This window comes from Pseudophryne corroboree, unplaced genomic scaffold (genome assembly GCF_028390025.1).
Source record: "Pseudophryne corroboree isolate aPseCor3 unplaced genomic scaffold, aPseCor3.hap2 scaffold_475, whole genome shotgun sequence".
Classification (NCBI taxonomy): Eukaryota; Metazoa; Chordata; class Amphibia; order Anura; family Myobatrachidae; genus Pseudophryne; species Pseudophryne corroboree.
Genome location: NW_026970087.1, coordinates 376,437 through 503,201, shown reverse-complemented (window position 1 = coordinate 503,201; position 126,765 = coordinate 376,437). Strand labels below are relative to the sequence as shown.

The 126,765-nt window shown below is 42.2% G+C and overlaps 49 non-coding genes and 7 pseudogenes across 49 annotated transcripts; 17 read left to right on the top strand and 39 right to left on the bottom strand.

Moving 5' to 3' along the window:
* The first annotated feature begins 7,566 nt into the window (after nt 1-7,566).
* On the top strand, nt 7,567-7,729 carry LOC135028286 (U1 spliceosomal RNA). Its single transcript, XR_010224635.1, has one exon. It is a non-coding gene; the product is annotated as a U1 spliceosomal RNA (small nuclear RNA).
* A 2,080-nt stretch (nt 7,730-9,809) lies between these two features.
* On the bottom strand, nt 9,810-9,988 carry LOC135028388 (U1 spliceosomal RNA; annotated as a pseudogene).
* Nucleotides 9,989-23,640: 13,652 nt separating this feature from the next.
* Nucleotides 23,641-23,756, bottom strand: LOC135028420 (U5 spliceosomal RNA). The gene has a single exon (XR_010224730.1). It is a non-coding gene; the product is annotated as a U5 spliceosomal RNA (small nuclear RNA).
* Nucleotides 23,757-24,031: 275 nt separating this feature from the next.
* On the bottom strand, nt 24,032-24,147 carry LOC135028410 (U5 spliceosomal RNA). The gene has a single exon (XR_010224721.1). It is a non-coding gene; the product is annotated as a U5 spliceosomal RNA (small nuclear RNA).
* A 274-nt stretch (nt 24,148-24,421) lies between these two features.
* On the bottom strand, nt 24,422-24,538 carry LOC135028422 (U5 spliceosomal RNA). The gene has a single exon (XR_010224732.1). It is a non-coding gene; the product is annotated as a U5 spliceosomal RNA (small nuclear RNA).
* Nucleotides 24,539-24,597: 59 nt separating this feature from the next.
* On the bottom strand, nt 24,598-24,761 carry LOC135028192 (U1 spliceosomal RNA). Its single transcript, XR_010224542.1, has one exon. It is a non-coding gene; the product is annotated as a U1 spliceosomal RNA (small nuclear RNA).
* Nucleotides 24,762-79,734: 54,973 nt separating this feature from the next.
* LOC135028443 (U1 spliceosomal RNA) lies at nt 79,735-79,898 on the top strand. The gene has a single exon (XR_010224753.1). It is a non-coding gene; the product is annotated as a U1 spliceosomal RNA (small nuclear RNA).
* Nucleotides 79,899-80,050: 152 nt separating this feature from the next.
* LOC135028266 (U1 spliceosomal RNA) lies at nt 80,051-80,213 on the top strand. The gene has a single exon (XR_010224615.1). It is a non-coding gene; the product is annotated as a U1 spliceosomal RNA (small nuclear RNA).
* A 674-nt stretch (nt 80,214-80,887) lies between these two features.
* On the top strand, nt 80,888-81,051 carry LOC135028157 (U1 spliceosomal RNA). Its single transcript, XR_010224509.1, has one exon. It is a non-coding gene; the product is annotated as a U1 spliceosomal RNA (small nuclear RNA).
* A 152-nt stretch (nt 81,052-81,203) lies between these two features.
* On the top strand, nt 81,204-81,366 carry LOC135028304 (U1 spliceosomal RNA). Its single transcript, XR_010224652.1, has one exon. It is a non-coding gene; the product is annotated as a U1 spliceosomal RNA (small nuclear RNA).
* Nucleotides 81,367-82,040: 674 nt separating this feature from the next.
* LOC135028424 (U1 spliceosomal RNA) lies at nt 82,041-82,204 on the top strand. The gene has a single exon (XR_010224734.1). It is a non-coding gene; the product is annotated as a U1 spliceosomal RNA (small nuclear RNA).
* Nucleotides 82,205-82,356: 152 nt separating this feature from the next.
* LOC135028346 (U1 spliceosomal RNA) lies at nt 82,357-82,492 on the top strand (annotated as a pseudogene).
* Nucleotides 82,493-83,193: 701 nt separating this feature from the next.
* Nucleotides 83,194-83,357, top strand: LOC135028220 (U1 spliceosomal RNA). Its single transcript, XR_010224570.1, has one exon. It is a non-coding gene; the product is annotated as a U1 spliceosomal RNA (small nuclear RNA).
* Nucleotides 83,358-83,509: 152 nt separating this feature from the next.
* On the top strand, nt 83,510-83,672 carry LOC135028330 (U1 spliceosomal RNA). The gene has a single exon (XR_010224673.1). It is a non-coding gene; the product is annotated as a U1 spliceosomal RNA (small nuclear RNA).
* A 674-nt stretch (nt 83,673-84,346) lies between these two features.
* Nucleotides 84,347-84,510, top strand: LOC135028204 (U1 spliceosomal RNA). Its single transcript, XR_010224553.1, has one exon. It is a non-coding gene; the product is annotated as a U1 spliceosomal RNA (small nuclear RNA).
* Nucleotides 84,511-84,661: 151 nt separating this feature from the next.
* On the top strand, nt 84,662-84,824 carry LOC135028234 (U1 spliceosomal RNA). The gene has a single exon (XR_010224583.1). It is a non-coding gene; the product is annotated as a U1 spliceosomal RNA (small nuclear RNA).
* Nucleotides 84,825-85,498: 674 nt separating this feature from the next.
* LOC135028156 (U1 spliceosomal RNA) lies at nt 85,499-85,662 on the top strand. The gene has a single exon (XR_010224508.1). It is a non-coding gene; the product is annotated as a U1 spliceosomal RNA (small nuclear RNA).
* Nucleotides 85,663-85,814: 152 nt separating this feature from the next.
* LOC135028285 (U1 spliceosomal RNA) lies at nt 85,815-85,977 on the top strand. Its single transcript, XR_010224634.1, has one exon. It is a non-coding gene; the product is annotated as a U1 spliceosomal RNA (small nuclear RNA).
* Nucleotides 85,978-86,651: 674 nt separating this feature from the next.
* LOC135028432 (U1 spliceosomal RNA) lies at nt 86,652-86,815 on the top strand. Its single transcript, XR_010224742.1, has one exon. It is a non-coding gene; the product is annotated as a U1 spliceosomal RNA (small nuclear RNA).
* A 152-nt stretch (nt 86,816-86,967) lies between these two features.
* Nucleotides 86,968-87,103, top strand: LOC135028353 (U1 spliceosomal RNA; annotated as a pseudogene).
* Nucleotides 87,104-87,958: 855 nt separating this feature from the next.
* LOC135028236 (U1 spliceosomal RNA) lies at nt 87,959-88,121 on the bottom strand. The gene has a single exon (XR_010224585.1). It is a non-coding gene; the product is annotated as a U1 spliceosomal RNA (small nuclear RNA).
* Nucleotides 88,122-88,589: 468 nt separating this feature from the next.
* On the top strand, nt 88,590-88,752 carry LOC135028355 (U1 spliceosomal RNA). Its single transcript, XR_010224683.1, has one exon. It is a non-coding gene; the product is annotated as a U1 spliceosomal RNA (small nuclear RNA).
* Nucleotides 88,753-89,580: 828 nt separating this feature from the next.
* On the bottom strand, nt 89,581-89,743 carry LOC135028284 (U1 spliceosomal RNA). Its single transcript, XR_010224633.1, has one exon. It is a non-coding gene; the product is annotated as a U1 spliceosomal RNA (small nuclear RNA).
* A 152-nt stretch (nt 89,744-89,895) lies between these two features.
* On the bottom strand, nt 89,896-90,059 carry LOC135028161 (U1 spliceosomal RNA). The gene has a single exon (XR_010224513.1). It is a non-coding gene; the product is annotated as a U1 spliceosomal RNA (small nuclear RNA).
* Nucleotides 90,060-90,733: 674 nt separating this feature from the next.
* Nucleotides 90,734-90,896, bottom strand: LOC135028265 (U1 spliceosomal RNA). The gene has a single exon (XR_010224614.1). It is a non-coding gene; the product is annotated as a U1 spliceosomal RNA (small nuclear RNA).
* A 142-nt stretch (nt 90,897-91,038) lies between these two features.
* LOC135028203 (U1 spliceosomal RNA) lies at nt 91,039-91,202 on the bottom strand. Its single transcript, XR_010224552.1, has one exon. It is a non-coding gene; the product is annotated as a U1 spliceosomal RNA (small nuclear RNA).
* Nucleotides 91,203-91,876: 674 nt separating this feature from the next.
* Nucleotides 91,877-92,039, bottom strand: LOC135028303 (U1 spliceosomal RNA). The gene has a single exon (XR_010224651.1). It is a non-coding gene; the product is annotated as a U1 spliceosomal RNA (small nuclear RNA).
* A 152-nt stretch (nt 92,040-92,191) lies between these two features.
* On the bottom strand, nt 92,192-92,355 carry LOC135028218 (U1 spliceosomal RNA). Its single transcript, XR_010224568.1, has one exon. It is a non-coding gene; the product is annotated as a U1 spliceosomal RNA (small nuclear RNA).
* A 674-nt stretch (nt 92,356-93,029) lies between these two features.
* On the bottom strand, nt 93,030-93,192 carry LOC135028264 (U1 spliceosomal RNA). The gene has a single exon (XR_010224613.1). It is a non-coding gene; the product is annotated as a U1 spliceosomal RNA (small nuclear RNA).
* Nucleotides 93,193-93,344: 152 nt separating this feature from the next.
* LOC135028201 (U1 spliceosomal RNA) lies at nt 93,345-93,508 on the bottom strand. Its single transcript, XR_010224550.1, has one exon. It is a non-coding gene; the product is annotated as a U1 spliceosomal RNA (small nuclear RNA).
* Nucleotides 93,509-94,206: 698 nt separating this feature from the next.
* Nucleotides 94,207-94,342, bottom strand: LOC135028372 (U1 spliceosomal RNA; annotated as a pseudogene).
* Nucleotides 94,343-94,494: 152 nt separating this feature from the next.
* Nucleotides 94,495-94,658, bottom strand: LOC135028217 (U1 spliceosomal RNA). Its single transcript, XR_010224567.1, has one exon. It is a non-coding gene; the product is annotated as a U1 spliceosomal RNA (small nuclear RNA).
* Nucleotides 94,659-95,332: 674 nt separating this feature from the next.
* Nucleotides 95,333-95,495, bottom strand: LOC135028328 (U1 spliceosomal RNA). The gene has a single exon (XR_010224671.1). It is a non-coding gene; the product is annotated as a U1 spliceosomal RNA (small nuclear RNA).
* A 152-nt stretch (nt 95,496-95,647) lies between these two features.
* Nucleotides 95,648-95,811, bottom strand: LOC135028431 (U1 spliceosomal RNA). Its single transcript, XR_010224741.1, has one exon. It is a non-coding gene; the product is annotated as a U1 spliceosomal RNA (small nuclear RNA).
* A 674-nt stretch (nt 95,812-96,485) lies between these two features.
* On the bottom strand, nt 96,486-96,648 carry LOC135028291 (U1 spliceosomal RNA). The gene has a single exon (XR_010224640.1). It is a non-coding gene; the product is annotated as a U1 spliceosomal RNA (small nuclear RNA).
* A 152-nt stretch (nt 96,649-96,800) lies between these two features.
* On the bottom strand, nt 96,801-96,964 carry LOC135028174 (U1 spliceosomal RNA). Its single transcript, XR_010224525.1, has one exon. It is a non-coding gene; the product is annotated as a U1 spliceosomal RNA (small nuclear RNA).
* A 698-nt stretch (nt 96,965-97,662) lies between these two features.
* LOC135028345 (U1 spliceosomal RNA) lies at nt 97,663-97,798 on the bottom strand (annotated as a pseudogene).
* A 152-nt stretch (nt 97,799-97,950) lies between these two features.
* Nucleotides 97,951-98,114, bottom strand: LOC135028164 (U1 spliceosomal RNA). Its single transcript, XR_010224515.1, has one exon. It is a non-coding gene; the product is annotated as a U1 spliceosomal RNA (small nuclear RNA).
* A 3,240-nt stretch (nt 98,115-101,354) lies between these two features.
* Nucleotides 101,355-101,518, bottom strand: LOC135028200 (U1 spliceosomal RNA). Its single transcript, XR_010224549.1, has one exon. It is a non-coding gene; the product is annotated as a U1 spliceosomal RNA (small nuclear RNA).
* A 670-nt stretch (nt 101,519-102,188) lies between these two features.
* Nucleotides 102,189-102,351, bottom strand: LOC135028263 (U1 spliceosomal RNA). Its single transcript, XR_010224612.1, has one exon. It is a non-coding gene; the product is annotated as a U1 spliceosomal RNA (small nuclear RNA).
* Nucleotides 102,352-102,493: 142 nt separating this feature from the next.
* LOC135028191 (U1 spliceosomal RNA) lies at nt 102,494-102,657 on the bottom strand. The gene has a single exon (XR_010224541.1). It is a non-coding gene; the product is annotated as a U1 spliceosomal RNA (small nuclear RNA).
* A 674-nt stretch (nt 102,658-103,331) lies between these two features.
* LOC135028311 (U1 spliceosomal RNA) lies at nt 103,332-103,494 on the bottom strand. The gene has a single exon (XR_010224658.1). It is a non-coding gene; the product is annotated as a U1 spliceosomal RNA (small nuclear RNA).
* A 152-nt stretch (nt 103,495-103,646) lies between these two features.
* On the bottom strand, nt 103,647-103,810 carry LOC135028216 (U1 spliceosomal RNA). The gene has a single exon (XR_010224566.1). It is a non-coding gene; the product is annotated as a U1 spliceosomal RNA (small nuclear RNA).
* Nucleotides 103,811-104,484: 674 nt separating this feature from the next.
* LOC135028310 (U1 spliceosomal RNA) lies at nt 104,485-104,647 on the bottom strand. The gene has a single exon (XR_010224657.1). It is a non-coding gene; the product is annotated as a U1 spliceosomal RNA (small nuclear RNA).
* A 152-nt stretch (nt 104,648-104,799) lies between these two features.
* LOC135028225 (U1 spliceosomal RNA) lies at nt 104,800-104,963 on the bottom strand. The gene has a single exon (XR_010224575.1). It is a non-coding gene; the product is annotated as a U1 spliceosomal RNA (small nuclear RNA).
* Nucleotides 104,964-105,637: 674 nt separating this feature from the next.
* Nucleotides 105,638-105,800, bottom strand: LOC135028327 (U1 spliceosomal RNA). The gene has a single exon (XR_010224670.1). It is a non-coding gene; the product is annotated as a U1 spliceosomal RNA (small nuclear RNA).
* Nucleotides 105,801-105,952: 152 nt separating this feature from the next.
* Nucleotides 105,953-106,116, bottom strand: LOC135028441 (U1 spliceosomal RNA). The gene has a single exon (XR_010224751.1). It is a non-coding gene; the product is annotated as a U1 spliceosomal RNA (small nuclear RNA).
* Nucleotides 106,117-106,790: 674 nt separating this feature from the next.
* Nucleotides 106,791-106,953, bottom strand: LOC135028289 (U1 spliceosomal RNA). The gene has a single exon (XR_010224638.1). It is a non-coding gene; the product is annotated as a U1 spliceosomal RNA (small nuclear RNA).
* A 152-nt stretch (nt 106,954-107,105) lies between these two features.
* LOC135028181 (U1 spliceosomal RNA) lies at nt 107,106-107,269 on the bottom strand. The gene has a single exon (XR_010224531.1). It is a non-coding gene; the product is annotated as a U1 spliceosomal RNA (small nuclear RNA).
* A 698-nt stretch (nt 107,270-107,967) lies between these two features.
* LOC135028363 (U1 spliceosomal RNA) lies at nt 107,968-108,103 on the bottom strand (annotated as a pseudogene).
* A 152-nt stretch (nt 108,104-108,255) lies between these two features.
* LOC135028423 (U1 spliceosomal RNA) lies at nt 108,256-108,419 on the bottom strand. Its single transcript, XR_010224733.1, has one exon. It is a non-coding gene; the product is annotated as a U1 spliceosomal RNA (small nuclear RNA).
* A 3,240-nt stretch (nt 108,420-111,659) lies between these two features.
* LOC135028377 (U1 spliceosomal RNA) lies at nt 111,660-111,823 on the bottom strand. Its single transcript, XR_010224698.1, has one exon. It is a non-coding gene; the product is annotated as a U1 spliceosomal RNA (small nuclear RNA).
* A 671-nt stretch (nt 111,824-112,494) lies between these two features.
* On the bottom strand, nt 112,495-112,657 carry LOC135028367 (U1 spliceosomal RNA). Its single transcript, XR_010224691.1, has one exon. It is a non-coding gene; the product is annotated as a U1 spliceosomal RNA (small nuclear RNA).
* Nucleotides 112,658-112,809: 152 nt separating this feature from the next.
* LOC135028438 (U1 spliceosomal RNA) lies at nt 112,810-112,973 on the bottom strand. The gene has a single exon (XR_010224748.1). It is a non-coding gene; the product is annotated as a U1 spliceosomal RNA (small nuclear RNA).
* An 891-nt stretch (nt 112,974-113,864) lies between these two features.
* On the top strand, nt 113,865-114,027 carry LOC135028283 (U1 spliceosomal RNA). The gene has a single exon (XR_010224632.1). It is a non-coding gene; the product is annotated as a U1 spliceosomal RNA (small nuclear RNA).
* A 2,083-nt stretch (nt 114,028-116,110) lies between these two features.
* LOC135028387 (U1 spliceosomal RNA) lies at nt 116,111-116,289 on the bottom strand (annotated as a pseudogene).
* Between the last annotated feature and the right edge of the window lie 10,476 nt (nt 116,290-126,765).

Genomic DNA, 126,765 nt, shown 5'->3' with positions numbered 1-126,765 from the left:
TGAGTGAGTGCTTCAGGATCTTTTGCACTTACATGTGCAGCAGAGTACTGTAATGGAAGCATGCTGGGTCCATAACCCAGAGGTAGGCAGATTGAAACTATCCTCTGCTATATGCATTTTTTTTTGTTAATTAAAGTAATCCAAAACTGGGATTGATATTTTTGCTCTTTTATTTTTACTTAAAGTACAATAACTTTTACCATTTTAATTTGTTTTAATAGTATATTGACAGTATTGTTTTCTTTCAAAAATCCAATTAATTTTCTTTACCCGATTATTAAAATGGTAATTGACAAAAACAAACTACATTGTCACCAGAAGAGCAATACAAAATGTACAAGTGATATATTAAAATCATCTTTCCAGCTTGAATTTCAATGATGCATTGGGGCAACGATTTTGTGAGAAACATCTTCACCCTTAAATAAAGATTTTCTTAATTCCTTACCTGTGTGCTAATTAGATATCACCTTGTTTTCACATTAAACAGACTTCCACATGAGAAAACAGCAAAGATGCAGTGGCGTTAATGTTTCCTGGTGTCAACCTGTATTATTTCCGTAGATATTGAAATGAGGATGCATCTTGCTGCCTTTCCAATGAAGCAAGTTTAATTTAGTAATAGGTGAAAAACCATCCCTACAAAGATGTTAATCAGATACTTGGCTTTGTGGACACTTTTCAGAGAACAAATTTGTAATCATAAAAATAAAGCCAGAAAATGAAGAGCTGTTTAATCACTCAATTGGATTTTTCTGCCAGCATTTTTCTTTTTCTCTGCAACCCACTGCTAAATTGTGCTTCCTAGCTGTTTTTTTATAAAATCACTTAATCAAATCTAACTCTGATTACATCAGAGAAGGCCAGGTACCCTATACCATAAGAGGGGGTTTGCAATTTTGACTTGTCTACTTAAATATCACCAAAATCTGATAACAAGGTCAATTAAGTCCCTGGGTGGGATTGAACCACCAACCTTTTGGTTAACAGCCTTACACACTAACTGATTGCGCCACAGCGACACTTTGCAAAAAGCACATACTGACAAAGACTAATAAGCATTCATCTAGAACGTTTCCTAGAAAAACTTTAAAAAGTCAATAATCTGGAGAGTTTTTGTAAGATGTTTCTTCCAGCAACCAATGAAGAAACACATTGGTACTTTCGCATGATGAGTGAGTGCTTCAGGATCTCTTGCACTTACATGTGCAGCAGAGTACTGCAATGGAAGCATGCTGGGCCCATAACCCAGAGGTAGGCAGATTGAAACTATCCTTTGCTATATGAATTTTTTTTTTGTTCATTAAAGTAATCCAAAACTGGGATTAATATTTTAGCTTTTATTTTTACTTAAAGTACAATAACTTTTACCATTTTAATTTGTTTTAATAGTATATTGACAGTATTGTTTTCTTTCAAAAATCCACTTAATTTTCTTTACCCTATTATTAAAATGGTAATTGACAAAAACAAACTACATTGTCACCATAAGAGCAATACAAAATGTACAAGTGATATATTAAAATCATCTTTCCAGCTTGAATTTCAATGATGCATTGGGGCAACGATTTTGTGAGAAACATCTTCACCCTTAAATAAAGATTTTCTTAATTCCTTACCTGTGTGCTAATTAGATATCACCTTGTTTTCACATTAAACAGACTTCCACATGAGAAAGCAGCAAGGATGCAGTGGCGTTAATGTTTCCTGGTATCAACCTGTATTATTTCAGTAGATATTGAAATGAGGATGCATCTTGCTGCCTTTCCAATGAAGCAAGTTTAATTTAGTAATAGGTGAAAAACCATCCCTACAAATATGTTAATCAGATACTTGGCTTTGTGGACACTTTTCAGAGAACAAATTAGTTAGTATAAAAATAAAGCCAGAAAATGAAGAGCTGTTTAATCACTCAATTGGATTTTTCTGCCAGCATATTTCTTTTTCTCTGCAACCCACTGCCAAATTGTGCTTCCTAGCTGTTTTTATAAAATCACTGAATCAAATCTAACTCTGATTACATCAGAGAAGGCCAGGTACCCTACACCATAACAGGGGGTTTGAAATTTTGACTTGTCTACTTAAAGATCACCAAAATCTGATAACAAGGTCAATTAAGTCCCTGGGTGGGATTGAACAACCAACCTTTTGGTTAATAGCCTTACACACTAACTGATTGCGCCACAGCTACACTTTGCAAAAGTACATCCTGACAAAGGCTAATAAGCATTCATCTAGAACGATTCCTAGAAACATTTTAAAAAGTCAATAATGTGGAGAGTTTTTGTAAGATGTTTCTTCCATCAACCAATGAAGAAACACATTGGTACTTTCCCATGATAAGTGAGTGCTTCAGGACCTCTTGCACTTACATGTGCAGCAGAGTACTGTAATGGAAGCATGCTGGGTCCATAACCCAGAGGTAGGCAGATTGAAACTATCCTCTGCTATATGCATTTTTTTTTTGTTAATTAAAGTAATCCAAAACTGGGATTGATATTTTTGCTCTTTTATTTTTACTTAAAGTACAATAACTTTTACCATTTTAATTTGTTTTAAGAGTATATTGACAGTATTGTTTTCTTTCAAAAATCCACTTAATTTTCTTTACCCGATTATTAAAATGGTAATTGACAAAAACAAACTACATTGTCACCAGAAGAGCAATACAAAATGTACAAGTGATATATTAAAATCATCTTTCCAGCTTGAATTTCAATGATGCATTGGGGCAACGATTTTGTGAGAAACATCTTCACCCTTAAATAAAGATTTTCTTAATTCCTTACCTGTGTGCTAATTAGATATCACCTTGTTTTCACATTAAACAGACTTCCACATGAGAAAACAGCAAAGATGCAGTGGCGTTAATGTTTCCTGGTGTCAACCTGTATTATTTCCGTAGATATTGAAATGAGGATGCATCTTGCTGCCTTTCCAATGAAGCAAGTTTAATTTAGTAATAGGTGAAAAACCATCCCTACAAAGATGTTAATCAGATACTTGGCTTTGTGGACACTTTTCAGAGAACAAATTTGTAATCATAAAAATAAAGCCAGAAAATGAAGAGCTGTTTAATCACTTAATTGGATTTTTCTGCCAGCATTTTTCTTTTTCTCTGCAACCCACTGCTAAATTGTGCTTCCTAGCTGTTTTTTTATAAAATCACTTAATCAAATCTAACTCTGATTACATCAGAGAAGGCCAGGTACCCTACACCATAAGAGGGGGTTTGCAATTTTGACTTGTCTACTTAAATATTACCAAAATCTGATCACAAGGTCAATTACGTCCCTGGATGGGATTGAACCACCAACCTTTTGATTAATAGCTGAACACACTAACCGATTGCGCCACAGAGACACTTTGCGAAAAGTACATACTGACAAAGACTAATAAGCATTCATCTAGAACGTTTCCTAGAAAAACTTTAAAAAGTCAATAATCTGGAGAGTTTTTGTAAGATGTTTCTTCCAGCAACCAATGAAGAAACACATTGGTACTTTCGCATGATGAGTGAGTGCTTCAGGATCTCTTGCACTTACATGTGCAGCAGAGTACTGCAATGGAAGCATGCTGGGCCCATAACCCAGAGGTAGGCAGATTGAAACTATCCTTTGCTATATGCATTTTTTTTTTGTTCATTAAAGTAATCCAAAACTGGGATTGATATTTTAGCTTTTATTTTTACTTAAAGTACAATAACTTTTACCATTTTAATTTGTTTTAATAGTATATTGACAGTATTGTTTTCTTTCAAAAATCCTATTAATTTTCTTTACCCGATTATTAAAATGGTAATTGACAAAAACAAACTACATTGTCACCAGAAGAGCAATACAAAATGTACAAGTGATATATTAAAATCATCTTTCCAGCTTGAATTTCAATGATGCATTGGGGCAACGATTTTGTGAGAAACATCTTCACCCTTAAATAAAGATTTTCTTAATTCCTTACCTGTGTGCTAATTAGATATCACCTTGTTTTCACATTAAACAGACTTCCACATGAGAAAGCAGCAAGGATGCAGTGGCGTTAATGTTTCCTGGTGTCAACCTGTATTATTTCAGTAGATATTGAAATGAGGATGCATCTTGCTGCCTTTCCAATGAAGCAAGTTTAATTTAGTAATAGGTGAAAAACCATCCCTACAAATATGTTAATCAGATACTTGGCTTTGTGGACACTTTTCAGAGAACAAATTCGTTAGCATAAAAATAAAGCCAGAAAATGAAGAGCTGTTTAATCACTCAATTGGATTTTTCTGCCAGCATATTTCTTTTTCTCTGCAACCCACTGCTAAATTGTGCTTCCTAGCTGTTTTTTTTATAAAATCACTGATTCAAATCTAACTCTGATTACATCAGAGTAGGCCAGGTACCCTACACCATAAGAAGGGGGTTTGAAATTTTGACTTGTCTACTTAAAGATCACCAAAATCTGATAACAAGGTCAATTTCATCCCTGCGTGGGATTGAACCACCAACCCTGTGATTAATAACCAAACACACCAACAGATTGCGCCACAGAGACACTTTACAAACGTACATACTGACAAAGGCTAATAAGCATTCATCTAGAACGTTTCCTAGAAAAACTTTAAAAAGTCAATAATCTGGAGAGTTTTTGTAAGATGTTTCTTCCATCAACCAACGAAGAAACACATTGGTACTTTCCCATGATGAGTGAGTGCTTCAGGATCTCTTGCACTTACATGTGCAGCAGAGTACTGCAATGGAAAAATGCTGGGCCCATAACCCAGAGGTAGGCAGATTGAAACTATCCTCTGCTATATGCATTTTTTTTTGTTAATTAAAGTAATCCAAAACTGGGATTGATATTTTTGCTCTTTTATTTTTACTTAAAGTGCAATAACTTTTACCTTTTTAATTTGTTTTAATAGTATATTGACAGTATTGTTTTCTTTCAAAAATCCACTTAATTTTCTTTACCCTATTATTAAAATGGTAATTGACAAAAACAAACTACATTGTCACCAGAAGAGCAATACAAAATGTACAAGTGATATATTAAAATCATCTTTCCAGCTTGAATTTCAATGATGCATTGGGGTAACGATTTTGTGAGAAACACCTTCACCCTTGAATAAAGATTTTCTTAATTCCTTACCTGTGTGCTAATTAGATATCACCTTGTTTTCACATTAAACAGACTTCAACATGCGAAAGCAGCAAGGATGCAGTGGCGTTAATGTTTCCTGGTGTCAACCTGTATTATTTCAGTAGACATTGAAATGAGGATGCATCTTGCTGCCTTTCCAATGACGCAAGTTTAATTTAGTAATAGGTGAAAAACCATCCCTACAAAGGTGTTAATCAGAGACTTGGCTTTGTGGACACTTTTCAGAGAACAAATTTGTTAGCATAAAAATAAAGCCAGAAAATGAAGAGCTGTTTAATCACTCAATTGGATTTTTTTGCCAGCATATTTCTTTTTCTCTGCAACCCACTGCTAAATTGTGCTTCCTAGCTGTTTTTATAAAATCACTGAATCAAATCTAACTCTGATTACATCAGAGAAGGCCAGGTACCCTACACCATAACAGGGGGTTTGAAATTTTGACTTGTCTACTTAAAGATCACCAAAATCTGATAACAAGGTCAATTACGTCCCTGGGTGGGATTGAACCACCAACCTTTTGGTTAATAACCATACACACTAACTGATTGCGCCACAGCGACACTTTGCAAAAGTACATACTGACAAAGGCTAATAAGCATTCATCTAGAACGCTTCCTAGAAACATTTTAAAAAGTCAATAATGTGGAGAGTTTTTGTAAGATGTTTCTTCCATCAACCAATGAAGAAACACATTGGTACTTTCCCATGATAAGTGAGTGCTTCAGGACCTCTTGCACTTACATGTGCAGCAGAGTACTGTAATGGAAGCATGCTGGGTCCATAACCCAGAGGTAGGCAGATTGAAACTATCCTCTGCTATATGCATTTTTTTTTGTTAAAGTAATCCAAAACTGGGATTGATATTTTTGCTCTTTTATTTTTACTTAAAGTACAATAACTTTTACCATTTTAATTTGTTTTAATAGTATATTGACAGTATTGTTTTCTTTCAAAAATCCAATTAATTTTCTTTACCCGATTATTAAAATGGTAATTGACAAAAACAAACTACATTGTCACCAGAAGAGCAATACAAAATGTACAAGTGATATATTAAAATCATCTTTCCAGCTTGAATTTCAATGATGCATTGGGGCAACGATTTTGTGAGAAACATCTTCACCCTTAAATAAAGATTTTCTTAATTCCTTACCTGTGTGCTAATTAGATATCACCTTGTTTTCACATTAAACAGACTTCCACATGAGAAAGCAGCAAGTTTGCAGTGGCGTTAATGTTTCCTGGTGTCAACCTGTATTATTTCTGTAGATATTGAAATGAGGATGCATCTTGCTGCCTTTCCAATGAAGCAAGTTTAATTTAGTAATAGGTGAAAAACCATCCCTACAAAGGTGTTAATCAGAGACTTGGCTTTGTGGACACTTTTCACAGAACAAATTTGTTAGCATAAAAATAAAGCCAGAAAATGAAGAGCTGTTTAATCACTCAATTGGATTTTTTTGCCAGCATATTTCTTTTTCTCTGCAACCCACTGCTAAATTGTGCTTCCTAGCTGTTTTTTATAAAATCACTGAATCAAATCTAACTCTGATTACATCAGAGAAGGCCAGGTACCCTACACCATAAGAGGGGGTTTGAAATTTTTACTTGTCTACATAAAGATCACCAAAATCTGATAACAAGGTCAATTACGTCCCTGGGTGGGATTGAACCACCAACTTTTTGGTTAATAGCCTTACACACTAACTGATTGCGCCACAGCGACACTTTGCAAAAGTATATACTGAAAAAGGCTAATAAGCATTCATCTAGAACGTTTCCTAGAAACATTTTAAAAAGTCAATAATGTGGAGAGTTTTTGTAAGATGTTTCTTCCATCAACCAATGAAGAAACACATTGGTACTTTCCCATGATGAGTGAGTGCTTCAGGATCTCTTGCACTTACATGTGCAGCAGAGTACTGTAATGGAAGCATGCTGGGTCCATAACCCAGAGGTAGGCAGATTGAAACTATCCTCTGCTATATGCATTTTTTTTGTTAATTAAAGTAATCCAAAACTGGGATTGACATTTTTGCTCTTTTATTTTTACTTAAAGTACAATAACTTTTACCATTTTAATTTGTTTTAATAGTATATTGACAGTATTGTTTTCTTTCAAAAATTCACTTAATTTTCTTTTCTGTGTGCTAATTAGATAGCACCTTGTTTTCACATTAAATAGACTTCCACATGAGAAAGCAGCAAGGATGCAGTGGCGTTAATGTTTCCTGGTGGTAGTGGGGGACTGTGTTTGTGCTTTCCTCTGGTCAGCTCTGGTAAAAGTCAGATTTCTTTGTCTCAGATCTTCCTCTAGCCTTGTTCTTCTTTCGAGAGTTCCCTTGTGCTGCCTCAGTTGGATCTCCTTCACTTGACAGGGGCGTACCCGAGCAGCGACCCTCCCCAGCACTAGCCCAACTCCTACTTACCTGCCAGGTGAGATACTATGATCATGAAGGTGCTTCTCCCAGGGCAAGGCTCACCCATTGCACTCTGGGTGTGCTGCTCCTGCGATTTCCCCAAATGTGGGAAACTTGACTGCATAATTTGTGTTTCCCCTGGTCGGCTCTCGTATAATTCAGATCTCTTTGTCTCAGGTCTCTCTCCAGCCTAGTTTGCTGTCTGTTTCCACTTCTCTTTTCTTAAACCGCTCCCTTCTATGTCCTTGCGCACCTTAATTAAATCTAACTCTGATTACGTCAGAGAAGGCCAGGTACCCTACACCATAAGAGGGGGTTTGAAATTTTGACTTGTCTACTTAAAGATCACCAAAATCTGATCACAAGGTCAATTACATCACTGGGTGGGAACCTTTTGGTTAATAGCCCATGTAAGTGCAAGAGATCCTGAAGCACTCACTCATCATGGGAAAGTACCAATGTGTTTCTTACAAAAATTCTCCAGATTATTGACTTTTTAAAGTTTTTCTAGGAAACGTTCTAGATGAATGCTTATTAGCCTTTGTCAGTATGTACTTTTGCAAAGTGTCGCTGTGGCGCAATCAGTCAGTGTGTATGGCTATTAACCTAAAGGTTGGTGATTCAATCCCACCCAGGGACGTAATTGACCTTGTTATCAGATTTTGGTGATCTTTAAGTAGACAAGTCAAAATTTCAAACCCCCTCTTATGGTGTAGGATACCCGGCCTTCTCTGATGTAATCAGAGTTAGATTTGATTAAGTGATTTTATAAAAAACAGCTAGGAAGCACAATTTAGCAGTGGGTTGCAGAGAAAAAAAATTATGCTGGCAGAAAAGTCCAATTGAGTGATTAAACAGCTCTTCATTTTCTGATTTTATGTTTATGCTAACAAATTTGCTCTCTGAAAAGTGTCCACAAAGCCAAGTCTCTGATTAACACCTTTGTAGGAATGATTATCCACCTATTACTGAATTAAACTTGCTTCATTGGAAAGGAAGCAAGATGCATCCTCATTTCAATGTCTACTGAAATAATACAGGTTGACACCAGGAAACATAAACGTCACTGCATCCTTGCTGCTTCCTCATGGGGAAGTCTGTTTAATGTGAAAACAAGGTGATATCTAATCAGCACACAGGTAAGGAATTAAGAAAATCTTTCTTTATGGGTGAAGATGTTTCTCACAAAATTGTTGCACCAAGGCATCATTGAAATTAAAGCTGGAAAGATGATTTTAATATATCACTTGTATATTTTGTACTGCTCTTCTGGTGACAATGTAGTTTGTTTTTGTCAATTACCATTTTAATAATAGGGTAAAGAAAATTAAGTGGATTTTTGAAAGAAAACAATACTGTCAATATACTATTAAAACAAATTAAAATGGTAAAAGTTATTGTACTTTAAGTAAAAATAAAAGAGCAAAAATATCAATCCCAGTTTTGGATTACTTTAATTAACAAAAAACAATGCATATAGCAGAGGATAGTTTCAATCTGCCTACCTCTGGGTTATGGACCCAGCATGCTTCCATTACAGTACTCTGCTGCACATGTAAGTGCAAGAGATCCTGAAGCACTCACTCATCATGGGAAAGTACCAATGTGTTTCTTCATTGGTTGATGGAAGAAACATCTTACAAAAACTCTCCAGATTATTGACTTTTTAAAGTTTTTCTAGGAAACGTTCTAGATGAATGCTTATTAGCCTTTGTCAGTATGTACTTTCGCAAAGTGTCTCTGAGGCACAAACAGTTAGCGTGTTCAGTTGTTAACCAAAAGGTTGGTGGTTCAATCCCACCTAGGGACGTAATTGACCTTGTTATCAGATTTTGGTGATCTTTAAGTAGACAAGTCAAAATTTCGAAAACCCCTGTTATGGTGTAGGGTACCTGGCCTTCTCTGATGTAATCAGAGTTAGATTTGATTAAGTGATTTTATAAAAAAAACAGCCACGAAGCACAATTTAGCAGTGGGTTGCAGAGAAAAAGAAATATGCTGGCAGAAAAATCCAATTGAGTGATTAAACAGCTCTTCATTTTCTGGCTTTATTTTTATGCTAACAAATTTGTGCTCTGAAAAGTGTCCACAAAGCCAAGTATCTTAACACCTTTGTAGGGATGGTTTTTCACCTATTATTAAATTAAACTTGCTTCATTGGAAAGGCAGCAAGTGATGTCATCCAAGCAGTGGGTCAAGGTTGGCTTCAAACCTCGTCTGCTTATGAAAAGAGAAAAGGGGTATGCAGGGCATGGCGGCCTTTTGCGGTGCTTGGATGACCCCTAGTTCGCATTAAATAATGCAGTCGAGTTTCCCACATTTGGGGAAATCACAGGGGTCAGCATACCCAGAATGCAATGAATGAACCGCACCCTGGGAGAACAGTCTTCATGACCATGGTATCTCCTATGCAAAATAAGTATGATTTGGGATAGGGCTGGGGAGGGCCGCTGCTCAGGCACATCTCTGTCAAGTAAAGGAGATTCAACTGAGGCAGCACAAGGGAACTCTCATCTGGGGACAACAACTGCAGGGAGAACACATATTTTCAGATGAACATGGGAGGGCAGAAGGCTGCCTAATACTGAAGCACCCCCAAACAACAAACCAAATGCAACAACTAGTGCAAGCATTCCTGGGGGAAGGCCTGCAGCAGATGGATTTGCATATGGCGATGTCATCCAAGCAGTGGGTCAAAGCTGGCTTCAACCCTCGTCTGCATATGAAAAGAGAAAAGGGGCGTGCAGGGCATGGCGGCCTTTTGCCGCACTTGGATGACCCCTAGTTCGCATTAAACACCTCCACCCTCTGTCGGTGTGGGGCTCATGTTGGCTATGCCCCAGCCCCTGAAGGATTCAAGCTGATTTCTTGCAGCAGCTGGGCACTGTAACAGCTCCAGAGCTGCTCTGTAAGGCAAGTAAAAGGGTGTGGGCCCTGCAGCACTACCTGTAGTTCGCATTGTGCAAGACCCCTAGTTCGCATTAAACACCCCCACCCTCCTTCGGTGTGGGGCTCATGTTGGCCATGCCCCAGCCCCTGAAGCATTCACGCTGATTTCTTGCAGCAGCTGGGCACTGTAACAGCTCAAGAGCTGCTCTGTAAGGCAAGTAAAAGGGTGTGGGCCCTGCAGCACTACCTGTAGTTTGCATTGTGCATTGGAAGGCACAAAGTAAGCAGACGGGAGGAGAAGTCAGGATAGTGCACAAGGGTATAGACGGGAGGGGATCAAGAAAAAAGAAGTGGAAACAGACAGCAAACTAGGCTTCCAATGCACAATGCAAACTACAGGTAGTGCTGCAGGGCCCACACCCTTTTACTTGCCTTACAGAGCAGCTCTGGAGCTGTTTAATCACTCAATTGGATTTTTCTGCCAGCATAATTTTTCTCTTACGTCCTAGAGGATGCTGGGGACTCCGTAAGGACCATGGGGGATAGACGGGCTCCGCAGGAGACATGGGCACTTTAAGAAAGACTTTAGATCTGGGTGTGCACTGGCTCCTCCCTCTATGCCCCTCCTCCAGACCTCAGTTTACTACTGTGCCCAGAGGAGACTGGGTGCTTTTCAGGGAGCTCTCCTGAGTTTCCTGACAGAAAGTATATTTGTTAGATTTTTTTATTTTCAGGGAGCCTGCTGGCAACAGACTCCCTGCATCGAGGGGCGGAGGGGAGAGATGCACACCTACTTCTGTGAGTTGATAGGCTCTGCTTCTTAGGCTACTGTACAGCATTAGCTCCAGAGGGATCGGTACGCAGGTCTCACCCTCGCCGTCCGTCCCAGAGCCGCGCCGCCGTCCCCCTCGCAGAGCCGGAAGATAGAAGCCGGGTGAGTATGAGAAGAAAAGAAGACTTCAGAGGCGGCGGAAGACTTCATGATCTTCACTGAGGTAACGCACAGCAGTAAAGCTGTGCTCCATTGCTCCCATACACCTCACACACGGCAGTCAGTGTAAGGGTGAAGGGCGCAGGGGGGACGCCCTGGGCAGCAATATAGACCTCTCTTTGGCAAAATAAATATATATGCAGCTAGGCACTGTATATATATATAAGAGCCCCCGCCATTTTTTTATGGGGGGGGGCTATTTGAGCGGGACAGAAGCCCGTCGCTGAGGGGGTGGCGCTTCTCCCTCAGCACTCCCCAGCGCCATTTTCTCCACAGCACCGCTGAGGGGAAGCTCCATGGACTCTCCCCTGCTTATACCACGGTAGAAAGAGGGTCTTAAAGAAGAGGGGGCACATAATTAGGCGCATATATATATGGAAATACAGCGCTACTGGGTAAACATAAAGTGATTGTGTTTTTTTCCTGGGTCATATAGCGCTGGGGTGTGTGCTGGCATACTTTCTCTCTCTGTCTCTCCAAAGGGCCTTGTTGGGGAACTGTCCTCAGACAAGAGGATTCCCTGAGTGTATGGTGTGTCGGTACACGTGTGTCGACATGTCTGAGGTAGAAGGCTCTCCTAGAGAGGAGCAGGAGCAAATTAATGTGGTGTCTCCATCGACAACGCCGACACCTGACTGGATGGATATGTGGAATGTTTTAAGTGCTAATGTAAACTTATTACACAAGAGATTAGACAAAGCTGAAGCTAGGGAACAGTCAGGGAGTCAACCCATGCCTGTCCCTATGTCGCAGGGACCTTCGGGGTCTCAAAAGCGCCCACTATCCCAAATAGTTGACACAGATACCGACACAGATTCTGACTCCAGTGTCGACTACGATGATGCAAAGTTACAACCAAAATTGGCTAAATGTATTCGATATATGATTATTGCAATAAAAGATGTTTTGCACATCACAGAGTCCCCTGTCCCTGACACGAGGGTACACATGTATAAGGGAAAGAAACCTGAGATAACCTTTCCCCCCTCACATGAGTTGAACGAATTATGTGAAAAAGCTTGGGAATCTCCAGACAAAAAGCTGCAGATTCCCAAAAGGATTCTTATGGCGTATCCTTTCCCGCCAATGGACAGGATACGGTGGGAATCCTCCCCTAGGGTGGATAAAGCATTGACACGCTTATCCAAAAAGGTAGCGCTGCCATCCCAGGATACGGCTACCATCAGGGACCCTGCTGACCGCAAGCAGGAGGTTACCCTAAAGTCCATTTACACACATTCTGGTACCTTACTCAGACCGGCAATTGCGTCGGCCGAGGTTGTAGCGCGGTGGCAGCATGGACAGATACCTTATCAGCAGAGATTGAGACCCTAGATAAGGATGCTATGTTATTGACCATAGGGCATATAAAAGATGCTGTCCTATATATGAGAGATGCTCAAAGTGACATTAGTCTACTGGGTTCTAGAATAAACGCTATGTCGATTTCTGCTAGACGAGTCCTATGGACCCGGCAATGGACAGGTGATGCCGACTCAAAAAGGCATATGGAGGTTTTACCTTACAGGTGTGAGGAATTGTTTGGGGAAGGTCTCTCGGACCTTGTCTCCACAGCTACAGCTGGTAAATCAAATTTTTTGCCTTATATTCCCTCACAGCCTAAGAAAGCACCACATTATCAAATGCAGTCCTTTCGATCACAGAGAAACAAGAAAGTACGAGGTGCGTCCTTTCTTGCCAGAGGTAAGGGCAGAGGGAAGAAGCTGCACAACACAGCTAGTTCCCAGGAACAGAAGTCCTCCCCGGCCTCTACAAAATCCACCGCATGACGCTGGGGCTCCGCTAAAGGAGTCCGCCCAGTTGGGGGCACGTCTTCGTGTTTTCAGCCACATCTGGGTTCATTCGCAGGTGGATCCCTAGGCAATAGAAATTGTTTCTCAGGGTTACAAGCTGAAATTCGAAGAGGTGCCTCCTCGCCGGTTTTTCAAATCGGCCCTACCATCTTCTCCCCAGGAAAGGGAGATAGTGTTAAATGCAATTCACAAATTGTATCTTCAACAGGTGGTGGTCAAGGTTCCCCTGCTTCAACAAGGAAAGGGAAATTATTCGACCCTGTTTGTAGTCCCAAAACCGGACGGTTTGGTCAGACCCATATTAAATTTAAAATCCCTGAACCTATACTTGAAAAGGTTCAAGTTCAAGATGGAATCGCTAAGAGCGGTCATCGCCAGCCTAGAAGGGGGGGATTTTATGATATCTCTGGACATAAAGGATGCATACCTTCATGTACTCATTTATCCACCTCATCAGGCGTACCTAAGATTTGCGGTACAGTATTGTCATTACCAATTTCAGACGTTGCCGTTTGGTCTCTCCAGAATTTTCTCCGAGAATTTTCACCAAGGTAATGACGGAAATTATGGTGCTCCTGCGAAAGCAAGGTGTCACAATTATCCCGTACTTGAACGATCTCCTCATAAAAGCGAGATCAAGAGAGCAGTTGCTGAACAGCGTATAACTTTCATTGAAGGTGTTACAGCAAAACGGCTGGATTCTCAATATCCCGAAGTCGCAGTTGGTTCCTACGACTCGTCTGACTTTGCTTGGGCATTATTCTGGATACGGACCAGAAAAGGGTTTATCTTCCGATAGAAAAGGCCCAGGAACTCATGACTCTGGTCAGGAACCTATTGAAACCAAAACAGGTGTCAGTGCATCACTGCACTCGAGTCCTGGGAATGATGGTGGCATCATACGAGGCCATTCCCTTCGGCAGGTTCCATGCGAGGATCTTGCAATGGGACCTACTGGACAAGTGGTCCGGGTCACATCTACAGATTCATCAGTTGATCACCCTGTCCCCCAGGGCCAGGGTATCTCTCCTGTGGTGGCTGCAGAGTGCTCACCTTCTAGAGGGCCGCAGGTTCGGCATTCAGGACTGGATCCTGGTGACCACGAACGCGAGCCTCCGAGGTTGGGGAGCAGCCACACAGGGAAGAAATTTCCAAGGTCTTTGGTCAAGTCAGGAGACTTGTCTTCACATCAACATCCTGGAGCTAAGGGCCATATACAACGCCCTATGTCAAGCGGAGACCTTACTTCGCGACCAACCAGTTCTGATCCAGTCAGACAACGTCACCGCAGTAGTTCATGTAAACCGCCAAGGCGGCACAAGGAGCAGAGTGGCGATGGCGGAAGCCACCAGAATTCTTCGCTGGGCGGAGAATCATGTAAGCGCACTGTCAGCAGTGTTCATTCCGGGAGTGGACAACTGGGAAGCAGACTTCCTCAGCAGACACGACCTACATCCAGGAGAGTGGGGACTCCATCAGGAAGTCTTCGCACAGATTGCAAGTCGGTGGGGACTGTTCCAGATAGACATGATGGCGTCCCGCCTCAACAAAAAGCTACAGAGGTATTGCACCAGGTCAAGAGACCCTCAGGCAGTAGCTGTTTAAACAGCTCTTCATTTTCTGATTTTATGTTTATGCTAACAAATTTGCTCTCTGAAAAGTGTCCACAAAGCCAAGTCTCTGATTAACACCTTTGTAGGAATGGTTTTTCACCTATTACTGAATTAAACTTGCTTCATTGGAAAGGCAGCAAGATGCATCCTCATTTCAATGTCTACTGAAATAATACAGGTTGACACCAGGAAACATAAACGCCACTGCATCCTTGCTGCTTTCGCATGTGGAAGTCTGTTTAATGTGAAAACAAGGTGATATCTAATTAGCACACAGGTAAGGAATTAAGAAAATCTTTATTTAAGGGTGAAGGTGTTTCTCACAAAATCGTTGCCCCAATGCATCATTGAAATTCAAGCTGGAAAGATGATTTTAATATATCACTTGTACATTTTGTATTGCTCTTCTGGTGACAATGTAGTTTGTTTTTGTCAATTACCATTTTAATAATAGGGTAAAGAAAATTAAGTGGATTTTTGAAAGAAAACAATACTGTCAATATACTATTAAAACAAATTAAAATGGTAAAAGTTATTGTACTTTAAGTAAAAATAAAAGAGCAAAAATATCAATCCCAGTTTTGGATTACTTTAATTAACAAAAAAAAATGCATATAGCAGAGGATAGTTTCAATCTGCCTACCTCTGGGTTATGGGCCCAGCATGTTTCCATTGCAGTACTCTGCTGCACATGTAAGTGCAAGAGATCCTGAAGCACTCACTCATCATGGGAAAGTACCAATGTGTTTCTTCGTTGGTTGATGGAAGAAACATCTTACAAAAACTCTCCAGATTATTGACTTTTTAAAGTTTTTCTAGGAAACGTTCTAGATGAATGCTTATTAGCCTTTGTCAGTATGTATGTTTGTAAAGTGTCTCTGTGGCGCAATCGGTTAGTGTGTTTGGTTATTAATCAAAGGGTTGGTGGTTCAATCCCACCCAACGATGTAATTGACCTTGTTATCAGATTTTGGTGATCTTTAAGTAGACAAGTCAAAATTTCAAACCCCCTTCTTATGGTGTAGGGTACCTGGCCTACTCTGATGTAATCAGAGTTAGATTTGAATCAGTGATTTTATAAAAAAACAGCTAGGAAGCACAATTTAGCAGTGGGTTGCAGAGAAAAAGAAATATGCTGGCAGAAAAATCCAATTGAGTGATTAAACAGCTCTTCATTTTCTGGCTTTATTTTTATGCTAACTAATTTGTTCTCTGAAAAGTGTCCACAAAGCCAAGTATCTGATTAACATATTTGTAGGGATGGTTTTTCACCTATTACTAAATTAAACTTGCTTCATTGGAAAGGCAGCAAGATGCATCCTCATTTCAATATCTACTGAAATAATACAGGTTGACACCAGGAAACATTAACGCCACTGCATCCTTGCTGCTTTCTCATGTGGAAGTCTGTTTAATGTGAAAACAAGGTGATATCTAATTAGCACACAGGTAAGGAATAAAGAAAATCTTTATTTAAGGGTGAAGATGTTTCTCACAAAATCGTTGCCCCAATGCATCATTGAAATTCAAGCTGGAAAGATGATTTTAATATATCACTTGTACATTTTGTATTGCTCTTCTGGTGACAATGTAGTTTGTTTTTGTCAATTACCATTTTAATAATCGGGTAAAGAAAATTAATTGGATTTTTGAAAGAAAACAACACTGTCAATATACTATTAAAACAAATTAAAATGGTAAAAGTTATTGTACTTTAAGTAAAAATAAAAGCTAAAATATCAATCCCAGTTTTGGATTACTTTAATGAACAAAAAAAAAATGCATATAGCAAAGGATAGTTTCAATCTGCCTACCTCTGGGTTATGGGCCCAGCATGCTTCCATTGCAGTACTCTGCTGCACATGTAAGTGCAAGAGATCCTGAAGCACTCACTCATCATGGGAAAGTACCAATGTGTTTCTTCATTGGTTGCTGGAAGAAACATTTTACAAAAACTCTCCAGATTATTGACTTTTTAAAGTTTTTCTAGGAAACGTTCTAGATGAATGCTTATTAGTCTTTGTCAGTATGTACTTTTTGCAAAGTGTCTCTGTGGCGCAATCGGTTAGTGTGTTCAGCTATTAATCAAAAAGTTGGTGGTTCAATCCCATCCAGGGACGTAATTGACCTTGTCATCAAATTTTGGTAATATTTAAGTAGACAAGTCATATAGCAGAGGATAGTTTCAATCTGCCTACCTCTGGGTTATGGACCCAGCATGCTTCCATTACAGTACTCTGCTGCACATGTAAGTGCAAGAGATCCTGAAGCACTCACTCATCATGCGAAAGTACCAATGTGTTTCTTCATTGGTTGCTGGAAGAAACATCTTACAAAAACTCTCCAGATTATTGACTTTTTAAAGTTTTTCTAGGAATCGTTCTAGATGAATGCTTATTAGCCTTTGTCAGTATGTACTTTTGCAAAGTTTCGCTGTGGCGCAATCAGTTAGTGTGTACGGCTATTAACCAAAAGGTTGGTGGTTCAATCCCACCCAGGGACGTAATTGAACTTGTAATCAGATTTTGTTGATCTTTAAGTAGACAAGTCAAAATTTCGAAAACCCCTGTTATGGTGTAGGGTACCTGGCCTTCTCTGATGTAATCAGAGTTAGATTTGATTCATACTGTTAACTGGGTAGTATATCACAAGTTATACGGTGTGATTGGTGTGGCTGGTATGAATCTTGACCTTGGATTAACAAAAATCCTTTCCTCGAACTGTCTGTCTCCTCTGGGCACAGTTTCTCTAACTGAGGTATGGAGGAGGGGCATAGAGGGAGGAGCCAGTGCACACCCAGATCTAAAGTCTTTCTTAAAGTGCCCATGTCTGCTGCGGAGCCCGTCTATCCCCCATGGTCCTTACGGAGTCCCCATCATCCTCTACGGACTACGAGAAAAAAAAATTACCGGTAGGTTTAAAATGTTATTTTTTTCTCTGCAACCCACTGCTAAATTGTGCTTCCTAGCTGTTTTTTATAAAATCACTTAATTAAATCTAACTCTGATTACGTCAGAGAAGGCCAGGTACCCTACACCATAAGAGGGGGTTTGAAATTTTGACTTGTCTACTTAAAGATCACCAAAATCTGATGACAAGGTCAATTACATCCCTGGGTGGGATTGAACCACCAACCTTTTGGTTAATAGCCCATGTAAGTGCAAGAAATCCTGAAGCACTCACTCATCATGGGAAAGTACCAATGTGTTTCTTACAAAAATTCTCCAGATTATTGACTTTTTAAAGTTTTTCTAGGAAACGTTCTAGATGAATGATTATTAGCCTTTGTCAGTATTGACTTTTGCAAGGTGTCTCTGTGGCGCAATCGGTTAGCATGTTTGGCTATTAACCAAAAGGTTGGTGGTTCAATCCCACCCAGGCATGTAATTGACCTTGTAATCAGATTTTGGTGATCTTTAAGTAGACAAGTCAAAATTTCAAAAACCCCCCTTATGGTGTAGGGTACCTGGCCTTCTCTGATGTAATCAGAGTTAGATTTGATTAAGTGATTTTATAAAAAAACAGCTAGGAAGCACAATTTAGCAGTGGGTTGCAGAGAAAAAAAATATGCTGGCAGAAAAGTCCAATTGAGTGATTAAACAGCTCTTCATTTTCTGATTTTATGTTTATGCTAACAAATTTGCTCTCTGAAAAGTGTCCACAAAGCCAAGTCTCTGATTAACACCTTTGTAGGAATGGTTTTTCACCTATTACTGAAATAAACTTGCTTCATTGGAAAGGCATCAAAGATGCATCCTCATTTCAATGTCTACTGAAATAATACAGGTTGACACCAGGAAACGTCACTGCATCCTTGCTGCTTCCTCACGGGGAAGTCTGTTTAATGTGAAAACAAGGTGATATCTAATCAGCACACAGGTAAGGAATTAAGAAAATCTTTCTTTGTGGGTGAAGATGTTTCTCACAAATTGTTGTCCCAATGCATCATTGAAATTCAAGATGGAAGATGATTTTCATATATCACTTGTACATTTTGCATTGCTCTTCTGGTGACAATGTAGTTTGTTTTTGTCAATTACCATTTCAGTAATAGGGTAAAGAAAATTAAGTGGATTTTTTAAAGAAAACAATGCTGTCAATATACTATTAAAACAAATTAAAATGATAAAAGTTATTGTACTTTAAGTAAAAATAAAAGAGCCAAAATATCAATCCCAGTTTTTGATTACTTTAATTATAAAAAAAAAAATGCACATAGCAGAGGATAGTTTCGATCAATCGACCTCTGGGTTATGGGCCCAGCATGCTTCCATTGCACTACTCTGCTGCTCATGGAAGTGTAAGAGATCCTGAAGACTAAATTGATTAAAGGCCTAAAAGTACTGGACTATAAGGAAAGACTTACTAGGCTGAATATTTATACACTAGAAAAGAGGTGCCTAAGAGGAGATATTATTAATATCTTCAAATATGTAAAGATACATAACAAAGAGTTATCAGAGGAATTATTTATTAAAAGAACACGTGGTCACTCGCTGCGACTGGAGGAAAGTTCAGAACGCAATGGAGGAAAGGTTTCTTCACTGTTAGGGCAATCAGGATGTGGAATTCCCTGCCAGGGAAGGTGGTAATGGCGGACTCTGTAATTGGATTTAAAAAAGGAATGGATACATTTCTGAATGAAAAAGCTATCCAAGGTTATAATACTTAAAATATCAACATGGTTAATCCGGGGGTAACATGAGTTATAGTAGCTAACTAGTCATAAAACATTATTCAGCAAGTATGTAGAATCATCACAACTTAAAACAGGTTGAACACGATGGGCAATTTGCCTCTATTCAACCTCAAAAACTATGTTACTATATTACTATGTTATTGTAGTATACAGAACACCACAATGCAATGAGCAGTGATAGTGAGCACTGATGAGGATACTAGAACTGACACTGAGCAGCAAGATGCAGCACTGGACTATTAGTAATGTACTGTAGTATGCTGAGCACCACAATGCAGCACAAGACAATGAGCAGTGATACTGAGCACTGATGAGGATACTACTGAGAACTGACACTGAGCAGGAGAGACACACTACTAGTATTACTGAGCAGCAATAAGTAACCACTGATACTGAGCACTGATATTGAGATTTCCACTGAGAGAACATAGCCACGTCCTCTCCGCTCTCTCTTCAATGCACGAGTAAAAATGGCAGCAACGCGCAGCTCTTTATATGGAATCCGAATCTCGCGAGAATCCGACAGCGGGATGATGACATTTTCCCTTGTTCAGGTTTTCCGAGTCAGGCGGGAACAACCGAGCCTGCCTCGGACCAGTGTAAACCACGTGGAGTTCGTGGGGAATTCGGTTCTCGGAGAACCGAACCCGCTCCTCTCTACCTTATACCCATCAATTTTTTTATTTTCAATCTAAGCCCCTGCAGTTTTCTGTAAGCATCTGCTTCGCTATGATGATCAACAAGTCACAAGGGCAAACACTCAGGGTTTGAGGCGTAGATCTTAGGACCAGCTGCTACAAGCATGGCAGAGGTGTCACTATCACTGGTGACACACAGAGAGGTGGCGAGGGAGATTGTAATGCAGTGCGCGCAGATAAGCAGTGCAATGGTAAAAAGGAGGCATGGTTTCATAGGTAGGGGCGTGGCCTGGTGGCCTGAATCTACATTTTGTTGCTCCGGGTGTCCCGGGGGTTGGGGGCTGCACCCGGGGACTAGTGTGTGAGCGGTGCTGGCTCCTGCACAGTGACAGGGCATGGCCACCCAGCATGACGCCTCCCTTCTTGACCATGCTGTAATTGCAGTCGCACTGCAGTTCAGCGTGATCATAAAAAATGGTGTAGGCTCCTGCTGGTGCAGACTGTATGTGCGCGCAGGAAGCCGCCACCATTTTTGTGATCACAGCGGCTGAATGTGATGTCATACAGCCGCTGTGACCACGCCCCCTGTGTCTCCTCCGTTGCAGACCCCATTTTGAAGCCTTGCCCCCGCACCGCTCCATCCCTGACTTGGAAATGGAGTGTTGCTGACCCACCTCTCCCCCCCTTCCCCACCCCGATTGACAGGCAGAGGCGATCACATTCTCTGCGGGGTGCCGCAGAAAATGCAGGCACATGCGTATGCTCTTAGCAATTTTTGCAGTTGGATCGCTTATTGTGATTGCAATCCAACCTGAATCAGGCCCTATTACCTATCACAATGCGCTGCGGGCAGTACAAAATTGGGTTAATATAGGAGAAAAACCCCCAGACCTGTGCTCCTTAACTGTACCTGGTGGCTAGTGGAGCGGCTGCCCAGTAATCAGTGTCCACCGCAGTGCGCACACGGCCCACCCCCTACGGCCTCGCTCCCCTTCATCAGCGGCCTCGTGATCCGGAAGGGTGGTGTGTGTGTGACTGACCTTAGGATGAAACCGGAGCCTCCGCTGCAGTGACCCAGCAACCAGGGCACGGGAGTATATAGCGCCGCTGGGAGTGATGAAGCTGCAGTAAAGATGTCTATTAGACCTAGCCTGCTGCAGCCCTTGTAGATTCTCATAAAACAAGTTCTTCTTTTCTTGTCAAAATTAATAGCTAAGAATAGGCTGCCTGAGGCAGGCCCCTGTTAATTGGCCTGCTACTGAAGGCACCAACTACAAACTGAGCTCCCTGTTCATGGAAGCGGGGTTATAGAGGAGAATGCACTGAGCTTCTTGGGAACAGTCAAAAGCTTTGAGCCGGTTGGTGCCTCAGATCAAGATCCTACTCTACACCCCAATGTGAATCCTTGTGGAGTCCAGTGTACCCCACAGAAGAAATTAATGTGTCACACCCATTGGCAGCAACCTTAGAATAGCTGCTGACGGGCACAATTGAGAAAGGAAGGGGGGGGGGGACATTTGAATCCAGCACATAGATGCAATTCAAATATGTAATTTGTACCTTCCTATTTTAAAATATAATGGATGAACCTCACCCTGTGAGAACAATCTTCATGATCAAGAGATCTAATATGTAAAATAAGTATGAGTTGGGATAGGGCTGGGGAGGGTGGCTGCTCGGGCAGCCCCTCCCCCGTCAAGTTAAGGAGATTCAACTGAGGAAGCACAAGGGAACTCTCGTCTGGGGACAACAACTGCAGGGAGACCACATCTTTTCAGATGAACATGGGATGGCGGAAGGCTGCCTAATACTGAAGCACCATCAAATATCAAACCATATCCAACAACTAGTAACAGCATTCCTGGGGGAAGGTCTGCAGCAGACGGATTTGCATACGGTGATGTCATCCAAGCAGTGGGCCAAAGTTGGCTGGAACCCTCATCTGCATATAAAAAGAGAAAAGGGGCATGCAGGGCATGGCGGCCTTTTGCAGTGCTTGGATGACCCCTAGTTCGCATTAAACACCCCCACCCTCCTTTGGTGTGGGGCTCATGTTGGCCATGCCCCATCCCCTGAAGCATTCATGCTGATTTCTTGCAGCAGCTGGGCACTGTAACAGCTCCAGAGCTGCTCTGTAAGGCAAGTAAAAGGGTGTGGGCCCTGCAGCACCACCTGTAGTTCGCATTGTGTGTTGGAAGGCACAAAGTAAGCAGACGGGAGGAGAAGTCAGGATAGTACACAAGGGCATCCTTTTCTCTTAGTCCGTAGAGGATGCTGGGGTCACATTAAGAACCATGGGGTATAGACGGGATCCGCAAGAGACATGGGCACTTTAAGACTTTCAAAGGGTGTGAACTGGCTCCTCCCTCTATGCCCCTCCTCCAGACTCCAGTTATAGGAACTGTGCCCAGGGAGACGGACATTTCGAGGAAAGGATTTATTGTTAAACTAAGGTGAGCATCTTACCAGCTCACACCTTAAGCATGCCGCAGAACGTGGCATTCAACAGAACACAAGCCAACGGCATGAACAATTGCAGCAAAAAGCTGACCAGAACCGTAACACAACATGTGTATAACCACAAGTAATAACTGCAGACACAGTATGGACTGGGACGGGTGCCCAGCATCCTCTACGTACTAAGAGAAAAGGATTTACCGGTAGGTATTAAAATCCTATTTTCTCATACGACCTAGAGGATGCTGGGGTCACATTAAGAACCATGGGGTTATACCAAAGCTCTTGAACGGGTGGGAGAGTGCGTACGACTCTGCAGCACCGAATGACCCAACTTGAGGTTATCATCAGCCAAGGTATCAAACTTGTAAAACTTAGCAAAAGTGTTTACTAAATAGCTGCTCGGCAAAGTTGCAATGCCGAGACTCCCCGACCAGCTGCCCAGGATGAACCCACCTTTCTAGTAGAATGGGTCTTCACCTAATTCAGTAACGGCAATCCTGCCGTGGAATGAGCATGCTGAATTTTACCACAGATCCAGCGCATAATGGTCTGCATGGAAGCAGGACACCCAATCATGTTGGGAGCATACAGGACAAACAGAGCCTCTGTTTTCCTAATCTGAACCGTTCTGGTGACATAAATTTTCAAAGTTCTGACCACAGCCAGAGACTTTGACTCAACGAAGGTGTCAGTGGCCAAAGGCACCATGTGGAAAGATGAACCACCTTCGGCAGAAATTGTTGACGTGTCCTCAATTCTGCTCTATCTTCATGAAAGATCAAATAAAGGCTCTTGTGATACTGCATGGTTTGTACTGTTTTCCATGTGCTCCCAGATCTTTCAAGCAAGTAGCATGGTCAAGAAAGTTCTGTTTGAAAAGAAACAAACATTTACTGTCATTGTTATGCAAATAAACTTACATTAAAGCTAACAAGAAAGCACACTCGTTCTGTCTTTAAACTGATAAAAGAAACCCCAATAATATGGGGCATGCAAAAATTGAGATAAAACTCAGTTTTGCTCCTCTCCACGGAAATCTTTAATAAAAGGCGAAATATTTGTTAGTTCTGAAGAGAAACCAGAGCATGACCAAGATTCCACCTGTCGCCTGAGTGCCATGCCAGCAGTTCTCATTCAGCTCAAAGTGAGCACCCAATTTGAATGAAAGAAAGCAGATTTCTCACCAGGCTTCCCCTTGCTATAAACATGGTTTGTACTCTTTTCCATGTGCTCCCAGATCTTTCAAACAATTAGTGTGGTCAAGAAAGTTCTGTTTGAAAAGAAACAAACATTTACTGTCATTTCTATGCAAATGAGCTTACATTAAAGCACACTCGTTCTATCTTTAAACCAATAAAATAAAACCCCAATAAGATGGGGCATGCAAAAATTGAGATAAAACTCAGTTTTGCTCCTCTCCACGGAAATCTTTAGTAAAAGGCGAAAGATTTGTTCGTTCTGAAGAGAAACCACAGCATGACCAAGATTCTACCTGTCGCCTGAGTGCCATGCCAGCAGTCCTCATTCAGCTCAAAGTGAGCACCCAATTTGAAAGAAAGAAAGCAGATTTCTCACCAGGCTTCCCCTTGCTATAAACATGGTTTGTACTCTTTTCCATGTGCTCCCAGATCTTTCAAGCAATTAGTATAGTCAAGAAAGTTCTGTTTGAAAAGAAACAAACATTTACTGTAATTTCTACGCAAATGAGCTTACATTAAAGCACACTCGTTCTATCTTTAAACTGATAAAAGAAACCCCAATAAGACGGGGCATGCAAAAATTGAGATAAAACTCAGTTTTGCTCCTCTCCACGGAAATCTTTAGTAAAAGGCAAAAGATTTGTTCGTTCTGAAGAACTAGCACAAGGGAACTCTCAAAAGAAGAACAAGGCTCTGAAACAAAGAAATCTGACTTTTACCAGAGCTGACCAGAGGAAAACACAAACACAGTCCCCCACTACCACAAATAAAGCAGTCGAGTTTCCCACATTTGGGGAAATCACAGGGGTCAGCATACCCAGAATGCAATGAATGAACCTCACCCTGGGAGAATAATCTTCATGACCATGGTATCTCCTATGCAAAATAAGTATGATTTGGGATAGAGCTGGGGAGGGCCGCTGCTCAGGCACATCTCTGTCAAGTTAAGGAGATTCAACTGAGGCAGCACAAGGGAACTCTCATCTGGGGACAACAACTGCAGGGAGAACACATATTTTCAGATGAACATGGGAGGGCAGAAGGCTGCCTAATACTGAAGCACCCCCAAACAACAAACCAAATGCAACAACTAGTGCAAGCATTCCTGGGGGAAGGCCTGCCGCAGATGGATTTGCATATGGTGATGTCATCCAAGCAGTGGGTCAAAGTTGGCTTCAACCCTCGTCTGCATATGAAAACAGAAAAGGGGCGTGCAGGGCATGGTGGCCTTTTGCGGCGCTTGTCTGACCCCTAGTTTGCATTAAACACCTCCACCCTCCTTCGGTGTGGGGCTCATGTTGGCTATGCCCCAGCCCCTGAAGCATTCAAGCTGATTTTTCTCCCAAACGAAAGACACTAGAATGAAAATTTTAAAGCCTCCTGTTAGTGCTTCATATACACGTTATAGCCCTGAATTTTCCAATGCCTATCTCTTTGCAAAAGAGAGATATCGACAAGGAAAAGCTGTATTGTACCTTTGCATTTTTCTCCCAAACGAAGGACATTAGAATGAAAATTTTAAAGCCTCCTATTAGTGCTTCATCTACACGTTATAGCCCTGAATTTTCCAATGCCTAGCTCTTTGCAAAAGAGAGATATCGGCAAGGAAAAGCTGTATTGTACCTTTGCATTTTTCTCCCAAACGAAAGACACTAGAATGAAAATTTTAAAGCCTCCTGTTAGTGCTTCATCTACACGTTATAGCCCTGAATTTTCCAATGCCTATCTCTTTGCAAAAGAGAGATATCGGCAAGGAAAAGCTGTATTGTACCTTTGCATTTTTCTCCCAAACGAAGGACACTAGAATGAAAATTTTAAAGCCTCCTATTAGTGCTTCATCTACACGTTATAGCCCTGAATTTTCCAATGCCTATCTCTTTGCAAAAGAGAGATATCGGCAAGGAAAAGCTGTATTGTACCTTTGCATTTTTCTCCCAAACGAAGGACACTAGAATGAAAATTTTAAAGCCTCCTGTTAGTGCTTCATCTATACGTTATAGCCCTGAATTTTCAAATGCCTATCTCTTTGCAAAAGAGAGATATCGGCAAGGAAAAGCTGTATTGTACCTTTGCATTTTTCTCCCAAACGAAAGACACTAGAATGAAAATTTTAAAGCCTCCTGTTAGTGCTTCATCTACACGTTATAGCCCTGAATTTTCCAATGCCTATCTCTTTGCAAAAGAGAGATATCGGCAAGGAAAAGCTGTATTGTACCTTTGCATTTTTCTCCCAAACGAAGGACACTAGAATGAAAATGTAAAAGCCTCCTGTTAGTGCTTCATCTACACGGTATAGCCCTGAATTTTCCAATGCCTAGCTCTTTGCAAAAGAGAGATATTGGCAAGGAAAAGCTGTATTGTACCTTTGCATTTTTCTCCCAAACGAAGGACACTAGAATGAAAATTTTAAAGCCTCCTGTTAGTGCTTCATCTACACGTTATAGCCCTGAATTTTCCAATGCCTATCTCTTTGCAAAAGAGAGATATCGGCAAGGAAAAACTGTATTGTACCTTTGCATTTTTCTCCCAAACGAAAGACACTAGAATGAAAATTTTAAAGCCTCCTGTTAGTGCTTCATCTACACGTTATAGCCCTGAATTTTCCAATGCCTAGCTCTTTGCAAAAGAGAGATATCGGCAAGGAAAAGCTGTATTGTACCTTTGCATTTTTCTCCCAAACGAAGGACACTAGAATGAAAATGTAAAAGCCTCCTGTTAGTGCTTCATCTACACGGTATAGCCCTGAATTTTCCAATGCCTAGCTCTTTGCAAAAGAGAGATATTGGCAAGGAAAAGCTGTATTGTACCTTTGCATTTTTCTCCCAAACGAAGGACACTAGAATGAAAATTTTAAAGCCTCCTGTTAGTGCTTCATCTACACGTTATAGCCCTGAATTTTCCAATGCCTATCTCTTTGCAAAAGAGAGATATCGGCAAGGAAAAACTGTATTGTACCTTTGCATTTTTCTCCCAAACGAAAGACACTAGAATGAAAATTTTAAAGCCTCCTGTTAGTGCTTCATCTACACGTTATAGCCCTGAATTTTCCAATGCCTAGCTCTTTGCAAAAGAGAGATATTGGCAAGGAAAAGCTGTATTGTACCTTTGCATTTTTCTCCCAAACGAAAGACACTAGAATGAAAATTTTAAAGCCTCCTGTTAGTGCTTCATCTACACGTTATAGCCCTGAATTTTCCAATGCCTAGCTCTTTGCAAAAGAGAGATATCGGCAAGGAAAAGCTGTATTGTACCTTTGCATTTTTCTCCCAAACGAAAGACACTAGAATGAAAATTTTAAAGCCTCCTGTTAGTGCTTCATCTACACGTTATAGCCCTGAATTTGTCCAATGCCTATCTCTTTGCAAAAGAGAGATATCGGCAAGGAAAAGCTGTATTGTACCTTTGCATTTTTCTCCCAAACAAAGGACACTAGAATGAAAATTTTAAAGCCTCCTGTTAGTGCTTCATCTACACGTTATAGCCCTGAATTTTCCAATGCCTATCTCTTTGCAAAAGAGAGATATCGGCAAGGAAAAGCTGTATTGTACCTTTGCATTTTTCTCCCAAACGAAAGACACTAGAATGAAAATTTTAAAGCCTCCTGTTAGTGCTTCATCTACATGTTATAGCCCTGAATTTTCCAATGCCTATCTCTTTGCAAAAGAGAGATATCGGCAAGGAAAAGCTGTATTGTACCTTTGCATTTTTCTCCCAAACGAAGGACATTAGAATGAAAATTTTAAAGCCTCCTATTAGTGCTTCATCTACACGTTATAGCCCTGAATTTTCCAATGCCTATCTCTTTGCAAAAGAGAGATATCGGCAAGGAAAAGCTGCATTGTACTTTTGCATTTTTCTCCCAAACGAAAGACACTAGAATGAAATTTTTAAAGCCTACTGTTAGTGCTTCATCTACACGTTATAGCCCTGCATTTTCCAATGCCTATCTCTTTGCAAAAGAGAGATATCGGCAAGGAAAAGCTGCATTGTACTTTTGCATTTTTCTCCCAAACGAAAGACACTAGAATGAAAATTTTAAAGCCTCCTGTTAGTGCTTCATCTACACGTTATAGCCCTGAATTTTCCAATGCCTAGCTCTTTGCAAAAGAGAGATATTGGCAAGTAAAAGCTGTATTGTACCTTTGCATTTTTCTCCCAAACGAAAGACACTAGAATGAAAATTTTAAAGCCTCCTGTTAGTGCTTCATCTACACGTTATAGCCCTGAATTTTCCAATGCCTATCTCTTTTCAAAAGAGAGATATCGGCAAGGAAAAACTGTATTGTACCTTTGCATTTTTCTCCCAAACGAAGGACACTAGAATGAAAATTTAAAAGCCTCCTGTTAGTGCTTCATCTACACGTTATAGCCCTGCATTTTCCAATGCCTATCTCTTTGCAAAAGAGAGATATCGGCAAGGAAAAGCAGCATTGTACCTTTGCATTTTTCTCCCAAACGAAAGACACTAGAATGAAAATTGTAAAGCCTCCTGTTAGTGCTTCATCTACACGTTATAGCCCTGCATTTTCCAATGCCTAGCTCTTTGCAAAAGAGAGATATTGGCAAGGAAAAGCTGTATTGTACCTTTGCATTTTTCTCCCAAACGAAAGACACTAGAATGAAAATTTTAAAGCCTCCTGTTAGTGCTTCATCTACACGTTATAGCCCTGAATTTTCCAATGCCTATCTCTTTGCAAAAGAGAGATATCGGCAAGGAAAAGCTGTATTGTACCTTTGCATTTTTCTCCCAAACGAAGGACACTAGAATGAAAATTTTAAAGCCTCCTATTAGTGCTTCATCTACACGTTATAGCCCTGAATTTTCCAATGCCTATCTCTTTGCAAAAGAGAGATATCGGCAAGGAAAAGCTGTATTGTACCTTTGCATTTTTCTCCCAAACGAAGGACACTAGAATGAAAATTTTAAAGCCTCCTGTTAGTGCTTCATCTATACGTTATAGCCCTGAATTTTCAAATGCCTATCTCTTTGCAAAAGAGAGATATCGGCAAGGAAAAGCTGTATTGTACCTTTGCATTTTTCTCCCAAACGAAAGACACTAGAATGAAAATTTTAAAGCCTCCTGTTAGTGCTTCATCTACACGTTATAGCCCTGAATTTTCCAATGCCTATCTCTTTGCAAAAGAGAGATATCGGCAAGGAAAAGCTGTATTGTACCTTTGCATTTTTCTCCCAAACGAAGGACACTAGAATGAAAATGTAAAAGCCTCCTGTTAGTGCTTCATCTACACGGTATAGCCCTGAATTTTCCAATGCCTAGCTCTTTGCAAAAGAGAGATATTGGCAAGGAAAAGCTGTATTGTACCTTTGCATTTTTCTCCCAAACGAAGGACACTAGAATGAAAATTTTAAAGCCTCCTGTTAGTGCTTCATCTACACGTTATAGCCCTGAATTTTCCAATGCCTATCTCTTTGCAAAAGAGAGATATCGGCAAGGAAAAACTGTATTGTACCTTTGCATTTTTCTCCCAAACGAAAGACACTAGAATGAAAATTTTAAAGCCTCCTGTTAGTGCTTCATCTACACGTTATAGCCCTGAATTTTCCAATGCCTAGCTCTTTGCAAAAGAGAGATATCGGCAAGGAAAAGCTGTATTGTACCTTTGCATTTTTCTCCCAAACGAAGGACACTAGAATGAAAATGTAAAAGCCTCCTGTTAGTGCTTCATCTACACGGTATAGCCCTGAATTTTCCAATGCCTAGCTCTTTGCAAAAGAGAGATATTGGCAAGGAAAAGCTGTATTGTACCTTTGCATTTTTCTCCCAAACGAAGGACACTAGAATGAAAATTTTAAAGCCTCCTGTTAGTGCTTCATCTACACGTTATAGCCCTGAATTTTCCAATGCCTATCTCTTTGCAAAAGAGAGATATCGGCAAGGAAAAACTGTATTGTACCTTTGCATTTTTCTCCCAAACGAAAGACACTAGAATGAAAATTTTAAAGCCTCCTGTTAGTGCTTCATCTACACGTTATAGCCCTGAATTTTCCAATGCCTAGCTCTTTGCAAAAGAGAGATATTGGCAAGGAAAAGCTGTATTGTACCTTTGCATTTTTCTCCCAAACGAAAGACACTAGAATGAAAATTTTAAAGCCTCCTGTTAGTGCTTCATCTACACGTTATAGCCCTGAATTTTCCAATGCCTAGCTCTTTGCAAAAGAGAGATATCGGCAAGGAAAAGCTGTATTGTACCTTTGCATTTTTCTCCCAAACGAAAGACACTAGAATGAAAATTTTAAAGCCTCCTGTTAGTGCTTCATCTACACGTTATAGCCCTGAATTTGTCCAATGCCTATCTCTTTGCAAAAGAGAGATATCGGCAAGGAAAAGCTGTATTGTACCTTTGCATTTTTCTCCCAAACAAAGGACACTAGAATGAAAATTTTAAAGCCTCCTGTTAGTGCTTCATCTACACGTTATAGCCCTGAATTTTCCAATGCCTATCTCTTTGCAAAAGAGAGATATCGGCAAGGAAAAGCTGTATTGTACCTTTGCATTTTTCTCCCAAACGAAAGACACTAGAATGAAAATTTTAAAGCCTCCTGTTAGTGCTTCATCTACATGTTATAGCCCTGAATTTTCCAATGCCTATCTCTTTGCAAAAGAGAGATATCGGCAAGGAAAAGCTGTATTGTACCTTTGCATTTTTCTCCCAAACGAAGGACATTAGAATGAAAATTTTAAAGCCTCCTATTAGTGCTTCATCTACACGTTATAGCCCTGAATTTTCCAATGCCTATCTCTTTGCAAAAGAGAGATATCGGCAAGGAAAAGCTGCATTGTACTTTTGCATTTTTCTCCCAAACGAAAGACACTAGAATGAAATTTTTAAAGCCTACTGTTAGTGCTTCATCTACACGTTATAGCCCTGCATTTTCCAATGCCTATCTCTTTGCAAAAGAGAGATATCGGCAAGGAAAAGCTGCATTGTACTTTTGCATTTTTCTCCCAAACGAAAGACACTAGAATGAAAAATTTAAAGCCTCCTGTTAGTGCTTCATCTACACGTTATAGCCCTGAATTTTCCAATGCCTAGCTCTTTGCAAAAGAGAGATATTGGCAAGTAAAAGCTGTATTGTACCTTTGCATTTTTCTCCCAAACGAAAGACACTAGAATGAAAATTTTAAAGCCTCCTGTTAGTGCTTCATCTACACGTTATAGCCCTGAATTTTCCAATGCCTATCTCTTTTCAAAAGAGAGATATCGGCAAGGAAAAACTGTATTGTACCTTTGCATTTTTCTCCCAAACGAAGGACACTAGAATGAAAATTTAAAAGCCTCCTGTTAGTGCTTCATCTACACGTTATAGCCCTGCATTTTCCAATGCCTATCTCTTTGCAAAAGAGAGATATCGGCAAGGAAAAGCAGCATTGTACCTTTGCATTTTTCTCCCAAACGAAAGACACTAGAATGAAAATTGTAAAGCCTCCTGTTAGTGCTTCATCTACACGTTATAGCCCTGCATTTTCCAATGCCTAGCTCTTTGCAAAAGAGAGATATTGGCAAGGAAAAGCTGTATTGTACCTTTGCATTTTTCTCCCAAACGAAAGACACTAGAATGAAAATTTTAAAGCCTCCTGTTAGTGCTTCATCTACATGTTATAGCCCTGCATTTTCCAATGCCTATCTCTTTGCAAAAGAGAGATATCGGCAAGGAAAAGCAGCATTGTACTTTTGCATTTTTCTCCCAAACGAAAGACACTAGAATGAAAATTTTAAAGCCTCCTATTAGTGCTTCATCTACACGTTATAGCCCTGAATTTTTCAATGCCTAGCTCTTTGCAAAAGAGAGATATCGGCAAGGAAAAGCTGTATTGTACCTTTGCATTTTTCTCCCAAACGAAAGACACTAGAATGAAAATTTTAAAGCCTCCTGTTAGTGCTTCATCTACACGTTATAGCCCTGAATTTTCCAATGCCTATCTCTTTGCAAAAGAGAGATATCGGCAAGGAAAAGCTGTATTGTACCTTTGCATGTTTCTCCCAAACGAAGGACACTAGAATGAAAATTTTAAAGCCTCCTATTAGTGCTTCATCTACACGTTATAGCCCTGAATTTTCCAATGCCTATCTCTTTGCAAAAGAGAGATATCGGCAAGGAAAAGCTGTATTGTACCTTTGCATTTTTCTCCCAAACGAAGGACACTAGAATGAAAATTTTAAAGCCTCCTTTTAGTGCTTCATCTACACGTTATAGCCCTGAATTTTCCAATGCCTATCTCTTAGCAAAAGAGAGATATCGGCAAGGAAAAGCTGTATTGTACCTTTGCATTTTTCTCCCAAACGAAAGACACTAGAATGAAAATTTTAAAGCCTCCTGTTAGTGCTTCATATACACGTTATAGCCCTGAATTTTCCAATGCCTATCTCTTTGCAAAAGAGAGATATCGGCAAGGAAAAGCTGCATTGTACTTTTACATTTTTCTCCCAAACGAAAGACACTAGAATGAAAATTTTAAAGCCTCCTGTTAGTGCTTCATCTACACGTTATAGCCCTGAATTTTCCAATGCCTATCTCTTTGCAAAAGAGAGATATCGGCAAGGAAAAGCTGCATTGTACTTTTACATTTTTCTCCCAAACGAAAGACACTAGAATGAAAATTTTAAAGCCTCCTTTTAGTGCTTCATCTACACGTAATAGCCCTGAATTTTCCAATGCCTATCTCTTTGCAAAAGAGAGATATCGGCAAGGAAATGCTGTATTGTAAAGAAAATACAAGGATAGTAAACCACTGCGCTCACTGCGGCTGCAGTTATATAGAACCCTGGTGTCACTCAACACCATATACCGTAACCATGAACAAAAAAAGGGGAACTAACACAACTGCGCACTGCTGAGAATGATTCATAAAATAGTCAAAAAGTCTTTGAAGCAATGTCTGTTTGGATAATGATGGGGGAGGTGTTGTTCAATCTTCTCCTTCTTTCTCTTCCCTTTCTATTTCCAATCGATCTCCTTCAATTTCGCCAAGTGTCCCTCAAAAACAGTGAGAAAGAGCAATATTTTGTAGGGTGTCTTAAATTTCAGGGAATTCTAAGTTGTATAGCTCAATTAGATGGTTCGTACCGTACTCACGTATAGTACGGAGAATTTCACACGTATAAAGGTTTCTTTGTGGACCCAAGATTTCATCCAGCTGGATGGTTTGTTCTGTGTGTTCCTTCAAATTCTCGCCAAATGGTGTCACAGCATGGGAGATACCGGGGGAAAGAGTGTCCCAATTACTGAATATATCTCAATTAATTTTATCCAATTAATTATACAGGTAACCAGTGGGAATAAACTGGCGTACCGTACTCACACTCCAAAAATGTTAAGTACACCCATAAAGGTATCTTTTACAGGTAATCCAAACTTCAGACAGATAAAACAGGTATAGGAGAGTAGAGGGTAAGCGTACCCCACTTACAATCTTCAATGATGTTTCCAAGCACGTAGCGGTTTCTTTTTCTAGTCTCTTCCCATGAAGTGGACCTCCACTCCTAAGTCCTCCAATCTCGGTAAAATGAGATATATATCAGGAGTGGAAGTTTGATAAAAAGTATTTTATTGAATGTAAACAGTAAAATAGCAGCAATAGGGCAAAAAGACTCCTAACAAAACAACCAGAAGATGTTTTACCACTACCAAACAAGAGATGAAATAGATCCGGATTATCTCACCTCAGTCAATAATGGTCTGGATAGTTTGTAAGTAGTGAATGGCCCTCACACCAACGCGTTTCGACCGGGAGGTCTTTTTCAAGGTGTGTTATGAGGGCAACTGTACTTCTACTTATACCCCAAAACAGGAAACAGTCATAATGTGGGCGTGATCAGTCACAATTAAAATCAATATATTAAAACACATATTCCGTAGTTAAAAACCTTCAGATTCTGTGACTAATGGGTATCTAATAACATTTGGGGACATTTCATGTACTAATAAATCGTGTTTCTTATTCTATTTGTACATATATTGTGCTGTGCGTTCCACCTGTCCGTGGTGGAACGCACCATTTCCGCCGGAAATAGATAGGGGAACAAGAAATGGTTCCCAATATATCCTGCCGATAGATGGTCCGCATCACGTGCTGCCGGAAGTGATGTGCGTTCCACTCGTTCACAGTGGAACGCACTCACTGATGGATGGTCCGCGTCACGTGCTGCCGGAAGTGATGTGCGTTCCACTCGTTCACGGTGGAACGCACTCACTGATTGATGGTCCGCGGCCTATGTTTCCGGAAGTACTGTGCGTTCCACTCGTCTTTAGTGGAACGCACTTCCTCCGGATGTGGCGGACATTCGTGAAGGGGGAGTGTAATGAGTGACGCGTACAGTAGTGTGCGTTCCACTCATTCTTAGTGGAACGCACAACCCGGAACTGGCGGGTCTCTCTCCTATACAAGAATTTTATGTTAGCTGATATTTACATATATTTTACACATTACTTTACTGGTATTTGTTAGCACAATCTATGTTCCATAAGTCCTTCCTACAGTAGATTTCCCTCTCCCAATTACACCGGTACCATCCAACTGGGTCCAGTAAAGTAATGTGTAAAATATATGTAAATATCAGCTAACATAGATTGTATTCACACTATTAATAGGTCCTATGAAAGAGAGGCCCTCTTAATAGAAGGTTTCCCTTCACCTAACCCGGTACCATCCAACTAGGTCCAATATAGGAATGTATAAAATATATGTAAATATCAGCTAACATAGATTTTATTTACACTATTAATAGGTCCTGTGAAAGAGAGGCCCTCTTAATAGAAGGTTTCTCTTCACCTAACCCTTCCTAAAATTCTTGTATAGGAGTTTACAAAAATACATGAAAATATATTTCACTATCAATTGTATTTAAGTATAATTTATTTTAACTAGTATATCGTTTTTTATTTTCCATAAGATTTTACTTCTCATGTACAAACTACTGTTTTCCTCATGTCAGATTATAAAACTGGACCATCACCACAGATATGGAGAGAGACCCGCCAGTTCCGGGTTGTGCGTTCCACTAAGAATGAGTGGAACGCACACTACTGTACGCGTCACTCATTACACTCCCCCTTCACGAATGTCCGCCACATCCGGAGGAAGTGCGTTCCACTAAAGACGAGTGGAACGCACAGTACTTCCGGAAACATAGGCCGCGGACCATCAATCAGTGAGTGCGTTCCACCGTGAACGAGTGGAACGCACATCACTTCCGGCAGCACGTGACGCGGACCATCCATCAGTGAGTGCGTTCCACTGTGAACGAGTGGAACGCACATCACTTCCGGCAGCACGTGATGCGGACCATCTATCGGCAGGATATATTGGGAACCATTTCTTGTTCCCCTATCTATTTCCGGCGGAAATGGTGCGTTCCACCACGGACAGGTGGAACGCACAGCACAATATATGTACAAATAGAATAAGAAACACGATTTATTAGTACATGAAATGTCCCCAAATGTTATTAGATACCCATTAGTCACAGAATCTGAAGGTTTTTAACTACGGAATATGTGTTTTAATATATTGATTTTAATTGTGACTGATCACGCCCACATTATGACTGTTTCCTGTTTTGGGGTATAAGTAGAAGTACAGTTGCCCTCATAACACACCTTGAAAAAGACCTCCCGGTCGAAACGCGTTGGTGTGAGGGCCATTCACTACTTACAAACTATCCAGACCATTATTGACTGAGGTGAGATAATCCGGATCTATTTCATCTCTTGTTTGGTAGTGGTAAAACATCTTCTGGTTGTTTTGTTAGGAGTCTTTTTGCCATATTGCTGCTATTTTACTGTTTACATTCAATAAAATACTTTTTATCAAACTTCCACTCCTGATATATATCTCATTTTACCGAGATTGGAGGACTTAGGAGTGGAGGTCCACTTCATGGGAAGAGACTAGAAAAAGAAACCGCTACGTGCTTGGAAACATCATTTAAGATTGTAAGTGGGGTACGCTTACCCTCTACTCTCCTATACCTGTTTTATCTGTCTGAAGTTTGGATTACCTGTAAAAGATACCTTTATGGGTGTACTTAACATTTTTGGAGTGTGAGTACGGTACGCCAGTTTATTCCCACTGGTTACCTGTATAATTAATTGGATAAAATTAATTGAGATATATTCAGTAATTGGGACACTCTTTCCCCCGGTATCTCCCATGCTGTGACACCATTTGGCGAGAATTTGAAGGAACACACAGAACAAACCATCCAGCTGGATGAAATCTTGGGTCCACAAAGAAACCTTTATACGTGTGAAATTCTCCGTACTATACGTGAGTACGGTACGAACCATCTAATTGAGCTATACAACTTAGAATTCCCTGAAATTTAAGACACCCTACAAAATATTGCTCTTTCTCACTGTTTTTGAGGGACACTTGGCGAAATTGAAGGAGATCGATTGGAAATAGAAAGGGAAGAGAAAGAAGGAGAAGATTGAACAACACCTCCCCCATCATTATCCAAACAGACATTGCTTCAAATGCTGTATTGTACCTTTGCATTTTTCTCCCAAACGAAAGACACTAGAATGAAAATTTTAAAGCCTCCTGTTAGTGCTTCATCTACACGTTATAGCCCTGAATTTTCCAATGCCTAGCTCTTTGCAAAAGAGAGATATTGGCAAGGAAAAGCTGTATTGTACCTTTGCATTTTTCTCCCAAACGAAGGACACTAGAATGAAAATTTTAAAGCCTCCTGTTAGTGCTTCATCTACACGTTATAGCCCTGAATTTTCCAATGCCTATCTCTTTGCAAAAGAGAGATATCGGCAAGGAAAAGCAGCATTGTACTTTTGCATTTTTCTCCCAAACGAAAGACACTAGAATGAAAATTTTAAAGCCTCCTGTTAGTGCTTTATCTACACGTTATAGCCCTGAATTTTCCAATGCCTAGCTCTTTGCAAAAGAGAGATATTGGCAAGGAAAAGCTGTATTGTACCTTTGCATTTTTCTCCCAAACGAAAGACACTAGAATGAAAATTTTAAAGTCTACTGTTAGTGCTTCATCTACACGTTATAGCCCTGAATTTTCCAATGCCTAGCTCTTTGCAAAAGAGAGATATCGGCAAGGAAAAGCTGTATTGTACCTTTGCATTTTTCTCCCAAACGAAAGACACTAGAATGAAAATTTTAAAGCCTCCTGTTAGTGCTTCATCTACACGTTATAGCCCTGAATTTTCCAATGCCTATTTCTTTGCAAAAGAGAGATATCGGCAAGGAAAAGCTGTATTGTACCTTTGCATTTTTCTCCCAAACGAAGGACACTAGAATGAAAATTTTAAAGCCTCCTATTAGTGCTTCATCTACACGTTATAGCCCTGAATTTTCCAATGCCTATCTCTTTGCAAAAGAGAGATATCGGCAAGGAAAAGCTGTATTGTACCTTTGCATTTTTCTCCCAAACGAAGGACACTAGAATGAAAATTTTAAAGCCTCCTTTTAGTGCTTCATCTACACGTTATAGCCCTGAATTTTCCAATGCCTATCTCTTAGCAAAAGAGAGATATCGGCAAGGAAAAGCTGTATTGTACCTTTGCATTTTTCTCCCAAACGAAAGACACTAGAATGAAAATTTTAAAGCCTCCTGTTAGGGGTGGTCTTCTGTTTGCCGGCGGTCGGGCTACCGGCGCTCAGTATACCGGCGCCGGGAGCCCGACAGCCGGCATACCGACAATTATTTTCCCTCGTGGGGGTCCACGACCCCCATAGAGGGAGAATAAAATAGTGTGGCGCGCGTAGCGCGCCACCGTGCCCGTAGCGTGGCGAGCGCAGCGAGCCCGCAAGGGGCTCATTTGCGCTCGCCAAGCTGTCGGTAAGCCGGCGGTCGGGCTCCCGGCGCCGGGATGCTGGTCGCCGGGAGCCCGACCGCCGGCCAGCCGTAGTGAACCCTCCTGTTAGTGCTTCATATACACGTTATAGCCCTGAATTTTCCAATGCCTATCTCTTTGCAAAAGAGAGATATCGGCAAGGAAAAGCTGCATTGTACTTTTACATTTTTCTCCCAAACGAAAGACACTAGAATGAAAATTTTAAAGCCTCCTGTTAGTGCTTCATCTACACGTTATAGCCCTGAATTTTCCAATGCCTATCTCTTTGCAAAAGAGAGATATCGGCAAGGAAAAGCTGCATTGTACTTTTACATTTTTCTCCCAAACGAAAGACACTAGAATGAAAATTTTAAAGCCTCCTTTTAGTGCTTCATCTACACGTAATACCCCTGAATTTTCCAATGCCTATCTCTTTGCAAAAGAGAGATATCGGCAAGGAAATGCTGTATTGTACCTTTGCATTTTTCTCCCAAACGAAAGACACTAGAATGAAAATTTTAAAGCCTCCTGTTAGTGCTTCATCTACACGTTATAGCCCTGAATTTTCCAATGCCTATCTCTTTGCAAAAGAGAGATATCGGCAAGGAAAAGCTGTATTGTACCTTTGCATTTTTCTCCCAAACGAAGGACACTAGAATGAAAATTTTAAAGCCTCCTTTTAGTGCTTCATCTACACGTTATAGCCCTGAATTTTCCAATGCCTATCTCTTAGCAAAAGAGAGATATCGGCAAGGAAAAGCTGTATTGTACCTTTGCATTTTTCTCCCAAACGAAAGACACTAGAATGAAAATTTTAAAGCCTCCTGTTAGTGCTTCATATACACGTTATAGCCCTGAATTTTCCAATGCCTATCTCTTTGCAAAAGAGAGATATCGGCAAGGAAAAGCTGCATTGTACTTTTGCATTTTTCTCCCAAACGAAAGACACTAGAATGAAAATTTTAAAGCCTCCTGTTTGTGCTTCATCTACACGTTATAGCCCTGAATTTTCCAATGCCTATCTCTTTGCAAAAGAGAGATATCGGCAAGGAAAAGCTGCATTGTACTTTTACATTTTTCTCCCAAACGAAAGACACTAGAATGAAAATTTTAAAGCATCCTTTTAGTGCTTCATCTACACGTAATAGCCCTGAATTTTCCAATGCCTATCTCTTTGCAAAAGAGAGATATCGGCAAGGAAATGCTGTATTGTACCTTTGCATTTTTCTCCCAAACGAAAGACACTAGAATGAAAATTTTAAAGCCTCCTGTTAGTGCTTCATCTACACGTTATAGCCCTGAATTTTCCAATGCCTATCTCTTTGCAAAAGAGAGATATTGGCAAGGAAAAACTGTATTGTACCTTTGCATTTTTCTCCCAAACGAAAGACACTAGAATGAAAAATTTAAAGCCTCCTGTTAGTGCTTCATCTACACGTTATAGCCCTGAATTTTCCAATGCCTATCTCTTTGCAAAAGAGAGATATCGGCAAGGAAAAGCTGTATTGTACCTTTGCATTTTTCTCCCAAACGAAAGACACTAGAATGAAATTTTTAAAGCCTACTGTTAGTGCTTCATCTACACGTTATAGCCCTGCATTTTCCAATGCCTATCTCTTTGCAAAAGAGAGATATCGGCAAGGAAAAGCTGTATTGTACCTTTGCATTTTTCTCCCAAACGAAAGACACTAGAATGAAATTTTTAAAGCCTACTGTTAGTGCTTCATCTACACGTTATAGCCCTGCATTTTCCAATGCCTATCTCTTTGCAAAAGAGAGATATCGGCAAGGAAAAGCTGTATTGTACCTTTGCATTTTTCTCCCAAACGAAAGACACTAGAATGAAATTTTTAAAGCCTACTGTTAGTGCTTAATCTACACGTTATAGCCCTGCATTTTCCAATGCCTATCTCTTTGCAAAAGAGAGATATCGGCAAGGAAAAGCTGCATTGTACTTTTGCATTTTTCTCCCAAACGAAAGACACTAGAATGAAAATTTTAAAGCCTCCTGTTAGTGCTTCATCTACACGTTATAGCCCTGAATTTTCCAATGCCTAGCTCTTTGCAAAAGAGAGATATTGGTAAGGAAAAGCTGTATTGTACCTTTGCATTTTTCTCCCAAACGAAAGACACTAGAATGAAAATTTTAAAGCCTCCTGTTAGTGCTTCATCTACACGTTATAGCCCTGAATTTTCCAATGCCTATCTCTTTTCAAAAGAGAGATATCGGCAAGGAAAAACTGTATTGTACCTTTGCATTTTTCTCCCAAACGAAGGACACTAGAATGAAAATTTAAAAGCCTCCTGTTAGTGCTTCATCTACACGTTATAGCCCTGCATTTTCCAATGCCTATCTCTTTGCAAAAGAGAGATAACGGCAAAGAAAAGCAGCATTGTACCTTTGCATTTTTCTCCCAAACGAAAGACACTAGAATGAAAATTGTAAAGCCTCCTGTTAGTGCTTCATCTACACGTTATAGCCCTGCATTTTCCAATGCCTAGCTCTTTGCAAAAGAGAGATATTGGCAAGGAAAAGCTGTATTGTACCTTTGCATTTTTCTCCCAAACGAAAGACACTAGAATGAAAATTTTAAAGCCTCCTGTTAGTGCTTCATCTGCACGTTATAGCCCTGCATTTTCCAATGCCTATCTCTTTGCAAAAGAGAGATATCGGCAAGGAAAAGCAGCATTGTACTTTTGCATTTTTCTCCCAAACGAAAGACACTAGAATGAAAATTTTAAAGCCTCCTGTTAGTGCTTCATCTACATGTTATAGCCCTGCATTTTCCAATGCCTATCTCTTTGCAAAAGAGAGATATCGGCAAGGAAAAGCAGCATTGTACTTTTGCATTTTTCTCCCAAACGAAAGACACTAGAATGAAAATTTTAAAGCCTCCTGTTAGTGCTTCATCTACACGTTATAGCCCTGAATTTTCCAATGCCTATCTCTTTGCAAAAGAGAGATATCGGCAAGGAAAAGCAGCATTGTACTTTTGCATTTTTCTCCCAAACGAAAGACACTAGAATGAAAATTTTAAAGCCTCCTGTTAGTGCTTCATCTACACGTTATAGCCCAGAATTTTCCAATGCCTAGCTCTTTGCAAAAGAGAGATATTGGCAAGGAAAAGCTGTATTGTACCTTTGCATTTTTCTCCCAAACGAAAGACACTAGAATGAAAATTTTAAAGCCTCCTGTTAGTGCTTCATCTACACGTTATAGCCCTGAATTTTCCAATGCCTATCTCTTTGCAAAAGAGAGATATCGGCAAGGAAAAGCTGTAATGTACCTTTGCATTTTTCTCCCAAACGAAGGACACTAGAATGAAAATTTTAAAGCCTCCTGTTAGTGCTTCATCTACACGTTATAGCCCTGAATTTTCAAATGCCTATCTCTTTGCAAAAGAGAGATATCGGCAAGGAAAAGCTGTATTGTACCTTTGCATTTTTCTCCCAAACGAAAGACACTAGAATGAAAATTTTAAAGCCTCCTGTTAGTGCTTCATCTAAACGTTATAGCCCTGAATTTTCCAATGCCTATCTCTTTGCAAAAGAGAGATATCGGCAAGGAAAAACTGTATTGTACCTTTGCATTTTTCTCCCAAACGAAAGACACTAGAATGAAAATTTTAAAGCCTCCTGTTAGTGCTTCATCTACACGTTATAGCCCTGAATTTTCCAATGCCTAGCTCTTTGCAAAAGAGAGATATTGGCAAGGAAAAGCTGTATTGTACCTTTGCAGTTTTCTCCCAAACGAAAGACACTAGAATGAAAATTTTAAAGTCTACTGTTAGTGCTTCATCTACACGTTATAGCCCTGAATTTTCCAATGCCTAGCTCTTTGCAAAAGAGAGATATCGGCAAGGAAAAGCTGTATTGTACCTTTGCATTTTTCTCCCAAACGAAAGACACTAGAATGAAAATTTTAAAGCCTCCTGTTAGTGCTTCATCTACACGTTATAGCCCTGAATTTTCCAATGCCTATCTCTTTGCAAAAGAGAGATATCGGCAAGGAAAAGCTGTATTGTACCTTTGCATTTTTCTCCCAAACGAAGGACACTAGAATGAAAATTTTAAAGCCTCCTATTAGTGCTTCATCTACACGTTATAGCCCTGAATTTTCCAATGCCTATCTCTTTGCAAAAGAGAGATATCGGCAAGGAAAAGCTGTATTGTACCTTTGCATTTTTCTCCCAAACGAAGGACACTAGAATGAAAATTTTAAAGCCTCCTGTTAGTGCTTCATCTACACGTTATAGCCCTGAATTTTCCAATGCCTATCTCTTAGCAAAAGAGAGATATCGGCAAGGAAAAGCTGTATTGTACCTTTGCATTTTTCTCCCAAACGAAAGACACTAGAATGAAAATTTTAAAGCCTCCTGTTAGTGCTTCATATACACGTTATAGCCCTGAATTTTCTCATGCCTATCTCTTTGCAAAAGAGAGATATCGGCAAGGAAATGCTGCATTGTACTTTTACATTTTTCTCCCAAACGAAAGACACTAGAATGAAAATTTTAAAGCCTCCTGTTAGTGCTTCATCTACACGTTATAGCCCTGAATTTTCCAATGCCTATCTCTTTGCAAAAGAGAGATATCGGCAAGGAAAAGCTGCATTGTACTTTTACATTTTTCTCCCAAACGAAAGACACTAGAATGAAAATTTTAAAGCCTCCTTTTAGTGCTTCATCTACACGTAATAGCCCTGAATTTTCCAAAGCCTATCTCTTTGCAAAAGAGAGATATCGGCAAGGAAATGCTGTATTGTACCTTTGCATTTTTCTCCCAAACGAAAGACACTAGAATGAAAATTTTAAAGCCTCCTGTTAGTGCTTCATCTACACGTTATAGCCCTGAATTTTCCAATGCCTAGCTCTTTGCAAAAGAGAGATATTGGCAAGGAAAAGCTGTATTGTACCTTTGCATTTTTCTCCCAAACGAAAGACACTAGAATGAAAATTTTAAAGCCTCCTGTTAGTGCTTCATCTACACGTTATAGCCCTGAATTTTCCAATGCCTATCTCTTTGCAAAAGAGAGATATCGGCAAGGAAAAGCTGTATTGTACCTTTGCATGTTTCTCCCAAACGAAGGACACTAGAATGAAAATTTTAAAGCCTCCTATTAGTGCTTCATCTACACGTTATAGCCCTGAATTTTCCAATGCCTATCTCTTTGCAAAAGAGAGATATCGGCAAGGAAAAGCTGTATTGTACCTTTGCATTTTTCTCCCAAACGAAGGACACTAGAATGAAAATTTTAAAGCCTTCTGTTAGTGCTTCATCTACACGTTATAGCCCTGAATTTTCAAATGCCTATCTCTTTGCAAAAGAGAGATATCGGCAAGGAAAAGCTGTATTGTACCTTTGCATTTTTCTCCCAAACGAAAGACACTAGAATGAAAATTTTAAAGCCTCCTGTTAGTGCTTCATCTACACGTTATAGCCCTGAATTTTCCAATGCCTAGCTCTTTGCAAAAGAGAGATATTGGCAAGGAAAAGCTGTATTGTACCTTTGCATTTTTCTCCCAAACGAAGGACACTAGAATGAAAATTTTAAAGCCTCCTGTTAGTGCTTCATCTACACGTTATAGCTCTGAATTTTCCAATGCCTATCTCTTTGCAAAAGAGAGATATCGGCAAGGAAAAGCAGCATTGTACTTTTGCATTTTTCTCCCAAACGAAAGACACTAGAATGAAAATTTTAAAGCCTCCTATTAGTGCTTCATCTACACGTTATAGCCCTGAATTTTCCAATGCCTAGCTCTTTGCAAAAGAGAGATATCGGCAAGGAAAAGCTGTATTGTACCTTTGCATTTTTCTCCCAAACGAAAGACACTAGAATGAAAATTTTAAAGCCTCCTGTTAGTGCTTCATCTACACGTTATAGCCCTGAATTTTCCAATGCCTATCTCTTTGCAAAAGAGAGATATCGGCAAGGAAAAGCTGTATTGTACCTTTGCATGTTTCTCCCAAACGAAGGACACTAGAATGAAAATTTTAAAGCCTCCTATTAGTGCTTCATCTACACGTTATAGCCCTGAATTTTCCAATGCCTATCTCTTTGCAAAAGAGAGATATCGGCAAGGAAAAGCTGTATTGTACCTTTGCATTTTTCTCCCAAACGAAGGACACTAGAATGAAAATTTTAAAGCCTTCTGTTAGTGCTTCATCTACACGTTATAGCCCTGAATTTTCAAATGCCTATCTCTTTGCAAAAGAGAGATATCGGCAAGGAAAAGCTGTATTGTACCTTTGCATTTTTCTCCCAAACGAAAGACACTAGAATGAAAATTTTAAAGCCTCCTGTTAGTGCTTCATCTACACGTTATAGCCCTGAATTTTCCAATGCCTATCTCTTTGCAAAAGAGAGATATCGGCAAGGAAAAACTGTATTGTACCTTTGCATTTTTCTCCCAAACGAAAGACACTAGAATGAAAATTTTAAAGCCTCCTGTTAGTGCTTCATCTACACGTTATAGCCCTGAATTTTCCAATGCCTAGCTCTTTGCAAAAGAGAGATATTGGCAAGGAAAAGCTGTATTGTACCTTTGCATTTTTCTCCCAAACGAAAGACACTAGAATGAAAATTTTAAAGTCTACTGTTAGTGCTTCATCTACACGTTATAGCCCTGAATTTTCCAATGCCTAGCTCTTTGCAAAAGAGAGATATCGGCAAGGAAAAGCTGTATTGTACCTTTGCATTTTTCTCCCAAACGAAAGACACTAGAATGAAAATTTTTAAGCCTCCTGTTAGTGCTTCATCTACACGTTATAGCCCTGAATTTTCCAATGCCTATCTCTTTGCAAAAGAGAGATATCGGCAAGGAAAAGCTGTATTGTACCTTTGCATTTTTCTCCCAAACGAAGGACACTAGAATGAAAATTTTAAAGCCTCCTTTTAGTGCTTCATCTACACGTTATAGCCCTGAATTTTCCAATGCCTATCTCTTAGCAAAAGAGAGATATCGGCAAGGAAAAGCTGTATTGTACCTTTGCATTTTTCTCCCAAACGAAAGACACTAGAATGAAAATTTTAAAGCCTCCTGTTAGTGCTTCATATACACGTTATAGCCCTGAATTTTCCAATGCCTATCTCTTTGCAAAAGAGAGATATCGGCAAGGAAAAGCTGCATTGTACTTTTACATTTTTCTCCCAAACGAAAGACACTAGAATGAAAATTTTAAAGCCTCCTGTTAGTGCTTCATCTACACGTTATAGCCCTGAATTTTCCAATGCCTATCTCTTTGCAAAAGAGAGATATCGGCAAGGAAAAGCTGCATTGTACTTTTACATTTTTCTCCCAAACGAAAGACACTAGAATGAAAATTTTAAAGCCTCCTTTTAGTGCTTCATCTACACGTAATAGCCCTGAATTTTCCAATGCCTATCTCTTTGCAAAAGAGAGATATCGGCAAGGAAATGCTGTATTGTACCTTTGCATTTTTCTCCCAAACGAAAGACACTAGAATGAAAATTTTAAAGCCTCCTGTTAGTGCTTCATCTACACGTTATAGCCCTGAATTTTCCAATGCCTAGCTCTTTGCAACAGAGAGATATTGGCAAGGAAAAGCTGTATTGTACCTTTGCATTTTTCTCCCAAACGAAGGACACTAGAATGAAAATTTTAAAGCCTCCTGTTAGTGCTTCATCTACACGTTATAGCCCTGAATTTTCCAATGCCTATCTCTTTGCAAAAGAGAGATATCGGCAAGGAAAAGCTGTATTGTACCTTTGCATTTTTCTCCCAAACGAAGGACACTAGAATGAAAATTTTAAAGCCTCCTTTTAGTGCTTCATCTACACGTTATAGCCCTGAATTTTCCAATGCCTATCTCTTAGCAAAAGAGAGATATCGGCAAGGAAAAGCTGTATTGTACCTTTGCATTTTTCTCCCAAACGAAAGACACTAGAATGAAAATTTTAAAGTCTACTGTTAGTGCTTCATCTACACGTTATAGCCCTGAATTTTCAAATGCCTAGCTCTTTGCAAAAGAGAGATATCGGCAAGGAAAAGCTGTATTGTACCTTTGCATTTTTCTCCCAAACGAAAGACACTAGAATGAAAATTTTAAAGCCTCCTGTTAGTGCTTCATCTACACGTTATAGCCCTGAATTTTCCAATGCCTATCTCTTTGCAAAAGAGAGATATCGGCAAGGAAAAGCTGTATTGTACCTTTGCATTTTTCTCCCAAACGAAAGACACTAGAATGAAAAATTTTAAAGCCTCCTGTTAGTGCTTCATATACACGTTATAGCCCTGAATTTTCCAATGCCTATCTCTTTGCAAAAGAGAGATATCGGCAAGGAAAAGCTGCATTGTACTTTTACATTTTTCTCCCAAACGAAAGACACTAGAATGAAAATTTTAAAGCCTCCTGTTAGTGCTTCATCTACACGTTATAGCCCTGAATTTTCCAATGCCTATCTCTTTGCAAAAGAGAGATATCGGCAAGGAAAAGCTGCATTGTACTTTTACATTTTTCTCCCAAACGAAAGACACTAGAATGAAAATTTTAAAGCCTCCTTTTAGTGCTTCATCTACACGTAATACCCCTGAATTTTCCAATGCCTATCTCTTTGCAAAAGAGAGATATCGGCAAGGAAATGCTGTATTGTACCTTTGCATTTTTCTCCCAAACGAAAGACACTAGAATGAAAATTTTAAAGCCTCCTGTTAGTGCTTCATCTACACGTTATAGCCCTGAATTTTCCAATGCCTATCTCTTTGCAAAAGAGAGATATCGGCAAGGAAAAGCTGTATTGTACCTTTGCATTTTTCTCCCAAACGAAGGACACTAGAATGAAAATTTTAAAGCCTCCTTTTAGTGCTTCATCTACACGTTATAGCCCTGAATTTTCCAATGCCTATCTCTTAGCAAAAGAGAGATATCGGCAAGGAAAAGCTGTATTGTACCTTTGCATTTTTCTCCCAAACGAAAGACACTAGAATGAAAATTTTAAAGCCTCCTGTTAGTGCTTCATATACACGTTATAGCCCTGCATTTTCCAATGCCTATCTCTTTGCAAAAGAGAGATATCGGCAAGGAAAAGCAGCATTGTACTTTTGCATTTTTCTCCCAAACGAAAGACACTAGAATGAAAATTTTAAAGCCTCCTGTTAGTGCTTCATCTACACGTTATAGCCCTGAATTTTCCAATGCCTATCTCTTTGCAAAAGAGAGATATCGGCAAGGAAAAACTGTATTGTACCTTTGCATTTTTCTCCCAAACGAAAGACACTAGAATGAAAATTTTAAAGCCTCCTGTTAGTGCTTCATCTACACGTTATAGCCCTGAATTTTCCAATGCCTATCTCTTTGCAAAAGAGAGATATCGGCAAGGAAAAGCTGTATTGTACCTTTGCATTTTTCTCCCAAACGAAGGACACTAGAATGAAAATTTTAAAGCCTCCTATTAGTGCTTCATCTACACGTTATAGCCCTGAATTTTCCAATGCCTATCTCTTTGCAAAAGAGAGATATCGGCAAGGAAAAGCTGTATTGTACCTTTGCATTTTTCTCCCAAACGAAGGACACTAGAATGAAAATTTTAAAGCCTCCTTTTAGTGCTTCATCTACACGTTATAGCCCTGAATTTTCCAATGCCTATCTCTTAGCAAAAGAGAGATATCGGCAAGGAAAAGCTGTATTGTACCTTTGCATTTTTCTCCCAAACGAAAGACACTAGAATGAAAATTTTAAAGCCTCCTGTTAGTGCTTCATATACACGTTATAGCCCTGAATTTTCCAATGCCTATCTCTTTGCAAAAGAGAGATATCGGCAAGGAAAAGCTGCATTGTACTTTTACATTTTTCTCCCAAACGAAAGACACTAGAATGAAAATTTTAAAGCCTCCTGTTAGTGCTTCATCTACACGTTATAGCCCTGAATTTTCCAATGCCTATCTCTTTGCAAAAGAGAGATATCGGCAAGGAAAAGCTGCATTGTACTTTTACATTTTTCTCCCAAACGAAAGACACTAGAATGAAAATTTTAAAGCCTCCTTTTAGTGCTTCATCTACACGTAATAGCCCTGAATTTTCCAATGCCTATCTCTTTGCAAAAGAGAGATATCAGCAAGGAAATGCTGTATTGTACCTTTGCATTTTTCTCCCAAACGAAAGACACTAGAATGAAAATTTTAAAGCCTCCTGTTAGTGCTTCATCTACACGTTATAGCCCTGAATTTTCCAATGCCTAGCTCTTTGCAACAGAGAGATATTGGCAAGGAAAAGCTGTATTGTACCTTTGCATTTTTCTCCCAAACGAAGGACACTAGAATGAAAATTTTAAAGCCTCCTGTTAGTGCTTCATCTACACGTTATAGCCCTGAATTTTCCAATGCCTATCTCTTTGCAAAAGAGAGATATCGGCAAGGAAAAGCTGTATTGTACCTTTGCATTTTTCTCCCAAACGAAGGACACTAGAATGAAAATTTTAAAGCCTCCTATTAGTGCTTCATCTACACGTTATAGCCCTGAATTTTCCAATGCCTATCTCTTTGCAAAAGAGAGATATCGGCAAGGAAAAGCTGTATTGTACCTTTGCATTTTTCTCCCAAACGAAGGACACTAGAATGAAAATTTTAAAGCCTCCTTTTAGTGCTTCATCTACACGTTATAGCCCTGAATTTTCCAATGCCTATCTCTTAGCAAAAGAGAGATATCGGCAAGGAAAAGCTGTATTGTACCTTTGCATTTTTCTCCCAAACGAAAGACACTAGAATGAAAATTTTAAAGCCTCCTGTTAGTGCTTCATATACACGTTATAGCCCTGAATTTTCCAATGCCTATCTCTTTGCAAAAGAGAGATATCGGCAAGGAAAAGCTGCATTGTACTTTTACATTTTTCTCCCAAACGAAAGACACTAGAATGAAAATTTTAAAGCCTCCTGTTAGTGCTTCATCTACACGTTATAGCCCTGAATTTTCCAATGCCTATCTCTTTGCAAAAGAGAGATATCGGCAAGGAAAAGCTGCATTGTACTTTTACATTTTTCTCCCAAACGAAAGACACTAGAATGAAAATTTTAAAGCCTCCTTTAAGTGCTTCATCTACACGTAATAGCCCTGAATTTTCCAATGCCTATCTCTTTGCAAAAGAGAGATATCAGCAAGGAAATGCTGTATTGTACCTTTGCATTTTTCTCCCAAACGAAAGACACTAGAATGAAAATTTTAAAGCCTCCTGTTAGTGCTTCATCTACACGTTATAGCCCTGAATTTTCCAATGCCTAGCTCTTTGCAACAGAGAGATATTGGCAAGGAAAAGCTGTATAGTACCTTTGCATTTTTCTCCCAAACGAAGGACACTAGAATGAAAATTTTAAAGCCTCCTGTTAGTGCTTCATCTACACGTTATAGCCCTGAATTTTCCAATGCCTATCTCTTTGCAAAAGAGAGATATCGGCAAGGAAAAGCTGTATTGTACCTTTGCATTTTTCTCCCAAACGAAGGACACTAGAATGAAAATTTTAAAGCCTCCTTTTAGTGCTTCATCTACACGTTATAGCCCTGAATTTTCCAATGCCTATCTCTTAGCAAAAGAGAGATATCGGCAAGGAAAAGCTGTATTGTACCTTTGCATTTTTCTCCCAAACGAAAGACACTAGAATGAAAATTTTAAAGCCTCCTGTTAGTGCTTCATCTACACGTTATAGCCCTGAATTTTCCAATGCCTAGCTCTTTGCAACAGAGAGATATTGGCAAGGAAAAGCTGTATTGTACCTTTGCATTTTTCTCCCAAACGAAGGACACTAGAATGAAAATTTTAAAGCCTCCTGTTAGTGCTTCATCTACACGTTATAGCCCTGAATTTTCCAATGCCTATCTCTTTGCAAAAGAGAGATATCGGCAAGGAAAAGCTGTATTGTACCTTTGCATTTTTCTCCCAAACGAAGGACACTAGAATGAAAATTTTAAAGCCTCCTATTAGTGCTTCATCTACACGTTATAGCCCTGAATTTTCCAATGCCTATCTCTTTGCAAAAGAGAGATATCGGCAAGGAAAAGCTGTATTGTACCTTTGCATTTTTCTCCCAAACGAAGGACACTAGAATGAAAATTTTAAAGCCTCCTTTTAGTGCTTCATCTACACGTTATAGCCCTGAATTTTCCAATGCCTATCTCTTAGCAAAAGAGAGATATCGGCAAGGAAAAGCTGTATTGTACCTTTGCATTTTTCTCCCAAACGAAAGACACTAGAATGAAAATTTTAAAGCCTCCTGTTAGTGCTTCATATACACGTTATAGCCCTGAATTTTCCAATGCCTATCTCTTTGCAAAAGAGAGATATCGGCAAGGAAAAGCTGCATTGTACTTTTACATTTTTCTCCCAAACGAAAGACACTAGAATGAAAATTTTAAAGCCTCCTGTTAGTGCTTCATCTACACGTTATAGCCCTGAATTTTCCAATGCCTATCTCTTTGCAAAAGAGAGATATCGGCAAGGAAAAGCTGCATTGTACTTTTACATTTTTCTCCCAAACGAAAGACACTAGAATGAAAATTTTAAAGCCTCCTTTTAGTGCTTCATCTACACGTAATAGCCCTGAATTTTCCAATGCCTATCTCTTTGCAAAAGAGAGATATCGGCAAGGAAATGCTGTATTGTACCTTTGCATTTTTCTCCCAAACGAAAGACACTAGAATGAAAATTTTAAAGCCTCCTGTTAGTGCTTCATCTACACGTTATAGCCCTGAATTTTCCAATGCCTAGCTCTTTGCAACAGAGAGATATTGGCAAGGAAAAGCTGTATTGTACCTTTGCATTTTTCTCCCAAACGAAGGACACTAGAATGAAAATTTTAAAGCCTCCTGTTAGTGCTTCATCTACACGTTATAGCCCTGAATTTTCCAATGCCTATCTCTTTGCAAAAGAGAGATATCGGCAAGGAAAAGCTGTATTGTACCTTTGCATTTTTCTCCCAAACGAAGGACACTAGAATGAAAATTTTAAAGCCTCCTTTTAGTGCTTCATCTACACGTTATAGCCCTGAATTTTCCAATGCCTATCTCTTAGCAAAAGAGAGATATCGGCAAGGAAAAGCTGTATTGTACCTTTGCATTTTTCTCCCAAACGAAAGACACTAGAATGAAAATTTTAAAGTCTACTGTTAGTGCTTCATCTACACGTTATAGCCCTGAATTTTCAAATGCCTAGCTCTTTGCAAAAGAGAGATATCGGCAAGGAAAAGCTGTATTGTACCTTTGCATTTTTCTCCCAAACGAAAGACACTAGAATGAAAATTTTAAAGCCTCCTGTTAGTGCTTCATCTACACGTTATAGCCCTGAATTTTCCAATGCCTATCTCTTTGCAAAAGAGAGATATCGGCAAGGAAAAGCTGTATTGTACCTTTGCATTTTTCTCCCAAACGAAAGACACTAGAATGAAAAATTTTAAAGCCTCCTGTTAGTGCTTCATATACACGTTATAGCCCTGAATTTTCCAATGCCTATCTCTTTGCAAAAGAGAGATATCGGCAAGGAAAAGCTGCATTGTACTTTTACATTTTTCTCCCAAACGAAAGACACTAGAATGAAAATTTTAAAGCCTCCTGTTAGTGCTTCATCTACACGTTATAGCCCTGAATTTTCCAATGCCTATCTCTTTGCAAAAGAGAGATATCGGCAAGGAAAAGCTGCATTGTACTTTTACATTTTTCTCCCAAACGAAAGACACTAGAATGAAAATTTTAAAGCCTCCTTTTAGTGCTTCATCTACACGTAATACCCCTGAATTTTCCAATGCCTATCTCTTTGCAAAAGAGAGATATCGGCAAGGAAATGCTGTATTGTACCTTTGCATTTTTCTCCCAAACGAAAGACACTAGAATGAAAATTTTAAAGCCTCCTGTTAGTGCTTCATCTACACGTTATAGCCCTGAATTTTCCAATGCCTATCTCTTTGCAAAAGAGAGATATCGGCAAGGAAAAGCTGTATTGTACCTTTGCATTTTTCTCCCAAACGAAGGACACTAGAATGAAAATTTTAAAGCCTCCTTTTAGTGCTTCATCTACACGTTATAGCCCTGAATTTTCCAATGCCTATCTCTTAGCAAAAGAGAGATATCGGCAAGGAAAAGCTGTATTGTACCTTTGCATTTTTCTCCCAAACGAAAGACACTAGAATGAAAATTTTAAAGCCTCCTGTTAGTGCTTCATATACACGTTATAGCCCTGCATTTTCCAATGCCTATCTCTTTGCAAAAGAGAGATATCGGCAAGGAAAAGCAGCATTGTACTTTTGCATTTTTCTCCCAAACGAAAGACACTAGAATGAAAATTTTAAAGCCTCCTGTTAGTGCTTCATCTACACGTTATAGCCCTGAATTTTCCAATGCCTATCTCTTTGCAAAAGAGAGATATCGGCAAGGAAAAACTGTATTGTACCTTTGCATTTTTCTCCCAAACGAAAGACACTAGAATGAAAATTTTAAAGCCTCCTGTTAGTGCTTCATCTACACGTTATAGCCCTGAATTTTCCAATGCCTATCTCTTTGCAAAAGAGAGATATCGGCAAGGAAAAGCTGTATTGTACCTTTGCATTTTTCTCCCAAACGAAGGACACTAGAATGAAAATTTTAAAGCCTCCTATTAGTGCTTCATCTACACGTTATAGCCCTGAATTTTCCAATGCCTATCTCTTTGCAAAAGAGAGATATCGGCAAGGAAAAGCTGTATTGTACCTTTGCATTTTTCTCCCAAACGAAGGACACTAGAATGAAAATTTTAAAGCCTCCTTTTAGTGCTTCATCTACACGTTATAGCCCTGAATTTTCCAATGCCTATCTCTTAGCAAAAGAGAGATATCGGCAAGGAAAAGCTGTATTGTACCTTTGCATTTTTCTCCCAAACGAAAGACACTAGAATGAAAATTTTAAAGCCTCCTGTTAGTGCTTCATATACACGTTATAGCCCTGAATTTTCCAATGCCTATCTCTTTGCAAAAGAGAGATATCGGCAAGGAAAAGCTGCATTGTACTTTTACATTTTTCTCCCAAACGAAAGACACTAGAATGAAAATTTTAAAGCCTCCTGTTAGTGCTTCATCTACACGTTATAGCCCTGAATTTTCCAATGCCTATCTCTTTGCAAAAGAGAGATATCGGCAAGGAAAAGCTGCATTGTACTTTTACATTTTTCTCCCAAACGAAAGACACTAGAATGAAAATTTTAAAGCCTCCTTTTAGTGCTTCATCTACACGTAATAGCCCTGAATTTTCCAATGCCTATCTCTTTGCAAAAGAGAGATATCAGCAAGGAAATGCTGTATTGTACCTTTGCATTTTTCTCCCAAACGAAAGACACTAGAATGAAAATTTTAAAGCCTCCTGTTAGTGCTTCATCTACACGTTATAGCCCTGAATTTTCCAATGCCTAGCTCTTTGCAACAGAGAGATATTGGCAAGGAAAAGCTGTATTGTACCTTTGCATTTTTCTCCCAAACGAAGGACACTAGAATGAAAATTTTAAAGCCTCCTGTTAGTGCTTCATCTACACGTTATAGCCCTGAATTTTCCAATGCCTATCTCTTTGCAAAAGAGAGATATCGGCAAGGAAAAGCTGTATTGTACCTTTGCATTTTTCTCCCAAACGAAGGACACTAGAATGAAAATTTTAAAGCCTCCTTTTAGTGCTTCATCTACACGTTATAGCCCTGAATTTTCCAATGCCTATCTCTTAGCAAAAGAGAGATATCGGCAAGGAAAAGCTGTATTGTACCTTTGCATTTTTCTCCCAAACGAAAGACACTAGAATGAAAATTTTAAAGTCTACTGTTAGTGCTTCATCTACACGTTATAGCCCTGAATTTTCAAATGCCTAGCTCTTTGCAAAAGAGAGATATCGGCAAGGAAAAGCTGTATTGTACCTTTGCATTTTTCTCCCAAACGAAAGACACTAGAATGAAAATTTTAAAGCCTCCTGTTAGTGCTTCATCTACACGTTATAGCCCTGAATTTTCCAATGCCTATCTCTTTGCAAAAGAGAGATATCGGCAAGGAAAAGCTGTATTGTACCTTTGCATTTTTCTCCCAAACGAAAGACACTAGAATGAAAATTTTAAAGCCTCCTGTTAGTGCTTCATATACACGTTATAGCCCTGAATTTTCCAATGCCTATCTCTTTGCAAAAGAGAGATATCGGCAAGGAAAAGCTGCATTGTACTTTTACATTTTTCTCCCAAACGAAAGACACTAGAATGAAAATTTTAAAGCCTCCTGTTAGTGCTTCATCTACACGTTATAGCCCTGAATTTTCCAATGCCTATCTCTTTGCAAAAGAGAGATATCGGCAAGGAAAAGCTGCATTGTACTTTTACATTTTTCTCCCAAACGAAAGACACTAGAATGAAAATTTTAAAGCCTCCTTTTAGTGCTTCATCTACACGTAATAGCCCTGAATTTTCCAATGCCTATCTCTTTGCAAAAGAGAGATATCGGCAAGGAAATGCTGTGTTGTACCTTTGCATTTTTCTCCCAAACGAAAGACACTAGAATGAAAATTTTAAAGCCTCCTGTTAGTGCTTCATCTACACGTTATAGCCCTGAATTTTCCAATGCCTAGCTCTTTGCAAAAGAGAGATATTGGCAAGGAAAAGCTGTATTGTACCTTTGCATTTTTCTCCCAAACGAAAGACACTAGAATGAAAATTTTAAAGCCTCCTGTTAGTGCTTCATCTACACGTTATAGCCCTGAATTTTCCAATGCCTATCTCTTTGCAAAAGAGAGATATCAGCAAGGAAAAGCTGTAATGTACCTTTGCATTTTTCTCCCAAACGAAGGACACTAGAATGAAAATTTTAAAGCCTCCTGTTAGTGCTTCATCTACACGTTATAGCCCTGAATTTTCAAATGCCTATCTCTTTGCAAAAGAGAGATATCGGCAAGGAAAAGCTGTATTGTACCTTTGCATTTTTCTCCCAAACGAAAGACACTAGAATGAAAATTTTAAAGCCTCCTGTTAGTGCTTCATCTAAACGTTATAGCCCTGAATTTTCCAATGCCTATCTCTTTGCAAAAGAGAGATATCGGCAAGGAAAAACTGTATTGTACCTTTGCATTTTTCTCCCAAACGAAAGACACTAGAATGAAAATTTTAAAGCCTCCTGTTAGTGCTTCATCTACACGTTATAGCCCTGAATTTTCCAATGCCTAGCTCTTTGCAAAAGAGAGATATTGGCAAGGAAAAGCTGTATTGTACCTTTGCATTTTTCTCCCAAACGAAAGACACTAGAATGAAAATTTTAAAGTCTACTGTTAGTGCTTCATCTACACGTTATAGCCCTGAATTTTCCAATGCCTAGCTCTTTGCAAAAGAGAGATATCGGCAAGGAAAAGCTGTATTGTACCTTTGCATTTTTCTCCCAAACGAAAGACACTAGAATGAAAATTTTAAAGCCTCCTGTTAGTGCTTCATCTACACGTTATAGCCCTGAATTTTCCAATGCCTATCTCTTTGCAAAAGAGAGATATCGGCAAGGAAAAGCTGTATTGTACCTTTGCATTTTTCTCCCAAACGAAGGACACTAGAATGAAAATTTTAAAGCCTCCTATTAGTGCTTCATCTACACGTTATAGCCCTGAATTTTCCAATGCCTATCTCTTTGCAAAAGAGAGATATCGGCAAGGAAAAGCTGTATTGTACCTTTGCATTTTTCTCCCAAACGAAGGACACTAGAATGAAAATTTTAAAGCCTCCTGTTAGTGCTTCATCTACACGTTATAGCCCTGAATTTTCCAATGCCTCTCTTAGCAAAAGAGAGATATCGGCAAGGAAAAGCTGTATTGTACCTTTGCATTTTTCTCCCAAACGAAAGACACTAGAATGAAAATTTTAAAGCCTCCTGTTAGTGCTTCATATACACGTTATAGCCCTGAATTTTCTCATGCCTATCTCTTTGCAAAAGAGAGATATCGGCAAGGAAAAGCTGTATTGTACCTTTGCATTTTTCTCCCAAACGAAAGACACTAGAATGAAAATTTTAAAGCCTCCTGTTAGTGCTTCATCTACACGTTATAGCCCTGAATTTTCCAATGCCTATCTCTTTGCAAAAGAGAGATATCGGCAAGGAAAAGCTGTATTGTACCTTTGCATTTTTCTCCCAAACGAAAGACACTAGAATGAAAATTTTAAAGCCTCCTGTTAGTGCTTCATCTACACGTTATAGCCCTGAATTTTCCAATGCCTATCTTTTTGCAAAAGAGAGATATCGGCAAGGAAAAGCTGTATTGTACCTTTGCATTTTTCTCCCAAACGAAGGACACTAGAATGAAAATTTTAAAGCCTCCTATTAGTGCTTCATCTACACGTTATAGCCCTGAATTTTGCAATGCCTATCTCTTTGCAAAAGAGAGATATCGGCAAGGAAAAACTGTATTGTACCTTTGCATTTTTCTCCCAAACGAAAGACACTAGAATGAAAATTTTAAAGCCTCCTGTTAGTGCTTCATCTACACGTTATAGCCCTGAATTTTCCAATGCCTATCTCTTTGCAAAAGAGAGATATCGGCAAGGAAAAGCTGCATTGTACTTTTACATTTTTCTCCCAAACGAAAGACACTAGAATGAAAATTTTAAAGCCTCCTTTTAGTGCTTCATCTACACGTAATAGCCCTGAATTTTCCAATGCCTATCTCTTTGCAAAAGAGAGATATCGGCAAGGAAATGCTGTATTGTACCTTTGCATTTTTCTCCCAAACGAAAGACACTAGAATGAAAATTTTAAAGCCTCCTGTTAGTGCTTCATCTACACGTTATAGCCCTGAATTTTCCAATGCCTATCTCTTTGCAAAAGAGAGATATCGGCAAGGAAAAGCTGTATTGTACCTTTGCATTTTTCTCCCAAACGAAAGACACTAGAATGAAAATTTTAAAGCCTCCTGTTAGTGCTTCATCTACACGTTATAGCCCTGAATTTTCCAATGCCTATCTTTTTGCAAAAAAGAGATATCGGCAAGGAAAAGCTGTATTGTACCTTTGCATTTTTCTCCCAAACGAAGGACACTAGAATGAAAATTTTAAAGCCTCCTATTAGTGCTTCATCTACACGTTATAGCCCTGAATTTTCCAATGCCTATCTCTTTGCAAAAGAGAGATATCGGCAAGGAAAAACTGTATTGTACCTTTGCATTTTTCTCCCAAACGAAAGACACTAGAATGAAAATTTTAAAGCCTCCTGTTAGTGCTTCATCTACACGTTATAGCCCTGAATTTTCCAATGCCTATCTCTTTGCAAAAGAGAGATATCGGCAAGGAAAAGCTGCATTGTACTTTTACATTTTTCTCCCAAACGAAAGACACTAGAATGAAAATTTTAAAGCCTCCTTTTAGTGCTTCATCTACACGTAATAGCCCTGAATTTTCCAATGCCTATCTCTTTGCAAAAGAGAGATATCGGCAAGGAAATGCTGTATTGTACCTTTGCATTTTTCTCCCAAACGAAAGACACTAGAATGAAAATTTTAAAGCCTCCTGTTAGTGCTTCATCTACACGTTATAGCCCTGAATTTTCCAATGCCTAGCTCTTTGCAAAAGAGAGATATTGGCAAGGAAAAGCTGTATTGTACCTTTGCATTTTTCTCCCAAACGAAAGACACTAGAATGAAAATTTTAAAGCCTCCTGTTAGTGCTTCATCTACACGTTATAGCCCTGAATTTTCAAATGCCTATCTCTTTGCAAAAGAGAGATATCGGCAAGGAAAAACTGTATTGTACCTTTGCATTTTTCTCCCAAACGAAAGACACTAGAATGAAAATTTTAAAGCCTCCTGTTAGTGCTTCATCTACACGTTATAGCCCTGAATTTTCCAATGCCTAGCTCTTTGCAAAAGAGAGATATTGGCAAGGAAAAGCTGTATTGTACCTTTGCATTTTTCTCCCAAACGAAAGACACTAGAATGAAAATTTTAAAGTCTACTGTTAGTGCTTCATCTACACGTTATAGCCCTGAATTTTCCAATGCCTAGCTCTTTGCAAAAGAGAGATATCGGCAAGGAAAAGCTGTATTGTACCTTTGCATTTTTCTCCCAAACGAAAGACACTAGAATGAAAATTTTAAAGCCTCCTGTTAGTGCTTCATCTACACGTTATAGCCCTGAATTTTCCAATGCCTATCTCTTTGCAAAAGAGAGATATCGGCAAGGAAAAGCTGTATTGTACCTTTGCATTTTTCTCCCAAACGAAAGACACTAGAATGAAAATTTTAAAGCCTCCTGTTAGTGCTTCATCTACACGTTATAGCCCTGAATTTTCCAATGCCTAGCTCTTTGCAAAAGAGAGATATTGGCAAGGAAAAGCTGTATTGTACCTTTGCATTTTTCTCCCAAACGAAAGACACTAGAATGAAAATTTTAAAGTCTACTGTTAGTGCTTCATCTACACGTTATAGCCCTGAATTTTCCAATGCCTAGCTCTTTGCAAAAGAGAGATATCGGCAAGGAAAAGCTGTATTGTACCTTTGCATTTTTCTCCCAAACGAAAGACACTAGAATGAAAATTTTAAAGCCTCCTGTTAGTGCTTCATCTACACGTTATAGCCCTGAATTTTCCAATGCCTATCTCTTTGCAAAAGAGAGATATCGGCAAGGAAAAGCTGTATTGTACCTTTGCATTTTTCTCCCAAACGAAGGACACTAGAATGAAAATTTTAAAGCCTCCTATTAGTGCTTCATCTACACGTTATAGCCCTGAATTTTCCAATGCCTATCTCTTTGCAAAAGAGAGATATCGGCAAGGAAAAGCTGTATTGTACCTTTGCATTTTTCTCCCAAACGAAGGACACTAGAATGAAAATTTTAAAGCCTCCTGTTAGTGCTTCATCTACACGTTATAGCCCTGAATTTTCCAATGCCTATCTCTTAGCAAAAGAGAGATATCGGCAAGGAAAAGCTGTATTGTACCTTTGCATTTTTCTCCCAAACGAAAGACACTAGAATGAAAATTTTAAAGCCTCCTGTTAGTGCTTCATATACACGTTATAGCCCTGAATTTTCTCATGCCTATCTCTTTGCAAAAGAGAGATATCGGCAAGGAAAAGCTGCATTGTACTTTTACATTTTTCTCCCAAACGAAAGACACTAGAATGAAAATTTTAAAGCCTCCTGTTAGTGCTTCATCTACACGTTATAGCCCTGAATTTTCCAATGCCTATCTCTTTGCAAAAGAGAGATATCGGCAAGGAAAAACTGTATTGTACCTTTGCATTTTTCTCCCAAACGAAAGACACTAGAATGAAAATTTTAAAGCCTCCTGTTAGTGCTTCATCTACACGTTATAGCCCTGAATTTTCCAATGCCTATCTCTTTGCAAAAGAGAGATATCGGCAAGGAAAAGCTGCATTGTACTTTTACATTTTTCTCCCAAACGAAAGACACTAGAATGAAAATTTTAAAGCCTCCTTTTAGTGCTTCATCTACACGTAATAGCCCTGAATTTTCCAATGCCTATCTCTTTGCAAAAGAGAGATATCGGCAAGGAAATGCTGTATTGTACCTTTGCATTTTTCTCCCAAACGAAAGACACTAGAATGAAAATTTTAAAGCCTCCTGTTAGTGCTTCATCTACACGTTATAGCCCTGAATTTTCCAATGCCTAGCTCTTTGCAAAAGAGAGATATTGGCAAGGAAAAGCTGTATTGTACCTTTGCATTTTTCTCCCAAACGAAAGACACTAGAATGAAAATTTTAAAGCCTCCTGTTAGTGCTTCATCTACACGTTATAGCCCTGAATTTTCCAATGCCTATCTCTTTGCAAAAGAGAGATATCGGCAAGGAAAAGCTGTAATGTACCTTTGCATTTTTCTCCCAAACGAAGGACACTAGAATGAAAATTTTAAAGCCTCCTGTTAGTGCTTCATCTACACGTTATAGCCCTGAATTTTCAAATGCCTATCTCTTTGCAAAAGAGAGATATCGGCAAGGAAAAGCTGTATTGTACCTTTGCATTTTTCTCCCAAACGAAAGACACTAGAATGAAAATTTTAAAGCATCCTGTTAGTGCTTCATCTAAACGTTATAGCCCTGAATTTTCCAATGCCTATCTCTTTGCAAAAGAGAGATATCGGCAAGGAAAAACTGTATTGTACCTTTGCATTTTTCTCCCAAACGAAAGACACTAGAATGAAAATTTTAAAGCCTCCTGTTAGTGCTTCATCTACACGTTATAGCCCTGAATTTTCCAATGCCTATCTCTTAGCAAAAGAGAGATATCGGCAAGGAAAAGCTGTATTGTACCTTTGCATTTTTCTCCCAAACGAAAGACACTAGAATGAAAATTTTAAAGCCTCCTGTTAGTGCTTCATATACACGTTATAGCCCTGCATTTTCCAATGCCTATCTCTTTGCAAAAGAGAGATATCGGCAAGGAAAAGCAGCATTGTACTTTTGCATTTTTCTCCCAAACGAAAGACACTAGAATGAAAATTTTAAAGCCTCCTGTTAGTGCTTCATCTACACGTTATAGCCCTGAATTTTCCAATGCCTATCTCTTTGCAAAAGAGAGATATCGGCAAGGAAAAACTGTATTGTACCTTTGCATTTTTCTCCCAAACGAAAGACACTAGAATGAAAATTTTAAAGCCTCCTGTTAGTGCTTCATCTACACGTTATAGCCCTGAATTTTCCAATGCCTATCTCTTTGCAAAAGAGAGATATCGGCAAGGAAAAGCTGTATTGTACCTTTGCATTTTTCTCCCAAACGAAGGACACTAGAATGAAAATTTTAAAGCCTCCTATTAGTGCTTCATCTACACGTTATAGCCCTGAATTTTCCAATGCCTATCTCTTTGCAAAAGAGAGATATCGGCAAGGAAAAGCTGTATTGTACCTTTGCATTTTTCTCCCAAACGAAGGACACTAGAATGAAAATTTTAAAGCCTCCTTTTAGTGCTTCATCTACACGTTATAGCCCTGAATTTTCCAATGCCTATCTCTTAGCAAAAGAGAGATATCGGCAAGGAAAAGCTGTATTGTACCTTTGCATTTTTCTCCCAAACGAAAGACACTAGAATGAAAATTTTAAAGCCTCCTGTTAGTGCTTCATATACACGTTATAGCCCTGAATTTTCCAATGCCTATCTCTTTGCAAAAGAGAGATATCGGCAAGGAAAAGCTGCATTGTACTTTTACATTTTTCTCCCAAACGAAAGACACTAGAATGAAAATTTTAAAGCCTCCTGTTAGTGCTTCATCTACACGTTATAGCCCTGAATTTTCCAATGCCTATCTCTTTGCAAAAGAGAGATATCGGCAAGGAAAAGCTGCATTGTACTTTTACATTTTTCTCCCAAACGAAAGACACTAGAATGAAAATTTTAAAGCCTCCTTTTAGTGCTTCATCTACACGTAATAGCCCTGAATTTTCCAATGCCTATCTCTTTGCAAAAGAGAGATATCGGCAAGGAAATGCTGTATTGTACCTTTGCATTTTTCTCCCAAACGAAAGACACTAGAATGAAAATTTTAAAGCCTCCTGTTAGTGCTTCATCTACACGTTATAGCCCTGAATTTTCCAATGCCTAGCTCTTTGCAACAGAGAGATATTGGCAAGGAAAAGCTGTATTGTACCTTTGCATTTTTCTCCCAAACGAAGGACACTAGAATGAAAATTTTAAAGCCTCCTGTTAGTGCTTCATCTACACGTTATAGCCCTGAATTTTCCAATGCCTATCTCTTTGCAAAAGAGAGATATCGGCAAGGAAAAGCTGTATTGTACCTTTGCATTTTTCTCCCAAACGAAGGACACTAGAATGAAAATTTTAAAGCCTCCTTTTAGTGCTTCATCTACACGTTATAGCCCTGAATTTTCCAATGCCTATCTCTTAGCAAAAGAGAGATATCGGCAAGGAAAAGCTGTATTGTACCTTTGCATTTTTCTCCCAAACGAAAGACACTAGAATGAAAATTTTAAAGTCTACTGTTAGTGCTTCATCTACACGTTATAGCCCTGAATTTTCAAATGCCTAGCTCTTTGCAAAAGAGAGATATCGGCAAGGAAAAGCTGTATTGTACCTTTGCATTTTTCTCCCAAACGAAAGACACTAGAATGAAAATTTTAAAGCCTCCTGTTAGTGCTTCATCTACACGTTATAGCCCTGAATTTTCCAATGCCTATCTCTTTGCAAAAGAGAGATATCGGCAAGGAAAAGCTGTATTGTACCTTTGCATTTTTCTCCCAAACGAAAGACACTAGAATGAAAATTTTAAAGCCTCCTGTTAGTGCTTCATATACACGTTATAGCCCTGAATTTTCCAATGCCTATCTCTTTGCAAAAGAGAGATATCGGCAAGGAAAAGCTGCATTGTACTTTTACATTTTTCTCCCAAACGAAAGACACTAGAATGAAAATTTTAAAGCCTCCTGTTAGTGCTTCATCTACACGTTATAGCCCTGAATTTTCCAATGCCTATCTCTTTGCAAAAGAGAGATATCGGCAAGGAAAAGCTGCATTGTACTTTTACATTTTTCTCCCAAACGAAAGACACTAGAATGAAAATTTTAAAGCCTCCTTTTAGTGCTTCATCTACACGTAATAGCCCTGAATTTTCCAATGCCTATCTCTTTGCAAAAGAGAGATATCGGCAAGGAAATGCTGTGTTGTACCTTTGCATTTTTCTCCCAAACGAAAGACACTAGAATGAAAATTTTAAAGCCTCCTGTTAGTGCTTCATCTACACGTTATAGCCCTGAATTTTCCAATGCCTAGCTCTTTGCAAAAGAGAGATATTGGCAAGGAAAAGCTGTATTGTACCTTTGCATTTTTCTCCCAAACGAAAGACACTAGAATGAAAATTTTAAAGCCTCCTGTTAGTGCTTCATCTACACGTTATAGCCCTGAATTTTCCAATGCCTATCTCTTTGCAAAAGAGAGATATCGGCAAGGAAAAGCTGTAATGTACCTTTGCATTTTTCTCCCAAACGAAGGACACTAGAATGAAAATTTTAAAGCCTCCTGTTAGTGCTTCATCTACACGTTATAGCCCTGAATTTTCCAATGCCTATCTCTTTGCAAAAGAGAGATATCGGCAAGGAAAAGCTGCATTGTACTTTTACATTTTTCTCCCAAACGAAAGACACTAGAATGAAAATTTTAAAGCCTCCTTTTAGTGCTTCATCTACACGTAATAGCCCTGAATTTTCCAATGCCTATCTCTTTGCAAAAGAGAGATATCGGCAAGGAAATGCTGTATTGTACCTTTGCATTTTTCTCCCAAACGAAAGACACTAGAATGAAAATTTTAAAGCCTCCTGTTAGTGCTTCATCTACACGTTATAGCCCTGAATTTTCCAATGCCTAGCTCTTTGCAAAAGAGAGATATTGGCAAGGAAAAGCTGTATTGTACCTTTGCATTTTTCTCCCAAACGAAAGACACTAGAATGAAAATTTTAAAGCCTCCTGTTAGTGCTTCATCTACACGTTATAGCCCTGAATTTTCCAATGCCTATCTCTTTGCAAAAGAGAGATATCGGCAAGGAAAAGCTGTAATGTACCTTTGCATTTTTCTCCCAAACGAAGGACACTAGAATGAAAATTTTAAAGCCTCCTGTTAGTGCTTCATCTACACGTTATAGCCCTGAATTTTCAAATGCCTATCTCTTTGCAAAAGAGAGATATCGGCAAGGAAAAGCTGTATTGTACCTTTGCATTTTTCTCCCAAACGAAAGACACTAGAATGAAAATTTTAAAGCATCCTGTTAGTGCTTCATCTAAACGTTATAGCCCTGAATTTTCCAATGCCTATCTCTTTGCAAAAGAGAGATATCGGCAAGGAAAAACTGTATTGTACCTTTGCATTTTTCTCCCAAACGAAAGACACTAGAATGAAAATTTTAAAGCCTCCTGTTAGTGCTTCATCTACACGTTATAGCCCTGAATTTTCCAATGCCTATCTCTTAGCAAAAGAGAGATATCGGCAAGGAAAAGCTGTATTGTACCTTTGCATTTTTCTCCCAAACGAAAGACACTAGAATGAAAATTTTAAAGCCTCCTGTTAGTGCTTCATATACACGTTATAGCCCTGCATTTTCCAATGCCTATCTCTTTGCAAAAGAGAGATATCGGCAAGGAAAAGCAGCATTGTACTTTTGCATTTTTCTCCCAAACGAAAGACACTAGAATGAAAATTTTAAAGCCTCCTGTTAGTGCTTCATCTACACGTTATAGCCCTGAATTTTCCAATGCCTATCTCTTTGCAAAAGAGAGATATCGGCAAGGAAAAACTGTATTGTACCTTTGCATTTTTCTCCCAAACGAAAGACACTAGAATGAAAATTTTAAAGCCTCCTGTTAGTGCTTCATCTACACGTTATAGCCCTGAATTTTCCAATGCCTATCTCTTTGCAAAAGAGAGATATCGGCAAGGAAAAGCTGTATTGTACCTTTGCATTTTTCTCCCAAACGAAGGACACTAGAATGAAAATTTTAAAGCCTCCTATTAGTGCTTCATCTACACGTTATAGCCCTGAATTTTCCAATGCCTATCTCTTTGCAAAAGAGAGATATCGGCAAGGAAAAGCTGTATTGTACCTTTGCATTTTTCTCCCAAACGAAGGACACTAGAATGAAAATTTTAAAGCCTCCTTTTAGTGTTTCATCTACACGTTATAGCCCTGAATTTTCCAATGCCTATCTCTTAGCAAAAGAGAGATATCGGCAAGGAAAAGCTGTATTGTACCTTTGCATTTTTCTCCCAAACGAAAGACACTAGAATGAAAATTTTAAAGCCTCCTGTTAGTGCTTCATATACACGTTATAGCCCTGAATTTTCCAATGCCTATCTCTTTGCAAAAGAGAGATATCGGCAAGGAAAAGCTGCATTGTACTTTTACATTTTTCTCCCAAACGAAAGACACTAGAATGAAAATTTTAAAGCCTCCTGTTAGTGCTTCATCTACACGTTATAGCCCTGAATTTTCCAATGCCTATCTCTTTGCAAAAGAGAGATATCGGCAAGGAAAAGCTGCATTGTACTTTTACATTTTTCTCCCAAACGAAAGACACTAGAATGAAAATTTTAAAGCCTCCTTTTAGTGCTTCATCTACACGTAATAGCCCTGAATTTTCCAATGCCTATCTCTTTGCAAAAGAGAGATATCGGCAAGGAAATGCTGTATTGTACCTTTGCATTTTTCTCCCAAACGAAAGACACTAGAATGAAAATTTTAAAGCCTCCTGTTAGTGCTTCATCTACACGTTATAGCCCTGAATTTTCCAATGCCTAGCTCTTTGCAACAGAGAGATATTGGCAAGGAAAAGCTGTATTGTACCTTTGCATTTTTCTCCCAAACGAAGGACACTAGAATGAAAATTTTAAAGCCTCCTGTTAGTGCTTCATCTACACGTTATAGCCCTGAATTTTCCAATGCCTATCTCTTTGCAAAAGAGAGATATCGGCAAGGAAAAGCTGTATTGTACCTTTGCATTTTTCTCCCAAACGAAGGACACTAGAATGAAAATTTTAAAGCCTCCTTTTAGTGCTTCATCTACACGTTATAGCCCTGAATTTTCCAATGCCTATCTCTTAGCAAAAGAGAGATATCGGCAAGGAAAAGCTGTATTGTACCTTTGCATTTTTCTCCCAAACGAAAGACACTAGAATGAAAATTTTAAAGTCTACTGTTAGTGCTTCATCTACACGTTATAGCCCTGAATTTTCAAATGCCTAGCTCTTTGCAAAAGAGAGATATCGGCAAGGAAAAGCTGTATTGTACCTTTGCATTTTTCTCCCAAACGAAAGACACTAGAATGAAAATTTTAAAGCCTCCTGTTAGTGCTTCATCTACACGTTATAGCCCTGAATTTTCCAATGCCTATCTCTTTGCAAAAGAGAGATATCGGCAAGGAAAAGCTGTATTGTACCTTTGCATTTTTCTCCCAAACGAAAGACACTAGAATGAAAATTTTAAAGCCTCCTGTTAGTGCTTCATATACACGTTATAGCCCTGAATTTTCCAATGCCTATCTCTTTGCAAAAGAGAGATATCGGCAAGGAAAAGCTGCATTGTACTTTTACATTTTTCTCCCAAACGAAAGACACTAGAATGAAAATTTTAAAGCCTCCTGTTAGTGCTTCATCTACACGTTATAGCCCTGAATTTTCCAATGCCTATCTCTTTGCAAAAGAGAGATATCGGCAAGGAAAAGCTGCATTGTACTTTTACATTTTTCTCCCAAACGAAAGACACTAGAATGAAAATTTTAAAGCCTCCTTTTAGTGCTTCATCTACACGTAATAGCCCTGAATTTTCCAATGCCTATCTCTTTGCAAAAGAGAGATATCGGCAAGGAAATGCTGTGTTGTACCTTTGCATTTTTCTCCCAAACGAAAGACACTAGAATGAAAATTTTAAAGCCTCCTGTTAGTGCTTCATCTACACGTTATAGCCCTGAATTTTCCAATGCCTAGCTCTTTGCAAAAGAGAGATATTGGCAAGGAAAAGCTGTATTGTACCTTTGCATTTTTCTCCCAAACGAAAGACACTAGAATGAAAATTTTAAAGCCTCCTGTTAGTGCTTCATCTACACGTTATAGCCCTGAATTTTCCAATGCCTATCTCTTTGCAAAAGAGAGATATCGGCAAGGAAAAGCTGTAATGTACCTTTGCATTTTTCTCCCAAACGAAGGACACTAGAATGAAAATTTTAAAGCCTCCTGTTAGTGCTTCATCTACACGTTATAGCCCTGAATTTTCAAATGCCTATCTCTTTGCAAAAGAGAGATATCGGCAAGGAAAAGCTGTATTGTACCTTTGCATTTTTCTCCCAAACGAAAGACACTAGAATGAAAATTTTAAAGCCTCCTGTTAGTGCTTCATCTAAACGTTATAGCCCTGAATTTTCCAATGCCTATCTCTTTGCAAAAGAGAGATATCGGCAAGGAAAAACTGTATTGTACCTTTGCATTTTTCTCCCAAACGAAAGACACTAGAATGAAAATTTTAAAGCCTCCTGTTAGTGCTTCATCTACACGTTATAGCCCTGAATTTTCCAATGCCTAGCTCTTTGCAAAAGAGAGATATTGGCAAGGAAAAGCTGTATTGTACCTTTGCATTTTTCTCCCAAACGAAAGACACTAGAATGAAAATTTTAAAGTCTACTGTTAGTGCTTCATCTACACGTTATAGCCCTGAATTTTCCAATGCCTAGCTCTTTGCAAAAGAGAGATATCGGCAAGGAAAAGCTGTATTGTACCTTTGCATTTTTCTCCCAAACGAAAGACACTAGAATGAAAATTTTAAAGCCTCCTGTTAGTGCTTCATCTACACGTTATAGCCCTGAATTTTCCAATGCCTATCTCTTTGCAAAAGAGAGATATCGGCAAGGAAAAGCTGTATTGTACCTTTGCATTTTTCTCCCAAACGAAGGACACTAGAATGAAAATTTTAAAGCCTCCTATTAGTGCTTCATCTACACGTTATAGCCCTGAATTTTCCAATGCCTATCTCTTTGCAAAAGAGAGATATCGGCAAGGAAAAGCTGTATTGTACCTTTGCATTTTTCTCCCAAACGAAGGACACTAGAATGAAAATTTTAAAGCCTCCTGTTAGTGCTTCATCTACACGTTATAGCCCTGAATTTTCCAATGCCTCTCTTAGCAAAAGAGAGATATCGGCAAGGAAAAGCTGTATTGTACCTTTGCATTTTTCTCCCAAACGAAAGACACTAGAATGAAAATTTTAAAGCCTCCTGTTAGTGCTTCATATACACGTTATAGCCCTGAATTTTCTCATGCCTATCTCTTTGCAAAAGAGAGATATCGGCAAGGAAAAGCTGTATTGTACCTTTGCATTTTTCTCCCAAACGAAAGACACTAGAATGAAAATTTTAAAGCCTCCTGTTAGTGCTTCATCTACACGTTATAGCCCTGAATTTTCCAATGCCTATCTCTTTGCAAAAGAGAGATATCGGCAAGGAAAAGCTGTATTGTACCTTTGCATTTTTCTCCCAAACGAAAGACACTAGAATGAAAATTTTAAAGCCTCCTGTTAGTGCTTCATCTACACGTTATAGCCCTGAATTTTCCAATGCCTATCTTTTTGCAAAAGAGAGATATCGGCAAGGAAAAGCTGTATTGTACCTTTGCATTTTTCTCCCAAACGAAGGACACTAGAATGAAAATTTTAAAGCCTCCTATTAGTGCTTCATCTACACGTTATAGCCCTGAATTTTCCAATGCCTATCTCTTTGCAAAAGAGAGATATCGGCAAGGAAAAACTGTATTGTACCTTTGCATTTTTCTCCCAAACGAAAGACACTAGAATGAAAATTTTAAAGCCTCCTGTTAGTGCTTCATCTACACGTTATAGCCCTGAATTTTCCAATGCCTATCTCTTTGCAAAAGAGAGATATCGGCAAGGAAAAGCTGCATTGTACTTTTACATTTTTCTCCCAAACGAAAGACACTAGAATGAAAATTTTAAAGCCTCCTTTTAGTGCTTCATCTACACGTAATAGCCCTGAATTTTCCAATGCCTATCTCTTTGCAAAAGAGAGATATCGGCAAGGAAATGCTGTATTGTACCTTTGCATTTTTCTCCCAAACGAAAGACACTAGAATGAAAATTTTAAAGCCTCCTGTTAGTGCTTCATCTACACGTTATAGCCCTGAATTTTCCAATGCCTATCTCTTTGCAAAAGAGAGATATCGGCAAGGAAAAGCTGTATTGTACCTTTGCATTTTTCTCCCAAACGAAAGACACTAGAATGAAAATTTTAAAGCCTCCTGTTAGTGCTTCATCTACACGTTATAGCCCTGAATTTTCCAATGCCTATCTTTTTGCAAAAAAGAGATATCGGCAAGGAAAAGCTGTATTGTACCTTTGCATTTTTCTCCCAAACGAAGGACACTAGAATGAAAATTTTAAAGCCTCCTATTAGTGCTTCATCTACACGTTATAGCCCTGAATTTTCCAATGCCTATCTCTTTGCAAAAGAGAGATATCGGCAAGGAAAAACTGTATTGTACCTTTGCATTTTTCTCCCAAACGAAAGACACTAGAATGAAAATTTTAAAGCCTCCTGTTAGTGCTTCATCTACACGTTATAGCCCTGAATTTTCCAATGCCTATCTCTTTGCAAAAGAGAGATATCGGCAAGGAAAAGCTGCATTGTACTTTTACATTTTTCTCCCAAACGAAAGACACTAGAATGAAAATTTTAAAGCCTCCTTTTAGTGCTTCATCTACACGTAATAGCCCTGAATTTTCCAATGCCTATCTCTTTGCAAAAGAGAGATATCGGCAAGGAAATGCTGTATTGTACCTTTGCATTTTTCTCCCAAACGAAAGACACTAGAATGAAAATTTTAAAGCCTCCTGTTAGTGCTTCATCTACACGTTATAGCCCTGAATTTTCCAATGCCTAGCTCTTTGCAAAAGAGAGATATTGGCAAGGAAAAGCTGTATTGTACCTTTGCATTTTTCTCCCAAACGAAAGACACTAGAATGAAAATTTTAAAGCCTCCTGTTAGTGCTTCATCTACACGTTATAGCCCTGAATTTTCAAATGCCTATCTCTTTGCAAAAGAGAGATATCGGCAAGGAAAAGCTGTATTGTACCTTTGCATTTTTCTCCCAAACGAAGGACACTAGAATGAAAATTTTAAAGCCTCCTGTTAGTGCTTCATCTACACGTTATAGCCCTGAATTTTCAAATGCCTATCTCTTTGCAAAAGAGAGATATCGGCAAGGAAAAGCTGTATTGTACCTTTGCATTTTTCTCCCAAACGAAAGACACTAGAATGAAAATTTTAAAGCCTCCTGTTAGTGCTTCATCTACACGTTATAGCCCTGAATTTTCCAATGCCTATCTCTTTGCAAAAGAGAGATATCGGCAAGGAAAAACTGTATTGTACCTTTGCATTTTTCTCCCAAACGAAAGACACTAGAATGAAAATTTTAAAGCCTCCTGTTAGTGCTTCATCTACACGTTATAGCCCTGAATTTTCCAATGCCTAGCTCTTTGCAAAAGAGAGATATTGGCAAGGAAAAGCTGTATTGTACCTTTGCATTTTTCTCCCAAACGAAAGACACTAGAATGAAAATTTTAAAGTCTACTGTTAGTGCTTCATCTACACGTTATAGCCCTGAATTTTCCAATGCCTAGCTCTTTGCAAAAGAGAGATATCGGCAAGGAAAAGCTGTATTGTACCTTTGCATTTTTCTCCCAAACGAAAGACACTAGAATGAAAATTTTAAAGCCTCCTGTTAGTGCTTCATCTACACGTTATAGCCCTGAATTTTCCAATGCCTATCTCTTTGCAAAAGAGAGATATCGGCAAGGAAAAGCTGTATTGTACCTTTGCATTTTTCTCCCAAACGAAGGACACTAGAATGAAAATTTTAAAGCCTCCTATTAGTGCTTCATCTACACGTTATAGCCCTGAATTTTCCAATGCCTATCTCTTTGCAAAAGAGAGATATCGGCAAGGAAAAGCTGTATTGTACCTTTGCATTTTTCTCCCAAACGAAGGACACTAGAATGAAAATTTTAAAGCCTCCTTTTAGTGCTTCATCTACACGTTATAGCCCTGAATTTTCCAATGCCTATCTCTTAGCAAAAGAGAGATATCGGCAAGGAAAAGCTGTATTGTACCTTTGCATTTTTCTCCCAAACGAAAGACACTAGAATGAAAATTTTAAAGCCTCCTGTTAGTGCTTCATATACACGTTATAGCCCTGAATTTTCCAATGCCTATCTCTTTGCAAAAGAGAGATATCGGCAAGGAAAAGCTGCATTGTACTTTTACATTTTTCTCCCAAACGAAAGACACTAGAATGAAAATTTTAAAGCCTCCTGTTAGTGCTTCATCTACACGTTATAGCCCTGAATTTTCCAATGCCTATCTCTTTGCAAAAGAGAGATATCGGCAAGGAAAAGCTGCATTGTACTTTTACATTTTTCTCCCAAACGAAAGACACTAGAATGAAAATTTTAAAGCCTCCTTTTAGTGCTTCATCTACACGTTATAGCCCTGAATTTTCCAATGCCTAGCTCTTTGCAAAAGAGAGATATTGGCAAGGAAAAGCTGTATTGTACCTTTGCATTTTTCTCCCAAACGAAGGACACTAGAATGAAAATTTTAAAGCCTCCTGTTAGTGCTTCATCTACACGTTATAGCCCTGAATTTTCCAATGCCTATCTCTTTGCAAAAGAGAGATATCGGCAAGGAAAAACTGTATTGTACCTTTGCATTTTTCTCCCGAACGAAAGACACTAGAATGAAAATTTTAAAGCCTCCTGTTAGTGCTTCATCTACACGTTATAGCCCTGAATTTTCCAATGCCTAGCTCTTTGCAAAAGAGAGATATTGGCAAGGAAAAGCTGTATTGTACCTTTGCATTTTTCTCCCAAACGAAAGACACTAGAATGAAAATTTTAAAGTCTACTGTTAGTGCTTCATCTACACGTTATAGCCCTGAATTTTCCAATGCCTATCTCTTTGCAAAAGAGAGATATCGGCAAGGAAAAGCTGTATTGTACCTTTGCATTTTTCTCCCAAACGAAAGACACTAGAATGAAAATTTTAAAGCCTCCTGTTAGTGCTTCATATACACGTTATAGCCCTGAATTTTCCAATGCCTATCTCTTTGCAAAAGAGAGATATCGGCAAGGAAAAGCTGTATTGTACCTTTGCATTTTTCTCCCAAACGAAAGACACTAGAATGAAAATTTTAAAGCCTCCTGTTAGTGCTTCATCTACACGTTATAGCCCTGAATTTTCCAATGCCTAGCTCTTTGCAAAAGAGAGATATCGGCAAGGAAAAGCTGTATTGTACCTTTGCATTTTTCTCCCAAACGAAAGACACTAGAATGAAAATTTTAAAGCCTCCTGTTAGTGCTTCATCTACACGTTATAGCCCTGAATTTTCCAATGCCTATCTCTTTGCAAAAGAGAGATATCGGCAAGGAAAAGCTGTATTGTACCTTTGCATTTTTCTCCCAAACGAAGGACACTAGAATGAAAATTTTAAAACCTCCTATTAGTGCTTCATCTACACGTTATAGCCCTGAATTTTCCAATGCCTATCTCTTTGCAAAAGAGAGATATCGGCAAGGAAAAGCTGTATTGTACCTTTGCATTTTTCTCCCAAACGAAGTACACTAGAATGAAAATGTTAAAGCCTCCTGTTAGTGCTTCATCTACACGTTATAGCCCTGAATTTTCCAATGCCTATCTCTTTGCAAAAGAGAGATATCGGCAAGGAAAAGCTGTATTGTACCTTTGCATTTTTCTCCCAAACGAAAGACACTAGAATGAAAATTTTAAAGCCTCCTGTTAGTGCTTCATCTACACGTTATAGCCCTGCATTTTCCAATGCCTATCTCTTTGCAAAAGAGAGATATCGGCAAGGAAAAGCTGCATTGTACTTTTGCATTTTTCTCCCAAACGAAAGACACTAGAATGAAAATTTTAAAGCCTCCTGTTAGTGCTTCATCTATACGTTATAGCCCTGAATTTTCCAATGCCTATCTCTTTGCAAAAGAGAGATATCGGCAAGGAAAAGCTGTATTGTACCTTTGCATTTTTCTCCCAAACGAAGGACACTAGAATGAAAAATTTAAAGCCTCCTGTTAGTGCTTCATCTACACGTTATAGCCCTGAATTTTCCAATGCCTATCTCTTTGCAAAAGAGAGATATCGGCAAGGAAAAGCTGTATTGTACCTTTGCATTTTTCTCCCAAACGAAAGACACTAGAATGAAAATTTTAAAGCCTACTGTTAGTGCTTCATCTACACGTTATAGCCCTGAATTTTCCAATGCCTAGCTCTTTGCAAAAGAGAGATATCGTCGGCAAGGAAATGCTGTATTGTACCTTTGCATTTTTCTCCCAAACGAAAGACACTAGAATGAAAATGTTAAAGCCTACTGTTAGTGCTTCATCTACACGTTATAGCCCTGAATTTTCCAATGCCTAGCTCTTTGCAAAAGAGAGATATCGGCAAGGAAAAGCTGTATTGTACCTTTGCATTTTTCTCCCAAACGAAAGACACTAGAATGAAAATTTTAAAGCCTCCTGTTAGTGCTTCATCTACACGTTATAGCCCTGAATTTTCCAATGCCTATCTCTTTGCAAAAGAGAGATATCAGCAAGGAAAAGCTGTATTGTACCTTTGCATTTTTCTCCCAAACGAAGGACACTAGAATGAAAATTTTAAAGCCTCCTATTAGTGCTTCATCTACACGTTATAGCCCTGAATTTTCCAATGCCTATCTCTTTGCAAAAGAGAGATATCGGCAAGGAAAAACTGTATTGTACCTTTGCATTTTTCTCCCAAACGAAAGACACTAAAGTGAAAATTTTAAAGCCTCCTGTTAGTGCTTCATCTACACGTTATAGCCCTGAATTTTCCAATGCCTATCTCTTTGCAAAAGAGAGATATCGGCAAGGAAAAGCTGTATTGTACCTTTGCATTTTTCTCCCAAACGAAAGATACTAGAATGAAAATTTTAAATCCTACTGTTAGTGCTTCATCTGCACGTTATAGCCCTGAATTTTCCAATGCCTAGCTCTTTGCAAAAGAGAGATATCGGCAAGGAAAAGCTGTATTGTACCTTTGCATTTTTCTCCCAAACGAAAGACACTAGAATGAAAATTTTAAAGCCTCCTGTTAGTGCTTCATCTACACGTTATAGCCCTGAATTTTCCAATGCCTATCTCTTTTCAAAAGAGAGATATCGGCAAGGAAAAGATGTATTGTACCTTTGCATTTTTCTCCCAAACGAAGGATACTAGAATGAAAATGTTAAAGCCTCCTATTAGTGCTTCATCTACACGTTATAGCCCTGAATTTTCCAATGCCTATCTCTTTGCAAAAGAGAGATATCGGCAAGGAAAAGTGTATTGTACTTTTGCATTTTTCTCCCAAACGAAAGACACTAGAATGATAATTTTAAAGCCTCCTGTTAGTGCTTCATCTACACGTTATAGCACTGCATTTTCCAATGCCTATCTCTTTGCAAAAGAGAGATATCGGCAAGGAAAAGCTGCATTGTACTTTTGCATTTTTCTCCCAAACGAAAGACACTAGAATGAAAATTTTAAAGCCTCCTGTTAGTGCTTCATCTACACGTTATAGCCCTGAATTTTCCAATGCTTATCTCTTTGCAAAAGAGAGATATCGGCAAGGAAAAGCTGTATTGTGCCTTTGCATTTTTCTCCCAAACGAAAGACACTAGAATGAAAATGTTAAAGCCTACTGTTAGTGCTTCATCTACACGTTATAGCCCTGAATTTTCCAATGCCTAGCTCTTTGCAAAAGAGAGATATCGGCAAGGAAAAGCTGTATTGTACCTTTGCATTTTTCTCCCAAACGAAAGACACTAGAATGAAAATTTTAAAGCCTCCTGTTAGTGCTTCATCTACACGTTATAGCCCTGAATTTTCCAATGCCTATCTCTTTGCAAAAGAGAGATATCGGCAAGGAAAAGCTGTATTGTACCTTTGCATTTTTCTCCCAAACGAAGGACACTAGAATGAAAATGTTAAAGCCTCCTATTAGTGCTTCTTCCACACGTTATAGCCCTGAATTTTCCAATGCCTATCTCTTTGCAAAAGAGAGATATCGGCAAGGAAAAACTGTATTGTACCTTTGCATTTTTCTCCCAAACGAAAGACACTAGAATGAAAATTTTAAAGCCTCCTGTTAGTGCTTCATCTACACGTTATAGCCCTGAATTTTCCAATGCCTATCTCTTTGCAAAAGAGAGATATCGGCAAGGAAAAGCTGTATTGTACCTTTGCATTTTTCTCCCAAACGAAAGACACTAGAATGAAAATTTTAAATCCTACTGTTAGTGCTTCATCTACACGTTATAGCCCTGAATTTTCCAATGCCTAGCTCTTTGCAAAAGAGAGATATCGACAAGGAAAAGCTGTATTGTACCTTTGCATTTTTCTCCCAAACGAAAGACACTAGAATGAAAATTTTAAAGCCTCCTGTTAGTGCTTCATCTACACGTTATAGCCCTGAATTTTCCAATGCCTATCTCTTTGCAAAAGAGAGATATCGGCAAGGAAAAGCTGTATTGTACCTTTGCATTTTTCTCCCAAACGAAGGACACTAGAATGAAAATTTTAAAGCCTCCTGTTAGTGCTTCATCTACACGTAATAGCCCTGAATTTTCCAATGCCTATCTCTTTGCAAAAGAGAGATATCGGCAAGGAAATGCTGTATTGTACCTTTGCATTTTTCTCCCAAACGAAAGACACTAGAATGAAAATTTTAAAGCCTCCTGTTAGTGCTTCATCTACACGTTATAGCCCTGCATTTTCCAATGCCTATCTCTTTGCAAAAGAGAGATATCGGCAAGGAAAAGTTGCATTGTACTTTTGCATTTTTCTCCCAAACGAAAGACACTAGAATGAAAATTGTAAAGCCTCCTGTTAGTGCTTCATCTACACGTTATAGCCCTGCATTTTCCAATGCCTATCTCTTTGCAAAAGAGAGATATCGGCAAGGAAAAGCTGTATTGTACCTTTGCATTTTTCTCCCAAACGAAAGACACTAGAATGAAAATGTTAAAGCCTACTGTAAGTGCTTCATCTACACGTTATAGCCCTGAATTTTCCAATGCCTATCTCTTTGCAAAAGAGAGATATCGGCAAGGAAAAGCTGTATTGTACCTTTGCATTTTTCTCCCAAACGAAAGACACTAGAATGAAAATTTTAAAGCCTCCTGTTAGTGCTTCATCTACACGTTATAGCCCTGAATTTTCCAATGCCTAGCTCTTTGCAAAAGAGAGATATCGGCAAGGAAAAGCTGTATTGTACCTTTGCATTTTTCTCCCAAACGAAAGACACTAGAATGAAAATTTTAAAGCCTCCTGTTAGTGCTTCATCTACACGTTATAGCCCTGAATTTTCCAATGCCTATCTCTTTGCAAAAGAGAGATATCGGCAAGGAAAAGCTGTATTGTACCTTTGCATTTTTCTCCCAAACGAAGGACACTAGAATGAAAATTTTAAAGCCTCCTATTAGTGCTTCATCTACACGTTATAGCCCTGAATTTTCCAATGCCTATCTCTTTGCAAAAGAGAGATATCGGCAAGGAAAAGCTGTATTGTACCTTTGCATTTTTCTCCCAAACGAAGTACACTAGAATGAAAATTTTAAAGCCTCCTGTTAGTGCTTCATCTACACGTTATAGCCCTGAATTTTCCAATGCCTATCTCTTTGCAAAAGAGAGATATCGGCAAGGAAATGCTGTATTGTACCTTTGCATTTTTCTCCCAAACGAAAGACACTAGAATGAAAATTTTAAAGCCTCCTGTTAGTGCTTCATCTACACGTTATAGCCCTGCATTTTCCAATGCCTATCTCTTTGCAAAAGAGAGATATCGGCAAGGAAAAGCTGCATTGTACTTTTGCATTTTTCTCCCAAACGAAAGACACTAGAATGAAAATTTTAAAGCCTCCTGTTAGTGCTTCATCTACACGTTATAGCCCTGAATTTTCCAATGCCTAGCTCTTTGCAAAAGAGAGATATTGGCAAGGAAAAGCTGTATTGTACCTTTGCATTTTTCTCCCAAACGAAAGACACTAGAATGAAAATTTTAAAGCCTCCTGTTAGTGCTTCATCTACACGATATAGCCCTGAATTTTCCAATGCCTATCTCTTTGCAAAAGAGAGATATCGGCAAGGAAAAGCTGTATTGTACCTTTGCATTTTTCTCCCAAACGAAGGACACTAGAATGAAAATTTTAAAGCCTCCTGTTAGTGCTTCATCTACACGTTATAGCCCTGAATTTTCCAATGCCTATTTCTTTGCAAAAGAGAGATATCGGCAAGGAAAAGCTGTATTGTACCTTTGCATTTTTCTCCCAAACGAAAGACACTAGAATGAAAATTTTAAAGCCCACTGTTAGTGCTTCATCTACACGTTATAGCCCTGAATTTTCCAATGCCTAGCTCTTTGCAAAAGAGAGATATCGGCAAGGAAAAGCTGTATTGTACCTTTGCATTTTTCTCCCAAACGAAAGACACTAGAATGAAAATTTTAAAGCCTCCTGTTAGTGCTTCATCTACACGTTATAGCCCTGAATTTTCCAATGCCTATCTCTTTGCAAAAGAGAGATATCGGCAAGGAAAAGCTGTATTGTACCTTTGCTTTTTTCTCCCAAACGAAAGACACTAGAATGAAAATTTTAAAGCCTCCTATTAGTGCTTCATCTACACGTTATAGCCCTGAATTTTCCAATGCCTATCTCTTTGCAAAAGAGAGATATCGGCAAGGAAAAGCTGCATTGTACTTTTGCATTTTTCTCCCAAACGAAAGACACTAGAATGAAAATTTTAAAGCCTCCTGTTAGTGCTTCATCTACACGTTATAGCCCTGAATTTTCCAATGCCTAGCTCTTTGCAAAAGAGAGATATTGGCAAGGAAAAGCTGTATTGTACCTTTGCATTTTTCTCCCAAACGAAAGACACTAGAATGAAAATTTAAAAGCCTCCTGTTAGTGCTTCATGTACGCGGTATAGCCCTGAATTTTCCAATGCCTAGCTCTTTGCAAAAGAGAGATATCGGCAAGGAAATGCTGTATTGTACCTTTGCATTTTTCTCCCAAACGAAAGACACTAGAATGAAAATTTTAAAGCCTCCTGTTAGTGCTTCATCTACACGTTATAGCCCTGCATTTTCCAATGCCTATCTCTTTGCAAAAGAGAGATATCGGCAAGGAAAAGCTGCATTGTACTTTTGCATTTTTCTCCCAAACGAAAGACACTAGAATGAAAATTTTAAAGCCTCCTGTTAGTGCTTCATCTACACGTTATTGCCCTGAATTTTCCAATGCCTAGCTCTTTGCAAAAGAGAGATATTGGCAAGGAAAAGCTGTATTGTACCTTTGCATTTTTCTCCCAAACGAAAGACACTAGAATGAAAATTTTAAAGCCTCCTGTTAGTGCTTCATCTACACGTTATAGCCCTGAATTTTCCAATGCCTATCTCTTTGCAAAAGAGAGATATCGGCAAGGAAAAACTGTATTGTACCTTTGCATTTTTCTCCCAAACGAAAGACACTAGAATGAAAATTTTAAAGCCTCCTGTTAGTGCTTCATCTACACGTTATAGCCCTGAATTTTCCAATGCCTATCTCTTTGCAAAAGAGAGATATCGGCAAGGAAAAGCTGTATTGTACCTTTGCATTTTTCTCCCAAACGAAGGACACTAGAATGAAAATTTTAAAGCCTCCTATTAGTGCTTCATCTACACGTTATAGCCCTGAATTTTCCAATGCCTATCTCTTTGCAAAAGAGAGATATCGGCAAGGAAAAGCTGTATTGTACCTTTGCATTTTTCTCCCAAACGAAGTACACTAGAATGAAAATGTTAAAGCCTCCTGTTAGTGCTTCATCTACACGTTATAGCCCTGAATTTTCCAATGCCTATCTCTTTGCAAAAGAGAGATATCGGCAAGGAAAAGCTGTATTGTACCTTTGCATTTTTCTCCCAAACGAAAGACACTAGAATGAAAATTTTAAAGCCTCCTGTTAGTGCTTCATCTACACGTTATAGCCCTGCATTTTCCAATGCCTATCTCTTTGCAAAAGAGAGATATCGGCAAGGAAAAGCTGCATTGTACTTTTGCATTTTTCTCCCAAACGAAAGACACTAGAATGAAAATTTTAAAGCCTCCTGTTAGTGCTTCATCTACACGTTATAGCCCTGAATTTTCCAATGCCTAGCTCTTTGCAAAAGAGAGATATTGGCAAGGAAAAGCTGTATTGTTCCTTTGCATTTTTCTCCCAAACGAAAGACACTAGAATGAAAATTTTAAAGCCTACTGTTAGTGCTTCATCTACACGTTATAGCCCTGAATTTTCCAATGCCTAGCACTTTGCAAAAGAGAGATATCGGCAAGGAAAAGCTGTATTGTACCTTTGCATTTTTCTCCCAAACGAAAGACACTAGAATGAAAATTTTAAAGCCTCCTGTTAGTGCTTCATCTACACGTTATAGCCCTGAATTTTCCAATGCCTATCTCTTTGCAAAAGAGAGATATCGGCAAGGAAAAGCTGTATTGTACCTTTGCTTTTTTCTCCCAAACGAAAGACACTAGAATGAAAATTTTAAAGCCTCCTATTAGTGCTTCATCTACACGTTATAGCCCTGAATTTTCCAATGCCTATCTCTTTGCAAAAGAGAGATATCGGCAAGGAAAAGCTGCATTGTACTTTTGCATTTTTCTCCCAAACGAAAGACACTAGAATGAAAATTTTAAAGCCTCCTGTTAGTGCTTCATCTACACGTTATAGCCCTGAATTTTCCAATGCCTAGCTCTTTGCAAAAGAGAGATATTGGCAAGGAAAAGCTGTATTGTACCTTTGCATTTTTCTCCCAAACGAAAGACACTAGAATGAAAATTTAAAAGCCTCCTGTTAGTGCTTCATCTACACGGTATAGCCCTGAATTTTCCAATGCCTAGCTCTTTGCAAAAGAGAGATATCGGCAAGGAAAAGCTGTATTGTACCTTTGCATTTTTCTCCCAAACGAAAGACACTAGAATGCAAACTACAGGTAGTGCTGCAGGGCCCACACCCTTTTACTTGCCTTACAGAGCAGCTCTGGAGCTGTTACAGTGCCCAGCTGCTGCAAGAAATCAGCTTGAATGCTTCAGGGGATGGGGCATGGCCAACATGAGCCCCACACCAAAGGAGGGGGGAGGTGTTTAATGCGAACTAGGGGTCATCCAAGCACTGCAAAAGGCCGCCATGCCCTGCATGCCCCTTTTCTCTTTTCATATGCAGATGAGGGTTCCAGTCAACTTTGGCCCACTGCTTGGATAACATCACCGTATGCAAATCCGTCTGCTGCAGACCTTCCCCCAGGAGTGCTTGTACTAGTTGTTGCATATGGTTTGATATTTGATGGTGCTTCAGTATTAGGCAGCCTTCCGCCCTCCCATGTTCATCTGAAAAGATGTGGTCTCCCTGCAGTTGTTGTCCCCAGATGAGAGTTCACTTGTGCTGCCTCAGTTGAATCTCCTTTACTTGACAGAGATGTGCCTGAGCAGCTGCCCTCACCAGCCCTATCCCAAATCATACTTATTTTGCATAGGAGATACCATGGTCATGAAGATTGTTCTCCAAGGGTGAGGTTCATTCATTGCATTCTGGGTATGCTGACCCCTGTGATTTTCCCAAATGTGGGAAACTCGACTGCATTATTTGTGGTAGTGGGGGACTGTGTTTGTGCTTTCCTCTGGTCAGCTCTGGTAAAAGTCAGATTTCTTTGTCTCAGATCTTCCTCTAGCCTTGTTCTTCTTTCGAGAGTTCCCTTGTGCTGCCTCAGTTGGATCTCTTTCACTTGACAGGGGGGTGCCCGAACAGCGACCCTCCCCAGCTCTAGCCCAACTCCTACTTACCTGCCAGGTGAGATACTATGATCATGAAGGTGCTTCTCCCAGGGCAAGGCTCACCCATTGCACTCTGGGTGTGCTGCCCCTGCGATTTCCCCAAATGTGGGAAACTTGACTGCATAATTTGTGTTTCCCCTGGTCGGCTCTCGTATAATTCAGATCTCTTTGTCTCAGGTCTCTCTCCAGCCTAGTTTGCTGTCTGTTTCCACTTCTCTTTTCTTCAACCGCTCCCTTCTATACCCTTGTGCACTATCCTGACTTCTCCTCCCGTCTGCTTACTTTGTGCCTTCCAATGCACAATGCAAACTACAGGTAGTGCTGCAGGGCCCACACCCTTTTACTTGCCTTACAGAGCAGCTCTGGAGCTGTTACAGTGCCCAGCTGCTGCAAGAAATCAGCTTGAATGCTTCAGGGGATGGGGCATGGCCAACATGAGCCCCACACCAAAGGAGGGTGGAGGTGTTTAATGCGAACTAGGGGTCATCCAAGCACCGCAAAAGGCCGCCATGCCCTGCACGCCCCTTTTCTCTTTTCATATGCAGATGAGGGTTGAAGCCAACTTTGACCCACTGCTTGGATGACATCACCGTATGCAAATCCGTCTTCTGCAGAACTTCCCCCAGGAATGCTTGCACTAGTTGTTGCATTTGGTTTGTTGTTTGGGGGTGCTTCAGTATTAGGCAGCCTTCTGCCCTCCCATGTTCATCTGAAAATATGTGTTCTCCCTGCAGTTGTTGTCCCCAGATGAGAGTTCCCTTGTGCTGCCTCAGTAGAATCTCCTTTACTTGACAGAGATGTGCATGAGCAGCGGCCCTCCCCAGCCCTATTCCAAATCATACTTATTTTGCATAGGAGATACCATGGTCATGAAGATTGTTCTCCCAGGGTGAGGTTCATTCATTGCATTTTGGGTATGCTGACCCCTGTGATTTCCCCAAATGTGGGAAACTTGACTGCATTATTTGTGGTAGTGGGGGACTGTGTTTGTGCTTTCCTCTGGTCAGCTCTGGTAAAAGTCAGATTTCTTTGTCTCAGATTTTCCTCTAGCCTTGTTCTTCTTTCGAGAGTTCCATTGTGCTGCCTCAGTTGGATCTCCTTCACTTGACAGGGGGGTACCCGAGCAGCGACCCTCCCCAGCTCTAGCCCAACTCCTACTTACCTGCCAGGTGAGATACTATGATCTTGAAGGTGCTTCTCCCAGGGCAAGGCTCACCCATTGCACTCTGGGTGTGCTGCCCCTGCGATTTCCCCAAATGTGGGAAACTTGACTGCATAATTTGTGTTTCCCCTGGTCGGCTCTCGTATAATTCAGATCTATTTGTCTCAGGTCTCTCTCCAGCCTAGTTTGCTGTCTGTTTCCACTTCTCTTTTCTTCAGCCGCTCCCTTCTATACCCTTGTGCACTATCCTGACTTCTCCTCCCGTCTGCTTACTTTGTGCCTTCCAATGCACAATGCAAACTACAGGTAGTGCTGCAGGGCCCACACCCTTTTACTTGCCTTACAGAGCAGCTCTGGAGCTGTTACAGTGCCCAGCTGCTGCAAGAAATCAGCTTGAATGCTTCAGGGGATGGGGCATGGCCAACATGAGCCCCACACCAAAGGAGGGGGGAGGTGTTTAATGCGAACTAGGGGTCATCCAAGCACTGCAAAAGGCCGCCATGCCCTGCATGCCCCTTTTCTCTTTTCATATGCAGATGAGGGTTCCAGTCAACTTTGGCCCACTGCTTGGATAACATCACCGTATGCAAATCCGTCTGCTGCAGACCTTCCCCCAGGAGTGCTTGTACTAGTTGTTGCATATGGTTTGATATTTGATGGTGCTTCAGTATTAGGCAGCCTTCCGCCCTCCCATGTTCATCTGAAAAGATGTGGTCTCCCTGCAGTTGTTGTCCCCAGATGAGAGTTCACTTGTGCTGCCTCAGTTGAATCTCCTTTACTTGACAGAGATGTGCCTGAGCAGCTGCCCTCACCAGCCCTATCCCAAATCATACTTATTTTGCATAGGAGATACCATGGTCATGAAGATTGTTCTCCCAGGGTGAGGTTCATTCATTGCATTCTGGGTATGCTGACCCCTGTGATTTTCCCAAATGTGGGAAACTCGACTGCATTATTTGTGGTAGTGGGGGACTGTGTTTGTGCTTTCCTCTGGTCAGCTCTGGTAAAAGTCAGATTTCTTTGTCTCAGATCTTCCTCTAGCCTTGTTCTTCTTTCGAGAGTTCCCTGGTGCTGCCTCAGTTAGATCTCCTTCACTTCACAGGGGGGAACCCGAGCAGCGACCCTCCCCAGCTCTAGCCCAACTCCTACTTACCTGCCAGGTGAGATACTATGATCATGAAGGTGCTTCTCCCAGGGCAAGGCTCAACCATTGCACTCTGGGTGTGCTGCTCCTGCGATTTCCCCAAATGTGGGAAACTTGACTGCATAATTTGTGTTTCCCCTCGTCGGCTCTCGTATAATTCAGATCTCTTTGTCTCAGGTCTCTCTCCAGCCTAGTTTGCTGTCTGTTTCCACTTCTCTTTTCTTCAGCCGCTCCCTTCTATACCCTTGTGCACTATCCTGACTTCTCCTCCCGTCTGCTTACTTTGTGCCTTCCAATGCACAATGCAAACTACAGGTAGTGCTGCAGGGCCCACACCCTTTTACTTGCCTTACAGAGCAGCTCTGGAGCTGTTACAGTGCCCAGCTGCTGCAAGAAATCAGCTTGAATGCTTCAGGGGCTGGGGCATAGCCAACATGAGCCCCACACCAAAGGAGGGTGGAGGTGTTTAATGCAAACTAGGGGTCAGCCAAGCACCGCAAAAGGCCACCATGCCCTGCACGCCCCTTTTCTCTTTTCATATGCAGACGAGGGTTGAAGCCATCTTTGACCCACTGCTTGGATGACATCACCATATGCAAATCCATCTGCGGCAGGCCTTCCCCCTGGAATGCTTGCACTAGTTGTTGCATTTGGTTTGTTGTTTGGGGGTGCTTCAGTATTAGGCAGCCTTCTGCCCTCCCATGTTCATCTGAAAATATATGTTCTCCCTGCAGTTGTTGTCCCAAGATGAGAGTTCCCTTGTGCTGCCTCAGTTGAATCTCCTTTACTTGACAGAGATGTGCATGAGCAGCGGCCCTCCCCAGCCCTATTCCAAATCATACTTATTTTGCATAGGAGATACCATGGTCATGAAGATTTTTCTCCCAGGGTGAGGTTCATTCATTGCATTTTGGGTATGCTGACCCCTGTGATTTCCCCAAATGTGGGAAACTTGACTGCATTATTTGTGGTAGTGGGAGACTGTGTTTGTGCTTTCCTCTGGTCAGCTCTGGTAAAAGTCAGATTTCTTTGTCTGAGATTTTCCTTTAGCCTTGTTCTTTTTTCGAGAGTTCCCTTGTGCTGCCTCAGTTGGATCTCCTTCACTTTACAGGGGGGTACCCGAGCAGCGACCCTCCCCAGCTCTAGCCCAACTCCTACTTACCTGCCAGGTGAGATACTATGATCATGAAGGTGCTTCTCCCAGGGCAAGGCTCACCCATTGTACTCTGGGTGTGCTGCTCCTGTGATTTCCCCAAATGTGGGAAACTTGACTGCATAATTTGTGTTTCCCCTGGTCGGCTCTCGTATAATTCAGATCTCTTTGTCTCAGGTCTCTCTCCAGCCTAGTTTGCTGTCTGTTTCCACTTCTCTTTTCTTCAGCCGCTCCCTTCTATACCCTTGTGCACTATCCTGACTTCTCCTCCCGTCTGCTTACTTTGTGCCTTCCAATGCACAATGCAAACTACAGGTAGTGCTGCAGGGCCCACACCCTTTTACTTGCCTTACAGAGCAGCTCTGGAGCTGTTACAGTGCCCAGCTGCTGCAAGAAATCAGCTTGAATGCTTCAGGGGATGGGGCATGGCCAACATGAGCCCCACACCAAAGGAGGGTGAAGGTGTTTAATGCGAACTAGGGGTCATCCAAGCACCGCAAAAGGCCGCCATGCCCTGCACGCCCCTTTTCTCTTTTCATATGCAGATGAGGGTTGAAGCCAACTTTGACCCACTGCTTGGATGACATCACCGTATGCAAATCCGTCTTCTGCAGAACTTCCCCCAGGAATGCTTGCACTAGTTGTTGCATTTGGTTTGTTGTTTGGGGGTGCTTCAGTATTAGGCAGCCTTCTGCCCTCCCATGTTCATCTGAAAATATGTGTTCTCCCTGCAGTTGTTGTCCCCAGATGAGAGTTCCCTTGTGCTGCCTCAGTTGAATCTCCTTTACTTGACAGAGATGTGCCTGAGCAGCGGCCCTCCCCAGCTCTATCCCAAATCATACTTATTTTGCATAGGAGATACCATGGTCATGAAGATTATTCTCCCAGGGTGAGGTTCATTCATTGCATTATGTGTATGCTGACCCCTGTGATTTCCCCAAATGTGGGAAACTCGACTGCTTTATTTGTGGTAGTGGGGGACTGTGTTTGTGTTTTCCTCTGGTCAGCTCTGGTAAAAGTCAGATTTCTTTGTTCAGATCTTCCTCTAGCCTTGTTCTTCTTTTGAGAGTTCCCTTGTGCTGCCTCAGTTGGATCTCCTTCACTTGACAGGGGGGTGCCCAAGCAGAGACCCTCCCCAGCTCTAGCCCAACTCCTACTTACCTGCCAGGTGAGATACTATGATCATGAAGGTGCTTCTCCCAGGGCAAGGCTCACCCATTGCACTCTGGGTGTGCTGCCCCTGCGATTTCCCCAAATGTGGGAAACTTGACTGCATAATTTGTGTTTCCCCTGGTCGGCTCTCGTGTAATTCAGATCTCTTTGTCTCAGGTCTCTCTCCAACCTAGTTTGCTGTCTGTTTCCACTTCTCTTTTCTTCAGCCGCTCCCTTCTATACCCTTGTGCACTATCCTGACTTCTCCTCCCATCTGCTTACTTTGTGCCTTCCAATGCACAATGCAAACTACAGGTAGTGCTGCAGGGCCCACACCCTTTTACTTGCCTTACAGAGCAGCTCTGGAGATGTTACAGTGCCCAGCTGCTGCAAGAAATCAGCTTGAATGCTTCAGGGGATGGGGCATGGCCAACATGAGCCCCACACCAAAGGAGGGTGGAGGTGTTTAATGCAAACTAGGGGTCATCCAAGCACCGCAAAAGGCCGCCATGCCCTGCACGCTCCTTTTCTCTTTTCATATGCAGATGAGGGTTGAAGCCAACTTTGACCCACTGCTTGGATGACATCACCGTATGCAAATCCGTCTTCTGCAGAACTTCCCCCAGGAATGCTTGCACTAGTTGTTGCATTTGGTTTGTTGTTTGGGGGTGCTTCAGTATTAGGCAGCCTTCTGCCCTCCCATGTTCATCTGAAAATATGTGTTCTCCCTGCAGTTGTTGTCCCCAGATGAGAGTTCCCTTGTGCTGCCTCAGTTGAATCTCCTTTACTTGACAGAGATGTGCATGAGCAGCGGCCCTCCCCAGCCCTATTCCAAATCATACTTATTTTGCATAGGAGATACCATGGTCATGAAGATTGTTCTCCCAGGGTGAGGTTCATTCATTGCATTTTGGGTATGCTGACCCCTGTGATTTCCCCAAATGTGGGAAACTTGACTGCATTATTTGTGGTAGTGGGGGACTGTGTTTGTGCTTTCCTCTGGTCAGCTCTGGTAAAAGTCAGATTTCTTTGTCTCAGATTTTCCTCTAGCCTTGTTCTTCTTTCGAGAGTTCCCTTGTGCTGCCTCAGTTGGATCTCCTTCAGTTTACAGGGGGGTACCCGAGCAGCGATCCTCCCCAGCTCTAGCCCAACTCCTACTTACCTGCCAGGTGAGATACTATGATCATGAAGGTGCTTCTCCCAGGGCAAGGCTCACCCATTGCACTCTGGGTGTGCTGCTCCTGCGATTTCCCCAAATGTGGGAAACTTGACTGCATAATTTGTGTTTCCCCTGGTCGGCTCTCGTATAATTCAGATCTCTTTGTCTCAGGTCTCTCTCCAGCCTAGTTTGCTGTCTGTTTCCACTTCTCTTTTCTTGAGCCGCTCCCTTCTATGCCCTTGCGCACTATCCTGACTTCTCCTCCTGTCTGCTTACTTTTTGCCTTCCAACGCACAATGCGAACTACAGGTAGTGCTGCAGGGCCCACACCCTTTTACTTGCCTTACAGAGCAGCTCTGGAGCTGTTACAGTGCCCAGCTGCTGCAAGAAATCAGCTTGAATGCTTCAGGGGCTGGGGCATAGCCAACATGAGCCCCACACCAAAGGAGGGTGGAGGTGTTTAATGCAAACTAGGGGTCAGCCAAGTGCCGCAAAAGGCCACCATGCCCTGCACGCCCCTTTTCTCTTTTCATATGCAGACGAGGGTTGAAGCCAACTTTGACCCACTGCTTGGATGACATCACCATATGCAAATCCATCTGCGGCAGGCCTTCCCCCAGGAATGCTTGCACTAGTTGTTGCATTTGGTTTGTTGTTTGGGGGTGCTTCAGTATTAGGCAGCTTTCTGCCCTCCCATGTTCATCTGAAAATATATGTTCTCCCTGCAGTTGTTGTCCCCAGATGAGAGTTCCCTTGTGCTGCCTCAGTTGAATCTCCTTTACTTGACAGAGATGTGCATGAGCAGCGGCCCTCCCCAGCCCTATTCCAAATCATACTTATTTTGCATAGGAGATACCATGGTCATGAAGATTTTTCTCCCAGGGTGAGGTTCATTCATTGCATTTTGGGTATGCTGACCCCTGTGATTTCCCCAAATGTGGGAAACTCAACTGCATTATTTGTGGTAGTGGGGGACTGTGTTTGTGCTTTCCTCTGGTCAGCTCTAGTAAAAGTCAGATTTCTTTGTCTCACATTTTCCTCTAGCCTTGTTCTTCTTTCGAGAGTTCCCTTGTGCTGCCTTTGTTGGATCTCCTTCACTTTACAGGGGGGTACCCGAGCAGCGACCCTCCCCAGCTCTAGCCCAACTCCTACTTACCTGCCAGGTGAGATACTATGATCATTAAGGTGCTTCTCCCAGGGCAAGGCTCACCCATTGTACTCTGGGTGTGCTGCTCCTGCGATTTCCCCAAATGTGGGAAACTTGACTGCATAATTTGTGTTTCCCCTCGTCGGCTCTCGTATAATTCAGATCTCTTTGTCTCAGGTCTCTCTCCAGCCTAGTTTGCTGTCTGTTTCCACTTCTCTTTTCTTCAGCCGCTCCCTTCTATACCCTTGTGCACTATCCTGACTTCTCCTCCCGTCTGCTTACTTTGTGCCTTCCAATGCACAATGCAAACTACAGGTAGTGCTGCAGGGCCCACACCCTTTTACTTGCCTTACAGAGCAGCTCTGGAGCTGTTACAGTGCCCAGCTGCTGCAAGAAATCAGCTTGAATGCTTCAGGGGCTGGGGCATAGCCAACATCAGCCCCACACCGAAGGAGGGTGGAGGTGTTTAATGCAAACTAGGGGTCAGTCAAGCGCCGCAAAAGGCCACCATGCCCTGCACGCCCCTTTTCTGTTTTCATATGCAGATGAGGGTTGAAGCCAACTTTGACCCACTGCTTGGATGACATCACCATATGCAAATCCATCTGCGGCAGGCCTTCCCCCAGGAATGCTTGCACTAGTTGTTGCATTTGGTTTGTTGTTTGGGGGTGCTTCAGTATTAGGCAGCCTTCTGCTGCACCCTGCTTTGGTGTGGGGCTCATGTTGGCCATGCCCCATCCCCTGAAGCTTTCAAGCAGATTTCTTGCAGCAGCTGGGCACTGTAACAGCTCAAGAGCTGCTCTGTAAGGCAAGTAAAAGGGTGTGGGCCCTGCAGCACTACCTGTAGTTTGCATTGTGCATTGGAAGGCACAAAGTAAGCAGACGGGAGGAGAAGTCAGGATAGTGCACAAGGGTATAGAAGGGAGCGGCTGAAGAAAAGAGAAGTGGAAACAGACAGCAAACTAGGCTGGAGAGAGATCTGAGACAAAGAGATCTGAATTATACGATAGCCGACCAGGGGAAACACAAATTATGCAGTCAAGTTTCCCACATTTGGGGAAATCGCAGGGGCAGCACACCCAGAGTGCAATGGGTGAGCCTTGCCCTGGGAGAAGCACCTTCATGATCATAGTATCTCACCTGGCAGGTAAGTATGAGTTGGGCTAGAGCTGGGGAGGGTCGCTGCTCGGGCACCCCCCTGTTAAGTGAAGGAGATCCAACTGAGGCAGCACAAGGGAACTCTCAAAAGAAGAACAAGGCTAGAGGAAGATCTGAAACAAAGAAATCTGACTTTTACCAGAGCTGACCAGAAGAAAACACAAACACAGTCCCCCACTACCACAAATAAAGCAGTCGAGGTGAGGTTCATTCATTGCATTTTGGGTATGCTGACCCCTGTGATTTCCCCAAATGTGGGAAACTCGACTGCTTTATTTGTGGTAGTGGGGGACTGTGTTTGTGTTTTCTTCTGGTCAGCTCTGGTAAAAGTCAGATTTCTTTGTTTCAGATCTTCCTCTAGCCTTGTTCTTCTTTTGAGAGTTCCCTTGTGCTGCCTCAGTTGGATCTCCTTCACTTAACAGGGGGGTGCCCGAGCAGCGACCCTCCCCAGCTCTAGCCCAACTCCTACTTACCTGCCAGGTGAGATACTATGATCATGAAGGTGCTTCTCCCAGGACAAGGCTCACCCATTGCACTCTGGGTGTGCAGCCCCTGCGATTTCCCCAAATGTGGGAAACTTGACTGCATAATTTGTGTTTCCCCTGGTCGGCTCTCGTATAATTCAGATCTCTTTGTCTCAGATCTCTCTCCAGCCTAGTTTGCTGTCTGTTTCCACTTCTCTTTTCTTCAGCCGCTCCCTTCTATACCCTTGTGCACTATCCTGACTTCTCCTCCCGTCTGCTTACTTTGTGCCTTCCAATGCACAATGCAAACTACAGGTAGTGCTGCAGGGCCCACACCCTTTTACTTGCCTTACAGAGCAGCTCTGGAGCTGTTACAGTGCCCAGCTGCTGCAAGAAATCTGCTTGAATGCTTCAGGGGATGGGACATGGCCAACATGAGCCCCACACCAAAGGAGGGTGGAGCAGAAGGCTGACTAATACTGAAGCACCCCCAAACAACAAACCAAATGCAACAACTAGTGCAAGCATTCCTGGGGGAAGGCCTGCCGCAGATGGATTTGCATATGGTGATGTCATCCAAGCAGTGGGTCAAAGTTGGCTTCAACCCTCGTCTGCATATGAAAACAGAAAAGGGGCGTGCAGGGCATGGTGGCCTTTTGCGGCGCTTGACCGACCCCTAGTTTGCATTAAACACCTCCACCCTCCTTCGGTGTGGGGCTCATGTTGGCTATGCCCCAGCCCCTGAAGCATTCAAGCTGATTTCTTGCAGCAGCTGGGCACTTTAACAGCTCCAGAGCTGCTCTGTAAGGCAAGTAAAAGGGTGTGGGCCCTGCAGCACTACCTGTAGTTTGCATTGTGCATTGGAAGGCACAAAGTAAGCAGACGGGAGGAGAAGTCAGGATAGTGCACAAGGGTATAGAAGGGAGCGGCTGAAGAAAAGAGAAGTGGAAACAGACAGCAAACTAGGCTGGAGAGAGACCTGAGACAAAGAGATCTGAATTATACGAGAGCCGACCAGGGGAAACACAAATTATGCAGTCAAGTTTCCCACATTTGGGGAAATCGCAGGAGCAGCACACCCAGAGTGCAATGGGTGAGCCTTGCCCTGGGAGAAGCACCTTCATGATCATAGTATCTCACCTGGCAGGTAAGTAGGAGTTGGGCTAGAGCTGGGGAGGGTCGCTGCTCGGGTACCCCCCTGTCAAGTGAAGGAGATCCAACTGAGGCAGCACAAGGGAACTCTCGAAAGAAGAACAAGGCAAGAGGAAAATCTGAGACAAAGAAATCTGACTTTTACCAGAGCTGACCAGAGGAAAGCACAAACACAGTCCCCCACTACCACAAATAATGCAGTTGAGTTTCCCACATTTGGGGAAATCACAGGGGTCAGCATACCCAAAATGCAATGAATGAACCTCACCCTGGGAGAACAATCTTCATGACCATGGTATCTCCTATGCAAAATAAGTATGATTTGGAATAGGGCTGGGGAGGGCCGCTGCTCATGCACATCTCTGTCAAGTAAAGGAGATTCAACTGAGGCAGCACAAGGGAACTCTCATCTGGGGACAACAACTGCAGGGAGAACACATATTTTCAGATGAACATGGGAGGGCAGAAGGCTGCCTAATACTGAAGCACCCCCAAACAACAAACCAAATGCAACAACTAGTGCAAGCATTCCTGGGGGAAGTTCTGCAGAAGACGGATTTGCATACGGTGATGTCATACAAGCAGTGGGTCAAAGTTGGCTTCAACCCTCATCTGCATATGAAAAGAGAAAAGGGGCGTGCAGGGCATGGCGGCCTTTTGCGGTGCTTGGATGACCCCTAGTTCGCATTAAACACCTCCACCCTCCTTTGGTGTGGGGCTCATGTTGGCCATGCCCCATCCCCTGAAGCATTCAAGCAGATTTCTTGCAGCAGCTGGGCACTGTAACAGCTCCAGAGCTGCTCTGTAAGGCAAGTAAAAGGGTGTGGGCCCTGCAGCACTACCTGTAGTTTGCATTGTGCATTGGAAGGCACAAAGTAAGCAGACGGGAGGAGAAGTCAGGATAGTGCACAAGGGTATAGAAGGGAGCGGCTGAAGAAAAGAGAAGTGGAAACAGACAGCAAACTAGGCTGGAGAGAGACCTGAGACAAAGAGATCTGAATTATACGAGAGCCGACCAGGGGAAACACAAATTATGCAGTCAAGTTTCCCACATTTGGGGAAATCGCAGGGGCAGCACACCCAGAGTGCAATGGGTGAGCCTTGCCCTGGGAGAAGCACCTTCATGATCATAGTATCTCACCTGGCAGGTAAGTAGGAGTTGGGCTAGAGCTGGGGAGGGTCTCTGCTCGGGCACCCCCCTGTCAAGTGAAGGAGATCCAACTGAGGCAGCACAAGGGAACTCTCAAAAGAAGAACAAGGCTCTGAAACAAAGAAATCTGACTTTTACCAGAGCTGACCAGAGGAAAACACAAACACAGTCCCCCACTACCACAAATAAAGCAGTCGAGTTTCCCACATTTGGGGAAATCACAGGGGTCAGCATACCCAGAATGCAATGAATGAACCTCACCCTGGGAGAATAATCTTCATGACCATGGTATCTCCTATGCAAATTAAGTATGATTTGGGATAGAGCTGGGGAGGGCCGCTGCTCAGGCACATCTCTGTCAAGTTAAGGAGATTCAACTGAGGCAGCACAAGGGAACTCTCATCTAGGGACAACAACTGCAGGGAGAACACATATTTTCAGATGAACATGGGAGGGCAGACGGCTGCCTAATACTGAAGCACCCCCAAACAACAAACCAAATGCAACAACTAGTGCAAGCATTCCTGGGGGAAGGCCTGCCGCAGATGGATTTGCATATGGTGATGTCATCCAAGCAGTGGGTCAAAGTTGGCTTCAACCCTCGTCTGCATATGAAAACAGAAAAGGGGCGTGCAGGGCATGGTGGCCTTTTGCTGCGCTTGTCTGACCCCTAGTTTGCATTAAACACCTCCACCCTTCTTCGGTGTGGGGCTCATGTTGGCTATGCCCCAGCCCCTGAAGCATTCAAGCTGATTTCTTGCAGCAGCTTGGCACTGCAACAGCTCCAGAGCTGCTCTGTAAGGCAAGTAAAAGGGTGTGGGCCCTGCAGCACTACCTGTAGTTTGCATTGTGCATTGGAAGGCACAAAGTAAGCAGACGGGAGGAGAAGTCAGGATAGTGCACAAGGGTATAGAAGGGAGCGGCTGAAGAAAAGAGAAGTGGAAACAGACAGCAAACTAGGCTGGAGAGAGACCTGAGACAAAGAGATCTGAATTATACGAGAGCCGACCAGGGGAAACACAAATTATGCAGTCAAGTTTCCCACATTTGGGGAAATCGCAGGAGCAGCACACCCAGAGTACAATGGGTGAGCCTTGCCCTGGGAGAAGCACCTTCATGATCATAGTATCTCACCTGGCAGGTAAGTAGGAGTTGGGCTAGAGCTGGGGAGGGTCGCTGCTCGGGTACCCCCCTGTAAAGTGAAGGAGATCCAACTGAGGCAGCACAAGGGAACTCTCGAAAGAAGAACAAGGCTAAAGGAAAATCTGAGACAAAGAAATCTGACTTTTACCAGAGCTGACCAGAGGAAAGCACAAACACAGTCTCCCACTACCACAAATAATGCAGTCAAGTTTCCCACATTTGGGGAAATCACAGGGGTCAGCATACCCAAAATGCAATGAATGAACCTCACCCTGGGAGAAAAATCTTCATGACCATGGTATCTCCTATGCAAAATAAGTATGATTTGGAATAGGGCTGGGGAGGGCCGCTGCTCATGCACATCTCTGTCAAGTAAAGGAGATTCAACTGAGGCAGCACAAGGGAACTCTCATCTTGGGACAACAACTGCAGGGAGAACATATATTTTCAGATGAACATGGGAGGGCAGAAGGCTGCCTAATACTGAAGCACCCCCAAACAACAAACCAAATGCAACAACTAGTGCAAGCATTCCTGGGGGAAGGCCTGCCGCAGATGGATTTGCATATGGTGATGTCATCCAAGCAGTGGGTCAAAGTTGGCTTCAACCCTCGTCTGCATATGAAAAGAGAAAAGGGGCGTGCAGGGCATGGTGGCCTTTTGCGGCGCTTGGCTGACCCCTAGTTTGCATTAAACACCTCCACCCTCCTTTGGTGTGGGGCTCATGTTGGCTATGCCCCAGCCCCTGAAGCATTCAAGCTGATTTCTTGCAGCAGCTGGGCACTGTAACAGCTCCAGAGCTGCTCTGTAAGGCAAGTAAAAGGGTCTGGGCCCTGCAGCACTACCTGTAGATCGCATTGTGCGTTGGAAGGCACAAAGTAAGCAGACAGGAGGAGAAGTCAGGATAGTGCGCAAGGGCATAGAAGGGAGCGGCTCAAGAAAAGAGAAGTGGAAACAGACAGCAAACTAGGCTGGAGAGAGACCTGAGACAAAGAGATCTGAATTATACGAGAGCCGACCAGGGGAAACACAAATTATGCAGTCAAGTTTCCCACATTTGGGGAAATCGCAGGGGCAGCACACCCAGAGTGCAATGGGTGAGCCTTGCCCTGGGAGAAGCACCTTCATGATCATAGTATCTCACCTGGCAGGTAAGTAGGAGTTGGGCTAGAGCTGGGGAGGGTCGCTGTTCGGGCACCCCCCTGTCAAGTGAAAGAGATCCAACTGAGGCAGCACAAGGGAACTCTCGAAAGAAGAACAAGGCTAGAGGAAGATCTGAGACAAAGAAATCTGACTTTTTCCAGAGCTGACCAGAGGAAAGCACAAACACAGTCCCCCACTACCACAAATAATGCAGTCGAGTTTCCCACATTTGGGGAAATCACAGGGGTCAGCATACCCAGAATGCAATGAATGAACCTCACCTTGGGAGAACAATCTTCATGACCATGGTATCGCCTATGCAAAATAAGTATGATTTGGGATAGGGCTGGGGAGGGCCGCTGCTCAGGCACATCTCTGTCAAGTAAAGGAGATTCAACTGAGGCAGCACAAGGGAACTCTCATCTGGGGACAACAACTGCAGGGAGAACACATATTTTCAGATGAACATGTGAGGGCAGAAGGCTGCCTAATACTGAAGCACCCCCAAACAACAAACCAAATGCAACAACTAGTGCAAGCATTCCTGGGGGAAGGCCTGCAGCAGATGGATTTGCATATGGTGATGTCATCCAAGCAGTGGGTCAAAGTTGGCTTCAACCCTCGTCTGCATATGAAAAGAGAAAAGGGGCGTGCAGGGCATGGCGGCCTTTTGCAGCGCTTGGATGACCCCTAGTTCGCATTACACACCTCCACCCTCCTTCGGTGTGGGGCTCATGTTGGCTATGCCCCAGCCCCTGAAGCATTCAAGCTGATTTCTTGCAGCAGCTGGGCACTGTAACTGCTCCAGAGCTACTCTGTAAGGCAAGTAAAAGGGTGTGGGCCCTGCAGCACTACCTGTAGTTCGCATTGTGCGTTGGAAGGCACGAAGTAAGCAGACGGGAGAAGTCAGGATAGTGCGCAAGGGCATAGAAGGGAGCGGCTCAAGAAAAGAGAAGTGGAAACAGACAGCAAACTAGGCTGGAGAGAGACCTGAGACAAAGAGATCTGAATTATACGAGAGCCGACGAGGGGAAACACAAATTATGCAGTCACGTTTCCCACATTTGGGGAAATCGCAGGAGCAGCACACCCAGAGTGCAATGGTTGAGCCTTGCCCTGGGAGAAGCACCTTCATGATCATAGTATCTCACCTGGCAGGTAAGTAGGAGTTGGGCAAGAGCTGGGGAGGGTCGCTGCTCGGGTTCCCCCCTGTGAAGTGAAAGAGATCCAACTGAGGCAGCACAAGGGAACTCTCGAAAGAAGAACAAGGCTAGAGGAAGATCTGAGACAAAGAAATCTGACTTTTTCCAGAGCTGGCCAGAGGAAAGCACAAACACAGTCTCCCACTACCACAAATAATGCAGTCAAGTTTCCCACATTTGGGGAAATCACAGGGGTCAGCATACCCAAAATGCAATGAATGAACCTCACCCTGGGAGAAAAATCTTCATGACCATGGTATCTCCTATGCAAAATAAGTATGATTTGGAATAGGGCTGGGGAGGGCCGCTGCTCATGCACATCTCTGTCAAGTAAAGGAGATTCAACTGAGGCAGCACAAGGGAACTCTCATCTTGGGACAACAACTGCAGGGAGAACATATATTTTCAGATGAACATGGGAGGGCAGAGGACTGCCTAATACTGAAGCACCCCCAAACAACAAACCAAATGCAACAACTAGTGCAAGCATTCCTGGGGGAAGGCCTGCCGCAGATGGATTTGCATATGGTGATGTCATCCAAGCAGTGGGTCAAAGTTGGCTTCAACCCTCGTCTGCATATGAAAAGAGAAAAGGGGCGTGCAGGGCATGGTGGCCTTTTGCGGCGCTTGGCTGACCCCTAGTTTGCATTAAACACCTCCACCCTCCTTTGGTGTGGGGCTCATGTTGGCTATGCCCCAGCCCCTGAAGCATTCAAGCTGATTTCTTGCAGCAGCTGGGCACTGTAACAGCTCCAGAGCTGCTCTGTAAGGCAAGTAAAAGGGTGTGGGCCCTGCAGCACTACCTGTAGTTCGCATTGTGCGTTGGAAGGCACAAAGTAAGCAGACAGGAGGAGAAGTCAGGATAGTGCGCAAGGGCATAGAAGTAAGCGGCTCAAGAAAAGAGAAGTGGAAACAGACAGCAAACTAGGCTGGAGAGAGACCTGAGACAAAGAGATCTGAATTATACGAGAGCCGACCAGGGGAAACACAAATTATACAGTCAAGTTTCCCACATTTGGGGAAATCGCAGGAGCAGCACACCCAGAGTGCAATGGGTTAGCCTTGCCCTGGGAGAAGCACCTTCATGATCATAGTATCTCACCTGGCAGGTAAGTAGGAGTTGGGCTAGAGCTGGGGAGGGTCACTGCTAGGGTACCCCCCTGTAAAGTGAAGGAGATCCAATTAAGGCAGCACAAGGGAACTCTCGAAAGAAGAACAAGGCTAGAGGAAAATCTGAGACAAAGAAATCTGACTTTTACCAGAGCTGACCAGAGGAAAGCACAAACACAGTCCCCCACTACCACAAATAATGCAGTTGAGTTTCCCACATTTGGGGAAATCACAGGGGTCAGCATACCCAAAATGCAATGAATGAACCTCACCCTGGGAGAAAAATCTTCATGACCATGGTATCTCCTATGCAAAATAAGTATGATTTGGAATAGGGCTGGGGAGGGCCGCTGCTCATGCACATCTCTGTCAAGTAAAGGAGATTTAACTGAGGCAGCACAAGGGAACTCTCATCTGGGGACAACAACTGCAGGGAGAACACATATTTTCAGATGAACATGGGAGGGCAGAAGGCTGCCTAATACTGAAGCACCCCCAAACAACAAACCAAATGCAACAACTAGTGCAAGCATTCCAGGGGGAAGTTCTGCAGAAGACGGATTTGCATACGGTGATGTCATCCAAGCAGTGGGTCAAAGTTGGCTTCAACCCTCATCTGCATATGAAAAGAGAAAAGGGGCGTGCAGGGCATGGCGGCCTTTTGCGGTGCTTGGATGACCCCTAGTTCGCATTAAACACCTCCACCCTCCTTTGGTGTGGGGCTCATGTTGGCCATGCCCCATCCCCTGGAGCATTCAAGCTGATTTCTTGCAGCAGCTGGGCACTGTAACAGCTCCAGAGCTGCTCTGTAAGGCAAGTAAAAGGGTGTGGGCCCTGCAGCACTACCTGTAGTTTGCATTGTGCATTGGAAGGCACAAAGTAAGCAGACGGGAGGAGAAGTCAGGATAGTGCACAAGGGTATAGAAGGGAGCGGCTGAAGAAAAGAGAAGTGGAAACAGACAGCAAACTAGGCTGGAGAGAGACCTGAGACAAAGAGATCTGAATTATACGAGAGCCGACCAAGGGAAACACAAATTATGCAGTCAAGTTTCCCACATTTGGGGAAATCGCAGGGGCAGCACACCCAGAGTGCAATGGGTGAGCCTTGCCCTGGGAGAAGCACCTTCATGATCATAGTATCTCACCTGGCAGGTAAGTAGGAGTTGGGCTAGAGCTGGGGAGGGTCGCTGTTCGGGCACCCCCCTGTCAAGTGAAAGAGATCCAACTGAGGCAGCACAAGGGAACTCTCGAAAGAAGAACAAGGCTAGAGGAAGATCTGAGACAAAGAAATCTGACTTTTTCCAGAGCTGGCCAGAGGAAAGCACAAACACAGTCCCCCACTACCACAAATAATGCAGTCGAGTTTCCCACATTTGGGGAAATCACAGGGGTCAGCATACCCAGAATGCAATGAATGAACCTCACCCTGGGAGAACAATCTTCATGACCATGGTATCGCCTATGCAAAATAAGTATGATTTGGGATAGGGCTGGGGAGGGCCGCTGCTCAGGCACATCTCTGTCAAGTAAAGGAGTTTCAACTGAGGCAGCACAAGGGAACTCTCATCTGGGGACAACAACTGCAGGGAGAACACATATTTTCAGATGAACATGTGAGGGCAGAAGGCTGCCTAATACTGAAGCACCCCCAAACAACAAACCAAATGCAACAACTAGTGCAAGCATTCCTGGGGGAAGGCCTGCAGCAGATGGATTTGCATATGGTGATGTCATCCAAGCAGTGGGTCAAAGTTGGCTTCAACCCTCGTCTGCATATGAAAAGAGAAAAGGGGCGTGCAGGGCATGGCGGCCTTTTGCAGCGCTTGGATGACCCCTAGTTTGCATTACACACCTCCTCCCTCCTTCGGTGTGGGGCTCATGTTGGCTATGCCCCAGCCCCTGAAGCATTAAAGCTGATTTCTTGCAGCAGCTGGGCACTGTAACTGCTCCAGAGCTACTCTGTAAGGCAAGTAAAAGGGTGTGGGCCCTGCAGCACTACCTGTAGTTCGCATTGTGCGTTGGAAGGCACGAAGTAAGCAGACGGGAGAAGTCAGGATAGTGCGCAAGGGCATAGAAGGGAGCGGCTCAAGAAAAGAGAAGTGGAAACAGACAGCAAACTAGGCTGGAGAGAGACCTGAGACAAAGAGATCTGAATTATACGAGAGCCGACGAGGGGAAACACAAATTATGCAGTCAAGTTTCCCACATTTGGGGAAATCGCAGGAGCAGCACACCCAGAGTGCAATGGTTGAGCCTTGCCCTGGGAGAAGCACCTTCATGATCATAGTATCTCACCTGGCAGGTAAGTAGGAGTTGGGCTAGAGCTGGGGAGGGTCGCTGCTCGGGTTCCCCCCTGTGAAGTGAAGGAGATCCAACTGAAGCAGCACCAGGGAACTCTCGAAAGAAGAACAAGGCTAGAGGAAGATCTGAGACAAAGAAATCTGACTTTTACCAGAGCTGACCAGAGGAAAGCACAAACACAGTCCCCCACTACCACAAATAATGCAGTCGAGTTTCCCACATTTGGGAAAATCACAGGGGTCAGCATACCCAGAATGCAATGAATGAACCTAACCCTGGGAGAACAATCTTCATGACCATGGTATCTCCTATGCAAAATAAGTATGATTTGGGATAGGGCTGGTGAGGGCCGCTGCTCAGGCACATCTCTGTCAAGTAAAGGAGATTCAACTGAGGCAGCACAAGGGAACTCTCATCTGGGGACAACAACTGCAGGGAGACCACATCTTTTCAGATGAACATGGGAGGGCGGAAGGCTGCCTAATACTGAAGCACCATCAAATATCAAACCATGGCCCTCATTCCGAGTTGATAACTCGCAAGGCGATTTTAGCAGAGTTACACACGCTAAGCCGCCGCCTACTGGGAGTGAATCTTAGCTTCTTAAAATTGCGACCGATGTATTCGCAATATTGCGATTACAAACTACTTAGCAGTTTCAGAGTAGCTTCAGACTTACTCTGCATCTGCGATCAGTTCAGTGCTTGTCGTTCCTGGTTTGACGTCACAAACACTCCCAGAGTTCGCCCAGACACTCCCCCGTTTCTCCGGCCACTCCTGCGTTTTTTCCGGAAACTGTAGCGTTTTTTCCCACACGCCCATAAAACGGCCTGTTTCCGCCCAGTAACACCCATTTCCTGTCAATCACATTACGATCGCCGGAGCGAAGAAAAATCCGTGAGTAAAAATACTTTCTTCATTGTAAAATTACTTGGCGCAGTCGCAGTGCGAATATTGCGCATGCGTACTAAGCAGAATTTCACTGCGATGCGATGAAATTTACAGAGCGAACAACTCGGAATGAGGGCCCATATGCAACAACTAGTACAAGCACTCCTGGGGGAAGGTCTGCAGCAGACGGATTTGCATACGGTGATGTAAATCCAAGCAGTGGGCCAAAGTTGACTGGAACCCTCATCTGCATATGAAAAGAGAAAAGGGGCATGCAGGGCATGGCGGCCTTTTGCAGTGCTTGGATGACCCCTAGTTCGCATTAAACACCCCCACCCTCCTTTGGTGTGGGGCTCATGTTGGCCATGCCCCATCCCCTGATGCATTCAAGCTGATTTCTTGCAGCAGCTGGGCACTGTAACAGCTCCAGAGCTGTTCTGTAAGGCAAGTAAAAGTGTGTGGGCCCTGCAGCACCACCTGTTGTTCGCATTGTGCGTTGGAAGGCACAAATTAAGCAGACGGGAGGAGAAGTCAGGATAGTGCGCAAGGGCATTCTTTTCTCTTAGTCCGGGGGCAAGGCTTCAAAATGGGGTCTGCAACGGAGGAGACACAGGGGGCGTGGTCACAGCAGCTTTTCTCTACAGTCTGCACCAGCAGGAGCCTACACCATTTTTTATGATCACGCTGAACTGCAGTGCGACTGCAATTACAGCATGGTCAAGAAGGGAGGCGTCATGCTGGGTGGCCATGCCCTGTCACTGTGCAGGAGCCAGCACCGCTCACACACTAGTCCCCGGGTGCAGCCCCCAACCCCCGGGACACCCGGAGCAACAAAATGTAGATTCAGGCCACCAGGCCACGCCCCTACCTATGAAACCATGCCTCCTTTTTACCATTGCGCTGTTTATCTGCGCGCACTGCATTACAATCTCCCTCGCCACCTCTCTGGGTGTCACCAGTGATAGTGACACCTCTGCCATGCTTGTAGCAGCTGGTCCTAAGATCTACGCCTCAAGCCCTGAGTGTTTGCCCTTGTGACTTGTTGATCATCATAGCGAAGCAGATGCTTACAGAAAACTGCAGGGGCTTAGATTGAAAATAAAAACAATTGATGGGTATAAGGTAGAGAGGAGTGGGTTCGGTTCTCCGAGAACCGAATTCCCCACGAACTCCACGTGGTTTACATTGGTCCGAGGCAGGCTCGGTTGTTCCTGCCTGACTCGGAAAACCTGAACAAGGGAAAATGTCATCATCCCGCTGTCAGATTCTCGTGAGATTCGGATTCCATATAAAGAGCTGCGCGTTGCTGCCATTTTTACTCGTGCATTGAAGAGAGAGCGGAGAGGACGTGGCTATGTTCTCTCAGTGGAAATCTCAATATCAGTGCTCAGTATCAGTGGTTACTTATTGCTGCTCAGTAATACTAGTAGTGTGTCTCTCCTGCTCAGTGTCAGTTCTCAGTAGTATCCTCATCAGTGCTCAGTATCACTGCTCATTGTCTTGTGCTGCATTGTGGTGCTCAGCATACTACAGTACATTACTAATAGTCCAGTGCTGCATCTTGCTGCTCAGTGTCAGTTCTAGTATCCTCATCAGTGCTCACTATCACTGCTCATTGCATTGTGGTGTTCTGTATACTACAGTAACATAGTAATATAGTATATATAGAGGAGCGGGTTCGGTTCTCCGAGAACCGAATTCCCGACGAACTCCACGTGGTTTACACTGGTCCGAGGCAGGCTCGGTTGTTCCTGCCTGACTCGGAAAACCTGAACAAGGGAAAATGTCATCATCCCGCTGTCGGATTCTCGCGAGATTCGGATTCCATATAAAGAGCTGCGCGTTGCCGCCATTTTTACTCGTGCATTGAAGAGAGAGCGGAGAGGATGTGGCTATGTTCTCTCAGTGGAAATCTCAATATCAGTGCTCAGTATCAGTGGTTACTTATTGCTGCTCAGTAATACTAGTAGTGTGTCTCTCCTGCTCAGTGTCAGTTCTCAGTAGTATCCTCATCAGTGCTCAGTATCACTGCTCATTGTCTTGTGCTGCATTGTGGTGCTCAGCATACTACAGTACATTACTAATAGTCCAGTGCTGCATCTTGCTGCTCAGTGTCAGTTCTAGTATCCTCATCAGTGCTCACTATCACTGCTCATTACATTGTGGTGTTCTGTATACTACAGTAACATAGTAATATAGTAACATATGGTAACATAGTTTTTGAGGTTGAATAGAGGCAAATTGCCCATCGTGTTCAACCTGTTTTAAGTTGTGATGATTCTACATACTTGCTGAATAATGTTTTATGACTAGTTAGCTACTATAACTCATGTTACCCCCGGATTAACCATGTTGATATTTTAAGTATTATAACCTTGGATAGCTTTTTCATTCAGAAATGTATCCATTCCTTTTTTAAATCCAATTACAGAGTCCGCCATTACCACCTTCCCTGGCAGGGAATTCCACATCCTGATTGCCCTAACAGTGAAGATCATAGTATCTCACCTGGCAGGTAAGTAGGAGTTGGGCTAGAGCTGTGGAGGATTGCTGCTCGGGCACCCCCTGTCAAGTGAAGGAGATCCAACTGAGGCAGCACAAGGGAACTCTCGAAAGAAGAACAAGGCTAGAGGAAGATCTGAGACAAAGAAATCTGACTTTTACCAGAGCTGACCAGAGGAAAGCACAAACACAGTCCCCCACTACCACAAATAATGCAGTCGAGTTTCCCACATTTGGGGAAATCACAGGGGTCAGCATACCCAGAATGCAATGAATGAACCTCACCTTGGGAGAACAATCTTCATGACCATGGTATCGCCTATGCAAAATAAGTATGATTTGGGATAGGGCTGGGGAGGGCCGCTGCTCAGGCACATCTCTGTCAAGTAAAGGAGTTTCAACTGAGGCAGCACAAGGGAACTCTCATCTGGGGACAACAACTGCAGGGAGAACACATATTTTCAGATGAACATGGGAGGGCAGAAGGCTGCCTAATACTGAAGCACCCCCAAACAACAAACCAAATGCAACTACTAGTGCAAGCATTCCTGGGGGAAGGCCTGCAGCAGACGGATTTGCATATGGTGATGTCATCCAAGCAGTGGGTCAAAGTTGGCTTCAACCCTCGTCTGCATATGAAAATAAAAAAGGGGTGTGCAGGGCATGGCTGCCTTTTGCGGCGCTTGGATGACCCCTAGTTCGCATTAAACACCTCCACCCTCCTTCGGTGTGGGGCTCATGTTGGCTATGCCCCAGCCCCTGAAGCATTCAAGCTGATTTCTTGCAGCAGCTGGGCACTGTAACAGCTCCAGAGCTGCTCTGTAAAGCAAGTAAAAGGGTGTGGGCCCTGCAGCACTACCTGTAGTTTGCATTGTGCGTTGGAAGGCACAAAGTAAGCAGACGGGGAAGTCAGGATAGTGCACAAGGGCATAGAAGGGAGCGGCTGAAGAAAAGAGAAGTGGAAACAGACAGCAAACTAGGCTGGAGAGAGACCTGAGACAAAGAGATCTGAATTATACGAGAGCCGACCAGGGGAAACACAAATTATGCAGTCAAGTTTCCCACATTTGGGGAAATCGCAGGGGCAGCACACCCAGAGTGCAATGGGTGAGCCTTGCCCTGGGAGAAGCACCTTCATGATCATAGTATCTCACCTGGCAGGTAAGTAGGAGTTGGGCTAGAGCTGGGGAGGGTCTCTGCTCGGGCACCCCCCTGTCAAGTGAAGGAGATCCAACTGAGGCAGCACAAGGGAACTCTCAAAAGAAGAACAAGGCTCTGAAACAAAGAAATCTGACTTTTACCAGAGCTGACCAGAGGAAAACACAAACACAGTCCCCCACTACCACAAATAAAGCAGTCGAGTTTCCCACATTTGGGGAAATCACAGGGGTCAGCATACCCAGAATGCAATGAATGAACCTCACCCTGGGAGAATAATCTTCATGACCATGGTATCTCCTATGCAAAATAAGTATGATTTGGGATAGAGCTGGGGAGGGCCGCTGCTCAGGCACATCTCTGTCAAGTTAAGGAGATTCAACTGAGGCAGCACAAGGGAACTCTCATCTAGGGACAACAACTGCAGGGAGAACACATATTTTCAGATGAACATGGGAGGGCAGAAGGCTGCCTAATACTGAAGCACCCCCAAACAACAAACCAAATGCAACAACTAGTGCAAGCATTCCTGGGGGAAGGCCTGCCGCAGATGGATTTGCATATGGTGATGTCATCCAAGCAGTGGGTCAAAGTTGGCTTCAACCCTCGTCTGCATATGAAAACAGAAAAGGGGCGTGCAGGGCTTGGTGGCCTTTTGCTGCGCTTGTCTGACCCCTAGTTTGCATTAAACACCTCCACCCTCCTTCGGTGTGGGGCTCATGTTGGCTATGCCCCAGCCCCTGAAGCATTCAAGCTGATTTCTTGCAGCAGCTTGGCACTGCAACAGCTCCAGAGCTGCTCTGTAAGGCAAGTAAAAGGGTGTGGGCCCTGCAGCACTACCTGTAGTTTGCATTGTGCATTGGAAGGCACAAAGTAAGCAGACGGGAGGAGAAGTCAGGATAGTGCACAAGGGTATAGAAGGGAGCGGCTGAAGAAAAGAGAAGTGGAAACAGACAGCAAACTAGGCTGGAGAGAGACCTGAGACAAAGAGATCTGAATTATACGAGAGCCGACCAGGGGAAACACAAATTATGCAGTCAAGTTTCCCACATTTGGGGAAATCGCAGGGGCAGCACACCCAGAGTGCAATGGGTGAGCCTTGCCCTGGGAGAAGCACCTTCATAATCATAGTATCTCACCTGGCAGGTAAGTAGGAGTTGGGCTAGAACTGGGGAGGGTCGCTGCTCGGGCACCCCCCTGTAAAGTGAAGGAGATCCAACTGAGGCAGCACAAGGGAACTCTCGAAAGAAGAACAAGGCTAAAGGAAAATCTGAGACAAAGAAATCTGACTTTTACCAGAGCTGACCAGAGGAAAGCACAAACACAGTCTCCCACTACCACAAATAATGCAGTCAAGTTTCCCACATTTGGGGAAATCACAGGGGTCAGCATACCCAAAATGCAATGAATGAACCTCACCCTGGGAGAAAAATCTTCATGACCATGGTATCTCCTATGCAAAATAAGTATGATTTGGAATAGGGCTGGGGAGGGCCGCTGCTCATGCACATCTCTGTCAAGTAAAGGAGATTCAACTGAGGCAGCACAAGGGAACTCTCATCTTGGGACAACAACTGCAGGGAGAACATATATTTTCAGATGAACATGGGATGGCAGAAGGCTGCCTAATACTGAAGCACCCCCAAACAACAAACCAAATGCAACAACTAGTGCAAGCATTCCTGGGGGAAGGCCTGCCGCAGAGGGATTTGCATATGGTGATGTCATCCAAGCAGTGGGTCAAAGTTGGCTTCAACCCTCGTCTGCATATGAAAAGAGAAAAGGGGCGTGCAGGGCATGGTGGCCTTTTGCGGCGCTTGGCTGACCCCTAGTTTGCATTAAACACCTCCACCCTCCTTTGGTGTGGGGCTCATGTTGGCTATGCCCCAGCCCCTGAAGCATTCAAGCTGATTTCTTGCAGCAGCTGGGCACTGTAACAGCTCCAGAGCTGCTCTGTAAGGCAAGTAAAAGGGTGTGGGCCCTGCAGCACTACCTGTAGTTCGCATTGTGCGTTGGAAGGCACAAAGTAAGCAGACAGGAGGAGAAGTCAGGATAGTGCGCAAGGGCATAGAAGGGAGCGGCTCAAGAAAAGAGAAGTGGAAACAGACAGCAAACTAGGCTGGAGAGAGACCTGAGACAAAGAGATCTGAATTATACGAGAGCCGACCAGGGGAAACACAAATTATGCAGTCAAGTTTCCCACATTTGGGGAAATCGCAGGGGCAGCACACCCAGAGTGCAATGGGTGAGCCTTGCCCTGGGAGAAGCACCTTCATAATCATAGTATCTCACCTGGCAGGTAAGTAGGAGTTGGGCTAGAGCTGGGGAGGGTCGCTGTTCGGGCACCCCCCTGTCAAGTGAAAGAGATCCAACTGAGGTAGCACAAGGGAACTCTCGAAAGAAGAACAAGGCTAGAGGAAGATCTGAGACAAAGAAATCTGACTTTTTCCAGAGCTGACCAGAGGAAAGCACAAACACAGTCCCCCACTACCACAAATAATGCTGTCGAGTTTCCCACATTTGGGGAAATCACAGGGGTCAGCATACCCAGAATGCAATGAATGAACCTCACCTTGGGAGAACAATCTTCATGACCATGGTATCGCCTATGCAAAATAAGTATGATTTGGGATAGGGCTGGGGAGGGCCGCTGCTCAGGCACATCTCTGTCAAGTAAAGGAGATTCAACTGAGGCAGCACAAGGGAACTCTCATCTGGGGACAACAACTGCAGGGAGAACACATATTTTCTGATGAACATGTGAGGGCAGAAGGCTGCCTAATACTGAAGCACCCCCAAACAACAAACCAAATGCAACAACTAGTGCAAGCATTCCTGGGGGAAGGCCTGCCGCAGATGGATTTGCATATGGTGATGTCATCCAAGCAGTGGGTCAAAGTTGGCTTCAACCCTCGTCTGCATATGAAAAGAGAAAAGGGGCGTGCAGGGCATGGTGGCCTTTTGCGGCGCTTGGCTGACCCCTAGTTTGCATTAAACACCTCCACCCTCCTTTGGTGTGGGGCTCATGTTGGCTATGCCCCAGCCCCTGAAGCATTCAAGCTGATTTCTTGCAGCAGCTGGGCACTGTAACAGCTCCAGAGCTGCTCTGTAAGGCAAGTAAAAGGGTGTGGGCCCTGCAGCACTACCTGTAGTTCGCATTGTGCGTTGGAAGGCACAAAGTAAGCAGACAGGAGGAGAAGTCAGGATAGTGCGCAAGGGCATAGAAGGGAGCGGCTCAAGAAAAGAGAAGTGGAAACAGACAGCAAACTAGGCTGGAGAGAGACCTGAGACAAAGAGATCTGAATTATACGAGAGCCGACCAGGGGAAACACAAATTATACAGTCAAGTTTCCCACATTTGGGGAAATCGCAGGAGCAGCACACCCAGAGTGCAATGGGTTAGCCTTGCCCTGGGAGAAGCACCTTCATGATCATAGTATCTCACCTGGCAGGTAAGTAGGAGTTGGGCTAGAGCTGGGGAGGGTCGCTGCTCGGGTACCCCCCTGTAAAGTGAAGGAGATCCAACTAAGGCAGCACAAGGGAACTCTCGAAAGAAGAACAAGGCTAGAGGAAAATCTGAGACAAAGAAATCTGACTTTTACCAGAGCTGACCAGAGGAAAGCACAAACACAGTCCCCCACTACCACAAATAATGCAGCTGAGTTTCCCACATTTGGGGAAATCACAGGGGTCAGCATACCCAAAATGCAATGAATGAACCTCACCCTGGGAGAAAAATCTTCATGACCATGGTATCTCCTATGCAAAATAAGTATGATTTGGAATAGGGCTGGGGAGGGCCGCTGCTCATGCACATCTCTGTCAAGTAAAGGAGATTTAACTGAGGCAGCACAAGGGAACTCTCATCTGGGGACAACAACTGCAGGGAGAACACATATTTTCAGATGAACATGGGAGGGCAGAAGGCTGCCTAATACTGAAGCACCCCCAAACAACAAACCAAATGCAACAACTAGTGCAAGCATTCCTGGGGGAAGTTCTGCAGAAGACGGATTTGCATACGGTGATGTCATCCAAGCAGTGGGTCAAAGTTGGCTTCAACCCTCATCTGCATATGAAAAGAGAAAAGGGGCGTGCAGGGCATGGCGGCCTTTTGCGGTGCTTGGATGACCCCTAGTTCGCATTAAACACCTCCACCCTCCTTTGGTGTGGGGCTCATGTTGGCCATGCCCCATCCCCTGAAGCATTCAAGCTGATTTCTTGCAGCAGCTGGGCACTGTAACAGCTCCAGAGCTGCTCTGTAAGGCAAGTAAAAGGGTGTGGGCCCTGCAGCACTACCTGTAGTTTGCATTGTGCATTGGAAGGCACAAAGTAAGCAGACGGGAGGAGAAGTCAGGATAGTGCACAAGGGTATAGAAGGGAGCGGCTGAAGAAAAGAGAAGTGGAAACAGACAGCAAACTAGGCTGGAGAGAGACCTGAGACAAAGAGATCTGAATTATACGAGAGCCGACCAAGGGAAACACAAATTATGCAGTCAAGTTTCCCACATTTGGGGAAATCGCAGGGGCAGCACACCCAGAGTGCAATGGGTGAGCCTTGCCCTGGGAGAAGCACCTTCATGATCATAGTATCTCACCTGGCAGGTAAGTAGGAGTTGGGCTAGAGCTGGGGAGGGTCGCTGTTCGGGCACCCCCCTGTCAAGTGAAAGAGATCCAACTGAGGCAGCACAAGGGAACTCTCGAAAGAAGAACAAGGCTAGAGGAAGATCTGAGACAAAGAAATCTGACTTTTTCCAGAGCTGGCCACAGGAAAGCACAAACACAGTCCCCCACTACCACAAATAATGCAGTCGAGTTTCCCACATTTGGGGAAATCACAGGGGTCAGCATACCCAGAATGCAATGAATGAACCTCACCCTGGGAGAACAATCTTCATGACCATGGTATCGCCTATGCAAAATAAGTATGATTTGGGATAGGGCTGGGGAGGGCCGCTTCTCAGGCACATCTCTGTCAAGTAAAGGAGATTCAACTGAGGCAGCACAAGGGAACTCTCATCTGGGGACAACAACTGCAGGGAGAACACATATTTTCAGATGAACATGTGAGGGCAGAAGGCTGCCTAATACTGAAGCACCCCCAAACAACAAACCAAATGCAACAACTAGTGCAAGCATTCCTGGGGGAAGGCCTGCAGCAGATGGATTTGCATATGGTGATGTCATCCAAGCAGTGGGTCAAAGTTGGCTTCAACCCTCGTCTGCATATGAAAAGAGAAAAGGGGCGTGCAGGGCATGGCGGCCTTTTGCAGCGCTTGGATGACCCCTAGTTTGCATTACACACCTCCTCCCTCCTTCGGTGTGGGGCTCATGTTGGCTATGCCCCAGCCCCTGAAGCATTCAAGCTGATTTCTTGCAGCAGCTGGGCACTGTAACTGCTCCAGAGCTACTCTGTAAGGCAAGTAAAAGGGTGTGGGCCCTGCAGCACTACCTGTAGTTCGCATTGTGCGTTGGAAGGCACGAAGTAAGCAGACGGGAGAAGTCAGGATAGTGCGCAAGGGCATAGAAGGGAGCGGCTCAAGAAAAGAGAAGTGGAAACAGACAGCAAACTAGGCTGGAGAGAGACCTGAGACAAAGAGATCTGAATTATACGAGAGCCGACGAGGGGAAACACAAATTATGCAGTCAAGTTTCCCACATTTGGGGAAATCGCAAGAGCAGCACACCCAGAGTGCAATGGTTGAGCCTTGCCCTGGGAGAAGCACCTTCATGATCATAGTATCTCACCTGGCAGGTAAGTAGGAGTTGGGCTAGAGCTGGGGAGGGTCGCTGCTCGGGTTCCCCCCTGTGAAGTGAAGGAGATCCAACTGAAGCAGCACCAGGGAACTCTCGAAAGAAGAACAAGGCTAGAGGAAGATCTGAGACAAAGAAATCTGACTTTTACCAGAGCTGACCAGAGGAAAGCACAAACACAGTCCCCCACTACCACAAATAATGCAGTCGAGTTTCCCACATTTGGGAAAATCACAGGGGTCAGCATACCCAGAATGCAATGAATGAACCTCACCCTGGGAGAACAATCTTCATGACCATGGTATCTCCTATGCAAAATAAGTATGATTTGGGATAGGGCTGGTGAGGGCCGCTGCTCAGGCACATCTCTGTCAAGTAAAGGAGATTCAACTGAGGCAGCACAAGGGAACTCTCATCTTGGGACAACAACTGCAGGGAGACCACATCTTTTCAGATGAACATGGGAGGGCGGAAGGCAGCCTAATACTGAAGCACCATCAAATATCAAACCATGGCCCTCATTCCGAGTTGATCGCTCGCAAGGCGATTTTAGCAGAGTTACACACGCTAAGCCGCCGCCTACTGGGAGTGAATCTTAGCTTCTTAAAATTGCGACCGATGTATTCGCAATATTGCGATTACAAACTACTTAGCAGTTTCAGAGTAGCTTCAGACTTACTCGGCATCTGCGATCAGTTCAGTGCTTGTCGTTCCTGGTTTGACGTCACAAACACTCCCAGAGTTCGCCCAGACACTCCCCCGTTTCTCCGGCCACTCCTGCGTTTTTTCCGGAAACTGTAGCGTTTTTTCCCACACGCCCATAAAACGGCCTGTTTCTGCCCAGTAACACCCATTTCCTGTCAATCACATTACGATCGCCGGAGCGAAGAAAAAGCCGTGAGTAAAAATACTTTCTTCATTGTAAAATTACTTGGCGCAGTCGCAGTGCGAATATTGCGCATGCGTACTAAGCAGAATTTCACTGCGATGCGATGAAATTTACAGAGCGAACGACTCGGAATGAGGGCCCATATGCAACAACTAGTACAAGCACTCCTGGGGGAAGGTCTGCAGCAGACGGATTTGCATACGGTGATGTAAATCCAAGCAGTGGGCCAAAGTTGACTGGAACCCTCATCTGCATATGAAAAGAGAAAAGGGGCATGCAGGGCATGGCGGCCTTTTGCAGTGCTTGGATGACCCCTAGTTCGCATTAAACACCTCCACCCTCCGTTGGTGTGGGGCTCATGTTGGCCATGCCCCATCCCCTGATGCATTCAAGCTGATTTCTTGCAGCAGCTGGGCACTGTAACAGCTCCAGAGCTGTTCTGTAAGGCAAGTAAAAGTGTGTGGGCCCTGCAGCACCACCTGTTGTTCGCATTGTGCGTTGGAAGGCACAAATTAAGCAGACGGGAGGAGAAGTCAGGATAGTGCGCAAGGGCATTCTTTTCTCTTAGTCCGGGGGCAAGGCTTCAAAATGGGGTCTGCAACGGAGGAGACACAGGGGGCGTGGTCACAGCAGCTTTTCTCTACAGTCTGCACCAGCAGGAGCCTACACCATTTTTTATGATCACGCTGAACTGCAGTGCGACTGCAATTACAGCATGGTCAAGAAGGGAGGCGTCATGCTGGGTGGCCATGCCCTGTCACTGTGCAGGAGCCAGCACCGCTCACACACTAGTCCCCGGGTGCAGCCCCCAACCCCCGGGACACCCGGAGCAACAAAATGTAGATTCAGGCCACCAGGCCACGCCCCTACCTATGAAACCATGCCTCCTTTTTACCATTGCGCTGTTTATCTGCGCGCACTGCATTACAATCTCCCTCGCCACCTCTCTGGGTGTCACCAGTGATAGTGACACCTCTGCCATGCTTGTAGCAGCTGGTCCTAAGATCTACGCCTCAAGCCCTGAGTGTTTGCCCTTGTGACTTGTTGATCATCATAGCGAAGCAGATGCTTACAGAAAACTGCAGGGGCTTAGATTGAAAATAAAAACAATTGATGGGTATAAGGTAGAGAGGAGCGGGTTCGGTTCTCCGAGAACCGAATTCCCCACGAACTCCACGTGGTTTACATTGGTCCGAGGCAGGCTCGGTTGTTCCTGCCTGACTCGGAAAACCTGAACAAGGGAAAATGTCATCATCCCGCTGTCAGATTCTCGTGAGATTCGGATTCCATATAAAGAGCTGCGCGTTGCTGCCATTTTTACTCGTGCATTGAAGAGAGAGCGGAGAGGACGTGGCTATGTTCTCTCAGTGGAAATCTCAATATCAGTGCTCAGTATCAGTGGTTACTTATTGCTGCTCAGTAATACTAGTAGTGTGTCTCTCCTGCTCAGTGTCAGTTCTCAGTAGTATCCTCATCAGTGCTCAGTATCACTGCTCATTGTCTTGTGCTGCATTGTGGTGCTCAGCATACTACAGTACATTACTAATAGTCCAGTGCTGCATCTTGCTGCTCAGTGTCAGTTCTAGTATCCTCATCAGTGCTCACTATCACTGCTCATTGCATTGTGGTGTTCTGTATACTACAGTAACATAGTAATATAGTATATATAGAGGAGCGGGTTCGGTTCTCCGAGAACCGAATTCCCGACGAACTCCACGTGGTTTACATTGGTCCGAGGCAGGCTCGGTTGTTCCCGCCTGACTCGGAAAACCTGAACAAGGGAAAATGTCATCATCCCGCTGTCGGATTCTCGCGAGATTCGGATTCCATATAAAGAGCTGCGCGTTGCCGCCATTTTTACTCGTGCATTGAAGAGAGAGCGGAGAGGACGTGGCTATGTTCTCTCAGTGGAAATCTCAATATCAGTGCTCAGTATCAGTGGTTACTTATTGCTGCTCAGTAATACTAGTAGTGTGTCTCTCCTGCTCAGTGTCAGTTCTCAGTAGTATCCTCATCAGTGCTCAGTATCACTGCTCATTGTCTTGTGCTGCATTGTGGTGCTCAGCATACTACAGTACATTACTAATAGTCCAGTGCTGCATCTTGCTGCTCAGTGTCAGTTCTAGTATCCTCATCAGTGCTCACTATCACTGCTCATTACATTGTGGTGTTCTGTATACTACAGTAACATAGTAATATAGTAACATATGGTAACATAGTTTTTGAGGTTGAATAGAGGCAAATTGCCCATCGTGTTCAACCTGTTTTAAGTTGTGATGATTCTACATACTTGCTGAATAATGTTTTATGACTAGTTAGCTACTATAACTCATGTTACCCCCGGATTAACCATGTTGATATTTTAAGTATTATAACCTTGGATAGCTTTTTCATTCAGAAATGTATCCATTCCTTTTTTAAATCCAATTACAGAGTCCGCCATTACCACCTTCCCTGGCAGGGAATTCCACATCCTGATTGCCCTAACAGTGAAGATCATAGTATCTCACCTGGCAGGTAAGTAGGAGTTGGGCTAGAGCTGTGGAGGATTGCTGCTCGGGCACCCCCTGTCAAGTGAAGGAGATCCAACTGAGGCAGCACAAGGGAACTCTCGAAAGAAGAACAAGGCTAGAGGAAGATCTGAGACAAAGAAATCTGACTTTTACCAGAGCTGACCAGAGGAAAGCACAAACACAGTCCCCCACTACCACAAATAATGCAGTCGAGTTTCCCACATTTGGGGAAATCACAGGGGTCAGCATACCCAGAGTGCAATGAATGAACCTCACCCTGGGAGAACAATCTTCATGACCATGGTATCTCCTATGCAAAATAAGTATGATTTGGGATAGGGCTGGGGAGGGCCGCTGCTCAGGCACATCTCTGTCAAGTAAAGGAGATTCAACTGAGGCAGCACAAGGGAACTCTCATCTGGGGACAACAACTGCAGGGAGAACACATATTTTCAGATGAACATGGGAGGGCAGAAGGCTGCCTAATACTGAAGCACCCCCAAACAACAAACCAAATGCAACTACTAGTGCAAGCATTCCTGGGGGAAGGCCTGCAGCAGATGGATTTGCATATGGTGATGTCATCCAAGCAGTGGGTCAAAGTTGGATTCAACCCTCGTCTGCATATGAAAATAAAAAAGGGGTGTGCAGGGCATGGCTGCCTTTTGCGGCGCTTGGATGACCCCTAGTTCGCATTAAACACCTCCACCCTCCTTCGGTGTGGGGCTCATGTTGGCTATGCCCCAGCCCCTGAAGCATTCAAGCTGATTTCTTGCAGCAGCTGGGCACTGTAACAGCTCCAGAGCTGCTCTGTAAAGCAAGTAAAAGGGTGTGGGCCCTGCAGCACTACCTGTAGTTTGCATTGTGCATTGGAAGGCACAAAGTAAGCAGACGGGAGAAGTAAGGATAGTGCGCAAGGCCATAGAATGGAGCGGCTTAAGAAAAGAGAAGTGGAAACAGACAGCAAACTAGGCTGGAGAGAGACCTGAGACAAAGAGATCTGAATTATACGAGAGCCGACCAGGGGAAACACAAATTATGCAGTCAAGTTTCCCACATTTGGGGAAATCGCAGGGGCAGCAAATCCAGAGTGCAATGGGTGAGCCTTGCCCTGGGAGAAGCACCTTCATGATTATAGTATCTCACCTGGCAGGTAAGTAGAAGTTGGGCTAGAGCTGGGGAGGGTCGCTGCTCGGGCACCCCCCTGTCAAGTGAAGGAGATCCAACTGAGGCAGCACAAGGGAACTCTCGAAAGAAGAACAAGGCTAGAGGAAGAACTGAAACAAAGAAATCTGACTTTTACCAGAGCTGACCAGAGGAAAGCACAAACACAGTCCCCCACTACCACAAATAATGCAGTTGAGTTTCCCACATTTGGGGAAATCACAGGGGTCAGCATACCCAGAATGCAATGAATGAACCTCACCCTGGGAGAACAATCTTCAAGACCATGGTCTCTCCTATGCAAAATAAGTATGATTTGGGATAGGGCTGGGGAGGGCCGCTGCTCAGGCACATCTCTGTCAAGTAAAGGAGATTCAACTGAGGCAGCACAAGGGAACTCTCATCTGGGGACAACAACTGCAGGGAGAACACATATTTTCAGATGAACATGGGAGGGCAGAAGGCTGCCTAATACTGAAGCACCCCCAAACAACAAACCAAATGCTACAACTTTGCAAAAGCATATACTGAAAAAGGCTAATAAGCATTCATCTAGAACGTTTCCTAGAAACATTTTAAAAAGTCAATAATGTGGAGAGTTTTTGTAAGATGTTTCTTCCATCAACCAATGAAGAAACACATTGGTACTTTCCCATGATGAGTGAGTGCTTCAGGATCTCTTGCACATACATGTGCAGCAGAGTACTGTAATGGAAGCATGCTGGGTCCATAACCCAGAGGTAGGCAGATTGAAACTATCCTCTGCTATATGCATTTTTTTTGTTAATTAAAGTAATCCAAAACTGGGATTGACATTTTTGCTCTTTTATTTTTACTTAAAGTACAATAACTTTTACCATTTTAATTTGTTTTAATAGTATATTGACAGTATTGTTTTCTTTCAAAAATTCACTTAATTTTCTTTTCTGTGTGCTAATTAGATATCACCTTGTTTTCACATTAAATAGACTACCACATGAGAAAGCAGCAAGGATGCAGTGGCGTTAATGTTTCCTGGTGGTAGTGGGGGACTGTGTTTGTGCTTTCCTCTGGTCAGCTCTGGTAAAAGTCAGATTTCTTTGTCTCAGATCTTCCTCTAGCCTTGTTCTTCTTTCGAGAGTTCCCTTGTGCTGCCTCAGTTGGATCTCCTTCACTTGACAGGGGCGTACCCGAGCAGCGACCCTCCCCAGCACTAGCCCAACTCCTACTTACCTGCCAGGTGAGATACTATGATCATGAAGGTGCTTCTCCCAGGGCAAGGCTCACCCATTGCACTCTGGGTGTGCTGCTCCTGCGATTTCCCCAAATGTGGGAAACTTGACTGCATAATTTGTGTTTCCCCTGGTCGGCTCTCGTATAATTCAGATCTCTTTGTCTCAGGTCTCTCTCCAGCCTAGTTTGCTGTCTGTTTCCACTTCTCTTTTCTTAAACCGCTCCCTTCTATGCCCTTGCGCACCTTAATTAAATCTAACTCTGATTACGTCAGAGAAGGCCAGGTACCCTACACCATAAGAGGGGGTTTGAAATTTTGACTTGTCTACTTAAAGATCACCAAAATCTGATCACAAGGTCAATTACATCACTGGGTGGGAACCTTTTGGTTAATAGCCCATGTAAGTGCAAGAGATCCTGAAGCACTCACTCATCATGGGAAAGTACCAATGTGTTTCTTACAAAAATTCTCCAGATTATTGACTTTTTAAAGTTTTTCTAGGAAACGTTCTAGATGAATGCTTATTAGCCTTTGTCAGTATGTACTTTCGCAAAGTGTCGCTATGGCGCAATCAGTTAGTGTGTATGGCTATTAACCTAAAGGTTGGTGATTCAATCCCACCCAGGGACGTAATTGACCTTGTTATCAGATTTTGGTGATCTTTAAGTAGACAAGTCAAAATTTCAAACCCCCTCTTATGGTGTAGGGTACCCGGCCTTCTCTGATGTAATCAGAGTTAGATTTTATTAAGTGATTTTATAAAAAACAGCTAGGAAGCACAATTTAGCAGTGGGTTGCAGAGAAAAAAAATTATGCTGGCAGAAAAGTCCAATTGAGTGATTAAACAGCTCTTCATTTTCTGATTTTATGTTTATGCTAACAAATTTGCTCTCTGAAAAGTGTCCACAAAGCCAAGTCTCTGATTAACACCTTTAGTAGGAATGGTTTTTCACCTATTACTGAATTAAACTTGCTTCATTGGAAAGGCAGCAAGATGCATCCTCATTTCAATGTCTACTGAAATAATACAGGTTGACACCAGGAAACATAAACGTCACTGCATCCTTGCTGCTTCCTCAAGGGGAAGTCTGTTTAATGTGAAAACAAGGTGATATCTAATCAGCACACAGGTAAGGAATTAAGAAAATCTTTCTTTATGGGTGAAGATGTTTCTCACAAAATTGTTGCACCAAGGCATCATTGAAATTAAAGCTGGAAAGATGATTTTAATATATCACTTGTATATTTTGTACTGCTCTTCTGGTGACAATGTAGTTTGTTTTTGTCAATTACCATTTTAATAATAGGGTAAAGAAAATTAAGTGGATTTTTGAAAGAAAACAATACTGTCAATATACTATTAAAACAAATTAAAATGGTAAAAGTTATTGTACTTTAAGTAAAAATAAAAGAGCAAAAATATCAATCCCAGTTTTGGATTACTTTAATTAACAAAAAACAATGCATATAGCAGAGGATAGTTTCAATCTGCCTACCTCTGGGTTATGGACCCAGCATGCTTCCATTACAGTACTCTGCTGCACATGTAAGTGCAAGAGATCCTGAAGCACTCACTCATCATGGGAAAGTACCAATGTGTTTCTTCATTGGTTGATGGAAGAAACATCTTACAAAAACTCTCCAGATTATTGACTTTTTAAAGTTTTTCTAGGAAACGTTCTAGATGAATGCTTATTAGCCTTTGTCAGTATGTACTTTCGCAAAGTGTCTCTGAGGCACAAACAGTTAGCGTGTTCAGTTGTTAACCAAAAGGTTGGTGGTTCAATCCCACCTAGGGACGTAATTGACCTTGTTATCAGATTTTGGTGATCTTTAAGTAGACAAGTAAAAATTTCAAACCACCTCTTATGGTGTAGGGTACCTGGCCTTCTCTGATGTAATCAGAGTTAGATTTGATTAAGTGATTTTATAAAAAAAACAGCCACAAAGCACAATTTAGCAGTGGGTTGCAGAGAAAAAGAAATATGCTGGCAGAAAAATCCAATTGAGTGATTAAACAGCTCTTCATTTTCTGGCTTTATTTTTATGCTAACAAATTTGTGCTCTGAAAAGTGTCCACAAAGCCAAGTATCTGATTATCACCTTTGTAGGGATGGTTTTTCACCTATTATTAAATTAAACTTGCTTCATTGGAAAGGCAGCAAGTGATGTCATCCAAGCAGTGGGTCAAGGTTGGCTTCAGACCTCGTCTGCTTATGAAAAGAGAAAAGGGGTATGCAGGGCATGGCGGCCTTTTGCGGTGCTTGGATGACCCCTAGTTCGCATTAAATAATGCAGTCGAGTTTCCCACATTTGGGGAAATCACAGGGGTCAGCATACCCAGAATGCAATGAATGAACCGCACCCTGGGAGAACAGTCTTCATGACCATGGTATCTCCTATGCAAAATAAGTATGATTTGGGATAGGGCTGGGGAGGGCCGCTGCTCAGGCACATCTCTGTCAAGTAAAGGAGATTCAACTGAGGCAGCACAAGGGAACTCTCATCTGGGGACAACAACTGCAGGGAGAACACATATTTTCAGATGAACATGGGAGGGCAGAAGGCTGCCTAATACTGAAGCACCCCCAAACAACAAACCAAATGCAACAACTAGTGCAAGCATTCCTGGGGGAAGGCCTGCAGCAGATGGATTTGCATATGGCGATGTCATCCAAGCAGTGGGTCAAAGTTGGCTTCAACCCTCGTCTGCATATGAAAAGAGAAAAGGGGCGTGCAGGGCATGGCGGCCTTTTGCGGCACTTGGATGACCCCTAGTTCGCATTAAACACCTCCACCCTCCGTCGGTGTGGGGCTCATGTTGGCTATGCCCCAGCCCCTGAAGGATTCAAGCTGATTTCTTGCAGCAGCTGGGCACTGTAACAGCTCCAGAGCTGCTCTGTAATGCAAGTAAAAGGGTGTGGGCCCTGCAGCACTACCTGTAGTTCGCATTGTGCGAGACCCCTAGTTCGCATTAAACACCCCCACCCTCCTTCGGTGTGGGGCTCATGTTGGCCATGCCCCAGCGCCTGAAGCATTCACGCTGATTTCTTGCAGCAGCTGGGCACTGTAACAGCTCAAGAGCTGCTCTGTAAGGCAAGTAAAAGGGTGTGGGCCCTGCAGCACTACCTGTAGTTTGCATTGTGCATTGGAAGGCACAAAGTAAGCAGACGGGAGGAGAAGTCAGGATAGTGCACAAGGGTATAGACGGGAGGGGCTCAAGAAAAAAGAAGTGGAAACAGACAGCAAACTAGGCTTCCAATGCACAATGCAAACTACAGGTAGTGCTGCAGGGCCCACACCCTTTTACTTGCCTTACAGAGCAGCTCTGGAGCTGTTTAATCACTCAATTGGATTTTTCTGCCAGCATAATTTTTCTCTTACGTCCTAGAGGATGCTGGGGACTCCGTAAGGACCATGGGGGATAGACGGGCTCCGCAGGAGACATGGGCACTTTAAGAAAGACTTTAGATCTGGGTGTGCACTGGCTCCTCCCTCTATGCCCCTCCTCCAGACCTCAGTTTACTACTGTGCCCAGAGGAGACTGGGTGCTTTTCAGGGAGCTCTCCTGAGTTTCCTGACAGAAAGTATATTTGTTAGATTTTTTTATTTTCAGGGAGCCTGCTGGCAACAGACTCCCTGCATCGAGGGGCGGAGGGGAGAGATGCACACCTACTTCTGTGAGTTGATAGGCTCTGCTTCTTAGGCTACTGTACAGCATTAGCTCCAGAGGGATCGGTACGCAGGTCTCACCCTCGCCGTCCGTCCCAGAGCCGCGCCGCCGTCCCCCTCGCAGAGCCGGAAGATAGAAGCCGGGTGAGTATGAGAAGAAAAGAAGACTTCAGAGGCGGCGGAAGACTTCATGATCTTCACTGAGGTAACGCACAGCAGTAAAGCTGTGCTCCATTGCTCCCATACACCTCACACACGGCAGTCAGTGTAAGGGTGAAGGGCGCAGGGGGGACGCCCTGGGCAGCAATATAGACCTCTCTTTGGCAAAATAAATATATATGCAGCTAGGCACTGTATATATATATAAGAGCCCCCGCCATTTTTTTACTATATTTGAGCGGGACAGAAGCCCGTCGCTGAGGGGGTGGGGCTTCTCCCTCAGCACTCACCAGCGCCATTTTCTCCACAGCACCGCTGAGGGGAAGCTCCATGGACTCTCCCCTGCTTATACCACGGTAGAAAGAGGGTCTTAAAGAAGAGAGGGCACATAATTAGGCGCATATATATATGGAAATACAGCGCTACTGGGTAAACATAAAATGATTGTGTTTTTTTCCTGGGTCATATAGCGCTGGGGTGTGTGCTGGCATACTTTCTCTCTCTGTCTCTCCAAAGGGCCTTGTTGGGGAACTGTCCTCAGATAAGAGGATTCCCTGAGTGTATGGTGTGTCGGTACACGTGTGTCGACATGTCTGAGGTAGAAGGCTCTCCTAGAGAGGAGCAGGAGCAAATTAATGTGGTGTCTCCATCGACAACGCCGACACCTGACTGGATGGATATGTGGAATGTTTTAAGTGCTAATGTAAACTTATTACACAAGAGATTAGACAAAGCTGAAGCTAGGGAACAGTCAGGGAGTCAACCCATGCCTGTCCCTATGTCGCAGGGACCTTCGGGGTCTCAAAAGCGCCCACTATCCCAAATAGTTGACACAGATACCGACACGGATTCTGACTCCAGTGTCGACTACGATGATGCAAAGTTACAACCAAAATTGGCTAAATGTATTCGATATATGATTATTGCAATAAAAGATGTTTTGCACATCACAGAGTCCCCTGTCCCTGACACGAGGGTACACATGTATAAGGGAAAGAAACCTGAGATAACCTTTCCCCCCTCACATGAGTTGAACGAATTATGTGAAAAAGCTTGGGAATCTCCAGACAAAAAGCTGCAGATTCCCAAAAGGATTCTTATGGCGTATCCTTTCCCGCCAATGGACAGGATACGGTGGGAATCCTCCCCTAGGGTGGATAAAGCATTGACACGCTTATCCAAAAAGGTAGCGCTGCCATCCCAGGATACGGCTACCATCAGGGACCCTGCTGACCGCAAGCAGGAGGTTACCCTAAAGTCCATTTACACACATTCTGGTACCTTACTCAGACCGGCAATTGCGTCGGCCGAGGTTGTAGCGCGGTGGCAGCATGGACAGATACCTTATCAGCAGAGATTGAGACCCTAGATAAGGATGCTATGTTATTGACCATAGGGCATATAAAAGATGCTGTCCTATATATGAGAGATGCTCAAAGTGACATTAGTCTACTGGGTTCTAGAATAAACGCTATGTCGATTTCTGCTAGACGAGTCCTATGGACCCGGCAATGGACAGGTGATGCCGACTCAAAAAGGCATATGGAGGTTTTACCTTACAGGGGTGAGGAATTGTTTGGGGAAGGTCTCTCGGACCTTGTCTCCACAGCTACAGCTGGTAAATCAAATTTTTTGCCTTATATTCCCTCACAGCCTAAGAAAGCACCACATTATCAAATGCAGTCCTTTCGATCACAGAGAAACAAGAAAGTACGAGGTGCGTCCTTTCATGCCAGAGGTAAGGGCAGAGGGAAGAAGCTGCACAACACAGCTAGTTCCCAGGAACAGAAGTCCTCCCCGGCCTCTACAAAATCCACCGCATGACGCTGGGGCTCCGCTAAAGGAGTCCGCCCAGTTGGGGGCACGTCTTCGAGTTTTCAGCCACATCTGGGTTCATTCGCAGGTGGATCCCTAGGCAATAGAAATTGTTTCTCAGGGTTACAAGCTGAAATTCGAAGAGGTGCCTCCTCGCCGGTTTTTCAAATCGGCCCTACCATCTTCTCCCCAGGAAAGGGAGATAGTGTTAAATGCAATTCACAAATTGTATCTTCAACAGGTGGTGGTCAAGGTTCCCCTGCTTCAACAAGGAAAGGGAAATTATTCGACCCTGTTTGTAGTCCCAAAACCGGACGGTTTGGTCAGACCCATATTAAATTTAAAATCCCTGAACCTATACTTGAAAAGGTTCAAGTTCAAGATGGAATCGCTAAGAGCGGTCATCGCCAGCCTAGAAGGGGGGGATTTTATGATATCTCTGGACATAAAGGATGCATACCTTCATGTACTCATTTATCCACCTCATCAGGCGTACCTAAGATTTGTGGTACAGTATTGTCATTACCAATTTCAGACGTTGCCGTTTGGTCTCTCCAGAATTTTCTCCGAGAATTTTCACCAAGGTAATGACAGAAATTATGGTGCTCCTGCGAAAGCAAGGTGTCACAATTATCCCGTACTTGAACGATCTCCTCATAAAAGCGAGATCAAGAGAGCAGTTGCTGAACAGCGTATAACTTTCATTGAAGGTGTTACAGCAAAACGGCTGGATTCTCAATATCCCGAAGTCGCAGTTGGTTCCTACGACTCGTCTGACTTTGCTTGGGCATTATTCTGGATACGGACCAGAAAAGGGTTTATCTTCCGATAGAAAAGGCCCAGGAACTCATGACTCTGGTCAGGAACCTATTGAAACCAAAACAGGTGTCAGTGCATTACTGCACTCGAGTCCTGGGAATGATGGTGGCATCATACGAGGCCATTCCCTTCGGCAGGTTCCATGCGAGGATCTTGCAATGGGACCTACTGGACAAGTGGTCCGGGTCACATCTACAGATTCATCAGTTGATCACCCTGTCCCCCAGGGCCAGGGTATCTCTCCTGTGGTGGCTGCAGAGTGCTCACCTTCTAGAGGGCCGCAGGTTCGGCATTCAGGACTGGATCCTGGTGACCACAAACGCGAGCCTCCGAGGTTGGGGAGCAGCCACACAGGGAAGAAATTTCCAAGGTCTTTGGTCAAGTCAGGAGACTTGTCTTCACATCAACATCCTGGAGCTAAGGGCCATATACAACGCCCTATGTCAAGCGGAGACCTTACTTCGTGACCAACCAGTTCTGATCCAGTCAGACAACGTCACCGCAGTAGTTCATGTAAACCGCCAAGGCGGCACAAGGAGCAGAGTGGCGATGGCGGAAGCCACCAGAATTCTTCGCTGGGTGGAGAATCATGTAAGCGCACTGTCAGCAGTGTTCATTCCGGGAGTGGACAACTGGGAAGCAGACTTCCTCAGCAGACACGACCTACATCCAGGAGAGTGGGGACTCCATCAGGAAGTCTTCGCACAGATTGCAAGTCGGTGGGGACTGTTCCAGATAGACATGATGGCGTCCCGCCTCAACAAAAAGCTACAGAGGTATTGCACCAGGTCAAGAGACCCTCAGGCAGTAGCTGTTTAAACAGCTCTTCATTTTCTGATTTTATGTTTATGCTAACAAATTTGCTCTCTGAAAAGTGTCCACAAAGCCAAGTCTCTGATTAACACCTTTGTAGGAATGGTTTTTCACCTATTACTGAATTAAACTTGCTTCATTGGAAAGGCAGCAAGATGCATCCTCATTTCAATGTCTACTGAAATAATACAGGTTGACACCAGGAAACATTAACGCCACTGCATCCTTGCTGCTTTCGCATGTGGAAGTCTGTTTAATGTGAAAACAAGGTGATATCTAATTAGCACACAGGTAAGGAATTAAGAAAATCTTTATTTAAGGGTGAAGGTGTTTCTCACAAAATCGTTGCCCCAATGCATCATTGAAATTCAAGCTGGAAAGATGATTTTAATATATCACTTGTACATTTTGTATTGCTCTTCTGGTGACAATGTAGTTTGTTTTTGTCAATTACCATTTTAATAATAGGGTAAAGAAAATTAAGTGGATTTTTGAAAGAAAACAATACTGTCAATATACTATTAAAACAAATTAAAATGGTAAAAGTTATTGTACTTTAAGTAAAAATAAAAGAGCAAAAATATCAATCCCAGTTTTGGATTACTTTAATTAACAAAAAAAAATGCATATAGCAGAGGATAGTTTCAATCTGCCTACCTCTGGGTTATGGGTCCAGCATGTTTCCATTGCAGTACTCTGCTGCACATGTAAGTGCAAGAGATCCTGAAGCACTCACTCATCATGGGAAAGTACCAATGTGTTTCTTCGTTGGTTGATGGAAGAAACATCTTACAAAAACTCTCCAGATTATTGACTTTTTAAAGTTTTTCTAGGAAACGTTCTAGATGAATGCTTATTAGCCTTTGTCAGTATGTATGTTTGTAAAGTGTCTCTGTGGCGCAATCGGTTAGTGTGTTTGGTTATTAATCAAAGGGTTGGTGGTTCAATCCCACCCAGCGATGTAATTGACCTTGTTATCAGATTTTGGTGATCTTTAAGTAGACAAGTCAAAATTTCAAACCCCCTTCTTATGGTGTAGGGTACCTGGCCTACTCTGATGTAATCAGAGTTAGATTTGAATCAGTGATTTTATAAAAAAAACAGCTAGGAAGCACAATTTAGCAGTGGGTTGCAGAGAAAAAGAAATATGCTGGCAGAAAAATCCAATTGAGTGATTAAACAGCTCTTCATTTTCTGGCTTTATTTTTATGCTAACTAATTTGTTCTCTGAAAAGTGTCCACAAAGCCAAGTATCTGATTAACATATTTGTAGGGATGGTTTTTCACCTATTACTAAATTAAACTTGCTTCATTGGAAAGGCAGCAAGATGCATCCTCATTTCAATATCTACTGAAATAATACAGGTTGACACCAGGAAACATTAACGCCACTGCATCCTTGCTGCTTTCTCATGTGGAAGTCTGTTTAATGTGAAAACAAGGTGATATCTAATTAGCACACAGGTAAGGAATTAAGAAAATCTTTATTTAAGGGTGAAGATGTTTCTCACAAAATCGTTGCCCCAATGCATCATTGAAATTCAAGCTGGAAAGATGATTTTAATATATCACTTGTACATTTTGTATTGCTCTTCTGGTGACAATGTAGTTTGTTTTTGTCACTTACCATTTTAATAATCGGGTAAAGAAAATTAATTGGATTTTTGAAAGAAAACAACACTGTCAATATACTATTAAAACAAATTAAAATGGTAAAAGTTATTGTACTTTAAGTAAAAATAAAAGCTAAAATATCAATCCCAGTTTTGGATTACTTTAATGAACAAAAAAAATGCATATAGCAAAGGATAGTATCAATCTGCCTACCTCTGGGTTATGGGCCCAGCATGCTTCCATTGCAGTACTCTGCTGCACATGTAAGTGCAAGAGATCCTGAAGCACTCACTCATCATGGGAAAGTACCAATGTGTTTCTTCATTGGTTGCTGGAAGAAACATCTTACAAAAACTCTCCAGGTTATTGACTTTTTAAAGTTTTTCTAGGAAACGTTCTAGATGAATGCTTATTAGTCTTTGTCAGTATGTACTTTTTGCAAAGTGTCTCTGTGGCGCAATCGGTTAGTGTGTTCAGCTATTAATCAAAAGGTTGGTGGTTCAATCCCATCCAGGGACGTAATTGACCTTGTGATCAAATTTTGGTAATATTTAAGTAGACAAGTCATATAGCAGAGGATAGTTTCAATCTGCCTACCTCTGGGTTATGGACCCAGCATGCTTCCATTACAGTACTCTGCTGCACATGTAAGTGCAAGAGATCCTGAAGCACTCACTCATCATGGGAAAGTACCAATGTGTTTCTTCATTGGTTGATGGAAGAAACATCTTACAAAAACTCTCCAGATTATTGACTATTTAAAGTTTTTATAGGAAACGTTCTAGATGAATGCTTATTAGCCTTTGTCAGTATGTACTTTTGCAAGGTTTCGCTGTGGCGCAATCAGTTAGTGTATACGGCTATTAACCAAAAGGTTGGTGGTTCAATCCCACCCAGGGATGTAATTGAACTTATTATCAGATTTTGTTGATCTTTAAGTAGACAAGTCAAAATTTCGAAAACCCCTGCTATGGTGTAGGGTACCTGGCCTTCTCTGATGTAATCAGAGTTAGATTTGATTCATACTGTTAACTGGGTAGTATATCACAAGTTATACGGTGTGATTGGTGTGGCTGGTATGAATCTTGACCTTGGATTAACAAAAATCCTTTCCTCGTACTGTCCGTCTCCTCTGGGCACAGTTTCTCTAACTGAGGTATGGAGGAGGGGCATAGAGGGAGGAGCCAGTGCACACCCAGATCTAAAGTCTTTCTTAAAGTGCCCATGTCTGCTGCGGAGCCCGTCTATCCCCCATGGTCCTTACGGAGTCCCCATCATCCTCTACGGACTACGAGAAAAAAAAATTACCGGTAGGTTTAAAATGTTATTTTTTTCTCTGCAACCCACTGCTAAATTGTGCTTCCTAGCTGTTTTTTATAAAATCACTTAATTAAATCTAACTCTGATTACGTCAGAGAAGGCCAGGTACCCTACACCATAAGAGGGGGTTTGAAATTTTGACTTGTCTACTTAAAGATCACCAAAATCTGATGACAAGGTCAATTACATCCCTGGGTGGGATTGAACCACCAACCTTTTGGTTAATAGCCCATGTAAGTGCAAGAAATCCTGAAGCACTCACTCATCATGGGAAAGTACCAATGTGTTTCTTACAAAAATTCTCCAGATTATTGACTTTTTAAAGTTTTTCTAGGAAACGTTCTAGATGAATGATTATTAGCCTTTGTCAGTATTGACTTTTGTGGCAAAACTTGGTTTACCCTGCACCAGACTGGTTATAATTGAATGACTAAATCTCAAACAACCAACTAAACAGAAAAAATATATCAAGCCCAAGTGGGCAACTATTCTGACGTTGGAGGTGCTCCCAGGAATAGTGTACCAGATACAGAATGATTTGGTGGGTGTGGAAGAGCCCACATCTTACCAAATAGAAGAAATTCCTATATTTGGAGCACTCTTTTGATGATTAATGATGTGAAAAAGATGAAAACTGTCTATAATTAAAACTTAGCTTTTATTTATCCAATACTCAACTAAAATAAAATAACAGGGGTATATTAGACGTATCAATTACTTATTCCCCTTTTAAACAGTGGTAAAAATATGAATAATTCAAAAAAGAGCAAATATCATCATCTTAAAATTATTTGTATATTTTGCTCAACAATGGATGATAAGAAAAATGATAGTAATCTATCAAACTTATCCAATGAACAGCAGTAATCACAGAAATTAATGACAAAAAAATGATAGTAATCTATCAAAAATATCCTGTGAGCAGCAGAGATGATATTGGTGATATAATTAATTACACCTTGCAGAAAAATACTGCTGTGTATGTGAGATCAGCTTCTCCCCATATTTCACAGAGTAAATCTGTGTTTTAACATCTCTTCCATGTTAAAGAGAAAATAATATCCATGTCTGTTAGAGAATACATAGTTACAATTGGGTTTTACTGCAACATTCTGTCTCCAAAATGATTCATTTGTATCTTGAATGAAAAACTGACACATTAGTGTTGTTTGTCAGGTATGTAACAAATGCAAATAAAGAAAAAACAAGATTATGCTGGCATGGATAGTAGAAAATTAGATAGTGACACTCTAGTCTGCTAGTCCCATCTGCTGTCTAACCTCATTCATGAGCGGAGGAAAGATGAGAGTAGGACCGTCGACTGTGTCACAGAAAAAAGATAGAACTGGCACACTGGCTAGAGACCCCAACGTGGTGTTAGATGGGCCCTGATGCTTATGAGCCTTGCAGGGTCCTAAATGCGCCACTTGGGTCTGAGCCAGAGTCCGAAAATGAAATAAAAAGGCCCACAGTAATAGACTAAATCACAATTGTGTTAATAACACTGCATCATTTAGCAACATTTATTGTGCAATGAGATTGCACAAAACAGACCTGCTCCTAATAAAAAACATTGCTGTTGCTAGGTAACAATTGATATTATCTTAATAGGCACAAGTTAAAACAAAATCACAGGTGTTTATATCCCCAATAATTGCGCCTTGTTTATTGCCATGTTTTTGTATGCGTTGGTACTTGTTATTTTATCAAAATTACCTGCAGGTAACTGGTCAAGTGTGAGACTGTAACTCTGAGGGCAAAGGATAGTCGGCACTCCAGTTCACTGATCCCATCTGCTGTCTGACCTCATCATTGGAGCGGAGGACAGATGAGAGTGGGATCGTGGGTTGTGCCGTGGAAAGAAAGGCAGCGGACGGCAGCCTGAGAAGCCGTATGTGGTGTTAGGCGGACCCTGTTGCCACTTGCCTTGCAGGGTCCGGATGCGCCACCGGAGACCGGGTGTCTGTCCGTGAAAGTGAAAGTTGACAGGAAGAGAGAGAGTGTGTGGGGAGTGTCGGGTGAGTGAGTCTGACCCGTAGGTTATTGTACATTACCACTCGCGATCTCCCCGAACTCGATGGATCATTGCCGCTCAGCCGTTCTGAATGACTGCTGTTGGTCACGGCTCCTCCTGCAGTGAGGAGTCCGTGCGTGAGGCCGTTAGTTGGACGTACGTTTCACCACCTGGGCTTGCTCACCTGGCAGCCTATGGTGGTGTTCAGATGGTGCATTTAAAAAGGGGATCATCAACCAATCCCTTTCCTGAGTTCTTAATTGCCTAATTATGGCATAGGTTTGTTCAGCGCTTCCATCCACCTGGCTGTGCTTATTCTATTGAAGCTCCATAAGTAATAGTTAATATACGTAGACCACTAATTATGGCATAATTTTTGTTAAACAATTCTATCCACCAGGCAGTGCTTATTCTATTAAACCTCCATAAATGAAAGTTAATATATGTGGATCACAATGGAATCAATTAAAGTAATGTTCAAAGCGTATGGTGTGTTAGATCAAAAATATCGAATAACGGTTTAATTAATAAACAGAATTTTTTTATGGAGGATAATGGTTAATCAAATCACAGTTATATAAGCTGAAAATCCAACAGAAAAATAAGATTAAAGACAATGTGCGTTTTCTAAACATACATTTAACATAATTAGAATCGACAATATGT